This window comes from Pelmatolapia mariae, linkage group LG20, assembly GCF_036321145.2.
Source record: "Pelmatolapia mariae isolate MD_Pm_ZW linkage group LG20, Pm_UMD_F_2, whole genome shotgun sequence".
Classification (NCBI taxonomy): Eukaryota; Metazoa; Chordata; class Actinopteri; order Cichliformes; family Cichlidae; genus Pelmatolapia; species Pelmatolapia mariae.
In genome coordinates this window covers 34,214,435-34,358,613 of record NC_086244.1, presented here as the reverse complement: position 1 = coordinate 34,358,613, position 144,179 = coordinate 34,214,435, and the positions used below count along the sequence as shown (strand labels likewise).

General features: G+C 41.3%; 4 protein-coding genes across 11 annotated transcripts; 3 read left to right on the top strand and 1 right to left on the bottom strand.

Annotated features, from left to right (window-relative positions):
- Positions 1-49,960: 49,960 nt before the first annotated feature.
- On the top strand, positions 49,961-61,608 carry cdk11b (cyclin dependent kinase 11B). Of its 3 annotated transcripts, XM_063463932.1 has the most exons (20): positions 49,961-49,984; positions 50,793-50,923; positions 51,243-51,382; positions 52,020-52,147; positions 52,232-52,376; positions 52,705-52,880; positions 53,110-53,235; positions 53,340-53,438; positions 53,665-53,799; positions 53,874-53,948; positions 55,025-55,260; positions 55,376-55,466; positions 55,562-55,683; positions 55,780-55,885; positions 56,050-56,171; positions 56,771-56,878; positions 57,242-57,358; positions 57,778-57,926; positions 60,238-60,427; positions 60,968-61,608. In XM_063463932.1, the coding sequence occupies exons 2-20, from the start codon at positions 50,813-50,815 to the stop codon at positions 61,058-61,060; spliced, it is 2,469 nt and encodes an 822-aa protein (XP_063320002.1). In that variant the 5' UTR covers positions 49,961-49,984; positions 50,793-50,812; the 3' UTR covers positions 61,061-61,608. The 3 variants fall into 3 exon arrangements, with proteins under 3 accessions (XP_063320002.1, XP_063320001.1, XP_063320000.1); XM_063463931.1 differs by lacking the exon at positions 49,961-49,984 and having other exon boundaries at positions 52,744-52,880; XM_063463930.1 differs by lacking the exon at positions 49,961-49,984 and having other exon boundaries at positions 53,877-53,948.
- A 1,053-nt stretch (positions 61,609-62,661) lies between these two features.
- mmp23ba (matrix metallopeptidase 23ba) lies at positions 62,662-72,122 on the bottom strand. Its single transcript, XM_063463928.1, has 8 exons — positions 71,683-72,122; positions 68,346-68,482; positions 67,521-67,660; positions 66,928-67,095; positions 66,669-66,833; positions 65,671-65,781; positions 63,148-63,274; positions 62,662-63,036 (listed from the first exon to the last, which is right to left on the bottom strand). The coding sequence occupies exons 1-8, from the start codon at positions 71,824-71,826 to the stop codon at positions 62,862-62,864; spliced, it is 1,167 nt and encodes a 388-aa protein (XP_063319998.1). The 5' UTR covers positions 71,827-72,122; the 3' UTR covers positions 62,662-62,861.
- Positions 72,123-76,746: 4,624 nt separating this feature from the next.
- On the top strand, positions 76,747-82,043 carry ubiad1 (UbiA prenyltransferase domain containing 1). Its single transcript, XM_063465185.1, has 3 exons — positions 76,747-76,943; positions 78,402-79,026; positions 81,112-82,043. The coding sequence occupies exons 2-3, from the start codon at positions 78,462-78,464 to the stop codon at positions 81,597-81,599; spliced, it is 1,053 nt and encodes a 350-aa protein (XP_063321255.1). The 5' UTR covers positions 76,747-76,943; positions 78,402-78,461; the 3' UTR covers positions 81,600-82,043.
- Positions 82,044-85,396: 3,353 nt separating this feature from the next.
- On the top strand, positions 85,397-124,864 carry mib2 (MIB E3 ubiquitin protein ligase 2). 6 transcript variants are annotated; one of them, XM_063464010.1, is made up of 19 exons: positions 85,397-85,530; positions 97,953-98,351; positions 99,367-99,538; positions 105,664-105,770; positions 107,149-107,343; positions 107,629-107,771; positions 108,137-108,244; positions 108,336-108,440; positions 109,046-109,208; positions 109,794-109,927; positions 111,389-111,537; positions 112,208-112,364; positions 113,062-113,216; positions 118,757-118,883; positions 118,985-119,245; positions 120,951-121,129; positions 121,379-121,572; positions 121,711-121,776; positions 122,086-124,864. In XM_063464010.1, the coding sequence occupies exons 2-19, from the start codon at positions 98,129-98,131 to the stop codon at positions 122,325-122,327; spliced, it is 2,880 nt and encodes a 959-aa protein (XP_063320080.1). In that variant the 5' UTR covers positions 85,397-85,530; positions 97,953-98,128; the 3' UTR covers positions 122,328-124,864. The 6 variants fall into 6 exon arrangements, with proteins under 6 accessions (XP_063320080.1, XP_063320079.1, XP_063320077.1 ...); XM_063464009.1 differs by lacking the exon at positions 85,397-85,530 and adding an exon at positions 86,488-86,563; XM_063464007.1 differs by lacking the exon at positions 85,397-85,530 and adding an exon at positions 89,462-89,821.
- Positions 124,865-144,179: the final 19,315 nt, after the last annotated feature.

The window sequence follows — 144,179 nt, the reverse complement described above, 5'->3', positions numbered from 1 at the left end:
AGGGTGAAGAGGAAGGGGGAGAGGACAGTCCCCTGTGGTGCCCCTGTGTTGCTGATTACCTTGTCAGACACACACTGTGGGAGACGTACATATTGTGGTCTTCCTGTCAGGTAATCAACAATCCAGGACACCAGAGAAGCATCCACCTGCATCGCTGTTAACTTATCACCCAGGAGGGTCGGCCTGATGGTATTGAAAGCACTGGAAAAGTCAAAAAACATGACCCTCACAGTGCTCGCCGGCTGGTCCAGATGGGTGTAGACACGATCGAGCAGGTAGATGATGGCGTCCTCAGTTCCGAGACGAGGCTGATAAGCGAATTGAAGGGGATCCAGATGTGGTCTTACTATGGGTCGCAGCTGGTCCAGGATGAGCCTTTCCAGGGTCTTCATGACGTGGGAGGTCAGTGCCACGGGCCTGTAATCCTGGGGGCCACTGGGACGTGGCGTCTTTGGAATAGGGACGAGGCATGATGTCTTCCACATCACTGGTACCCTCTGCAGACTCAAACTCAGCATAAGCAGTTTATGAAAGACTCCACACAGCTGGGGGGCACAGGCCTTGAGGACGCGGGGACTCACTCCGTCTGGTCCAGCAGACTTGCCTGAGTGAAGTCTCCTCATTTGCATCTCAACCTGGTATTGAGTGAAGGTGATGGGTGGGGGAGGGGTGTCAGGAATCTCACAGGAGGCAACAGCGCCATGTGAAGAGAGAGGCTGGCACAGTGGTGTGGCTCTGGGTTCCAGGCTGACTACAGGTGAGGTTGTGGGGGTGTGAGCAGACACTGTGGTGTCGAATCTATTGAAAAACAGATTCAACTTGTTAGCTCTATTCTCACCTCCCTCAGCTCCCCTGCTGTTGGTTGGCCTGAATCCAGTGATGGTCTTCATGCCCCTCCACACCTCTCTCATGCTGTTCTGCTGGAGTTTCCACTCCAGCTTCCTCCTGTAATTATTCTTAGCCTCTCTGATCTTGTCCTTTAGTAACACCTGGACCTTCCTCACCTCCTCTTTATTGCCCCCTCTGAAAGCCCTCTTCTTGTCGTTGAGGAGGGCTTTGATGTCCTTAGTCACCCACGGCTTGTTATTTGGGTAACAATGAACAGTCTGAGCTGGAACAATGGAGTCGGTGCAGAAAGTTATGTAGTCTGTGATACACTCAGTAAGCCCATTGATGTCCTCGGCGTGAGGCTCACAGAGTGTTTCCCAGTCGGTCACCTCAAAACAGCCCTGTAGTTCCGCTAAGGCCTCCTCTGACCACCTCCTAACACTCCTCGTGGTCACAGGTTCCCTCCTCACAATTGGCACATAGCGGGGGGTGAGGTGAATCAGGTTATGATCTGACCTACCAAGTGGGGGGAGGGAGGAGGAGCTGTATGCATCCTTGACATTAGCATACAGTAGGTCTAGAATTTTCTCTCCCCTGGTGGGACAGTCCACATATTGTCTGAATGTTGGTAGTGTATTGTCAAGTGATACATGGTTGAAGTCACCCGAGATCACAATAAAGGCACTCGGGTGCTGAGTCTGTAACCGGGCTATGGCAGAGTGAATAGTGTCACATGCAGCTGTGGGGTTACCAGAGGGAGGAACATAAACAGCCACCAAGATGACATGAGAGAATTCTCTGGGTAAATAATAAGGCCTGAGTCCAACAGCACACAGTTCAATGTCCGGGCAACAAATCCTTTCTTTGATTGTTATGTTGGCAGGGTTACACCACCGGTTGTTAACTAAAACAGCAAGCCCACCTCCTTTCCGCTTACCGCTAGCAATGGTGTCCCTGTCCGCCCGAACAGTGTGGAAGCCTTCCACGGAAGCATTCTCATCGGGAATGTCCTGGTGCATCCATGATTCGGTGAAACACATCAGGCTACACTCTCGGTATTCCCTCTGACTCCGTACCAGTGCTGAGAGCTCGTCGATTTTATTTGATAACGATCGCACATTTCCCATTACGATAGACGGCAGACACGGTTTATACCTCCTCCTCGCTTCGAGCCTCCGCTGTCTCACCGTCTCCTTCTTTCTTCTCTTCTGTCCTTGACCTCTGCATCCCCGATGTGTTTTCCTCCAAATTTCAGCTGGTACTTCTGCGGGCCTGGCCAGCGAGCCGGCCGGCATCAGGGCGATCAGCTGATCTCTGGAGTAAACAGTCCGTGAGTTTAGGAGATGTGCCGTGGTCCCGTTCCCTGATAAAAGTAACAGTTCCACGGCCACCAGAAGAACACAAACTCTCTCAATCCACATGATTGAGTAAAATATAATAAACGGATGAAAATACTAGTCAGAAAAAAAAGAATACGTAAGAAAAAAGAGCTAAACTAAGAGAAAAAGCAGGAGCGACTGTAACAGGCTGCACGCTGGTTGGCGCATGCGCACTCAGTCGGTCAGAATTTTTGATAACCATTGCTAAAACAGAAGTAAAGTTAGACTTACCAGTCTCACCTGCTCGTGTTCATACTCATAAAGGAACATGTCATACTGGTATTTCAAATAGTTTTTGGATAAATATATAGTTCTCTCCAAATCTCCTCAGTTTAGCTAGAAAATAAACACAGTACTTGTTAGTAAAATTATTATTATTAATTGGTCTTTTGGAGCATTTAAATGCTGATGATAAAACTGATTTTTGGGGGTCAGGTCAGATCTATCATTGTCTTTGATGGGTAGTCACACGTGCACTGACATGACACACAGCAATCTTCCATAACTGATTTTGCAAAGAGGCCATAAATTAAAATGTGAAAAAGTAACGGGTCTTCATTAATCCTGTGTAACTGAATAATCTCAATATTGTGGCTTTTATGAGAAATAATAAATGACTTTATTATCCCGTGTGTTTGTGTTTTTGCAGCCACCACCAAGCACCTGTTATACTTCAGTCTGGACTACATAGGTGAAGTGCAGGAGCTGACCTTTGACCAGCTGCAGGTCCACAGGCTGTTCTATGGCAGTTTTCACAAGGTGAACATAAAGCTAAGAACATAGGCTACCCTGGGCTGAGAGGCGCCCTATGGTAGCTGGGAGACAGATAACCGTTCACACTCACTTTCCCACTGATGGGCAATTTCAATCACCATTTAACCTAACCCCAGTCCATTTCAACCATTTGAACTGTGAAAGGAAGACACAGGGAGAACACGGGGAGAACACGCAAACTCCACGCAGAAAGACCTTCCTCCTGTGAGGCAACAGTGCTAACCAACCCACTGTGTATTCCTCTCATCTTATTACTGGCTGAGAATTTGGGAGAAGTTTTAAAGTAATGCATATCAAAGTATTCCAGTGTTTGTATATGCATGCATGCACTGCACACATCTTCCAAAAGCTGCTTTGGCAAATGTGTAACAGTGGCAGTTTACCACCACAGCGTCAACAAACACAAAACAACTGTTTGTTAAACCATTAACAATCAAGTTGGAGCCACGACAGACTGACTCCATGGTGATGATGTTGTTCATTTGTCAGCTGCTCAAAATAATACAAGTGCTGCTCTCCCAAAGTGTGGGGTAGGGTTAGTGTTATGGCCAGCTCATATGACACAATCTACTGTAAATAACACAAAAGCTTTATCATTTATGATGTGATACTAATACTTTTAAACTATGTCAAATAATACATGCCTGGAGCTCCTGCATGTCACCTGAAACACACCCAGAGTACTTGTTGGATGATTCTTCACTGTTAAAGACTCAGCTCTTTGTCTCTTTGTCTTCGTTGGAACCATGTTAAGGAGATCATTGTTTCCAGCGGGGTCTATTTTGCAGAGTACAGTGGAAGCTCCAGCCAACCTGTAAGTGACAATCAAATGTTGTTGTCAAATTGCCTGCAGTAGTAGTGTCGCTTCCTGGAGCTGCAGTAATCCTAGCGTATTTGTCAAAATAAAGGCAGATGAGTTGGACCGAAGTGGGGAAATAATTGGATTTCCCTTCAAATACTTTGCACCACACTGCAGAACAAAACTCTCTGTTACCGGTCCTACTTTTAAATAGTTACTGAAAGTGCAAAACATATTTAGAAATTCACTTACAGTCTTAAAAATGTCCCTTTTCACTTTGTTATGTTATTTGATCATTATTGCTATTGCATTAATGTACAAGCAGGATATTGCAGCTGTAGTTCATTTTTATTGTGGAATAATCTGCTGAATATTTGTGAATTGATTAGTGTGTAAAAGACACGTCATCACAGACACCCATTTATTATTATGAAAAAAAATCTGTCTGATGATTTAATTCATCATTTCTTTCTGTTTACTGTACCTGCTTTTTTTCATTTGTTATTTCTTCCTTTCTTTCCAAACGATTAAAATTTCAACAAAACAAACTCAAAAAAATATTATAATATTGACTAAATAAATATCATGCTTTATTGCAGCTTGAAAAACTCCATGCCCTTGGCTACAAACCAGCGCTGCTTCTTGGGAAGAAGAGCAAAAAAGGAGAAATCGGATGTGAAATATTAACTCCTGGCTGCAGACTAACAGCCTATGTCCAGGAACCCTTCAGAGGATGGGCTGATGTTATGAGTACCTTTGTAAAGGTAAGATTCAGATCCTGCATTTTTAAAGTTATGATTTATGTTTAGTGTCTAAAAGTATTTTCTTATGTTTACCTGTTAGAAGGCCATTTTACTGTAAAAACAGAAATGCAATCATCAATCCTTCTCCCATTTTCACATAAGCAGCACATAATTTATAAGTGTTGGTTCCTTCCTCAGCAGTAGTTAACAACATATGGTGGCTTATTTTTCCTTTCCAAATCTTGAGTGACAGCCACTTTTGCTGCTATCACACTTAAAGATAGAAAGGAAGCAAATTTATCAAAAGACTGATCTGCAGATTGCAGCTACTTAGACACCTGACAATCTGTTTGTGCCTGTTTTCTTCCTTCATTGATATATGTGTAACTGTGTAACTGATACACGTGACGTGTAATTGATACACGTGACGTGTAAATGAGAATCTATGTTAATTAAAGTATTAAAGTACTTACACACTGTAAATGGCGTAAAATCAAGTGATGGTGTAGCTTAAAATAGTGATGGGTAAAGATAATGTTGCATCGGAACCTTTGTGGATATTTAAATGTTAGTAATCTGGGCAGAAATGATCACATTTTACTTTAGTTTGTTTAAAGGTTTAAGCAGTGTTTTAAATATTGTATTGGATGTATAGCTACTTTTATTTGCTCCCTTGTGACACGCTCCGTGTGTTTAATTCGGGAGCTTTTTACACTGGATGCTCTTCCTGTGGGCAGTTGTGTCTCTGACTGGGATCGAACCAGTGACCCTTTGGTTAAATGTGGTAACCAGTACGCTGTTGATGAAGGAAAATGGAAATAACTGAGACAGTCCCTGAATAATTAAATGTTGTTGATCTATTGCTGAATGGTGTTTAAATGGCCATTACAAATCAGTTTAAGCTGAAAGTGCTGTAGTGTGTCTCAAGGTCGTTGTTACATACCCACCTTTGTACAAATACATTGAAACATTATTAATTAAAAAAAAGTTACTTATATTAACAAATTCAGTAGCTGTTGTGAGATGAACTGGCATTTATAGTACATCTGTTCCAACACGGTGAAGTCACATGCAATTTAGAGTCATCATAAGACGTTTTACCAAAAGCTTTTGTAATTCTTTTCAGTCTGTCAGTATGGCATCTGTGTATACACTTGGATTTGAAGTTTATAGAGGTTAAAGTGCACATTGTACACGGGCCTTGAAGAAGCTCAATGTTTTGGTGGGGTCAGGGGTCTGTAGCATTTTGCACTTCCAGTAGACTGACGTTTGGTCATCATCATCATCACTGAGTCACAACATCTTCTCCTTCACCCTCACCCTTTAACTCCACTCTGTTCCCTTTCATACATCATATATACTTAGTCTGCTACAAACCAGGAGGTGTAAAGCAGGATGAAGTTAAAAGTTTGACCCATTGTGTAAACTAACTTGATCTATGAATGATCAACAGCTTATTACACTCCACCTCACACCCTGTGACTCACCGGAGGATGCCAACAACCAGTAGGCGACGATTATGGAGGCACGGGAGGTGAGGACCACGCAGGTGGAGGAAGTGAGGAATGTGATGGAGAAGATTGAGCTCAACAAGGGACAGGATGACCCACTGAGCAAGACCAGCAAAGGTAATTTGTATGTTTGTATGTATTGTATGCTTTATATTTGGAGTCCAGGCTGAACTTTAGAGGAGTACCTGGTGGCTGAAACAACAGTAATTTATGCTCCCTGACCAAGGATCAAGGAACATGTATTTTACACCAGTTGATACATGTACTGTCAAATCTGTTGAATGTTGATATTATAACATTTAGTGTAACTATTTAAAATGATTTTGTTTGTGTTTTTCTCCTAAAATCACATACGTCAACACAGGATCCACCAGGGGGAGAGTTTTTGGTGAAAGCCACAAAAAGACAAAGATGGGTATGTTATTGTTTGTGGAAGTATTTAGAGTAGTTTGATACACTGTAGTAGCGTGTGTATGGGAGTGTATGGTAGATTTGATTCAAGGAACATTATCATATGAAGATGAAGTTGTGCAATCTCTGAAAGTGTTATGTTTACTTGCTTTTTGTTTGTTTTTTGTTTATGAAACTGGTGACTTGGCTGTGATCTTCAGTCCCAGAGGCATCAAGATCCAGACCTAAGAAGAAAAGGCCACTAGTAAGTATGCTTTTGCTAATGCTTTTAATCACCTGTAGATATGTGATGATTCCAAGTTTACATTACACTAATGGTAGGAAATTGCATACATGTGTCACCTTATACACATGCCACATACTATAGAATTCAGTCCCCTTTGCTTTTTGCAGTCTTATTGCAATATATAAGTACTTTTAACAGATGATGCAAGTACAGGAAAATGCATTCACTCCAGTAAAAATGCTTCTAACACAATGCTGTTGCAAGCAGCAGATTTTCTTTTTCTGTTCTCGATGTAGATTAGATAGAACTTTATTAATCCCTCGGGTGGTTCCTCCAGGAAATTCAGTTTCCAGTAACAGAACACTGACAGAAGTTGCATATTACAGAGTTAGAATATCAAGTAAAGGGGAATGAGAGAGTACGAGCATAAGCAGAAATATATAGCACATATACACATATATAAATACAGAATATATAATAGGAATATAATAGGAATAATAGTGAAATGTACTTGTTGCGATGAAGACAGCTAAAGTCTGTTGCACAGTGAAAAAACACTACAGCTTAGTTGTTCCTGCCCTCCTTTGTCCTGCTGTTTCCCCTCCCTCTCCCCTCCAGCGAGGAATTAAACAGTTTGATGGCGTGTGGGACAAAGGAGTTTTTAAGTCTGTTGGTCCTAGACCAACCTGTCACTGAGCAGACTCCTCTGGTTGTTTATGAACATATGCAGAGGATGCCCAGCATTGTCCATAATGTCCAGCATTTTCTTTAATGTCCTCTTCTCTGCCACTGACACCAGAGTGTCCAGCTTCATGCCAACCACAGTGCTGCTTCCCCAGCACACCACAGCATAGAATAGTACTCCGGCAACCTCAGGAGCCTGACGAAGTACAGTCTGCTTTGGCCTTTTTTATACAGGTGCTGTGTGTTGCATGACCAGTCCAGTTTGTTGTCGACCCGAAGCCCGAGGTACTTGTACTTGTTGACCACCTCCACCTCCTCTCTCTCTATCTGAACTGTCAGTGGACCTGCTCTGGAGCTCCAGAAGTCCACAAGTTCTTGGTCTTTGAAGTGTTGAGTTGCAGGTGGTTTTGTGACTCCATATAACAAAATTTCTCACCAGACTCCTGTACTCCTCTTCCTCATCATCCTAGATACACCCCATGATGACTGTGTTGTCCACAAACTTCTGAGATTCAGAGTTGTAGCAGACGTCAGAGGTGTACAGGGTGAAGAGAAGAGGGGACAGCACAGTTCCCTGTGGTGCTCCTGTGCTGCTGACCACAGTGTCAGAGGTGATGTCCTTCAGCTTGACGTACTGTGGTCTGTCAGTGAGGTAGTTGGTTTTTAATAGTATGAATTTATTTCTCCTCTGACTTTGGCCTGGGTCTTGTGGTTCCAGTGAAAGGAAATTTTAACACTTCAGGTTACCAAGACGTTTGGGACCAGTCTGTGCTTAAAACACTGTGAGAACAGTTTAGGGAGGGTGTTTTTCCCTTCCAACACGACTGTGACCTAATGCACAAACATGGTCCATAAAGACATGATTGAATGTGTCTGGCATAGAAGCAGAGTGGCTTGCTTTGAGCCCTGATCTTAACTCCTAGATCACCATTGTGATGAACCAGAATGAACCCTTCAGTTTCTTGCACCATCACCAGTGTTGGGCAAGTTACTTTGAAAAAGTAATTAATTATAGTTACTAGTTACTTCTTCAAAAAAGTAACTGAGTTAGTAACTGAGTTACAATATTCTAAAAGTAATTAATTACTTGAAAAGTAACTATTGCGTTACTTAAAAAAAACGTTTAACCCTCTGGGGTCCAGGGTATAATTGGCCATTTTTAACTACTTTTGATTTGAACTCTACATTTCACCTTTAAAAACGATTTACTTTGCCTTGTTTGGTATCATCCCTTTTCAGCACAACCTCATGTGTCTGAATTTACATTTATGTTTTCATTTTGACATACTGTATTAACACAATTGATCTAAAATCAGACAAAAACCAAAAAATCAGAGTAGAAAAAGTTATATTTTTTACTGTAACAACCACAAACATGTTTAATGAATCATATTTCATAACTTTAAATGCAAATATAAATTGTCAGTTTTGCAAACAACAAAGTTATTTGCATCCATTTACCTTTTACCTTGATTTTTTAAATAACCATTTCAAACTATTTACATAACAATCAGCTGTTCTGCATTCAATAAGATGCCACACAAATTATTTGTGCCACTCCAAAAAAATAATTGCTGTCCACTATGAAGGAGACATCACAGCCTGATACCTGCAGGTCTGACAGCAGCAGGTGTGTCACTCCTGTTTCTAACTGGAGGCATCAGTCGCCTCATTGTTCTGACACACAACACAAAACTATCCACAACACTACACACTAACTACACAAGACAACACAATAACTACACACCCCAAACACGCTAAACGTCACAAATCTCTCACGTCTCAAAACTCGCTCTCTCTCTTTTTCTGCTCTCTCTCTCTCTCTCTCTCTCTCTCTCTCTCTCTCTCTCTCTCTCGTCACTCCTAAAACTTCTGTTTTGTTTTTTGGTCATAAGCAGCGAGTGCTTGCTAGCGCTGTCCTTAGACAGTAAACGTGACGAAACTATTGAGGAAAAAACGCCGCGTATATATTGTTTATCATGACTGGTTTTACGTGGCCCATCGACACAATTTAAAAACTGGTATATATCACCTTGTTGCTTTGTCTTTAAGTGGTCATGTGATTGGCTTACCACGACTACTTTATTCTTCCTCAGTCAAACAGCAGCACTCATGTGATTGTTTTGCCCCTTTAGCTCCAGGTGTTGTGCAGTGATCGTGATTACTGTCCGCGTGAGCGCGCAGCTGCTTAAAGCTGTAGTGCCCAGATTACTTACAGCTACTAACTGTGCTTCAACGATTTTATTCTAACTCAGTTTGGTCAAACCTTTTTCTTTTTTTTATCTGTTGGAGCAGATTTCTGTCGAAGTTACAGAGTCTTTTATTGAGAACATCAAGAGCAAGCCCGTCATGTTTGAAGTGTTCAGCCACTACCAGCAGCACCCGCTGCACCTCCATGGCCAGGACGTGAACAGGTTGGTGGGGGTCAAACAGCAGATCCAGTCGTGCAGTGATAATTCATATTTAATGCAGTAGATTTTGTTAGAAATGTGTAAACGATTGTATTCTAATCACATTGGCTAATTTTATATGCATATATAAATAAAAGGTATTTTTATTATGTCAACAGTCCTCCAACAGCATCCAGGAAATACTATCCTATTCCCATGCCTCTGTCCAAACCAGGCGAGTGTTTCCATGTCACTTCAATGTGTTCTTTGCCATCAATAATTTTATGTTGATGTTTTGTTACATAAGCATGCCTCATGTGTCCTTCCACTTTTTTTCCCTTGTCATTTCTCGCCTCCTTTGGATATTTTTTTTGTCTTTTATTCAATCATTCCCTCACAATTTATATAATCCTCTTACCCAACTCTGTCCTCCTTCCTCATTTTTTTCCCTTTAATCTCTCTCACCGTTCATCAATATCGCACATCCAGACCATACCCTTAAGATAGAGTTGATCCGCTACCTCATGAGCGGCTATGTGAACGGCAAAGTGCTGGACACGCTGTCTGAGCACGCCAACTCCCTGGCGTCCTCTGCTCTGGCCAGTCTGGAGGACGAGGCTGACCAGCTCTCTCACTTCGCCTTCCTCCCAGTGGCCAGTGACCCTGTGCTAACTGTCCCCAAGCATCATGGTTGGTACAGTGGACTCTGTTGTAGCTAATGAGCCAGACATTTGATGCTGGTGCTGTAGTGATTACAGTAGTGCTGTGCTCTTCTAGTGCTCTGTGGCTGCAGGCGGTAGCACAGTAAAGCTCTGCTGTGGTTATGAGTGCTGCACCTTGCTGCAGGTGCGGTTAGTTCGGTCACCATGTCCTCCTGTTGCTTAGAAACTGTCCTGAGGAGACACCTTCAGGGTCAATGACATATCATTCACACCAAAGAAGACGTGAATAGAGCAGTTTTCAAGTGTAATAACATTCCTTTCAATCATATTGAGTATAGACGAATGCAACTGTGAGCTTTAGCGATTAGCCCGTTTCAACAGGACCGTGATCCCGATGTGTGAGACAGCAGGGTGCTGCCACTGGTGTTGTAATCTGTGATTTAGTTCCTCCTAATATTTCAGTTTGCTTCCAGTATCTATCCTCTGTGATTACTGGCTCTTTAGACAGATTTAATAGAAGTGTGTGAGCTACTGGCTCAGTATAAAGGGTCAGTAGTGTTTTCACTTCACCTATCCATCCTCCATTTAGTCACCCAAAGCATGTAGTAAATACTCCTCACTTTTATCCAACTTCTCTTAAATTCAGACAAATTCCCACTTCTTAACGTTGAGCTTCTGTGTGTGTGTGTGTGTGTGTGTGTGTGTGTGTGTGTGTGTGTGTGTGTGTGTGTGTGTGTGTGTGTGTGTCAGTTCCAGCCACCAAGTTGAACACCATCACCAAATCCAACCTGGGTCAGTGTGTCAGCAAGTACGACCTGCTGGTCTGGTTTGAGATCAGCGAGCTGGAGCCCACTGGAGAGTGAGTATCCACCTGGAGTGTTATATTCACGCACAAGCTTTAAAGGAAACCATAAAAATTATATTGTCTCCTCGAAGAATATTATAAGTTGGGATGTTGTGTCACCTCCTCCCTCCATGCACAGGTGCATCCCAGCCACCGTGGATCACAGTGGAGGCCTGCCCTGCCATGGTACCTACCTGCTGCACCAGGTACAGGATTGGTGCACATGTTGTTTTCTTATTACTCACACAGTGGTAGCTGCTTCCTTTGTACACAGTTGAATATCTTCTTTTAAAGCGTAATGTTGCTCTAGCTGTGCTCACTGTGATCCTGAGCTCCTGTTATGTTTGCTGCAGGGGATCCAGCGGAGGATCACAGTGACCCTCATCCACGAGAAGGGCAGCGAGCTGCATTGGAAAGATGTTCGTTAGCTGGTTGTAGGTGAGCAGCCTACCTTTAGGGTCTGGTCGTACTATACCTCTGTGTAGAAAACAAACAAACCCAAAGCACAGAAACAATGTTTTACAGTGTTTGTGTGCTTTTGATAGAGGAAGACAGGACAGAACATCATTAAAGGGATTTGACTTTGTGAGATCACCCTGAAAACGCACCACTCGGTTCACTCTGAGATATTTTCAGTCTGGAAAGATGAATCTGTCGGGCTTTAGGCTGCTTCTCACTTTAAGCAGTTCATGCTGTAGCTGTAGCTGATGGACCAAAAAATTACATTTCATATTTTAGACATTCAGCTGCTGACTCTGAAGTCAACAGGGCTCTTGAGTGTGGATGATTGTGTTGGTACTGGATGCTGTGATAAAACAGCTGTTCTGATCTGTCTTCATTCATGCCTGTCGATATTAAGCCTCCTAAGCTCCAAACCAGTAAAAGCAATCTTTGGAGGCAACACCCTTTTTACTACTTTTCTGTATTTGTTTGTGATTGTGTGACACTGAACCACAGTGCTATGTATATCCTCTGTAACACTCAGACGTGTCCAGATCAGTGTTTTCCCCCTCAGCTGTTTCTCACTATAGAGTCTTACCTCAGTAACAATGAGGCCAATGAGGCACCAGCAGAGCATATCTGGCTCTCAGTCTGTGGCTGATAGTGCCCCCTGCTGTTAATAACAGGAACAGTGTAACCTTGTATAGAGCTCATAGTGATGGTCTTAAGATTGCTGCTGCAAGGCAGTCAATTGTATCCATGTGTGCTGTATATATTCTGAGCATATGCAGTTATGTGAGCTCTCAGGTTTTATGTATCAAGACATAATTTAAAAAAAATCAGGTCCTTAGTAGGTCTTAATATGAGGTAAATGCAACCTCAGAAAAACAACACATAACACATTATATTATATTATTTACATTATATATATTATAACAAACACTAAGTACATCCAAGACTATTTCCATAATTAGTTAAGAGGGTCAGTATTAGCCAAGTGCTAATCAAATGCACTAGATCATCAGTAAGTGTAACCACTACTGTCAGTTTGCTGGTGTGGCGTATTCAGGTAAGTGGTAACATACTGAGGAGGAGAGAAGCAGTTGTTGATACCCATGAATCTGGGAAGGCTTTGAAGTCCATCATTTTACAGCAAGAAAGATTATTCGCAAGTTAAAAAATTCAAAGACTATTTCCAATCTTACCAGGAGTGGACGTCGCAGAAAATTCACCCCACACATCTGAGGCTCTACAGGCCACAGTTAGCATGCTAAATGTTGGAGTTCATGGCAGTGCAATTAGAAAAAGACTCAACAAATATGGCCTGTTTGGAAAGGCTTCCAGGAGAAACCATTTTCTTTCTAAATACAACATGGCAACATGGGTTAGGTTTGCAAAGTTGAAAACCTAAGCCCTAATGCACAGCTTCAGCATTGGTGAAAACCAAACACTGCATATCAGACAAACAGGTCATACCAACGGTTTTGCTCGGGTGATGATTATTTGGGCTTTTTTTTGCTGCCAAAGAACCTGCAAAGTGTCTAGGTCACTGAGTGAGCCATGAAGTACTCTAGAGTCAAATGAGATCATCGTGACTCCAGTGACTCCAGAGCGCAGCAGCAAAGCAACAACAGAGTGGTGCTGCAGTGGCTCAAAGTTGAGACTCCAACATGATTGAACGTTAAGAAAGCTGTGAATGAATAAATATCTGCAAACTTCAATGAACCGAAGAAACATTGTAAAGACAAATGGGCCACAAATCCGTCCACACTGCTGTGAAACACTAATAAAAAATGATTACCTCAAGTTTTTGCTGCTAAAGTTGGTAAATCTGGGCTGCTGTACTGGTTGTGTAAAGCGCTTTGGGGTCCTTAGGGACTAGTAAAGCACTAAACAAATACAGGCCATTTACCATTACTGTGGCCCTCTCTGTTTTACAATCAAAGATATCTGCCCTGTTACAAAGTTTCCTTGTTCATAACTTCTGCTTCATTATAGTAACGGAGTGACTGGGATCTACGAGCTGAGCTTGTGTAAGATGTCTGACACTGGAAGCACAGGTGAGCGGACATGAAACATGTTTAAAGAACAGCAGCTGTTTTATGATAATTCTGCGGAGAGCTTCATCCTAATGAGGGCTCATGTCCTGAGCAGGGATGCAGAGGAGGAGGAGGAAGGTCCTGGACACATCAGTGGCTTATGTGCGTGGAGAGGAGAACCTGGCCGGCTGGGGGCCCAGAGGAGATAGCCTCATCCTAGAGCACCAGTGGGAGCTAGAGAAGATGGAGCAGCTGCAGGAGGTGGGCCTTAAAAGATTTATAAAGAAATTAATTTCTGTTTAACATCGTAGAGGGAAAAAATACTTTTTAACTCAAAGACCAAAGTGCTATTCTAAAAAGGTTTTTTTAGAGTACAGACTTCCCTCCCCTCTTCTCCCCACCTCACATTCGCCCCCATCTTTCGTCCAGGTGGAAAAGACCTGTCACCTTCTGGCGCTGAGAGAAAAGCTGGGAGAGGCGGCTCCCGTGGGAACAGCTCCCACCACCAAGTCCCTGAGCGAGTCTCTGTCCCCCAGCATGAGCTCCGGCACTCTGTCCACCTCCATCTCCTCGCAGATCTCCAGCACCACCTTTGAAAGCGCCATCACGCCGAGGGAGAGCAGCGGCTACGATTCCGCCGACATCGAGAGCTGGTGGATCGTGAGAAGGAGCTGGCCACCAAGGTGAGAAAAACGTAGGCTTAGCTGACGTTCTTGTTGCTGCCTTCTTCCTTCTCTGCTCGGAGCTGATCGGTCTTGTTCCCGTTGTGTTGTAGTGCCTGCGCCTTCTGACACACACCTTCAATAGTGAATACAACCAGCTGGTGAACAGCATCAGTGGCTGCAAGGTGAGAAATAATACAAAGAAATAAAAACAATAGCCTTTCTGTGTCACATCAGGGAGTTCATATATTAACGTCTACCTCATCCTGCTGTTGTTTCACTTCAGCTTTCTGACATCTCACCAATCGGACGTGATCCATCCGTGACGAGCTTCAGCAGTGCCACCCTCACCCTTCCTCTACCTGCCCCTCTCTGTCGGACTCCCGCTGAGGCTCCATGGACCAGAAGTAAACATATTTTTAGGAACATTGACCTCGATCTGCAAACGGTTATTGACAGGTTATCTATTTGATTCTAACTTGGTGTGATTTGTGTTAAAGGACCCCTGAGAACAGCTCACGTGCCTCCAGTCCCTCCTGCTCAGACTATGAAAACTTCCCGATGGTTCCCACTCTGGAGACCTCCTACCTTGCGCGGGCTGCAAAGAACGACTTCCTCAGCTTGGTGCCTGATATTGAAGAAATGCGACCAGGGTGAGTAATGCCATATTAACCCAAATACTGTCACTATGACATGTGTCTCACAGACCAAATGTAAGTCGACACTCATGTTCTCTAGTTCAAGCAGAAATGATGTGGATCGATTCAAATTCCTGAGCCTGGATGATTTCAGCTGGAAACAAACCAACTCTGCTTCTTCCTCAGAAAAACAAGCACTCTCTTAAAAAAAAAAAAATGAATCAAATCTCTTCTTTTCAGATCTGTTGTGTCCAAGAAGGGTTTTTTAAGCTTCGTGGAGCCTCGCTCTAACTCATGGGTGAAGCATTTTGTGGTTGTTCGCCGGCCCTACGTCTTCATCTACAACAGCGACCAGGACCCCGTGGAGCGAGGCGTCTCTCCACAGCACAGGTGGAATACAGCGAAGACCAGCAGGCCATGCTTAAGGTACGGTTTGAGGCAGGATAGACGTAAAACTCTCCCCGCAGATCTAAGCTGGCGAGGTGGTGCAGCGGCCTGTTCATATTTTTTTTATTTTAACATTGTTATTTTTTTCTTATGCTTTTAATCGTTCCACAATGAAGGTTTCTATGAAATGTAACAGAGGGCATTTATTTCTTAGTTTAACCTTATTTTGCACATTAACACAAATCTATAGCAAGGACAGAGACACAGCCACATATGTTGAGTCCAGGATTGTATCTGAGCATCAGGAACAAATGATAAGAGCTCATATCAGGAGTACACTGGATAGCTGTTTCTCAAAGGGTTTAATAGAAGGAAAGAAGTTAAAGGGACTACATATTCAAAGGTCTTATTTCTGATACTGCCCCATGAAAATATTTGCTCTGTGTGCCGTGCTGCAGCTGCTACATTCGGCTCCGGATTCACTTTTTGGCGCCTACGCCTCTCGAGATGTGTTAATGCAGACAGGCATTGAAAAACTCTGGTCAACCAACCAGCAGTCTGCCTGCTGTGTCGTATGAAATGCGTGGAAGGAGAGGTACAAACTGTCTGTTACATATAGATGAAAAATAAAGCTCTGACGTGACCTCGGGTCAGCCAGCCTGACGGTCAGAGAAACAGAAACGTGCTGGATTGTGGATCTCTGAGCTGCACATCAAAGATGCACCTATGCACAGATCAAGTCTCAAAAGTGCAATGTACCTCATATACATGTTGATGCGAAGCGCTGCCAGTGCAAACGTTTCCACTTCATTTGCAGAGGTGTTTTTATTTTGGATTGTGTATTTATTGTTTGCAATGTTTAAATATTAGTTTGCAGCTCTTTGCACATATTAATAAAAGGTTGAACTAACTGATCAGATAAAGTCTGTGCGGTTTAGTTGTTCCACTCATATTAAACCAAATGAAAGGAAAAGGAGACCTAACATGTAACCCCTGCACCTCCACTGAGGAGGTGAGTTACATTAGTGCTTCCTCTTTATTAGAAAGTGGTTTGAGTGAATTAGAAGTCTGTTGTTTTTTTGGAGGAGATCTACTCATTAGTCATGCTAGGCATCCATCTGAACTCTATCAAAATAAAGGTGTATTTTAACTCATTTTAATTTTTTAATATCAGAGATATAGGACTATACAAAGTAGCTGGTGACATCTAAAACGACAGCAGACTTATTGTGTCTTTCTTCACCTCATCACTTTTTTCTGTGTTTGTTTTTCTGTTGATGCCTTTCAAACAAAACTAGCCGTGATATTTCCCACCTTCCCCCTCTGAAATTTAATATCAGTTAACCCCAGATGTGTCATGCAGATATCCTAATTCTGTGTATGGTAATCTTGCACCATTGAACTGTTAGTGAATGAGGCAACAATAAAAGTGGGAAACGTGCATTAGCAGATCAAGTGCTGCCTGCTTATTTCCTGCTTTATGTGAGCTTCTGCTGTAGTTTATTATGTGCTTTTAGTCCCAAGAAACCAGCCTTTTACTGTGGCGCACAATAAGATCTTCTGATGTTTGGTGTCATCTTCCTGTGATCTCCTGTGAACAGGTGGATTAATTCACTTCCAGTTTATGTATGTAGAACCAAATCACAGCAGAACACTGTAAAGACTCTAGAATAATTATTGAGGTACAACATTTAAAGCTCCAGTCCTTCTATCCCACATACCTAAAAGTTAGTTATTTGATAAATAGCCCCGTGTTTGTGTACTTGATTTGTAAAATGCAAAGTGGTGACTTTTTCTCTTCAAGTACGTCCTCATATGGAGACATGTTTCTTTTTAATGGCATAAAACAAGTCATTGTTTACAAAAATGTACATTTTATTGGGCAGAATGAGGTAAACAGTGAAGAAAAGTATGAGAAAACAGAGCATAGGATCTCCGGAGACTGTGGCAACTAGAATTATTGTATACATGTGTGTGTATTAAGGACTGACACAGACAAAGAACTAATCATACAATGAAGCAATGTCATTTTAAAATGTTTATTTATAAACAGGATAAAACCATTCAAGTATTGAGTCATGAATAAAACAGCACCCTCTGATCTGCTAATTGGGAAACAGAGGATGTCAGTGTGTTTTTCAGTGCTAGTCCAAATTGAGTGAGAGGACTTTACATTTGAATAGATTGGATTACAAGTTATATTTGGCTTTAATTGAATGCAGTTCAGTTTGATTTAAATCAAGCCAATTCACAACATATAAACTTGAAATATATGGTAAGATAAAGGTTGTGCAATAATACAGAAAAAGCCCCAACAATCAAATGATCCCCTATGAGCAAGCACTTGGCAACAGTGGGAAGGAAAAACTCCATTTTCGGCAGAACCAGGCTCAGGGAGGGCGGCCATCTGCCTCCACCGGTTGGGGGTGGGGTAAGAAAATGAAACTAAACTATAGGAAAACAAAGAGGAAAGATATTAATGATATATATGAAACTTTCTGCTAGCCCTGACTAAAATATTGTTTTTGACAGGAAAGTATTGTTTCATTCATCCATTTAGAGACAATCTGAACCATTTAAGGTGAAGGATTAAGCCTCAACCTAACCCGATTTAGTACTTTGACTTGCAAAGTACTTTTCAACTCTAATAATTGCTAAGAGTATATTTCTTATCATCTATTGGTCATCTGACCTGAGAAACTTCAGTTAACATTATAACACAGAAGTGATTGTCTGATCAGAAACTGTTTATTCCACCAGGTGGACAGCAGGAATAAGACAAACCAGATACTAAGAAATAAATTATACAATAAAATATTCTCAATATGCTAAAATTGCCACCGAGACTAGATAAGATTATTCTAAAACTGGTAAAAATACAATTCTCTTCGTGCACAAAAATCCCACCCAGTCCCACAACCCAGGACGAATATTCCTTGTGTGTTCTTGAGCTGGACAGAAATTCCTCTTGCTGAACGGGGTCCACGCCAGCCTCGTGTCAGGCAGACGAGGTGCCTCCTGTCCCAGTCTCGTCCGTCCACTGGGCCCATCACATCCCAGTCCAGTTCGCATTCTGCATTGGAGTCCGTCGCTCGATACCACCGTGGCTCCCCTCACGTCATCACCTGTAAGTAAAAACAAATAGGAGCCAGAACCATCATCCCGGAAGCTGCCCTGGCTTATAGCCATGGCGACCCTCTCCCAACACGGCTGCACCCAGTGAACAACAGTGAGACACGACTCACAGATGCAGGCAGTGGTATACATCTGCCCTGATGTCACTCACACACGTTGTCTCCTACTGTCGCCGTTCCTGCTGTCGGGACTGGGTCACCACATCATGCTGACCGGTCTCCAGACGAGGCGTCGCACCCCCCACGATCACGCAGCGGCTCCCTCTTTTCCACCTGGCCTTCATGCGTTCCTCTTCCAATCTAGGGCCTCTCTCCTTCCAGTGCTCAGCTTGCTTCCTTTTAATACGACCTTTAAACAGCTGAAAGGACACCTCTGGACACACCCATGCCTCAACATGTGATCACTATCAGCTAATTTGTCCCATGCCCAGCCAATCCACAGTGGATTAAAACAATGTAAAATAACACACTAAAAACATGCGATACAAACAGAGGAAAATCATGCAGATAAAAAATACACTCACAAATAGAGACTAAAATCAGAAGAAAACCAATATAAACGATGAATACAAATTTCTACGGTGTGAATCGGTTTCACTCTTTGAATATTTTTCATTTCTTACAATCAGAATTCTCCAATAGATTTTTAGAAGAAAGTTATTTTCTTTCATGCATCACCAACTGAACCTTTTATGTTAACGTTTCAAGTTGCAGCCTAACCTCATTTAATTTTGCTTAGCAAAGTACTTTTCAACTCTAATAATTAGTAAGAGTATATTTCTTATCATCTATTGGTCATCTGACCTGATATTTTTCCATCACAACTTCTGGATGATGAAAGATTTGATTAAAGCTGTGAAAACATTACTGATAAACTTCATGTGATGTTACATTCAAGCCAATTTTCTATTAAAATCAGGGACTTTTCTAACTGACCTCCAACCTTTGAGCAGTAGTGTGTACTGTATGCTTGTATGTAACTGTATCTGACCTGGATTTTATCACCAGTTTCAAATAAGAATTTTCTTTAAAGTCTGTCTTTAAATACAAATGAAGTTCAACTTTATCAAGGCTGATGGTAAACTGGCCCTAACAAGTCCACTTTATTGCGTGCTCACTGACTTTCTCCTATCAGAGCTGTTTAACAAGTCCACTTTATACATGCTTATTAATCTATCACGCTTATCAGTGGCTCATGGTTGCTTAAAGCCTATGTCTGAACTTGAGCACAGAGCCAGAGCATCATTCAATCTTGGCAGCAGCTCAAGGATGACAAACTCCACTTTCTCTGCATCAAGACAGCTCATAACTTTTTAACAGTCTCTCCTGATAGTCTCATATCATCTGCTCTAATCAATAACCATACACTATAATTACAATGTAGACTACAGCTCAAAAGTCTGAGGTCAATTAGAAATGTCTTGTTTTCAGAATAGACTCAAATTTGGTTTCAGATTGAATCACAGCAATTAATCAAAATAATCATATAAATGCTTAATATTAACACTGATCACAAACCATGAATGATTTTTAATAGAATATCTACAGAGGTGTTCAGAGACCCATTTTCAGCAATAATCCCTCCTGTGTTCAGTGTCTTATCTAATGCGAGTTTAACACATTAAAAGCCTAACTTATCATTCAAAACAGCTTTTTAAGAGATTTTAGCACAAACTGAAACTATTGTGGTGATTAAAGAAACAATAAATGTGTCTGGATCATCCCAGTTTTTGTTTTTAACCTCATGAAACCAAGTTGACATTTTCCTCTAAAGGGGCTGCAACACCCAGCTGCACAAAACCTTCACTTTTCTAACAGTTTCACTCTTTGAATATTTTTCATTTCTTACAATCAGAATTCTCCAATAGATTTTTAGAAGAAATTTATTTTCTTTCATGCATCACCAACTGAACCTTTTATGTTAACGTTTCAAGTTGCAGCCTAACCTCATTTAATTTTGCTTAGCAAAGTACTTTTTAACTCTAATAATTAGTAAGAGTATATTTCTTATCATCTATTCGTCATCTGACCTGATAAACTTCAATGAACATTATAACACAACGCTCTTTTTTTTTTTTATCTGTGTTTATCATCGAAAATTGAGTTGATGGCAAACTCTCCCTAACAAGTTCACTTTATTGCGTGCTCATCAATCTCCTCTACAGCTCACAAGTTTGAAGTCTGTTAGAAACGTCTTTTTATCTTAAAAAAACAAGATTCTTTTTTATATTTTGTAAATTAGTTTGAATGCAAATAAATATAATTGCTTAAAACTTGCATTGATCACCAATTATGAACGATGTTTGATAAAATATTAGCTGGTGTATGGCTGCAACAATAATGGTGGTGTGTGGATTACAACAATAATAGCGAGTGTGTAGATTATATTACCTTCCCTCAGTTTATCACATCTTGAAATGTGTTTTCAAGATGGCGCCGAGTATGGCAGCCTCGTCGCGAGCTCCCCCAAGCAACAGCTGTTTTTTGTGTTTAATTTTACTTTTTCTTTATTTTTTCACGAGTAGCACATGTCTCCTTGTGTACGACCGACAAACCTTACTGGACATAAAAGATGGACTTTCTCATCACTTTCCGGAGTTCAAGTTTTGCAACACGGACCCTCCGTTTGCAGACCCCCCATTCATCTCACCTGAGACGCCTTTGTTCTGGGCCCGTGGAGGCCGCAAACGCCGACGCAGAGGGAGAAGATCTGGCGTTCTGGTTCGACTGAGACGGCGCACTAACAGACCACCGTTACCCAGTTTATTACTGGCTAATGTGCAGTCTCTGGAGAACAAGCTGTGCGAGCTTCGGGCACGGATCTCATTCCAGCGAGAGATGCGGGACTGCTGCGTGATCTGCCTCACAGAAACCTGGCTATCGGACAAGGTACCGGACTCCGCAATACAACTACCGGGGTTCTCTGTGCACCGCGCGGACAGGTCACAGGAGCTTACTGGGAAAAGCAGAGGCGGTGGTGTATGTTTCATGATCAACAACAGCTGGTGTGATTATGCGAACGTGCACCCGGTCAAATCTTTCTGCTCACCGGACCTGGAGTACCTGATGATTAAGTGCCGGCCATTCTGGCTACCGAGGGAATTCACAGCAGTGATTATTACGGCGGTTTACATTCCCCCACAAGCCGACACTGACCGAGCACTCAGGGAACTGTACAGCGCGATCAGCAGTGAGGAAACCGCACACCCAGAGGTGGCGTTTATCACGACCGGGGACTTTAATAAGGGTAACCTGAAGAAAGTCTCACAAAAACTCCACCAACACATCCATTTCAGCACTCGTGGAGACCGGCTTCTTGACCACTGCTACACCTCTTTCCGGGATGCATACAAAGCCCTCCCCCGCGCCCCATTCGGCCAATCAGATCACCGCTCCATCCTGCTCCTGCCCGCCTACAGGCAGAAGCTGAAACAGGAAGCTCCAACCCTGAGGGCGGTGCACCGTTGGTCGGACCAATCGGAGTCTACGCTGCGGGACTGTTTTGATCACGCGGACTGGGAAATGTTTCACGTGGCTGCTAAAGACATTGATGAGTACACAGACTCAGTCTGCGGATTTATCAGAAAATGCGTGGAAGATGTCGTCCCATCCAGAACAGTTAAATCCTTCCCAAATCAAAAACCCTGGATTAACAGAGATGTTCGCACAGCACTGGCGGCACGGAGCACCGCTTTTGCCTCCGCGAACACATCGGACTACAAACACGCACATTACCAACTCCGGAAGACGATCAAAGCAGCCAAACGTGAGTACAGGGACAGGGTGGAGCAACATTTTGACAACCCTCGGAGTATGTGGCAGGGACTAAACACGATCACAGACTTTAGAGGGAAAACCAGCACACCGCAGACCACGGCCTCTCTGTGTGAGGATCTAAACGTATTCTACGCTAGATTCGACACAGCGAACACCACGAGACCGGACAGTGTGCGCACCGCGGATGACGTCAGTGCGCACACTGTGTCTGAGGAGGATGTGCGGAAGTGCTTCAGGAGGGTGAACGCACGCAAAGCTACTGGTCCGGACGGGATTCCCGGCCGCGTCCTCAAGTCATGCGCGGCTCAGCTGGCTGGAGTGTTTACACACATCTTCAACCTTTCCCTCTCTCTGTCTGTAGTCCCAGCCTGCTTCAAAATGGCCACCATCGTCCCTGTACCCAAATCCTCCACCATCTCCTCACTGAACGACTGGCGACCCGTAGCCCTGACCCCCATCGTGAGCAAATGCTTCGAGAAGCTGGTCAGGGACTTCATCTGCTCTGCACTACCCGACTCACTGGACCCTCTACAGTTCGCATACCGCCACAACAGGTCCACTGATGATGCCATAGCCCTGACACTCCATGCTGCCCTGTCACACCTGGAGAAGAGAGACACGTATGTGAGAATGCTGTTTGTAGATTACAGCTCAGCATTCAACACCATCGTTCCCTCGAAGCTGGACAGGAAACTACAGGATCTAGGACTGAGCAGCTCCCTCGGCAGCTGGATCCTTAACTTCCTGTCTGACAGACGCCAAGTGGTCAGACTGGGCAGCACCACCTCATCCCCCATCACACTGAACACTGGTGCTCCACAGGGGTGTGTACTGAGCCCTCTCCTGTACTCACTCTACACCTACGACTGCACGGCCACTAGAAACTCCAACATCATTGTGAAGTTTGCGGACGACACTACAGTGGTGGGTCTTATTACCAACGGTGATGAGACGGCCTACAGGGAGGAGGTCAGCGCCCTGACCCACTGGTGTCAAGACAACCATCTCACCCTCAACGTCGCAAAGACAAAGGAGTTGATAGTGGACTTCCGGAGGTGCAGAGGAGTACACACCCCCATCACCATCAACGGCGCCGCTGTGGAGAGAGTGAGCAGCTTCCGCTTCCTTGGTGTACATCTGGCTGAGGATCTTACGTGGTCAGTACACATAAACAAAACAGTGAAGAAGGCGCAGCAGCGCCTCTTCTTTCTCAGGAGACTGAAAAGATTCGGCATGAGCCCCCGCATCCTCAGGACCTTCTATCACTGTGCCATTGAGAGCATCCTCACTGGATGCATCACCACCTGGTACGGCAACAGCACCGCTCACAACCGCAAAGCTCTCCAGAGAGTAGTGCGGTGTGCTGAACGGATAATTGGAGGTGAGCTTCCCTCCCTCCAAGACATCTACAGGAAGCGGTGCCTGAGGAAAGCAGGGAGGATCATCAAGGACTCCAGTCACCCCAGCCATAAACTGTTCAGACTACTTCCATCAGGAAGGAGGTTCTGCAGCATCCGGTCCCGTACCAGCAGACTGAGAGACAGCTTTTTCCATCAGGCCATCAGACTGCTGAACACTTCATAGACACCTCACCCTCACTACTGGAACTTCAACATTATGCACTCCATACTGTATATAAATACCACTGTTTTGCACATACCAACCTCTGTATATTTTATATATCTTATTTTATTGTTTACTTTATTTCATTTGTAAAACATGTATATACATACTATATACACACTCAAACACACACACGTAGAAAAACATATTTAGTATACACATTCAGTAATGTATATACCTTTACATATTGTACATATATTTATTACTTTTTAGATTAGCCATTTTATATTTTGCTTGTTTTACATTATTGTATTTTGCACAACTCTGTTGCTTGTGAAGCTCGCACACAAGAATTTCACTCACATGTACTGTACCAGTGTACCTGCACATGTGATGTGACAATAAAAGTGATTTGATTTGATTTGATTTGATTTGATCTCAGCTTACTAGTGACCCAGCAGTTTTTCCAAATACAGCTGCAGTAACCAACATCATTTTTTCAAGTAATATAAAAATCATTTTTATATGTTACCTTTTTAAACATCTGATTTTTCTTTCTAATGTCATTAAAACAAGTTTGCACATTTGTATAACAACAGTTGGACCTCCAGATCTTTTAAGCTTTCAGTTTTTTTCTCAGTGTCACACATGGATTAGTTTTAATCTCTTTCAATAAGAAAGTCAAATCTTCAGACCCTAAAGCAATCTTTGTTTCTTTCAATCATTCCAATATTTTTCATCTCCTGTAATATAATTGCAGTTAACCAGAGCTTAGCTACTCTGATCTACAGTGATTTTGGGGGTGTGGATACCTATTTTCTTTCACAGGTGCAGAGCCTTTTTCTACAAAATTACGAATAAACTGCATTTTTTTAAAGTACCATTAACATTAATGTAGACTAACAAGTAACTCAGTGATCAGTAGAGAAGAAAGAAAATAACCCATTTCAACATTTCTAGTTCAGATCAAAATTATTGTTCTGATTAAGGAAACAGTAAATTTGGCCACATTATTGTCCTGATCCTCCAATTTTCCCTTTCCAATGTGACTGAATAAAATTCAACTTTTTTTTAAATAAAAGCAGATGCACACCCAGACATTTCTGACAGTAAAAATCCTCCAACAACCTTTCAAAAGAAACATTTTTTGTCTTTCCTCAATTTTGAGAGCAACTGAAGCCACAAACCTGAAGCTCCAGACCCCAAACTAACCACATTTAATGTTTCCTTAATCAGCACAGTAATTTTTAACTTTTTGTGTATGTTTACTCACAGTTTTGATGCTTGCTTCTTCGACTTGATCCACGATTAGCTCCGCACCATCGCTCTGCTGTTTTCTCTCTCCTCATGCTTCTCCTTCATGCGTCCTGTCCTCAGATATAATCCAACCTGCCTCCTTGTTTCCTCCTTGACTTGTATTAGAAAATTTCCAGTTAAATTAAAAGAAATCCAGAAAAGCTTTCCTGCTTCAAAAGCTCTTCCAGTTGCCTGTCTTCTTGTCCTCCTTCAAATGTGCATTTTTCTACATTTGTATTTATTTGACTTCATATTGCCATGACAACATAACACGGAGCATCATGGTAGTTTAAAGCAGGTGGTTCTGTCCTCTGCAGAGATGCTGGTGTTCCATACTGATGTAAAAGTATGTTAATAATCTTTAAACAGACACTCACTGATCCTGTAAGAGCAGGAATTTAACTACAAACCCTCACAGTCCCCGTCAGTATTCTTCATTCTGCTCTGCAGCAATGGTCACAGTGGCTGGTTTAAGTACGTTTGCCCCATAGAAATCCACTGATGTTCAGTGAGTCCCTTTGATACATGTTTAGACCTTCATAATTTTCAGGGTGCATGAGTGTTATATCTCCATCTCATCATAAACATTTTACCAACATGTAAAAGGCATACGTCCTCGAGACTTTGATTTGTTTAATTTTAATTTGAACTTGTTTTATTCTGAATAAATGTGTCAGATGGCCCTCAGGCCTCTAAATCCACGTCCAGGTTTGGGTGACTACTTGGATTAGGGGAGTATTATTTAGAGCAATGTTTGTCACTTTAGTTAATGGCTCAACTCGGGCCGTTTTGTTCAGTCTTTTTCTAACTGAACTTTCACATTTAACATGCCAACTGAAGCCTGTAGAGTCTGAGATGTAGCTCTTTTATTTTCTGTATTGTACAGTCTGACTTAGAGGTGAATTTGCTGGGATTGGTGACTGTGTTGCATGTTTTGAATAATCTTACTCAGAGTAGACTTTTGGTGTAAGTTGATAGTGAATGAAAAAAACTATAAAAAGCTGCTGTGGTTTTAATTTTCCAAGAGAAGTAATGCACACAATGCAGAGACGAGCGCACGGGTGATATCCAAATGCTAGGAAGGCAGCCTGCTGCTGTACACAGGCGGATTCTTCTCAGTCATAGTTCTTAACAACTTGACTGTTTACTCAAACCACACAAAGAGCGCTGTTTCCATTCTGGGAGGTCTACTCATTGGTGTTTATACCTCTTAAAATTATAAGTAGCTATATATTGTGACTACAAGAAAATAATTATTAGAATATAATGTGTTAAAGTTGCTTAGATGAGAGGGTCCAGCAGTAGATCAGAGCAATAGGGAAGGATTTGTCTGTGTTTCAGTTTGGCTTAGCTGTAGGCCTGAGAGTGTGTGTAATTGTTTAGAGAGAAAGGAATTTATTGACACTGGGGGTCTGCTGTCATAAAAGGAGACAGGAAGCTACAGTTGGGGATTGCTGATGCTGATACTTGTACCTTTAATAAAAGTTCATAATTGCCATAAACTTAGAAGTAGGTTTGCAGGAGACTCTCCACATGATCTGTAAATGTAAGACAATAAGAGGCCAATGGCCCAGTGGATGCAGAGTGGGGGTCTCAGTGTTTGTAATATGTTAACTCTGTTTTCTATGTTGTGTAGAGGAATTTGGTGTAGCTTGGGTGAGGAGATTACTTTTATGACTGGCAGGAAGTCACAGATACAGAGACACACACACAGAGCTGTTACGCACCCACACCTACATGCACACTCACTCACGTGCATTCACACATACACACAGGTACGCACACACAGTCACTCACGTGCACTCACATAGACACACGGATATGCGCACACACAGGCACTCACGTGCTCGTGCATACACACACAGACACAGAGTTTGCAGTACACCATGGGGGTTTTATGATGGGGTCACTTCTATAAAGCTGACTGTAACAAACAAAGGAGTGGAAGATCTGCAGAGGGACACCGGCCTGGCACGTCTCCCCTTCTAGAAGATGCATGCGTAAATGAAGATGAATAAAGGTTTCTGTGAAAATGACTACTGAGTCCGGTGCCCTCTCTGGATGCCCGAGGAATCTAAGAACCGGGGAAACTGCTTTTCATAACAATATAAACAGCTATATTAGCTTTGGCTTAACATAGGTTAAATAGTATACTTTCCTATTTTTAAAATTTATGATGGCCCAAAATTAAAACCTTACAAATTAAAACCCTGAATCATCACTACAACCCTTGTGTGAACTACAAGGGTGCCATCTTTTTTCTTTTCAATCCATTAAGTACCACACTGAGCAAGGAAGGAATTAAGCTCTTCATGTTGACCCCAGAAATTTTAATGTATCACGTTGTATTCTTAGTTACACTGTAGCAGGTGACAGTAATTAAAAGCTACACTTTAGCTGTGGTGTGTCAAACTTATTTTAAAACAATACAGATGTACACTACACTGTTATTGACTGCAACCACTCACTTATCTGCATGGCTGCAGTCAATGACAGTGTTTCAAACATACTTTGTATGGAAGACAGTGAACCAAAGCCCACCTTTCTTTTTCAGCCCTGTTGCAGTGACATGGCAGTACATTTCTGGGGATGCAATAACACCGAACAGTCACATTTTTGTTATACGGGGTGGGCCATTTATATGGATACACCGTAATAACATGGGAATAGTTGGTGATATTAAAGTCCTGTTTGTGGCACATTAGTATATGTGAGGGGGCAAACTCCTCAAGATGGGTGGTGACCATGGTGGCCATTTAGAAGTCGGCCATCTTGGATACAACTTTTGTTTTTTCAATAGGAAGAGGGCCATGTGACACATCAAACTTATTGGTAATGTCACAAGAAAAACAATGGTGTGCTTGATTTCAACGTAACTTTATTTAATAATAAACAAATATTGACGTGGTATAACGTGTTATGTGTTTTTCATCTGAGGTTGCATTTACCTCATATTAAGACCTACTAAGGACCTGATTTATTTTTAATTATGTCCTAAAACATAAAACCTGAGAGCTCACATAACTGCATATGCTCAGAATATATACAGCACACATGGATACAAATGACTGCCTTGCAGCAGCAATCTTAAGACCATCACTATGAGCTCTATACAAGGTTACACTGTTCCTGTTATTAACAGCAGGGGGCACTATCAGCCACAGACTGAGAGCCAGATATGCTCTGCTGGTGCCTCATTGGCCTCATTGTTCCTGAGGTAAGACTCTATAGTGAGAAACAGCTGAGGGGGAAAACATTGATCTGGACACGTCTGAGTGTTACAGAGGATATACATAGCACTGTGGTTCAGTGTCACACAATCACAAACAAATACAGAAAAGGACTAAAAAGGGTGTTGCCTCCAAAGATTGCTTTTACTGGTTTGGAGCTTAGGAGGCTTAATATCGATTTTTATCACAGCATCCAGTACCAACACAATCATCCACACTCAAGAGCCCTGTTGACTTCAGAGTCAGCAGCTGAATGTCTAAAATATGAAATGTAATTTTTTGGTCCATCAGCTACAGCTACAGCATGAACTGCTTAAAGTGAGAAGCAGCCTAAAGCCCGACAGATTCATCTTTCCAGACTGAAAATATCTCAGAGTGAACCGAGTGGTGCGTTTTCAGTGTGATCTCACAAAGTCAAATCCCTTTAATGATGTTCTGTCCTGTCTTCCTCTATCAAAAGCACACAAACACTATAAAACATTGTTTCTGTGCTTTGGGTTTGTTTGTTTTCTACACAGAGGTATAGTACGACTAGACCCTAAAGGTAGGCTGCTCACCTACAACCAGCTCACGAACATCTTTCCAATGCAGCTCGCTGCCCTTCTCATGGATGAGAGTCACTGTGATCCTCCGCTGGATCCCCTGCAGCAAACATAACAGGAGCTCAGGATCACAGTGAGCACAGCTAGAGCAACATTACGCTTTAAAAGAAGATATTCAACTGTGTACAAAGGAAGCAGTTACCACTGTGTGAGTAATAAGAAAACAACATGTGCACCAATCCTGTACCTGGTGCAGCAGGTAGGTACCATGGCAGGGCAGGCCTCCACTGTGATCCACGGTGGCTGGGATGCACCTGTGCATGGAGGGAGGAGGAGACACAACATCCCAACTTATAATATTCTTCGTGGAGATCATTTTTATGGTTTCCTTTAAAGCTTGTGCGTGAATATAACACTCCAGGTGGATACTCACTCTCCAGTGGGCTCCAACTCGCTGATCTCAAACCAGACCAGCAGGTCGTACTTGCTGACACACTGACCTAGGTTGGATTTGGTGATGGTGTTCAACTTGGTGGCTGGAACTGGCACACACACACACACACACACACACACACACACACACACACACACACACACACACACACACACACACACACAGAAGCTCAACGTTAAGAAGTGGGAATTTGTCTGAATTTAAGAGAAGTTGGATAAAAGTGAGGAGTATTTACTACATGCTTTGGGTGACTAAATGGAGGATGGATAGGTGAAGTGAAAACACTACTGACCCTTTACACTGAGCCAATAGCTCGCACACTTCTATTAAATCTGTCTATAGAGCCAGTAATCACAGAGGATAGATACTGGGACCAAACTGAAATGTTAGGAGGAACTAAATCACAGATTACAACACCAGTGGCAGCACCCTGCTGTCTCACACATCGGGATCACGGTCCTGTTGAAACGGGCTAATCGCTAAAGCTCACAGTTGCATTCGTCTATACTCAATATGATCGAAAGGAATGTTATTACACTTGAAAACTGCTCTACTCACGTCTTCATTGGTGTGAATGATATGTCATTGATCCTGAAGCTGTCTCCTCAGGACAGTTTCTAAGCAACAGGAGGACATGGTGACCGAACTAACCGCACCTGCAGCAAGGTGCAGCACTCATAACCACAGCAGAGCTTTACTGTGCTACCGCCTGCAGCCACAGAGCACTAGAAGAGCACAGCACTACTGTAATCACTACAGCACCAGCATCAAATGTCTGGCTCATTAGCTACAACAGAGTCCACTGTACCAACCATGATGCTTGGGGACAGTTAGCACAGGGTCACTGGCCACTGGGAGGAAGGCGAAGTGAGAGAGCTGGTCAGCCTCGTCCTCCAGACTGGCCAGAGCAGAGGACGCCAGGGAGTTGGCGTGCTCAGACAGCGTGTCCAGCACTTTGCCGTTCACATAGCCGCTCATGAGGTAGCGGATCAACTCTATCTTAAGGGTATGGTCTGGATGTGCGATATTGATGAACGGTGAGAGAGATTGAAGGGAAAAAAATGAGGAAGGAGGACAGAGTTGGGTAAGAGGATTATATAAATTGTGAGGGAATGATTGAATAAAAGACAAAAAAAATATCCAAAGGAGGCGAGAAATGACAAGGGAAAAAAAGTGGAAGGACACATGAGGCATGCTTATGTAACAAAACATCAACATAAAATTATTGATGGCAAAGAACACATTGAAGTGACATGGAAACACTCGCCTGGTTTGGACAGAGGCATGGGAATAGGATAGTATTTCCTGGATGGTGTTGGAGGACTGTTGACATAATAAAAATACCTTTTATTTATATATGCATATAAAATTAGCCAATGTGATTAGAATACAATCGTTTACACATTTCTAACAAAATCTGCTGCATTAAATATGAATTATCACTGCACGACTGGATCTGCTGTTTGACCCCCACCAACCTGTTCACGTCCTGGCCATGGAGGTGCAGCGGGTGCTGCTGGTAGTGGCTGAACACTTCAAACATGACGGGCTTGCTCTTGATGTTCTCAATAAAAGACTCTGTAACTTCGACAGAAATCTGCTCCAACAGATAAAAAAAAAAGAAAAAGGTTTGACCAAACTGAGTTAGAATAAAATCGTTGAAGCACAGTTAGTAGCTGTAAGTAATCTGGACGCTACAGCTTTAAGCAGCTGCGCGCTCACGCGGACAGTAATCACGATCACTGCACAACACCTGGAGCTAAAGGGGCAAAACAATCGCATGAGTGCTGCTGTTTGACTGAGGAAGAATAAAGTAGTCGTGGTAAGCCAATCACATGACCACTTAAAGACAAAGCAACAAGGTGATATATACCAGTTTTTAAATTGTGTCGATGGGCCACGTAAAACCAGTCATGATAAACAATATATACGCGGCGTTTTTTCCTCAATAGTTTCGTTACGTTTACTGTCTAAGGACAGCGCTAGCAAGCACTCGCTGCTTATGACCAAAAAACAAAACAGAAGTTTTAGGAGTGACGAGAGAGAGAGAGAGAGAGAGAGAGAGAGAGAGAGAGCAGAAAAAGAGAGAGAGCGAGTTTTGAGACGTGAGAGATTTGTGATGTTTAGCGTGTTTGGGGTGTGTAGTTAATGTGTTGTCTTGTGTAGTTAGTGTGTAGTATTGTGGATAGTTTTGTGTTGTGTGTCAGAACAATGAGGCGACTGATGCCTCCAGGTAGAAACAGCAGTGACACACCTGCTGCTGTCAGACCTGCAGGTATCAGGCTGTGATGTTCTCCTTTATAGTGGACAGCAATTATTTTTTTGGAGTGGCACAAATAATTTGTGTGGCATCTTATTGAATGCAGAACAGCTGATTGTTATGTAAATAGTTTGAAATGGTTATTTAAAAAATCAAGGTAAAAGGTAAATGGATGCAAATAACTTTGTTGTTTGCAAAACTGACAATTTATATTTGCATTTAAAGTTATGAAATATGATTCATTAAACATGTTTGTGGTTGTTACAGTAAAAAATATAACTTTTTCTACTCTGATTTTTTGGTTTTTGTCTGATTTTAGATCAATTGTGTTAATACAGTATGTCAAAATGAAAACATAACTGTAAATTCAGACACGTGAGGTTGTGCTGAAAAGGGATGATACCAAACAAGGCAAAGTAAATCGTTTTTAAAGGTGAAATGTAGAGTTCAAATCAAAAGTAGTTAAAAATGGCCAATTATACCCTGGACCCCAGAGGGTTAAACGTTTTTTTTAAGTAACGCAATAGTTACTTTTCAAGTAATTAATTACTTTTAGAATATTGTAACTCAGTTACTAACTCAGTTACTTTTTTGAAGAAGTAACTAGTAACTATAATTAATTACTTTTTCAAAGTAACTTGCCCAACACTGGTGATGGTGCAAGAAACTGAAGGGTTCATTCTGGTTCATCACAATGGTGATCTAGGAGTTAAGATCAGGGCTCAAAGCAAGCCACTCTGCTTCTATGCCAGACACATTCAATCATGTCTTTATGGACCATGTTTGTGCATTAGGTCAGCGGTTCCCAACCCCCGGGCCTCGGACCGGTACCGGTCCGTGAGTCGTTTGGTACCGGGCCGCGAGAGTTGAGGCTCAGGTGTGAAATGTATGGTTTTCAGGGTTTTTATCGGTTTTTAGCGTTATTTTGTTATCGTTTTTATCGTTAACTCGGTTTTCCTGGGTCTTTTCACGTGTGTTATGAACAGTGTTGGGGAGTAACGGAATACATGTACCGCCGTTACGTATTCAGAATACAAAATATGAGTAACTGTATTCCGTTACAGTTACCGTTTAAAAATGTGGCATTCAGAATACAGTTACTTTGTTGAAATAAATGGAATACACGGCGGTACTTCCCTGTTTCATATTGTCGCGGGTCAGGATTGTTTGGGTTTGTTTGACAGCTGTTCTGTTGTTCCAGGCGGCAGCGTTACGGTTGCCATGGTTACAGGGTGACGCTCTCTCTCTCTGCGTGTTTCCTGGGTGAGAGAGCGCTTTTTTGTTGTTGTTGTTGTTGTTGTGCTAAGCTAATAGACAGAATGCTACAGGCATAGCTCTAAAGCATGTAGCCTGATGGGCAGTGTAGTCCGTGCTGCAGGGAGAATGGAGTACCATACCCGTTATGTGTCTGTGAGCGAGGGAGGGAGAGAAAGGAAAAGTCCGAGCTGTCACGGAGCAAAGACGGGAGCTGGAAGCATGTAAATATAATAATAACCACTGCAGCCAAGAAGAGTGCCTGACGAGCCCATTTGTAAGTAAGCTATTAAGACTCAACTGTACACTGTGTTCCTGTTTTCCTCTGAAACAATAAGTTCCGTTGGAGCAGCCTTTCAACGCCTCTCTCTGTCTCCCACAAGCAAAGTTGACCCAGACAACAAAGTAAAGCTAGCTTTCGGCTACCAGCCCAACACTAACCTGACGTATTAGCCAGATGTCCCTTTACTACGGTTCGGAGCCGCGGACCTTCAGTAACAGTAATAAATCACAACAATAGTGCATTCATGTAGTTGTAAACAGCATGATAATATATTAAGTATTCCAAAGTATTCAGAATACGTTACTCTCATTGAGTAACGTAACGGAATACGTTACAGAATACATTTTGGGGCATGTATTCAGTATTCTGTAATGGAATACATTTTAAAAGTAACCTTCCCAACACTGGTTATGAATAAATCTTCTTTTTTTCGGTACCGGTACTAGTTTTATTTTGTTATATTTGTCCGCGACACCTCAAAGGCCGGTCCGTGAAAATATTGTCGGGCATAAACCGGTCCGTGGCCCAAAAAAGGTTGGGGACCGCTGCATTAGGTCACAGTCGTGTTGGAAGGGAAAAACACCCTCCCTAAACTGTTCTCACAATGTTTTAAGCACAGACTGGTCCCAAATGTCTTGGTAACCTGAAGCGTTAAGATTTCCTTTCACTGGAACCACAAGACCCAGGCCAAAGTCAGAGGAGAAATAAATGAATACTATTATAAACCAACTACCTCACTGACAGACCACAGTACGTCAGGCTGAAGGACGTCACCTCTGACACTGTGGTCAGCAGCACAGGAGCACCACAGGGAACTGTGCTGTCCCCTCTTCTCTTCACCCTGTACACCTCTGACGTCTGCTACAACTCTGAATCTCAGAAGTTTGTGGACAACACAGTCATCATGGGGTGTATCTAGGATGATGAGGAAGAGGAGTACAGGAGTCTGGTGAGAAATTTTGTTATATGGAATCACAAAACCACCTGCAACTCAACACTTCAAAGACCAAGGAACTGGTTGTGGACTTCGGGAGCTCCAGAGCAGGTCCACTGACAGTTCAGATAGAGAGAGAGGAGGTGGAGGTGGTCAACAAGTACAAGTACCTCGGGCTTCGAGTGGACAACAAACTGGACTGGTCATGCAACACACAGCACCTGTATAAAAAAGGCCAAAGCAGACTGTACTTCGTCAGGCTCCTGAGGTTGCCGGAGTACTATTCTATGCTGTGGTGTGCTGGGGAAGCAGCACTGTGGTTGGCATGAAGCTGGACACTCTGGTGTCAGTGGCAGAGAAGAGGACATTAAAGAAAATGTTGGACATTATGGACAATGCTGGGCATCCTCTGCATATGTTCATAAACAACCAGAGGAGTCTGCTCAGTGACAGGTTGGTCTAGGACCAACAGACTTAAAAACTCCTTTGTCCCACATGCCATCAAACTGTTTAATTCCTCGCTGGAGGGGAGAGGGAGGGGAAACAGCAGGACAAAGGAGGGCAGGAACAACTAAGCTGTAGTGTTTTTTCACTGTGCAACAGACTTTAGCTGTCTTCATCGCAACAAGTACATTTCACTATTATTCCTATTATATTCCTATTATATATTCTGTATTTATATATGTGTATATGTGCTATATATTTCTGCTTATGCTCGTACTCTCTCATTCCCCTTTACTTGATATTCTAACTCTGTAATATGCAACTTCTGTCAGTGTTCTGTTACTGGAAACTGAATTTCCTGGAGGAACCACCCGAGGGATTAATAAAGTTCTATCTAATCTACATCGAGAACAGAAAAAGAAAATCTGCTGCTTGCAACAGCATTGTGTTAGAAGCATTTTTACTGGAGTGAATGCATTTTCCTGTACTTGCATCATCTGTTAAAAGTACTTATATATTGCAATAAGACTGCAAAAAGCAAAGGGGACTGAATTCTATAGTATGTGGCATGTGTATAAGGTGACACATGTATGCAATTTCCTACCATTAGTGTAATGTAAACTTGGAATCATCACATATCTACAGGTGATTAAAAGCATTAGCAAAAGCATACTTACTAGTGGCCTTTTCTTCTTAGGTCTGGATCTTGATGCCTCTGGGACTGAAGATCACAGCCAAGTCACCAGTTTCATAAACAAAAAACAAACAAAAAGCAAGTAAACAAAACACTTTCAGAGATTGCACAACTTCATCTTCATATGATAATGTTCCTTGAATCAAATCTACCATACACTCCCATACACACGCTACTACAGTGTATCAAACTACTCTAAATACTTCCACAAACAATGACATACCCATCTTTGTCTTTTTGTGGCTTTCACCAAAAACTCTCCCCCTGGTGGATCCTGTGTTGACGTATGTGATTTTAGGAGAAAAACACAAACAAAATCATTTTAAATAGTTACACTAAATGTTATAATATCAACATTCAACAGATTTGACTGTACATGTATCAACTGGTGTAAAATACATGTTCCTTGATCCTTGGTCAGGGAGCATAAATTACTGTTGTTTCAGCCACCAGGTACTCCTCTAAAGTTCAGCCTGGACTCCAAATATAAAGCATACAATACATACAAACATACAAATTACCTTTGCTGGTCTTGCTCAGTGGGTCATCCTGTCCCTTGTTGAGCTCAATCTTCTCCATCACATTCCTCACTTCCTCCACCTGCGTGGTCCTCACCTCCCGTGCCTCCATAATCGTCGCCTACTGGTTGTTGGCATCCTCCGGTGAGTCACAGGGTGTGAGGTGGAGTGTAATAAGCTGTTGATCATTCATAGATCAAGTTAGTTTACACAATGGGTCAAACTTTTAACTTCATCCTGCTTTACACCTCCTGGTTTGTAGCAGACTAAGTATATATGATGTATGAAAGGGAACAGAGTGGAGTTAAAGGGTGAGGGTGAAGGAGAAGATGTTGTGACTCAGTGATGATGATGATGACCAAACGTCAGTCTACTGGAAGTGCAAAATGCTACAGACCCCTGACCCCACCAAAACATTGAGCTTAAGACTACATACGTTTTCTTCAAGGCCCGTGTACAATGTGCACTTTAACCTCTATAAACTTCAAATCCAAGTGTAGACACAGATGCCATACTGACAGACTGAAAAGAATTACAAAAGCTTTTGGTAAAACGTCTTATGATGACTCTAAATTGCATGTGACTTCACCGTGTTGGAACAGATGTACTATAAATGCCAGTTCATCTCACAACAGCTACTGAATTTGTTAATATAAGTAACTTTTTTTTAATTAATAATGTTTCAATGTATTTGTACAAAGGTGGGTATGTAACAACGACCTTGAGACACACTACAGCACTTTCAGCTTAAACTGATTTGTAATGGCCATTTAAACACCATTCAGCAATAGATCAACAACATTTAATTATTCAGGGACTGTCTCAGTTATTTCCATTTTCCTTCATCAACAGCGTACTGGTTACCACATTTAACCAAAGGGTCACTGGTTCGATCCCAGTCAGAGACACAACTGCCCACAGGAAGAGCATCCAGTGTAAAAAGCTCCCGAATTAAACACACGGAGCGTGTCACAAGGGAGCAAATAAAAGTAGCTATACATCCAATACAATATTTAAAACATTGCTTAAACCTTTAAACAAACTAAAGTAAAATGTGATCATTTCTGCCCAGATTACTAACATTTAAATATCCACAAAGGTTCCGATGCAACATTATCTTTACCCATCACTATTTTAAGCTACACCATCACTTAATTTTACGCCATTTACAGTGTGTAAGTACTTTAATACTTTAATTAACATAGATTCTCATTTACACATCACGTGTATCAATTACACGTCACATGTATCAGTTACACAGTTACACATATATCAATGAAGGAAGAAAACAGGCACAAACAGATTGTCAGGTGTCTAAGTAGCTGCAATCTGCAGATCAGTCTTTTGATAAATTTGCTTCCTTTCTATCTTTAAGTGTGATAGCAGCAAAAGTGGCTGTCACTCAAGATTTGGAAAGGAAAAATAAGCCACCATATGTTGTTAACTACTGCTGAGGAAGGAACCAACACTTATAAATTATGTGCTGCTTATGTGAAAATGGGAGAAGGATTGATGATTGCATTTCTGTTTTTACAGTAAAATGGTCTTCTAACAGGTAAACATAAGAAAATACTTTTAGACACTAAACATAAATCATAACTTTAAAAATGCAGGATCTGAATCTTACCTTTACAAAGGTACTCATAACATCAGCCCATCCTCTGAAGGGTTCCTGGACATAGGCTGTTAGTCTGCAGCCAGGAGTTAATATTTCACATCCGATTTCTCCTTTTTTGCTCGTCTTCCCAAGAAGCAGCGCTGGTTTGTAGCCAAGGGCATGGAGTTTTTCAAGCTGCAATAAAGCATGATATTTATTTAGTCAATATTATAATATTTTTTTGAGTTTGTTTTGTTGAAATTTTAATCGTTTGGAAAGAAAGGAAGAAATAACAAATGAAAAAAAGCAGGTACAGTAAACAGAAAGAAATGATGAATTAAATCATCAGACAGATTTTTTTTCATAATAATAAATGGGTGTCTGTGATGACGTGTCTTTTACACACTAATCAATTCACAAATATTCAGCAGATTATTCCACAATAAAAATGAACTACAGCTGCAATATCCTGCTTGTACATTAATGCAATAGCAATAATGATCAAATAACATAACAAAGTGAAAAGGGACATTTTTAAGACTGTAAGTGAATTTCTAAATATGTTTTGCACTTTCAGTAACTATTTAAAAGTAGGACCGGTAACAGAGAGTTTTGTTCTGCAGTGTGGTGCAAAGTATTTGAAGGGAAATCCAATTATTTCCCCACTTCGGTCCAACTCATCTGCCTTTATTTTGACAAATACGCTAGGATTACTGCAGCTCCAGGAAGCGACACTACTACTGCAGGCAATTTGACAACAACATTTGATTGTCACTTACAGGTTGGCTGGAGCTTCCACTGTACTCTGCAAAATAGACCCCGCTGGAAACAATGATCTCCTTAACATGGTTCCAACGAAGACAAAGAGACAAAGAGCTGAGTCTTTAACAGTGAAGAATCATCCAACAAGTACTCTGGGTGCGTTTCAGGTGACATGCAGGAGCTCCAGGCATGTATTATTTGACATAGTTTAAAAGTATTAGTATCACATCATAAATGATAAAGCTTTTGTGTTATTTACAGTAGATTGTGTCATATGAGCTGGCCATAACACTAACCCTACCCCACACTTTGGGAGAGCAGCACTTGTATTATTTTGAGCAGCTGACAAATGAACAACATCATCACCATGGAGTCAGTCTGTCGTGGCTCCAACTTGATTGTTAATGGTTTAACAAACACAATTGTTTTGTGTTTGTTGACGCTGTGGTGGTAAACTGGCACTGTTACACATTTGCCAAAGCAGCTTTTGGAAGATGTGTGCAGTGCATGCATGCATATACAAACACTGGAATACTTTGATATGCATTACTTTAAAACTTCTCCCAAATTCTCAGCCAGTAATAAGATGAGAGGAATACACAGTGGGTTGGTTAGCACTGTTGCCTCACAGGAGGAAGGTCTTTCTGCGTGGAGTTTGCGTGTTCTCCCCGTGTTCTCCCTGTGTCTTCCTTTCACAGTTCAAATGGTTGAAATGGACTGGGGTTAGGTTAAATGGTGATTGAAATTGCCCATCAGTGGGAAAGTGAGTGTGAACGGTTATCTGTCTCCCAGCTACCATAGGGCGCCTCTCAGCCCAGGGTAGCCTATGTTCTTAGCTTTATGTTCACCTTGTGAAAACTGCCATAGAACAGCCTGTGGACCTGCGGCTGGTCAAAGGTCAGCTCCTGCACTTCACGTATGTAGTCCAGACTGAAGTATAACAGGTGCTTGGTGGTGGCTGCAAAAACACAAACACACGGGATAATAAAGTCATTTATTATTTCTCATAAAAGCCACAATATTGAGATTATTCAGTTACACAGGATTAATGAAGACCCGTTACTTTTTCACATTTTAATTTATGGCCTCTTTGCAAAATCAGTTATGGAAGATTGCTGTGTGTCATGTCAGTGCACGTGTGACTACCCATCAAAGACAATGATAGATCTGACCTGACCCCCAAAAATCAGTTTTATCATCAGCATTTAAATGCTCCAAAAGACCAATTAATAATAATAATTTTACTAACAAGTACTGTGTTTATTTTCTAGCTAAACTGAGGAGATTTGGAGAGAACTATATATTTATCCAAAAACTATTTGAAATACCAGTATGACATGTTCCTTTATGAGTATGAACACGAGCAGGTGAGACTGGTAAGTCTAACTTTACTTCTGTTTTAGCAATGGTTATCAAAAATCCTGACCGACTGTGTAAAAAAAGTCTGGAGCCATTTTTAAAAATAGACTGGAAATCACGGCAGGGAGGCGAGTTTACAGAAACGTGTTCACTTCTGTTCTCTGTTATTTTTAAAGAACAATGTAGTTGCATTAAGGGAATGCAACAAGTGCAAAGACATGCTTGCAGTGCAGGAGGTGGGGAGGTGCAGGCAGTATTACTCACGGTCAATCACCACTCCCATCTTTGGCTGGAGGTCATTCTCCGTGAGCTGCCAGAGAGCAAAAGGCTCCCTGGGTGTATCCTGCAGCATTCGGAAGGCAATGCTGATGGTGTGCTCTGGAAGGATGGCAAGAGAGACCACAAGATAAACAAACAAACAAACAAATATGTTTGTTTTGTTAAAAGAAACATGTTTGTTTTGTTAAAAGCCCTCCTAATTTTAACCACTAAATGGACATCTAAATCCATAAGTTGTTTATACATTAAAGATATAACTGATTTCTTATTGTGTTTAATGGACAACAATTCCTCCCAGGAAGAAGTTCGTTCGTGGAGGGGAAGAGGGCAGAAGCGCAATGCCGTGCCTGAAAATAAGGAAATAGATGGGTAGCTGGAAGATTTGTGTCTGAACAGAGGTCTAAAAGAACTTAAGAAAGTGCATCTTTATAAAGATCTTTAAAAGTGTTAATACCATGATGTTTCCTCTGTACAAAAGTACCATCAATGAGACCAGGAGTAAAAAGATGGTTCTGTGTGATGGGCATGTGTACTGATGCAGAGATGTACTTAAAATGATTCCTGAATTGTGAGCAAATCTTAAGACTAGACTGTACCATGGGCTTTTTGTGAAATGAGCAGGGTTGAGTGGTAGTGGAGAGAACACTAAAGCTTCTAAGGAGGAGGAAGTGCACGACAGGCGCTCCAGTTTACACCACAGCAATTCTTGAGAGTTAAGCCAGTTTGTGAACCAATTTGTGAATATGAGGGGACCAATAGTAAAATAAAAAGTTAGGCAAGGCAAGACCACCATCAAATGTCAGTCTCTGTAATAGTGATTTCCTCACCCTGGGATGTTTCCCTTCCCACAAAAATGATATAACTAGCTGATCTAACTTTAGGCAAAAATACAGGAATACGCTGAAACAAAAAATAACAATTAAGGCAAAATGTTCATCTTTACTGCGTTAATCTGACCAATTAGGGACAAAGGTAACGAATTCCAAATAGCTCCCAAATATTTAAAGCCAGCGGGGCTAAGTCCAAAAGGAATATCAGATTGTTTAAGTATAAGACTTCAGGAATTTACGGGGAAACATTCACTCTTAAGAAGATTTATTTTATAACCTGACAGAGAGCCAAACATGTTTAATAGAGACACAATCAATGGTATACTGGATAAGGGATCTGAAACATACAGAAGCAGGTCATCTGCATATGAAGACAATTTTAAGTCAAGACCTGACCAGGAAATACCATAAAAATGAGGGAGGGACTTCAAAGCTATAGATAGGGGTTCAATTACAATAGCAAAAAGTAGGGGGGGGGGCAGGCCCTGCCTCGTGCCGCGAGACAATGTGAACTAGCCAGAGGAAACACCATTTGTCTAGACACTGGCTTGGGGTGACTTGTACAACAATCGAATTCATGAAATGAATCGGTTCTTGAAACCAAATTTTTGTAAGACCACAAAGAGAAAGCTCCTCTCCATGCGATCGAAAGCTTTCTCAGCTTCAAGTGAAATAACTACTTCTAGATTAGTGGTCGAGTGCTGGGAAAGAATTACATTCAAAAGCGTGCGAACATTAAAGAACAGCTGGCGGCCTTTAATAAAACCATTCTGTTCATCCAAAGTAATAGTAGGAAGAACTTTTTCAAGGCGAATTGCAAAAATGTTTGCCAAGATTTTAACATCCACGTTCAGCAGTGAAATAGGCCTATGCAAGGTCCTTACCCTTCTTTAGGAGAACAGTAATTAGTGCTTGAGACAATGTAGTGGGCAATAGACCGCGTTCAAAATATTCAATATACACTGAAAGAATTAGTGGGGCTAACCTGGCTCTAATGTTTTAAAAAAAATTCAACTGAAAACCCATCTCGTTGCTCTTTAAAAAAAGAAATTAAAGCCAGCTTTCTGTAATACTGTGAAGAGAATAGTACGCACCATTGTGTGAAATCTTTTTCATCTTTTTCATTCTTGTTTTATTTCTTAGTACAAGAGTTATCTTCGCTTTTTTCAAAAAAAATTTTTTAGCCATTTGGACATAAAAATGTTTCTGATATAACCCTAACACTGTCTTTCAGAGGAAGAGAAAAGAACCTGTACAGGGTATACTCCACCAACTATGCCCCTTAAAGAGTTAAAATAAATGAAATAAATCAAATTTTATTTAAAAAATATATAAATGACCAAATGTTTTTGATCACCTTTGTTTGTCAAGAATAATTTTTGGCAGAATAGTTTTCAAAAGACAAAAATCAAATATTCTGATAGAACAGGGCCCTGTTTCAGAAAGCCGGTTTAGAAAACTCAGAGTTAAAAATGATACTCAGGGTTGAGTAACCCCGAACTGTCCAACTCGGAATATTCGGTTTCAGAAAGGCTGATAACAATTAGTTCAATCAACCCGGAGTTGCTTTAACCCCAAGTTAAGCGCGCGCATAAAGCCCTGATTAGTGGAGCACAAATTAAGCGAGTCACCGTGGAGACGGAGGGAAAGAAGGCGCGGTCAATGTATTTTACAGCGCTTGAGGCCGAAATTCTGATGGCAGCATATGCCGATAACATGCAAATTTTCCGGAAAAAAAGTAACACAGCCTCAGCTGCAAAAGAAAGGGAGCATGCATGGCAAAACATAGCTGACAGAGTCAATGCGTGAGTGTTAATTCAAACATTGATCTAGGGATTTCCACCCATTTAACACGTTATTTTATTATATTTCATTTTATTTTTTGTTTTATACATTTTATTTTGTGATGTGATGTGAGCGCAGGTGCAACCCAACAGGCCCCAAACGTTCCTGGCAGCAAGTAAAAATGAAATATAAAAATATAGTCCAAACAGGTAAGGTGTAATTGTATTATGAGCCATAGTGCTTGGTCTGTTTGTCCTATGTAAATCAATTGCAGTTAGAGGCTACATTAATTTTCTTTCTGTAAGCACTTATTGAAATTATCTGAGCACATTACAAGTACATATTTGCTTACTCAGTATGCTCAAATGTGACCCGTTATAGCCAACAGAAAAAAAGCGGAGGCCCGAAAAACAGGTGGGGGTCCTCCACCACCACCACTCACAGAGGCGGAGCAGTTGGCCCCAGCCAAAACAGTGGGCGCCCTGTGGCTGAAGGCATCTCTGCGGGGACATCCTCTGAGTCAATAACCCCGCAAGACACAAGTGCCTACATAAGAGGTTAATTACTATACTCCATTACTTTAATGAAATAATTTGTTAGTTTGAAATGCTACAGGGAACTATGTACCTGTACATTAATGCTGTGGAAAGACTTCCTGTTCACATAGTCTCCTTCATTTACTGAAGGAGCAATGATTGGAATGTGAGTGCCATCTATACAGCCAATCACGCCTGGGAACCCTGAAAATAAATGTAAAATCTAAGTAGTAGTTCAAGTATCACCACATCATGAATTAGGTTTTGTTCATCCTGATACCTGCAATTTTGTGGAATCCCTCTTTGATAAATCTTGTGGGTCTATGACCGGGGAACACCACAAACGAGTACAGGAGACGTTTCAGTGCAACTGTAACATTCCTGACTGCCCGACAGACGGTAGCCTTGGAAACGTGCTCAGCGTCACCAGTATTATACAGAAAGCTCCCGTTTGCAAAAAAACGAAGTGCAATACAAATAATATGTACAGAACTGAGAGAATGTCCGCGATGTGTCACATGAGCAATATAAGGCCTGAGGATGTTATTCAAATAAATTATAGATTGTGCTGACAAACGGTAACGTTCACACAGAAAATCATCAGGAAATGATAAAATGTCCAAACGCGCTCTAATCACTCTCTCCCGGCGGAGAGCTCTGCGGAGAATTTGGGCTTCAACATCTACTGGCTCTTCAAGGAAGGGGCACGCCATGTCTGACACTTCCTACAGTCAGGTTTCCGACAAAGAGGCGGAGACAGTCAGGGTTAGTTGAAGTAAACCTGCTAGGGGGCAGGTTAGCTTCACGGAGTGTGTCGTCATAGTAACTCACTCAGAATTAATCTAAACTCGCTTTGTGAAACCGAAAACCCAGAGTTTTCGTTAACTCAGGGTATACTTACTCAGAGTTTGCACTAAACCGGCTTTCTGAAACAGGGCCCAGAGCTTTACGTACTTGTCAACAATGACATCACTGGTCAAGAAAAGAACAGTATTACATTTTCAGCTGTTACATTAAAAAAACTATTAATTGTCCATTTACACCCCATGTTATGTTTTTTTAAAGGCATGAAACCTAAGCTGTTAAAAATGACCCTGAAAACTACTAGTATATCAGTGCGGTGCTGTGAGGGGGAGCACAGCAGCTGCAGCATAATGTCAACTTTCTGCAGGTACAGACCTTCAGCCATGGTCGCAGGACGCAGCCTCAACACGTACATGATACACAGACAGGACAACAAAGTAATGTAACACCAAGGCAAAAGAAAATAATAATAACCAAAGGCACAGCTGTTCAAAACGTCACTGAATCTTACACGATGATTCGCTCTGGCGACCGCTAAGGGCATCAGTCAAAAGATTAAGAAGAAAGGATGGTTAACCAGGAAAACCATTATAAAAATATTAATTTAAAAAAAAAATCCAACATGTATCAAAGATAAATAAATTACTGTCTAAAAACGCCTGAAAATGAGACGGTAACGTCAAGCTTTTTGAACAAATTCAGCAAACACAGATCATGCTGTTCAAAGCTATCTGACCACAAGCATAACTTTATTTATTTAACATTGTAGTGCTGGGCGATATATACGATAACGATATATATCACGATATACCACCTGACCTGAGGTCATCTGGAAAGTACGCAGTCGGTAAACAGCAAGCGCAGAGGGTCCAGTCTTTGTTAATGAAATGGATGGTTATGCTCATGTAGGGCTGCGTATCTCTGCTTGTCCATAGGGTTAGTCATCAATAGTGATGGGATTTCCGGCTCTTTTTAGAGAACCGGCTCTTTCGGCTCGACTCATTAAAAAGAGCCGGCTCTTTCGGCTCCAAACCGGCTCTTCAGGTTGTTTTGTTGCTTTAATTAATTTATTATTAACAATAATATAAAATTGTGCACAAAAGGAATTACTAATGTAAAAAAAAAGAGTGGTTTTATTTATATATGTTTATATATAAATATATGCGGTGGCCCCTAGAGACAAAGCACGTACAAACTCCAAAGCACGTACAAACTCCAAAACACATTTCTAGTGTTAACTGAACTTCCAAAACAGAGCTACCTAGATCACTTAAATTACACAATCGAAAGCATATGTGTATTGTTTGTGTATTTATACACAAGCACTCATATATATTCAAATAATTTAAAAAAAATATTCATTTACCTGTTTCTACCACACACCAAATCCGGTCGTTGGTACTTCCTGGCTTGTGTAGCCACTAGGTAACAAAAGCTCAACACTGCGCTTAGCATCCTGGAGCACTTCTGTTGTCTTTTGTACGTGTTTTGGAGTTTTTACTTGTTTTGGAGTTTGACGTGCTTCGGGGTTTGTACGTGCTTCGGGGTTTGTACGTGCTATGGAGTTTTTACCTGTTTTGGAGCTTGTATGTGCTTCAGGGTTTGCACATGCTTCGGAGTTTGTACGTGTTTTGGAGTTTGTACGTGCTTTGTCTCTAGGGGCCACCGTAAATATACTTTTATTTATTCACTCCACATAAAATGTAATAAATAAATCATATAATACAAAAACCAACTATTCACATTTCAACTTTTAACTATTTAAATTTTCAGCTTTTTCCTTAAGCAAATTTAAAGTGAAACAACACAAAACACTGCAAACCACAACACAATTAAATATAAATTAAAATATGAAAACAAAAAGAAGATGCATATTCTCTGTCATATGGGCCTGCATGGATAAACTTTCTGAATCCTTTATCATCCGCAACTGAAAATAGTTGTGGATGATTACTATACCTTTCTAATGTGACGTTGTTGTCCCTGGCTCTCTTTCTCTCTCTCTCCCTCCCGCTCTGTTCCTGTGCTACTGCGAGTGCAACTACCGCCCCTCTCCCCAGCACAAAGCACAATGCTCGCATGCGTAGTGAAGCGGGAAAAAAGTGCGAGAGAGAGGGTGAGAGAAAGAAAGAAAAAAAAACCCACTCGCGTCGTTCACTTCAAACACCCAGCTCTAAGAGCCGTTTCGTTCGCGACCGACACATCACTAGCGGGCATAAATATACAGAAAGATAACGAGGGACGTGCGAGGGGAAAGAGGGGAAACAAGGCACAAGAACTCACAGAGACCCCAATTAGACATTATCTTAGTTTTCTGACCTGATGGGCAGATGGGTGACTGGACCTCCCTTGCTTTCGACTTTCTTTGCCAGGCAGCAGAGTCCCACCAGACTAGCACTGAATGCATAAAACAACTGTGAGGGCTCCAAGTCACATGGGTCACACCTAAAGTAACCGCTGTGTATGGAACCTGTGGGTTCAGCAAGAAAATTGTTAGGTGGTTAAAAAATACACAAAAGCCTGAAATGACCTTTCAGCAACTGAAAACATTTTTCAGAACATAAAAACAAAATGAAAAATATGAAAAAGACAACCCAAGGCTGTTGAGCAGCTAGAATCCTGCATCAGACAAGAATGGGAGAATATTCCTCCAGCAGCTGGTCACCTCAGCTACCAGATGTTTACAGATTGTTGTTAAAAGCAAAGGGACGCTACACATTAGAAAACATGGCCCTGCCCAACTTCTGTAAGACATGTTGCTGCCATTGAATTAAAAATGACCCAATATTTTCTAAAAATGGTACATTTTCTCAGTTTAAACATTTGATATCTTTTATATGTTGTATTGTGAATAAAATATGAATTAATTAGATATGCAAATCACTGCACTCTTTTTTATTTACAGTTTAAACAGCATTCCGACTCTTTCAAAACTGGTTTTGCACACTGGGATCTGACCTGTGTTGTGAGGATACATGAAGGCACTGAAAGCTCTCCCAAGAGGAAACAGTTACCTTTTTGAAGAACTGAGGGATCTACAGATGTCAGCACGATGTACAGTCCCTGTGCCATGTTGATACCTTGGACTATCCCTGGAAGACAGTATCAAGTAAATATAACTACATTTTGAAATAAAATTAAACAAATGAAAAGCATTTAACCACAAAAAATGACTCATAATTTTTCTCTTTAATTCTCCCCAAATTCAAATTAGTCTGAGTGAAATTAGAACTGTACAAGAATTGTCAAATGGATTTGGGTCCCTTGATCATAATAATAGATTTGTTTCATTATTCAGTTTATAGAATAAGGTTTTCACTGCATAAACTACAAAATGCTTTCAACTCTTCACAAATATTTTTATTTCCTTCCTTCCTAGACTTTTTGGATCACCACCCCAATTAAATATTATCTTATTTTTCTTACCAGTTACTAAAAAGGAAGAAAGCTTCAATAAACTGAAAAGCCAGTTTACACTGGCTGTAACGATAACTGTAACAATAACTTGAGCTTCTTTTTGTTTAAAGATATACATTTTTAACTTGATAAAAATGTTTAATGTTTCAGTCAATGAGGAAGTCAAGCCAAAGTCAACACAATCACTCAGAAAGGACACGTACCAAATCCCACACACGGCAGATGGGTGCCTTGGAAAGAAAGACTGGATCTCCCTTGCTTTCCACTTTCTCTTCAAGGCAGCAGAGTCCCACCAGACTACGACTGAAGGCATAAAGAATGACCTTATCCTCCTGTTGCTTGAGGTCACCTCCCTTATCCTCTCCTTCCAACTGCCTGCGCCAGAACTCCTGCTGAAGCCACTGGAGGGCCACCGACACATAGATTTATATTACCGAGGATAGCGTTCAGAGCTTCACTTTGCAGAAAGAGTCGAAAGAAAGGGAGGTGAAGAAAGACTGCACCTCCCTTTATTTCGACTTTCTCTCCCAGGCAGCAAAGTCCCACCAGACTGCCATTGAATGCACAAAACATCTGTGAGGGCTCTACGTCGCAGTGGGTCACACCAAAAGCAACCAGTGTGTGTGGAACCTGTGGGTTCAGCAAGAAAATTGTTAGGTGGTTGCTTAATAAGTACACAAATATCTTTAAAAACAACAGTTTGCAAGTTTAAGGAGGTTTAAACCAAAACTGGAGCATAGACAGCCATTTTCCCTTGATTTAGGTCTCATGAGTTGTATTTAAGACATCACTAAAATAATCTTTTCACTGGAGAGAGAACACGGAGGAGCACAAGGGAGAGCACAGACATGACGGGCTGGGGAACATGGAATGATACACAGAGGGAGACACAGGGGGTAAAGACACGAGGGGAAATCTAATAAACCATACTGAACAGAATAACATAGGAACCATAGGATAAAAGAGAACTAAAAAATAACACAGAATGCTCAAAAATGCATAAAAATTCAAAACACTGGCTCAAAATGGCCCAGGACCATGACAGTATTTTTGGCTATGCAGCATGAATTCTAACCAATCAGACTTCTTAGTGCTATATTTTAACTGGAAAACCTGTTAAAATATAGCAGGTTTTCCTGTCTGAGATGCCAGATTCTGAGTCAATGCCTCCAATGGGCTCTTCATCCCATCCATCCTTTATCATTGCAGGGCAAGGTCCAAAGGGATCCCAGCTGGCCTCCTAGCAGCCATGTTACTTTAAATAAAATAAAAATAAAATAAAAACATTAGAAAGGACAATGTTTGAAATGCACAGAAAACTATAAATCATATTTAAAAAAACTAGCTAATATAACATTACCTTACTTTTGAGTTAGCTAGCTTAGGTACAACACGTGTGTGTGTGTTAGCTAACTATACTCTTAGCTAACACAATACTGTGTTACCTACCTAAATGCAAAACTTTTAGCTAACAATAAAGTAGGGCTAATCTGATCACACATTTCAGACATTTGTTCACTAATTTTTGATCACACTTTATAGACGCATATTGACTATTATATTAATGGCATCACTGTATTCAATGTTGCCTTTTCGCCTCTTCATGGCATGTTTTTTTTTAGTAGACGCCCGTTTCAAGTGTTTGGAATTGCACTGTGCCATCCACGTTAAAGCTGGAATCCAGATCCTGTAAACAGACACACATTTAGACGTTTTTTTTTCATTAGTGTATTTGAAATCCCTTACATTGTTTCACTGATGTCACAAAAGGTAGCTTGCACTGACCTTTAATTCAGCCCATGGTGTTTATAATAACGGGAGCCTCACTGTTGTGGGATCGTCTGCACAGTAAGAACTTCCATAAGAGATTCCTGGTATCGATCAGGACTGAACTGCATGATGAGTCACCATAGTAAACCATATTCTCTGGAGTATGCTGACGTGTGAAAGGGAGACCTGCAAAACAGCTCATTATAAGTCTTTTAATCCACTCTTACTAATCACGCAGGAGTCAGAAATGAGGAAACACTATAGAGCCTGGTTCTGCCAGAGGTTTCTTCCTGTTAAAAGTGACTTTTTCCTTCCCACTGTCGCCAAAGTGCTTGCTCATAGTGGGTCATATGATTGTTGGGTCTTTCTCTGTATATATTAAGGCCGATGACCTTACATCAGCAAGGTGCCTTCAAGCCCCCTCCCCGACCCTCTGTGACTGTAGTTTGGTAAGAAGCTAAGATCTTGCGTGCACAAATAGATGTTATATCACACACTGGTTAACCACTTGTTATATAAAATATTATCTGCACTTACAATTAATAATGTAATAATTAATTAATATTACTAATTAACATTACTTCAAATTACTTCAGAAATTACCTGCACTCCCTCCCCTCTGGCCCACTGTACAGCACTGTAAAAAGTGAAGCAGGGCATGCATTTTGGACTTTTAACTGTATTTTCATTAATTTTACAGCTTGTCCTACTGATAAAGACCTCCCCATCGCGATTTATAATACAACAAAGTAATTAAGCTATTTATAGACATTTAAAATGACACCTGTTTTTTCACTATCTATTATTGAAATACAGCTGTGTTTTATAATTGCCGGACAGCCTGGGAAATAAGCCACCAGAATTTTTTAATTCTTACAATTTAAGGCTAAAGATTTGTGATATTATATTATATTATATTATATTATATTATATTATATTATATTATATTATGTTTGATCTTGTTGTTCTACACCGGAAGTATTACATACGTTACCAGTGCGTTGTAACTTCCGGTGTGCCATAATACCGCTGCGCATATTTCAGGTTTGTTTGACCATTTCATTCGCTCGGTGAATAATTTTAAAGTTCACTGCATTTATGCTTTCAAATTTAGATATGCACACGTCTATAGGTGTCTGAGTGATTAACATTATTGGCAATATTAGTAGTTTCTTTCAGCAACATCTTATTAGCTGTTGAAGTTGTTTAGCAGTTATTCCCCATGTTAGCTTTCGCTAGCTAACGTTTAGTAGCTAACTTGTTAGCATCCACCGCTTTAGTCAGCCGATTTAGCAAGAAGTCGCTTTTCGACTGTGTTGCCCTATGTATTGGCATGTGTTCCCACCCCATAAACTTAATATTGGGTTTTTTATTTTTGGTGGCGACCTGTACGTGTCTAACTACACTTGGTTGGCGTCTCTGATATATGAAAGTGGTAAAAATGACTGACGGCTGAGCAACACTTGAACTCTCCGACACACTGCACGATGACATTAAACAGCGTGCACACACTGTATGTTATGTCCACCGGCTAAAATTGGAAATCCGCAAGTCTTTCACTGTCTTTTCTGTTACTTTAGTGGAAATTATTTCAAAACCCTAATCTGTTTTTTTATTAGTAGTTGTGCAAAGACAAGACGGGGGAGGGGGGATTCTAAAGCGTTGATCCTAATTCAATTGAATGGTAAATTAAACCAGTACCTAACAAATGGTAAGCCCCTTTCTCTTATGGAAGTATATGAAGTGTAGTGGTTTGTCTAGTTACTGTTATTCTGCATGATTCAAACAAAGCTAAGCTAAGGAGACAGTACTGAACTCTCTGTGCTCTGTGTGTGTTTGTGTTGCAAAGCAGGCGGTGGAGAGCAGACGCCGATGGGGGACGAAAAAGACACCTGGAAAGTTAAAACTCTTGATGAAATCTTACTAGAGAAGAAACGCAGAAAAGAATTACAAGAGAAAACCGATCCGAAACGCCAGAAAAATGTAAAGTATCTAGCTAATATACAATCTATCTTACACATGCATGCTGACACAGAATGCTACAAACAGATTTGTGAATTAATGTCTTAGGTCTCAGTTATTTTCATGTTAGCATTTTTATCTTAAAACCCACATGTTAATTTAGAACTGGAATATAGAATTTATTAAGAAACATAGCCTAATTAATTTAATCTTTAGTCTAAACATTGTTGAAGTTGCTAAATACAAAAATGTTGTGGGCTTTTTTGTATGTTAGCCCTCTTGTACTCAATGGCTTCTTGTAGGCTTTAACCCCAAATTCTGGATTTCTTGTCTTGGCCAGTTCTCAAAGGGCCTTGCTTCACAGGCGGATGATCGGGAAGCCAAACGAGACACTCCGGAGGAAGGAGAACTTCGGGATCAAAGAATGGAAATAACAATTCGTAACTCGCCGTATGCACGTCAAGACTCAACAGAGGACAGGTACTTGGAATTTGGGGGAAATTATGAGTGGGTAAACTGACCCATGACTTTTTCTTCTTTTTTTTAAAATGTGGAAATTAGTGTACATAACCAGCAGGTTAGCAGCAATAAGTTGTTACAAAGTTATAAGGGCTTGAAGCTGCTATATAATGTTAATTCAGTTCACGTTTTTTTTACTATGCAGCAAAGCAAATTTGCTGTATCAGTTGGGACAGCACAACAGTGCAGAAGAAACACTAAACATGCAATGCAAAATTACATCATAAGGGCAAGAAATTATGAACGTGCAAAATATAGTACAATACCATACAATACAGTACAGATTAATATAAATAGTAGCAGATTATTGACTTTTAAATAGTCTGCTATTGCTTATAAGTGGTCTGTTATTAGAGAAAGGGACGCAATTAATAGGAATTTTGATCCCCCTACATTTACTTTGAGGGCCTGCAACTCAGAAAATATTTACAGTATGAAGGTAAAATGTTGCTGGATATCATTAAATATACTAAAGCTGATTCTGAACTGATTTATTTATTATATTTTTTTCGTGGAATGATCCATAAGACTATCAGACGGATATTGGTTCTGAATTGGTGCAAATCTCCTCACAATGTTTTTTTTATGTTTCTTTCAGAGGGGAAGAAGACGAATCACTAGCAATTAAGCCTCCACAGCAAATAGCAAGGAAGGACAAATCTCACCACAGAAAGGAGGAGAAGCGAAAAGATAAAAGACGTCATCGCAGTCACTCTGCTGAAGGAGGTTTAGAAACTGCTTCACGTGTTTTACAGATACATATTTTTATGTTTAGGGCTGTTTTTTCATGCTTGTTTGTTACTTAAACAGCAGGAAAACATGCACGACTCAAAGATAAAGAAAAAGAGCGCGAAAGCGATCGCAGGAAACGTCACTGGGAAGAGGACAAAGCCCGACGAGACTGGGAGAGGCAGAAAAGAAGGGAACAGGCCAGAGCTCATTCACGTAGAGAGAGGTGAGCACCAACTTTGGCCAGCAGTAAATAATCTCATGTCAGTTCAGATGATTTCTGATAGTTTTGTTCCTTTAATATTGTCAGCGCTTACTTGTTTGAACATCGGTTTTGTTGAACTTTTGTTGATTGCATGTCAGAATATTAAATCCTATCAGTGCTAATGCGTTTGATCCTTAAAAAACAAACACTGTAATTTTAAATGTGATGTTCATTTTTAAAGTAAATAAAGACGTGAAACATAAATAATTCAAGTTAATACTTAACTACTGTCCATTTAAAGAAACCAAAGAAAGCAGTGACAAGAGTGAACTTTGGATTATCCAAACAGACCTCCAGTGGACTCTGCTGGGTTTTTTTTGGATCACAGGGACCGACTGGAGCAGCTCGAGCGCCAGCGGGAGCGTGACCGAAAGCTCTGGGAACAGCAGAAAGAGCAACGAGAGCTAAAGGACCGGGAGAGGAGGGCTGAAGAGCGACGCAAAGAAAGAGGGACTCGACGAGAAGGTCAGTGAGTGTAACTAAACATGGTGTCCTTTCCCAGCTGTGTAATTTCAACACAGAAGAAGAGTCATAATTTTATTCTCATGTAACTGGGGAAGCAAATGTATTTAAGCAAGTAGGCAAATGTCTCAAAATGCTAAACTGTGACTTGATGGATTGAGATTTTTAGACCCTGCAGCCTGTGAGGCAAACCTGCATCAGTGATTACCTAATTAATTTTTCTCATCTAAAGTGCCATCTCACCATCGGATGCTACCTGAGGAATATGATGACAAGCCAAAACAAAGTCACCGCAGCCGTAGTCCAGTACGTGTTCCCAGAGAAAGGTCTGATCACAGTGAAACACGGAAAAGTGCATGTAAGTTTTAAGTTTTTCTTGTTTTTTTTATCGATGGTTATTCTTGACACCAATAAGAGATTATTATGGTTCCAATGTAACTCATACTATTTTTTTTTCTGCAGCATCAAAGGAAGAGAAGCCTGAGAGCAAAGATCTGCTTGCTGATCTGCAGGATATCAGTGATAATGAAAGGAAGACTAGCACTGCAGAATCCTCCCTGGGTGAGTTAAATTGTAACCTACAGATTTAGCAATTAGCAGATGTCAAAGACTCCACTACAGCAGACGATTAATATTGATAGGAATGTTCATTGATTGGTCAAACTTGGTAAGACTTCTAATCATCATCAGATGAAAAGGATGACAACATTATGTTTGGAAGACTCTGTAGATTTGCAGTTAATTTGCAATTTTTAAACTGGTCTTTTAAATTTCTCATTTCATTTAGCATCAGCGTCTGTTTCTGAGGAAGAGGAAGATGAGGAGGAAGATGAAGAAGAGTCCAGCAGCCAGAGTGAGGGTGAAGAGGAGGAAGAAGAGGAGGAATCTGCTTCAGGCTCAGGGCGGTCTGAGCAGAGTGCAGGTACAAATATTTGTGGCTCACGCCATTCTGTCACTGCCATCAGATGTTTATCAAAGTGTCTTTCTTCCTCTCAGAAGATGTGAGTGAGGACGAGCAGTCAGGGGAAGATTTTGAACAGGAGAGGGAAAATGGAAATCACATACCTGCAGGTGAGTAAACCTCAGATATCAGTGGTTTTGTCTGTTCAGTTACTGTGTGTGCTTCTCCAACTCGAGATAATTCAGAAGCACCAAACATAAGTGAAATGTTTACCAGTGGCCAATGGAGAGAGTAGACATCATATTTGGACAAGTAAAGCATTTTTTTTTGTTGTTTTTTTTTCTTAGCCTTTTTTTGAAGGTTAATAATATACCCTTCTGGGACTCCAACTCTGTTTCTTAAAGGCACAGTCTGCAGTCACACCACCAAAAGGTCAAAACACAGAAACAGTATGAAATAGTATTCAGGCAAGAAAGAAAAAAAAAATTCCTTAAATTAAGCTCTTTACTTTAGCTGTACCAAGTTTTATATTTGGTAACTTGATGACATCAAGGCATCTGCATAGCTAGAACAATTTATCAGCCAAATATTACTGTACATACAGTACATTAAAAATGTACTGAATTTTCACATTTAAGAGAATACATTTTCTGATGGTATTTTGAAGATGTGTATACATTTTTTTTTAAATTGTTTTGACCTTATGTCACTAAATTAATTACAACATTAGCATGCAAAAAGAAAATAATATTTTAATAGCATAATTTTTAACTCAAACTATGGCTGTTTTTTTTAAAACTATTGTGCTTTAGTAATGATGCAAAATAAATACTCTCACATTCATAAATGACTAAACTTCTGATTAAAAACTCCCCTTGATCACAATCTACACAACATTATCGCCACAAGCTAAAAATGGAAAATTAATCAGCATCACTAAAGAGGCACGTTTTGGTGGCTGATGGGTCACACCTCAGGTGTGTGTCACTGTGTTGTGGATGTTCCATTCATATCTTGAGAAGTTTGCTCAATGAGGATTTAGATGCAAAACGCACATTGTTTGGAGTTTATTCATCTAAAAAATTCCAATAATTTACATTTCATGGTCAAATTTGGTATTTTATGGGTAATAATTTGTGAATTCAAATAAATGATGAGCTACTATTTCAAAATGGTTTCTAAATTGTAACACGTATTCATTTAAAACGCATACCTTATTTGTAACATGTAACCATTTACCACACAGTACCAGAGTCCCGTTTTGACCATGACTCAGAAGAGAGTGGTGAGGACATGGAGGAAGATGAGGAGGAGGAGGAGGAAGATGAGGAGGAAGAAGAAGCAGGAGAGGGGGAACCCTCCCCTCACTCTCAAACTCATTCCCGTTCAGCCACTCCAGAAGGGAACTACATCCCAGAGTCTCCTCCAGTCTCACCTGTGGAGCTAAAGAAGGAGCTGCCCAAATATCTGCCGGCTTTTCAGGTTAGGGTGACACAAATGTTGCGCATCATCCATATGAGCGCAAATTATGGACGTATGTTATTATCTTTGGCCCATTTTCTGTATGTTATAATCTTGACTTGCATTTTGTGTTCAGGGTTGCCGCAGTGTTGAGGAATTTCAGTGTTTGAATCGCATAGAGGAGGGAACCTACGGCGTGGTGTACAGAGCCAAGGACAAAAAGACCGGTATGAAAAGAAAGATACTCATCTATTTACTTTTGTGCTCTTCAGCAGGGCTTATTATTTTTAGTAAAACACTGACTATAGTATCATGTTCACAGATGAGATTGTTGCCCTGAAAAGGCTGAAGATGGAGAAGGAGAAGGAGGGCTTTCCCATCACATCTTTAAGAGAAATCAATACAATTCTCAAAGCTCAACATCCAAACATTGTCACAGTAAGGGTAAGAGAACATTTTGATATTTACTTGGCTATTAACATTTCACCATTTACAGCTTCTACTAATGTCTTGTACATAAATCTAATCATTTCCTATCAGGAAATAGTTGTTGGAAGCAATATGGACAAGATCTACATTGTGATGAACTATGTAGAACATGACCTGAAGAGTCTGATGGAAACCATGAAGCAGCCCTTCCTGCCAGGTAGAGTGGATACATTGCTTCAATCATTTCTGTGTGTGAGAGAGAGAAAGATGAAAAAATGATTTTCTGACTTCAGTAGAATGTAAGATCTTATAGATGTTTCTTTGCTTCTGGGTTTATCTCTGAAGGTAGCTAACTGCACAGTGTGCCACCTTTTCTTCCAGGAGAAGTAAAGACTCTGATGATTCAGTTGCTCCGAGGAGTCCGACACCTCCATGATAATTGGATTCTTCACCGTGATCTGAAGACGTCCAATCTGCTGCTGAGCCACAAGGGTATTCTCAAGGTATACCAGGAGAGCAATTCTAACTCTGAGAGGCTAATTGTGTGGTAATCTTAGATACCGATAGTTGGGTTATCACTAGTCTTCATTAAGAACAATCACTAGATGACAGGACTTAAAGTCCCGGTTTGACTCTTAAATACTGTCTCACTTTTTATTTATTTTTTTAGTCTTTCAAATTTGTTTTTAAAGCATAGTAATGGAGGAAATCCAAATAGTGATTTCATTAATCCATCTTTCCAACAAGCTAGCAGCATGAACACAGTTGCATAAACAACACATGATTACTAGAATTCAATTAGAGCATGAATTCCTGGCAAAGTGTAGTGAAGACTGGGTCTATGTGTAAATAAACACAATTTTACAGACATTTGTTGGTGTGAATTTTATGCAAATTGGCAGTAGATAATGTGAATTACACTCGATTGTGTAATTTCTTTTCAAATTGAATATGACTCCCTGCTGCCAGGATATGCAGTCATTTGATTTCTTCTTTAATGGTCAGATGATTTTGATATAAACACCTTCTTTAATGCTGAAATACTGTTATTTAGCCCAAACTAGAGCATTTCAAAGGTCTCCCCATCCATCTTGGATTGTAGATTGGTGACTTTGGTTTGGCCCGGGAGTACGGTTCACCCCTGAAGCCTTACACCCCGGTAGTGGTTACCCTGTGGTACAGGTCGCCTGAGCTGCTGCTTGGAGCCAAGGTGAGAATTCAAATTCACACACTGCAGGAGTCTGATGAATCCTGAATACAATAGCTGAAACTACAGACAGTAAAGTGATGGCCTTTCATAGATAATGGTTACACCATCCTGACTGATTGTTTTACACAAAGGCATATCTCTCCAATAGAAGACAACATCTGTTGAGCATTTGGCTTGTAACACACCAGATACCACAAAATGCTATTAGAGTTTTACAGTGCATGATTTATGCCGTCAGACGGCAGAGGCCCAGCAACCCGTCAGTGTGCATCCACTTTCACATAAACTCCAGGAGGAACGTGCCAGGCAGACCGTCTACTTTGTTTCTGTGGACTGCCACTGTGTTTGTTCTTCTCTCCGCAGGAATACTCCACAGCTGTGGACATGTGGTCAGTGGGCTGCATATTTGGCGAGCTTCTCACCCAGAAGCCTCTCTTCCCTGGAAAATCTGAAATTGACCAAATTAACAAGATTTTCAAGGTAAACGCTTTCATTTGTGCTTATAAAAGGTGGGGTATTGTCACTATAAATATTAAAGCTCTTCTTTTTACTGCTTGTAAGGTTTTCTGTCAGAGTGCAGTTCTGGAGTGAACCACAGGGTGGAGCTGCTGGTAGCTGTCACCCCAGATGATGTTGTTATACCTTTCACTAAATGATCTAAATTAGGCATAACAGCAATATGAAGCGATGTTACCTGCGCCTCCCATGTTGTTACCAGTGATCAGTTTTGAAATGCACCAAGGACTGGCTACTTGCCACTTCCGCAGTTAATGAGCACATCAGCCAAACTGGGAATCTCTCGTATCCACTTTTTGTTTTTTTGTTTGTTTGTTTTTTTTGGGGGGGGGGGTGGGGGTGGACTAAAAGTATGTCTGCTGACTTGTCTGTGTTGACTCTAGGATCTAGGGTCGCCCAGCGAGAAGATCTGGCCCGGCTACAGCGAGCTGCCCGCTGTGAAGAAGATGACTTTCACAGAGTACCCCTACAACAACCTGCGAAAGCGCTTTGGAGCACTGCTGTCAGACCAAGGCTTTGACCTCATGAACAAGTAGGATTTTTAGAGACTTTTTTTTACTCTTGCATAAGAAACATAACTCCTTTCACTGCACTGCAGTCAGGTTGTAGTATTCCAGCTATTGTCTGTTTTCATGTGTCTGTAGATTCTGTGTTTTCAAAAGATACTAAAGAGGTTATAAACCATAAAGACACAATTTGAAGAAAAGGTCAAATACATTATAAATTAGCCATTTTTAAGGAGTAGAGAATACGTCCCATAGACTTGTGTAAATATTTGATGGCAGATTTTCAGTGTTGAGAGAACACATATCACTGGTATACAGTGATGAAGAGCATGTATTAGGTAACAATCAGCACGGCTCCTGCAGTGGAAATTGCCTTACTTGGACGAACCCTTTTCTACCCTGTCAAATTCTGTTACTCTTTCCACAGCTTTTTATTTAGTCAGTGCACTTCTGGCAAGCTTTCTTAAAACATGACAGCAGTAGTGGATATATCCCAGCAGGAGTCCAGTTCCATCCCCCTTGTTCCGTTTCACACACACGCACTCACCATGGTGACGCTCCACAGTACAGGAAAATGTTTTAGAAAACACACATTTAATAGGGAAAATCAGTGATGGCTTCATAATTCTTTCTCTCACATTCCAAAGATCAGCTTTGTTCTGCACTGCGCAGATGAGCTTCTCTGCTCTCCTCTCAGGTCTTTAACCAGCCACAGAAACTTTTCTCTACACCTGTAAATGACAAAACCATGCTGGTCAGCTAGCTCCCAGCTGCAGAGGATGGTAACAACATGTTCGCTGTGCTGCTGCGTGAGGAACCACAATTTGGTGGGAATTTGGTTCATTTCCGAAATTGCTGAAACTTCAGCTCTCAGTGTACAACACGTAGGGAAGTGCTGTTAGAAAAGCTTCACAACTGAGCAGTACAGAGAAACTTTGGAGATGTATCTGGCAGGTTGACATTGCAGAGCAATGGGGGTTTTTTTGTTGTTGTTTGCAATATCACACCTCTCCTGTGAAGACCCAGATTCAGTGTCCAACTGAAGGAGGTTTCAATTCAAAACTCTTTAACCTGTTATACGTTAACTACTACATGTTGAAATGGTAAAGAGATCCCAATTTTAATCCTCCTAGAGAGCCAGAATACTGCCTGTTTTCTGTCCTGTTTCTATCCTGTTAGATAATGAGTTTCCATTACCTGGTGTCCCGTGCATAAATAGGACCGTAGTCCTCAAATGAAAAGCAGCTGGGTCCTCAGTCAAGAAAAGGAACAAGCTTACAGGACAGGAAGAGTGCACATTTTTGTAATTCCATAACAAAATAGTGCATTGGACACAAGTAGCAGGTTTTGTCTTATGTCGCTAGTATGGTGCTCTTGTCTTCTAGGCCTGGTGTCTGTCTAATCCCAGCCATTAATCCTCCTGTAGATATCCTCTCACGTTAGAGATCATTTGTTTTGTAAAATCTTTTATGTTTAATGTCTGCACTCACTTACGGAGGGTTCCCCTCAGACACAGTCTGAGTCTGTGTTGCTCCTGTCATGTATAATTACGACTGTTTGCAGAAACTCTCTGGCCTTTGGCATCAGCACCACACCTTGTGTTCAGACTGTGTCACTACAGGGCCTGTTATACACTAAACACTAAGCATTTTTGTTCTTTGACTATGTAAGAGTAACTTTGCAGAATGATCAGGCTGATCCTTGTTAATATTATTTGGGGGCGTTGAAGATTAGGTGGGTAGTCCTTCTGTAGACAACCACATTATGAATATGAATTTTTTGACATCATTTAGAGTAGGAAAAGTAGGGAAAACAACGGTGAAATGGAGCTTTTCAAGCATTTTTATGCTAGTTATATGCCAGTGTTACCCAGTGTGACTGTGACCCAATAAAGTAAAAGTCAGCTGGCACATGTGTAATCTTCAAGTGTTCACATCAGACACAACCATCAGCAGGACTTTGATTACACAGAAACGATTAATTAGCTGTTAGGCGCTTTTAACTTACAGCAACCTGTAAAGCTGCGTCAATCCCATCCATGCATGCGTCATTCTGCTGGCCATTTCTCGTCACTATTTTTTGGCCTTGGCACAGAAAGATCACTCCTTCATGGTTAATCCTACCTACAGAGCCCTGATTGGTTTTCCAACTGTGGGACTGGCCTTCATTGATCTAAAAGGCAGACCCGTTTGAATAGCAGAGAAAAAAAAACCTGAGGTGAGAGCAGGTCTGGCAGTTTTGTCCACACAAGAAGCCTGAGTTCTCAGAGGTAGTTTGGCATCTCTGATGAAACGCTGCTAAAACATAAGTTTAAAATTATTATTGATTGTGTTCCAGGTTCCTCACCTACTGCCCCAGTAAGAGGATTTCATCAGATGAGGCTCTCAAACATGAGTACTTCAGGGAGTCTCCTCTCCCCATTGACTCCTCGATGTTCCCCACCTGGCCGGCTAAGAGCGAGCAGCAGAGGGTGAAGCGAGGCACCAGTCCTCGTCCACCCGAGGGAGGCCTGGGCTACAGTCACCTGGTAAGAGCATTAGGCCTGACTTTTCTCCATTACACACAGCTACCAGGCTTTCTGAACGCTGCCTGTGTTAAATAGATTACAGACCTACAGGCTTCTGCTTTGTGTCCGCGTATTTCCTCCTCGTGTTTTCCATGATGAGCACTTTTTAGTTCCTAATGTTTTCAGCAGTGGTCCGGCTCACCCAGCAGCTTAAGGCCACTACTGAGATTTTTCAGTGGAATTAAGTGTTGGTATTTGCTGCCTTACACGCCAATTAGACCATGACAAGTGTATTTTTGTCTCACTTTTCTTCTCGTCAGGGTGAAAAAAAAATGTGTGCTGGAGCTTGTGATTAAGTATTTGGAGTGTTAATAATAATAGTCTTAATACAAACTGTTAGTTGTAATCAAATCCCTAAGTAAATTCAGGTTAGGGGTTTCTAAAGGTAATGAGAGTAATAAAATAATATTGGTCAGTTTTGTAATAAGCATGTAAGAAGTGCAAGATTTCAAAAGTTTTTGTTAATGCTACAAGTTATGAATGTTTCCATTGTCTCTGTAGGGCGATGATGACCTGAAAGATACTGGCTTCCACCTGACAACCAGCTATCAGGGGGCATCTGCAGTCGGTCCAGGATTCAGCCTCAAGTTCTGAGCCTCAAGCTTCAGGACGCCCAGCTGGAAAACAGAAAAAAGATCCAGCAAAGACTCGTGGGACTTCTTGTTTTGTTGTTTTTTTTGTTTGGAACCGGATGGTATCACTGGTTTACAGCTTTAGAGCAGATCAGTATCTGATCATTTACAACTGTTACCACATAGTCAAGACTGTCTCACAGCAAGACTGATGGCTCAAACCTGTTGAATTTCCACTCTTCCTGTTTGTTTGTTTTTTGTGTTTTTTTTTAATTAAGCCATTTAACTAACTGAAATGTGACCTTTGTAGCTCTTAAAGAGGAGAAACAACCATAAATCTATTCAAAAGTGTTGCTCTCATATTTGACTTTTATTTTCCCTTTTATATTTCATGAGAGAGGACCAGGTTTTATAAATGGTTGGTATTTCCTGGCTGCCTGAGCTACTGTATAATGATGCAGCATTTGCTGTGTGTTCCATCCAGCATAATGTTAAAATTTAAATGGGAATGTCAGCTCTCCTGATGACAGGGAACTGATGTTTTTGCTAGAAATAAAGTTTGAAACTTTGTTTTGTCTGCCTTTTTTCCTATATTTATAAACTCTGTCCAAGCTATGCAAACACAACCGCACACTGCCAAAGGAGGGGGAAAAAAATGAAGGGAAGTCGAGCCTAAAAGAAATCCAGCCTTCAAACCAGCTTGGTAGCTGCCGTCCAAAAGTGATGTCATTCCTTGTGCTGCACACTTTGTCTCAGTACTTTGTTCTTTCAGGGGGAAAAAAAGAGGCCCCGGCTTGCTTTGCTTTTGTTTTTAAATGACTCTGACTTCAGAATGAAACCAATAAATTCTTTGATTTCGAGCCAAAGAAAAATAAACAGTGCAGCTCGGGTCCCTGCACGACTGGAACAGGTACTGAAAAAAAGGCCCCTCCTGTCCTGGGGCTCGCAGAGCCAGCACTAAATGGAAATATTCATTAATCAATTTTATCTATCCCCTGGACCCACCGTAGCCCTTTCTGCAGATTATTACACCTGATGTGTTGACTAAGCTTGGACAGAGAGCTGCGAGTGGAACTGACTGCTCAGTCCCTGGAGGCAGACTCTTGGCCTCAGCGTGCGACTAGTAAAGTAAGCTAGACGTCTGAGGTGTTCCACATGCGGTTTAAGGTCCGAATGGTTCCAAAGGCTGTAGACAACATTGTTTATTCTGGCTTTAGTAGTTCACTTGGGGCAGTGTGTAAATTATTTGAATGGTATGCATCTAAAGCAAGGGCTTCTGTAAGTTTTTCAGGTCCATTAAAAAAAAAGAGACATTTGGGACATTTTGTAGATGGCTATGGTGAGTTCTCCCAACAGTACTAATATCTTCTGGGTTTCTGTGCAACTAATTAGTCCCTATTTTTCAGAGGAATCCCGTGGGTGGCCTTGGACTCCTTCAGCTGCCTTAGCTGAAAGAGCTTTGAAGAAGTCCAGGCTTGATGAATCCAGACTGACGTCATCGTCCCGAACAGCTGATGAGAGCTGCACAGAACTTTCACCACCAAATAAAATGCAAACCACAGCATCTGCCACAAACAGCTTTTTACAGTCAGGTAGTGTTTTCCATAAAAAAATGTAAAAATATCTGTCACAGAGCATTTATTCTTTGCACAGATGTAAACGCATTTACACAAAGACGGTCAACAATTTTACGTGGATACAGGAAGGACGTTTAAAAAACAAAACAAAAAATACTAGTATGTGCCCTAGTGAGTGAGGTCTTCTGGTGACCATCTGTGTGAATATGTCCTGTTCAGTGTGCAGAGGAGCCGGGCTGTTCTTCTTCAGAAGCGCACGCGTACCCTCCACGAGTAGTTAGTGAGAATTTTGTTCTTCTTCTTAACGATGCAGGTGTACGTGCCTTCGTTGATGGCGTTGGCCACTATAGTAATGTGGTCGTCTTTCAGTGAGATGTAGTTCGGGTGAGAGAACTCCAGCAGCTCCCCGTCCTTGTACCAGCTGAAACAGGAGTTGCACGTTAGAGACGGCGCTCAGCAACTGCATACTGTAGCATCACTGTAGCCAGGTAAACTGATAACATATTGGAGAGAGAGAGAGTGAGCCACTCACTGTACTTTGCCTTTCTTTGATGCTATTTTCTTCCCGCAACGAAATGTCAGCTTCTTGCCCTCGACCACCAGCTTGTGTTTGGTCCTTGGGGGAGCCGGGGTGGGAGCTACGGTGGGGAAAGGGAATTCTGAAGAGGATAGAAAAGAAAACACTGGTGAGCTGGTGCACCACAAGAAGAAATGCAAAGGTCGTAACTTCTTAACCATAAAATGATCATCTAAGATACACACGTGCAGTGTGACAACTTGCAAGATGTGGGCTAATTTAAACGATAATACAACGTTTGGGTTGAATATTAGTAATTTAATCACTCTAACCTGTAGCTGTGTTTCCATTCATATAGGCGGTGTGTGGCTCTTGGCTGACTTTATCTAACTTAGTCAGTGTGGCTGTATGAAATAAATGTTTCCCACCCGTGATCAAAGAGGAACTAAAAGATTTGTGATAACCATAAACCTCAGTTTCTTTCACTGTCTCCAGCTGTCACAGCCTTTCCTCACACAGCAGTGCCTGAAAGGAAAATGTGAACTAGGTGCAACAGTTTATTGAAATTATGCAATCATACATGGAAATACAGTATATACGGCAAAAACAAAGTTTGTGTGCAATTCTAGTGAGCTTGAAAGTCATTATTGTTATGACCACCTTTATTCTTCCACACAGCCTGAACTCTCTTGTCATTTCTTTAAATAGTTCTCCAGGGTTCTTGAAGGGCATTCAAAGCTCTTCTTTGGATTTTGGCTGCCTTTTGTTCCGTTTTCTGTCAAGATAATCCCACACTGCTTCAATAATGTCGAGGTCCGAGATATGCCAAGTTTTTGTCTAATAGCTCTTTGGGAATCATCTTGTTGGTGCAAAAATACGATTCCATGCCTGTCAAACTGTGTTATCTTTGGTATTTTTCATAGATTCAACTAAAGAAATGGAAAAGATGATGCATTTTTTTACATACTGGCAGTAATTCTAAAATTGTCTGTTATGTGTAGACACAACACTGATTCAATCCTTGAGTTAAGCACCTTTTTATGATTGAATGATTGATAGGTCAGTCTTATGAGACTTAACAAACAAGAAAATGAGTGAAAAAGCAGCCAATGTCCAAAGATAAGCTGTGAAAAATCTTCAGAAAGCCTGGCGAACCATTCATCAAGAGAACTTTAAAAAAAAGTACAAGAAAGTCTTGTTTATTGGAGCAAAAAAATTAAGAAATGAAGTTATCCTGCTTTCTGCTTTCCACTATATTTTGGATGCACATAGTGTCATTTGTACTCCATATTTTTTAAGGTTTATTTACTTATTAGTTATTTTTTTAATCTGCTGAAACACTGTATTAATGTAGAATTATTGTAGGTAAAACTACCCGAGAGTACATAAGTAAATAATATCCTCTCTAGCAGCAACATTAAAGAGAAACACAGATGAATGAATGCATGTTCCTGCCTGATGAGTCCTTTTCCTTTAGTACTTTAAAGATATTCTGTGTGGGCAACACGCAGACTTTTGATATAATACTCTATCTGGGCGTCGGGCTGCACATGAGAGATTTTTATCAGTGTTTTCTACGCCAGGTTTCTTTACTCTGTTTATTTATTTTTCACCAAATATATAGATTTCTTGATTTCAGCCCCCGTGTGATCCCCATGTTTTGTTTTGTTTTTAAATCCCAGAAACGCCCATGCTTTCACAAATACCTCGCCAAAATGCTGATTACTGTCAAAATCGTTGATAGCAGCCTTATCACGTCAGGCATCCATGCTGCTAACCTGCTGGCGGTGTGCCTGTGTTATCAGTGTAATCTCTCCCATCTGGTGACAAGCGCAACGGGCCGCCTCGTGATCAACTCAGAGTCTGCCTAAAAAACAGTCGCTCTCGTTAATGCTGCAAAAATCCAAATTGACCTTGTGTGTCTCTAACCCTCAAGCCACAGTCTGAAATTCCAGCGGTTTGGAGTCACTCAGGAATTTTCCACAGCCGTACAACGTCTCCCAATCAGCAATGAGGAACAGATTACTGTGAGCCAGGAATCGTATCCTCTTGCCTCTCTCCACACTGTCCCCTGTTGCTGACAAAAAAATCTCAGAAAGCCACAGTCTGTGGGGCTGTGATAGTTAAAACTGAGCCACTTCTTGTTGTGCAAAAAAAAGGAGATCTCTGCACCACAGCATCCCACAATAAACCTACAGAGGCAGTTGTCTGATGAGTAACACTTGTGTAAAGCAGCCCTCACTGAGAGAGCACTCGACAGGTAGCGGCCCTGCTGTGTGAGCGTTCTGAAACGCTGCCACTCTCCAGAAATAAAACACAGACTCTCCCAGTGCCAAGTGTAATCTCCCTACAAATCAGACCCTTGAAAACCTCCAGCGCGGCTCTGCATGGCTGGACCTGTTGGCTCCCGTTGCTCCATTGGCAAACGGTTCACAGCAGCTCCTTGTGCTGCTCAATTGAGAGAAAACTTTCTCTGTCTTCTTTTTTTTTTTTCCTTCCCCCTGGACTCCTGCTGCCGTTGCCACTGCTGCTTCTTACCGTAACAGAAATCACAGCTGGAGGGGCAGTGCTTCTGCATCAGTCTGCGCTTGCTCTCGCAGTAGCCTTTCCGAGCCCAGGCCGGACAGATAAATAGACGATCCAAACATCCTGGAGGAGGGGGGAGAGATGAAGTGAGGAGGAGGGTCAGATGGCAGCTCTTAGTCAGGCAAAAGAATTGGAACACCCCCAACCCTCCAAACACAAACACACAATCTGCTTTTTATGCCAGTGAAAATGACTCACTATGATACACGCTAAAGACCACTCGTGAGTATTTTGTACAGTATTCATTAATGTTTCGCTTTCAGTAATCAAACGCAAACATTGTGCTCTACATTTTGATTGGTTTTGATCAGAAGCGCACAGGAATACTCCTTTACAGGAATACTCCTTTACAGGAATACTCCTTTACAGGAATATCTAGATGCTTCTAATACCAGCATCAGACTACATTCTGAGAAAGCGTCCGATCCGGGCAATGCCTTAAATCATCCCAGTTGGATGTTGGACAGCTTCCTTTACAGGACATATGCAGTTTGAAGGCCAGTTGGAGTCTAGACCCAATTCGTCATCTCATCTGACAGCGGCAGCATCAATCTTGTTTTCCTTCGGCCATGTTTAACAACAACGTTAAGGAATTCTTGAACCTGTCAAACTGCCCGAGGGAATGAATCCTCCTGCAGGTTCTTCTGTCAGGCTGTTGAGAGGCTTCCCAGATGCACCGTCAGTTTTCTGCCCTTGTGAAATACTAGTCGACACTCAATGCTCATTTTCGTTCCTGATGCTGCCATACGTGTCATCAGCCTCATCATGTGTCTTGATCCCAGCTCTTTATGGGCCTCATTCATTCAATCAAGAGGCTTTGGGATGCCTTTCAATGTGTCATCTAGACCACATAAGTCCCCCCAAATCCTCAGATGTGTTATGAAAGTACAAAAAGAAGACCTTTAATGTTTGTGTGAGAGAAGTTCAAAACATAAGGACTGTGAACAAACCGTAGAGCCGGTGCAAACCCCACACCTCATCCTGTGTGATGAGCTTGCGCCCTGTCAGAGTTGCATTCAGGTGCATCAAAGCTTTGGGATCCATGGAGTGCATGAGTCCCAGGACGTGACCGATTTCGTGAGCCGCCACATGGACGAGATCCGTCAGCCAAACCCCTGCAACAGAGACAGCTCAGCTCGGTGTCTGCTGCATTCATTACTTCACGCATGAAATATTAAAAGTTTCAGCAAAAACAATAAAGATGCGTGCCTTTCTTCCAGCTGAAGCGCATGTTTCCCAGAATCCAATATTCGTGGTCGTCAAAGTGGATCTCGCCTGTTGGCGGGAAGAACGCGTGAGCCAGTTCTCCTGTGATGCCATCGAAACAATGGTGCAAGTGGGACTGCCAACAGTCTGTGTGGTTGACTGGATAGAAGCCTGCCAAAACAGAGAAACAGAGAGAAATAGCTCAGAGCCAAGGAGGGAAGCCCTCCCTCTATTATTCCTGCTCCGTGGAGACTGCAGTGGGGAGATGATGGATCACAAACGACAAACTCAGAGGATGACGACCATTCCTCTCACTCACTCTGAGAATTTATGCAGGACTCTCGAGTTTGCACCCAAAGGGGGGCAGATAAAGCGGAATTTAGGGACTTTTGCCATGAGCTGATATGTCTGGAAGTTGTTAGACATTTTTTTTCATTAAGAATTATGAAACGTGTTGAATATAAGCTTGGTAATGTTGTTGTAGTGCTGCGATTTAATGAGGCAAAGAAATTTCGGCGATGACAGCAGGGAGAAACAGAAAAGTCTGGCGCTCAGAACTAACCAAGGAACATCTTTTGAGGGAGAGATGCACCCACCGATCTTGATGTCCGCCTCTTGGTCGGCCGGCACCTCTCTGAAGGTGAACGGCGAGACGTCGCTCCACATGCCAAAAGCCTTGGCGATTCCCCGACGCGTGTCGCTGGCGTTCATCAAGTTTGTAGGGAAGGAGAGCAACCTGCTCGGAAACAACAGCATGGTGTGGTTAATAGTTGTCTCTCAACACATTCCTCTACAGCTGAGGAATCTGCCAAAACACAATAGCTACTGTTCAGACACAAAAGAATTCCCACATTCCTAAGCACAGCTCCGTTTTACTGAGACCTGATAGTTTCTAATATCACAGTTAGACAGGCACTTAATAATTGTTGATACCATCCATTTTACTAGTGCGAAAATGACTTAAATTAGGCTATTTAAAAAAAAAAAAAGAAGTTTGTCTACCACCAACCAACGGTTTTTGGAGTTCCTCTAGCTCAATCTAATCTTCCCGTTAGCGGATCATTTTACAGCTCCAGGATGAATAAAGTTACTGGATCTTCTCCTGACAGTTAACACAGCTCAATCCAACTCTTTGAAAGCCAAGCAACTGTGGCGTGACTTTCAGAGTCCCCTATGTGATCACTATTTTACAGTGTTCACAGTCAGATGATAATTCAGACCACTTTTTGGTGCTTCGACAAACTTTTGGTGGACAAGGTTCAGTGCAAACAGTGACTTAAGATTAGAAAATGTAGCAGCTAACCCACATCAACAGTAGTTATAGTGCACGATTGTTTGAAATCTGGAGCCTCGGTCTCTCATCTCGGTTTCTTTTGCCTAATTTGTATTGCTTTTGTGCATCGCAGGCTGAAAATAAATACTTGTATGTGAGCTTGAACTTGTCCCATTTGAGCTTCTCCGGGGTGAGGGTGTAGCGCTTGTTCCTGGAGAGGTGAAGTACTTGTGACCGGGCCTCTTTGCGGATCCCGATGAGGAGCACAGTGGTGTGAGCTTCTTCCTTGGACAAAGAGAAACTTTGGATGAATGACCTCACACTGTGACGGGAGTAACTGAATCCTAAAGACTCATTTGGCTTTCCTAAGAATTCAATGAGATTCAACTGGTCACATTAATGAATATTATATTTTCAACTTTCCATCTCAGGAAAGAAGTAAGAAAAAAGTTGCATTAAGTTTGATACTTTTCACCAGTATGTTGAGTCTGATATCTCTTCGGGGGGATGACAGCTGGAGTCTGGACTCTGTTATAACTCTGAAAGGCTGCCTATGGGTGCTTTGAGTTTTAATGCTTTCATAAATATTCTGCGGCTGATGTTGAGTTGCAGAGATATTCCATAATAGTGATCACACCTCGCAATAAATCTATAACTTTCTATGGAAATGGGTTTGAGCAATAAATCCGCTTTTCGGCACTAGAAGAGGGGCTGCGATTTCTCAGTTGAGGAGCCCGTTCCCGTGCTTGACAACAGGAATGTTTCTCGCACTGCCTGATGGCTTTAATGGGGTTTTAAGGAGGCAGACATTTAAAAAGAGAAACTGCTGAGGGTACACAACTGGCAGTCATTGGGAGACACGTGCGCAGCACACGCTTTTGAAGGCGCTGGTCGAATATAGGCTTAAACCTGACTTTGTTGAAAAGTACCACTTGGTCTGTTATACCTGGCTCTTTACAAGAGCCTGACTGATGAGCAGGAATACCGTGTGTCAGGTGAAATGCAAGGGGATGAACAAGATTTTATAGCAGAGAGCGGAGCAAAGTGAAAGTTTTCAGTATGCTTCAGACTAAGTGTTTCTTCTGTGGTCTGACAACAAGATTAGAAATGCCCTTTCAGGGTCTAACATGCAGCCAACACAAGGCTATGGATCATGCTCGCCAAGTCTCTTTGGGTGTGAAACTAACCAGTGCCTCCATGTGACTGCAATCATCGTCTGAGTGAAAAACAGAGAGCAAGACACCACGAATTCCTAAGAGTATTGGGATTCTTTTTCACGAGCATTCAGAACATGCATAAATACTGATACATTTAGATTTTTTCAGGCAAGAAATTACACAACCTCTGTTAAATCGTGGATGCGCTGATTAAAAATGGCTAAAGGTTCAAATAAAGAGGTCAGATTATGCACACGTTATCCCCGTGAACCATTCAGTTTCAGACAATTTTTCCTTCTCTTGCATCTCTATGATGTCATTACGCGTGGATTTCTTTCATATGGTCATATCAGGCACTCTGCTCTGATTGTGACCACCGAAGCCCCAAACCATTGGCTGTTTGCATCATCTGCTTGTGAGGGGCAGCCAATCAGAGGAAAACCTTGCTTTTACAGGGGTACGGTCCTACACGAGAGGCCGCACCAACAAAGTCCTTCTAGGAGCAAGTTTTGCATTTTGGTAGTCATCTCAAAATCTCCCCAAGCAGTTATTTGTGGTTATTTTTTAATTTACCTTAAACTTCAGAAGTCACTTGGATACGAAGCTGGATTCTACTGTAAAACCACAACCCCAGGATTCTTTGAGTACCATGCCTCTTTTTTTAAATAATATCTCTGACACTAAAGCCCAGTACAAATATAATTTTCTTTTACAAATATAAGTTTCTTGCTGAGGAAAAACACTGAAGATGGAGAGAAAATATCAAAGTCTCTCCCTTCATTTTGGAATCTACGCCCAGTCCTCCAGTTCCTGTTCCTGCTTCACCCAGTCAAGACAAACAGATGCAGTACTTCCTTCATTTCCTTTCCAAAATAGTACTTTGGGTGGCCAGATTGTCCCACACCGTTATTAAACTTCACAATCTCTCGTGGTTTGGTGTTAAATATAACATTTCACTACCAGATTAAAGGCATCGGTCACTGTTTTATACAAAAGTTGCTTTTCCCGACCTCAGCTGACAGGCTGGAGTCATGCGTTCAGTGACTTATGAGGTGTTAAAGCCAGCGCGTTTCTTAATGTGTCACGTCTTGTTATACTCACCACAAAGCTCATCTCGCATGTTTGCCACAAATAAAGATGAACCGCAAACCCACAAGCCCTCTAGACTAAACCTCAGAGCCGGCGGTGAGAGCTGACAGAGGGCAAAACATCTGAGGACAAATCCCACAGGGATCGTTTGGGGAGTCTGGAAGAGTTTAACCTCATTTCCAGAAATTGCTAAACAAGGGATTATGATTTTCATCTGAAGTCTCAGAAACTTTGAGGGTTCCAGTCAACAAAAGCGATTTTCTGTACACAAATCAAAACACAGACTGTCTGTCGCACTTTTTGTCAACACGCACATATTCATGTTAAAATGAAACAGAGTGAGGCTGAACATTGTCAAAACAAATATTGTTAATCTCATTTACTAATATAGAAATAATAAGTATGTTACAGTGGATAATTGCCCATTCATTTCAGTATAAATCAATGAGAAATGCTCTTTGATTGTTCTGTTACTTCATGAAGTTGTGTAATCCCCACCAGCGGGCTTCTTGACTGACACATAATGAGAGCGTGTGGCAAAGGCAGTGACATAAAGCGATCCCTCAGGCTCTATATCACAGCGGGTGGGTGGCACTGAGTGAAATGTGTGGAGAAACACATTTATCCAATTCGCTGAAGATATTACTGCACAGGGACCCATTCCATAGACATAACCTAATAGCAGCATTCATCTAACTTCACATAATTGAATCTGATGCCTATTACCATCACTCACTGATTTCATGTGAGCATTTCCAGCTAAAAATATCTTTGAAGATCCAGACGAATGGCTTGAAATTGCACGGATTCTTGCATAATGTAACAGTGAAAGAAAATGATGTGCATCGTTCCTAAATGATCTGGTATTTTCCTGATACCTGCTGCTCTGTTTTGCTGATTGTCATGTGGGCACAACCAGCACAACTAATAATAAAGCAGATAATAACCTTTGTGGTAAATATATGGTGCGTTGCTTTTACCTTTTATCTCAATATAAAACAGCGTTCCATTGCTGGGTTCACCACTACTGCCACTTTCACCATGAACTTTCAATAAGCCTTACTTTTTTTACCCCCGTATGTAGTCTCCTGTTACATAAACAGTTTTGCAAATGGAGCATAATTCTGAATGGAGCTTGTCGTTACGTGACTTCAAATGGTAACCAGCATCTTAATAACTTCATAAGCACAACTATGTGCTGGACTCCACAGCTGCAGGGAAAAAGTGGTCACAGCATACCTCTAACCTCCAGGTGGGAAACGCTGTGGTCTGCTGCATCTCTGCAAGCAGAAAGCTGAGCAGCACAGCAGCCAGCAGAGGAGCGAAGCCCCAGTCGCCGTTTCGTAAACTTCTGCCACTCTGACAGCTCACCATGGCTGCCATAGCGCACCTCCAGGGGAGACAAAAACAAGAAGAATCCCTTCTGCAAAAGACTGCTTCACCATCTATTCCAGTGAATGCTACTGCGTGGCCATAGCACGCATCGCTGCTGGTGGGTCACTACTTGGGGAGCCTGTGGTCGCTGTGCGCAGCAGGCAGCGCAGTCCAGCCCCGCGGACCGACCGGGTTGTGAAAGCAGTGCAGACTGCATCAGCTCTGCTCGCCTCTCTTCCGCACAGCGCGCCTGCCAGCGGGCTGGTTTCACGTTACTGTAGACGGGGCAGGGGGTCAGTGTCGAGACGACCTAATGAAAACCAAACGCGCGCCGTCCTTCAAACCACTTGTTGCAACCGCCGGAGATGCAGCTAAAGCAAAGTCATAGGCTGATTTTTTTAAATTTTTTTTTGGACACGATTATTTTTTGCACGTTTATGTAACGCTGCTGAGTTTATTCTTCTCCTCCTTACAGCGTGGCAGATATTTTTTAGGTCAGAATAAAAACAGGGCTTTATTTAGTCGGCTGTGTTTTTTTTAAATTACTCTATATGAGACAGTTTTAAGTGTTTATTTCAAAATGTTTTACAGCTTTCATGTCCAGGAAGAAGAGTATGATATGAACAATGAATGTACCACAGATAATAGATTTTGCTTGTAGTTTTCCAGCTCCAGAGGTGACACTAATATCCAGTCGTGCGTGTACGTTTGAGGTCATCAAATATTGATGATACCAACCTGCTATTTGTACTGGATCGATACTAGTGCGATAGGATCAATATTTTGTTTCTATTTGTCAAGTTCAGTATGGCAGGGCAGTGCCCATCTGAGCCTGATAAACTTTGTCCAGCTGGGATATGGAGAATCTGCAGTGCTTGGATGGAAGAGTTGAGCTTTTGTGAGGGAGCCACAGGAAGTGGGCTAACTAAGCCACCCTCCTCTGTACTATCCAACTCCAGATACTGTCTAAAGCTGGGCACTGGGCCCTTTATGGTTCTGGTTTGTGCTTGTCTAATCCATTAACATGCAATCAGTCCAGCTAGCTGCAGGGACATCAACTGAATACTCTAGACCTTTGGCCTCAGATAAAACTGTGTCCCTGGACTCAGAGAGGAGAGAGCCCTATCATGCAACAGCAGTTTTTCCTGACACTTTCTCCAAAAAGTGTGACCTTTTTTCCAAGATGGAGCGCTGGAGCAGGCAACATGCAGGCAAATGTCCAGGCACACATTGTGCTTGTCTTTGTCATGCAAAGAAACCAAACCTGTGAGGACAAGTACAAACAAAACTACTGCAGTCTTAAAATCTCTGGAAGGCACAGTTTCAAGAGGTGATCTGCAAGTTCTTCACTTATCACGTTTGTGTTTTTTAGAAAAGAAAAAAATGTGCTTGCTAGACTGAATTCATATCAGGCCTCTCTGCGTTGGGGGTTTATTTGTGTCCAGTTTTAAGGAGGCATCTGTTTGTTGGAACCTTTCACACTTTGCTTCAGAATAGTGTTACTCTGTCACTCTCCGGTCGACCTCACTGCTGCTTCGTTTCTCTCTCTGCTCATCAGCAACTTCTGCTGATTCCCCTTTGTTAAGCACCAAAGCAGAAAAAACTAGTACACCCTTGGGTGAAGCCAACAACAAAATGTCCAGGCACATTTCGTGCTTGTCCTTGTCATGCAACGAAACCAGGATGTTCATCACTGAGATTTTTTTTTATATTCAAAAAGTCCAAAACCCACTTTTTTTCCACCCCAAGTTTGGAAGTTGTCCTAGTTTATCAGCTGAACTTGTCTGTTCTTGCTTTTTGAGCCAGACTCAAAACGCATAGTTGATTCCCAAAAATCATCACAAAACACAGACACGTGACATTTTAAATGAACTGTTGTTGTCCAGGCGTTGATAAATGAAAATAAATTCGTTTCTTATTTACTTCAGAGGTTCCCATTTAAAGAGATTAAAGATGCCACTAATAGCTTGGTAAACAGTCAGTTCATTACACCGTCAATCTGAGATGACACAAAATAGCACAGAAGAGTAAATCTGTACAGGTGTTGATTTAGTACTGATGATATTAAACTTGCCCTTTTCATACATAAAGACACTTCCAACCATGATGCATAAAAGATGGAAAATGGTGCAGAAAAATCCACCAAAATGCAGGAAAGGACGTGTCAGAAATTTAAACTTGAGAGAAATCTGCTGCTTCTGGGATGAAAGTCAAACCATAAGCAGTGTGTCGAAAATAAGGTTGAGTCTAATCACAAAAATGTTCCATGAGTTGTTCCCCTACAAGACGGAGTGACACTTAAATGGCAATTTACATTTGCACCCTCTGTGTGACCCTGTTATGACTCTGTATTTAAATAGTAGAGGTATTTCTATCGTGATCATTTTTGTGGCTTTTAGGTCAAATCTTGTTTGAGTGTCTCTGACTCCGGCTGGTAAATAGTTGCTTTTTTTCCCGACACACAGTCTGACTGACAGGAAAATCGGTGGAATTTCTCGAATTAATAAAGACTTCATAATGTCATGCCAGTTTCAGGGTTCTGGTATTATGCATGCTGACTCGCATGCTTGGCCCCGAGGACACATAAATGATATTTAATGATGATTCTGCCCGTGTTTTTCCTTCCTGTGACAAGCCAAGATGCTCTGAAGAAGACAGATCAACCAAAGTAGAAGGTAATCAACATTTTTTCCCTGAACTTAACTTTCAACAAACTAGAAGCATTACTGCAGCATTAAAATGCTTTGTTTCTACCTCTGCTCATCAGCAACTTCTGCTGATTCCCCTTTGTTAAGCACCAAAGCAGAAAAAACTGCAGATATACAACTTATTTTGAATGTTTATCTGTTTGATTTGGTACAGTGACCAAACCCAGAAGTTATTTCATAAAACCAATTCCACTGGACCCTTTTCTAAAGTGATGTAGCTGAATGCACTCCCACATTATTTGTCTTAGATAACCCAGTCGCTGGAGCGACCAATCCATTTTTGTAGTATACATTTGTGTAAAAATGTTACAACTTTTTTTCTTTTTTTTCACATTTTCTTACCGAGTATATCGTGTGCAGCCCAACTGCTCGAGGGGGGAGATTCTCTTTTTCCCCTGGTCTGATGACCTTCCCCTGAGTTTGTTGTTCTAGTACACCCTTGGGTGAAGCTGGGAAAGGTCCTCAGCCAGCTGACTGTCATCTCTGGCCAGACCTGGCTAATCTCTTTTCCCTTAAATGGCTGGAAGCTAGACCGCTTGAACTCATGCGTCACTCATCCAACCACAAACCACTCTACTTACACACTGATTTTTTCTTTTTTAAGTAGCTTAACTGTGATTAACTGAGGTGAGTAAATCACTCTTTGTTATATGGCCAAGCCACATGTGATAGTTAGATTTCTTTCACTGTGTTTGTCAGTTTGTTTGTTTCTTTCAATCATCTGTTTTGGATTGTTTTCATGGCTATGAGCACAAACAGCTTCTTGTGACCTCAGTATGCATATGATAACTATGACTATGACCACTTTTTCCTTTAAATTGTATATGTCATTGGAGGGTTGACATTTTGCCTGATTACATCATTGTGTGTTTGATGATGACATAATAAATATATATATACAATACTGTGCAAAAGTCTTGAGCCACCCTCATTTCTTTACATTTTGCTTCCAATCAGTCAGGCCTTCTTGGCATTTTTAAAATGGTCTTGAACAATAGTTCTCCAGGCTTTCTGAAGGACTTTATGAGTTGTTGGTTATTTTTGTTGTTGCTGTTGTTTTTTTATATTGGCTGCTTTTTCACTTATTTTCAGTCTAGTCCTTGTACCTGACCATTATCAGAGGAATGTTGTTAAGCCACTTAACACTGACCTATACATCATTCAAGCACACAAAAATGCATCTAGTTCAAGGGGTGAACCAGTGCTGTGTTCACACATAACACAGTTTAGCAAAGAACCATTTTTAAATTGTATCTTTAGGCATTTTATTACCATCTGCTTCTCACCCCCCCCCCCCCCCCCCCCCAACACAAAACACAAAAATCTTTTTTCTTTCTTTAGTTGAATCTACAAACAATGAAATAACACAGTCTAAAAAACATAAAATAGTGTTTTCTCCCTAACATGGTGACTCCCAAAGGGCTATTAGCTAAAGAAGTTTCATATCTTGGTGTGATGTCCAGTGTCTCCTTAAATATTTGAGGAAACTGGACAAGTTGGAGGTCTGGAGAGAGGTACAGTGAGTGTCTGCAGCCACCCGTAAAACACGGTGGAGGATCTGTCGCAGTGGGGCTGCATTTCAGCCAGTGGTGTTGGAGATCTTCTTAAAACAGATGGAATTATTAAAAAAGCAGAAAAGTGCTGTCAGATTTTGATCCTCCACCACCATTGATCCGCTATCTGGATTCGGATTAGCTATATATTTTTTTAAGCATAGCAGTGATCACAAACACACTGTCAGTGGAGTAATTGGCAATGTGTTTGGGAACACCATCAGTCATGTACTGGCCTCCACGGAGCCCGGACCTCAACACTACTGAAGTACTATGAGATCGTCAGCCAACGTGCAAAGAAGAGCTGTGAATGTTCAAGAAGCCTGAACTATTCCTAAAGATGACTTAAAGAAATAAATGGAAGTTTATCTAAGACAGTTCAGGCTGCGTTGAAGAACAAAGGTGTTCACATCAAATATTGTCATTCAAGCTGGATAGAATTTTACAAGCACGTTTTTTTTTTGTATTTGTGCCCTAAATTCTGTGTCTTTGCTTATGTTCCAATAAACTGGCCTATTTCCCATTTTCCTAACAAAATATAAAGACTTTTCCAGTGCTGTATCCATCCATCCGTCCATTTATTTTCTGCCTCTTATCCGGGTTTATATCTAAGAATAAAAAAGGAGGGCGGAACCTTTTTTACGACGCTTGTTTTCTTCGACCTTTGTACGCGGTTACACTCGTGGCGGAGGAAATGGCGCCCGTCTGGTCTCGCAGGCTTTACAGTGGCCAGCCAGTCGGGTACTGTCGAAGCTGACACGTAAGCTTTCTAACTGCCTCCTGCAACACCGAGCTCAGCTTGAAGAGAAATATGGTTTTAAGTGGAGAGAGTGCAGGTGTGTGTGGGATATTGAAAACATAGCAGGTAAGAACTGCTGTCAGACATTTCCTCCCCTCCGTCCCCGTACACACAGCCATTAGCTCGGATGGCTAGCACTTAGCTTTAATCCCATAATCTCAGTCGTTAGCCTCATGTTGTTTACCCCCTTTTGAGTGCCGTGTCCTTGTCTGGGTAGCACCTGAGCCGTTTTTCTCCCGAGGGTAGTTTCACCCGAATTTCAAATGAAGTTTGCATTGGCAGTAAGCCGGAGTTTGACTTTTAAACGACCCACTTAAAAATAAATTCCCTGGCATTACTTTCGCGGAACTCAGTGAGACTATTTGTCACACAATTCGTATTTATTAATTCATGGCAGTTTAACAAACAAACTCAACATGGTGTGTACATGTCTACAAACAGCCTTAAACTGTGTGAACATTTGCCAGAAGATGGAGGATGTGACGTGTTGTGCACGTCAGTAACAAAGTCTGTGTAAAACTTTCAGAAAAAAAATACGTAAAAGTTTTTAGTTCTTCGCCAAAACCAAAACAGGATAGCATGTCACTCCTGTTTTAGTTTATCTTAACTTTTGGATTGTTTTTATGATGACTTTTAAGGCCCTCTCTGGACTTCCGTCAAAGTATAATTGAAATCATATGATACCATAAACTTGTGGTTTCAAGTCAAGACTCTGCTAGCCATGCCTGTCTTTTTAAATCTCTCTTATAGACATTTTTTAATAATTGGGCTTTCTCAGTGTTGAGTTACTTTTATGTTGTGTTGTATAATGTGATCTCTTTTGGGTGATTATTTTTCAATATGTTATATTTGCTTCTGCTTTTAATCTCCATGTGCCTGTAGACTTCCTCTGCCAGTGCTGTCCAACCTTGAAACTTTGTTCAAATGTTTTACCAGTCTTTTGTTTTACTACAGCTCTCAACCAGTAACTTTGTTTTAAAGGTGCCATATAAGTAAAGATTGTTTTTTATTGTTACTTACTGTTGTAAGTTAACATCGTCACATTAAGTTACCAATACCCTTAGTGGTGTGACAAGTGTTACCACAGTTTCTTATTAAGTCCAAGCACTTTTTAAATAAATTTTTGTTATGTATTAACATTTTATAAAAGTATATCATAGCACATTGAACAAGGTGTACAGTGATACTTATGTATCTGGGATAGCCAAATACATGTGTCAGACTCAAACAGCAGCAAGAATGAGTAAATATGAAACACACTGATACTTATTACACCCCCCCCCCCCCCCCCCACGAAGCTGGCATTCATTTCTTTCTTAAAACTGGGGATCTTTTGTGTGTAAGGCAAATGGTATAAACCATTACACCAAAATTCTTGACATATTTCCTCAAAGTACTAAAGTTTACTACCTGGCTTTGTTTAGTGTATTGGAAATGATATGCTCATGTGATGGCTGTGGTCTTGTAAACACTGTCAGCTGTCTATTTTGTAAATATATATTCTGTGTTTTTTGTTTCTCGCAGAATTCCCAGACTCGGAACATTTGGGAACATTGCTCGTGTTGCAGACCACCTTGAAGGACAATGGCCAAAGAGCAGAAACAAAGCAGGGCGGAAACGTTTTTACTTGCAGGGTCGAATGGTCATAATGGCCAGCAATGGGCGACTGGTATGAGTAACTCTGTGCAAAATCATCCTGCACCTGCTAACAAAATGTCAAGGATGGCCCGCGTTGCCTCGGATGTGAGGCACAAGTGTGCGGCCTACGTGCTAGCATTGAGGCCGTGGAGCTTCAGTGCCTCACTTACGCCCGTGGCCCTCGGCAGCGCCTTGGCGTACAAACTGGATGGCTCCGTGGACTTGGTCGTTCTGATGGTGTGTGCTGTGGCTGTCCTTGTGGTTCACGGGGCGGGTAACCTTGTAAACACCTACTATGACTTCTCCAAAGGGATTGACCACAAGAAGAGTGATGATAGGACTCTTGTGGATGAAATCCTGGCGCCACAGGATGTTGTTATGTTTGGCGCTTTGTTATATTCTCTGGGGTGCTTGTGTGCCACTCTGCTTTTCTTCCTGTCTACGCTGAGGCTGGAGCACCTAGCCCTAATTTACTTTGGGGGTCTCTCCAGCTCCTTCTTATACACCGGTGGTGAGTGAAACATTAAATTGAGTATTAATCACTGCTTAGCTGTTTGTCAACACACATCTTAAATTTAAGCTGTCCTACGCGACATGTTGGAGGGTCACTTTTGGTTCATAGCTTTGCAGATAATTTGTACTCTGCATCTACCCTAAAATCATTGAGGTGCGATTCAACGCTGAAAAAATATATTTCACAATCTGGTGGCAGATGTTTGAGAGACAGATGACTGAAAACTGGCAAAAAACCCATCCCCACAGTTACCTGTTTGTTGAATTTGGGTGAACTGGCCCTTTAAGAAAGCATTTCTTTAAAAACATGACAGAGATGTGTCACATTTTTTCATGAGGTGACGTTTATGCTTTCCAACAGAATGTAGTTCATCAGGACTTTTTTTTTTTAAGTGTGATATTATTTTGTTTTAGGAAAAAAAGTTCAGGTGATCAGGATTCATATTTAACAAAACATTTCTGTCAACCTATCAGAGCTGATTTTCAGGAAAAATGTTTATCTACCAGCACAAGATGTTGAATAACTTCTGTTACCAGATATCTGCAAATGCAGAGGACACGAGTTTTGGTATGAGAAGCTTTCTGGTTTCTGTTTGTAGTCTTGTGTAATGGTATGAAGGTAAACACTTCATATAAGGACTGGATTTGCTTTAATGTAGTCTGGAAACCAGATCACCTCATGACAGTGTAACTATTTATTGGCTTTTGAAAATATTTCTGCCTTGCTAAATAATGAGCGGTAGATGGAACACAAAGTATTGGCCTGAATTTACTATGATTATACCAGAGTGCTTATAAGATTGGTGAGCTTAAGCAGAATTTATGGGCCTGCAAATGTGTTGGATCTGTGTACATGTTTCCATTCGGACAGTGATGCCTACACCATAACCTTCCATGTAACATGATGTGCATCTCCTGTCGTCACGTTGCTGAAAATGGCGGATGTAAGCATCAAGTAGGCCGGAGTAGGAAGGGAGTGACAGCAAAGTTCAGTTGGAATGGGAAAAGTGCCCAAGAAACAGCAATAAAAACACAGACAGTAGCTGCAGTGGACTTTTGTAACTGTTTTTACCACTGTGTTAGTAGACAGTGCACATATTGCCTCTGTTGGACTGCAGGCAGAATTTATGGTCCAGGAGAGGTGGCACGTTCGCTGACTGCTGGCACTTCAGGGATGGCCTGTGTGCCTGCAGAGAGCATCTGTTGTCAGATGGAGGCGATGTACAAAGTATGTGGTACAACTGGTCTAAGGGTTACTCCAGCTTGTGGTGTTGGTCAGTAAGCCACAGCGAAAAGCGAAGTTTTCTCTGTGAAGCAGCCACTGTTTGTGCTTTTCTTTCTGTATTTATTTGCAGTTCTGCTGTTCCACGTGTATTCCACTGTCACTCTCTTCACTATTCCCTTCCACTTTTCAGCCAGTCGCCATATGTCCAGATGATAAATTACGCTTCAGTATGCACACTAGCTGGTGAGTTCCTAGATTGGCTGTTTGATAACATAGTCAGGCTAAGGGATCACTTTATCTATCACTTAAATTTCTAACATTGTGTTTAAGTAAAGTCAGTTGCAGTGAGGTGGTGGAGGGGTCGGGTATTCATAGATCCACTCAAGCTGAAGTAGGCAGAGGTGTAGGGTTACATTTATTCCTGAAAGACTTCACCATTACAAATAATAAAGTAAAATGCATCATTTGAATGAACGGTGATGTGTTTTTAGGAATTTGATCACTGCTAAGGGAAAAAAAGTTGGTGTTGGGGAACATCACTGATATAAAAACAGCAGTTTACTGGCTGTGGTAGGTACTGGTGAGTGTGTGATAATAGCTGGTCAGTTTTTCAAATTGGCTTGAAAGACTTTACATGGCAGTGAGGCACTAATGAAAGGCTTAAAAAAATCATGTCATGGGAGGTGGGGATCAAATGATTCTGACCAAACCTATCTAAGACTAACCCAAACTTTTTAACAATGCAGTACGCAGACTGCTGGAATACTCTTTTAAATGTACTGCCAAACTTTTGCCGGTCAGACTCGGTGGAACTCAATTTGCTGTTTTTGACTGATCCTGTTTTCTCTTCTTCTCCAGGCATCGGCCTCAAGTATGTGGCCCTGGGAGATGTAGTCATCCTCATTACCTTCGGCCCACTGGCAGTCATGTTTGCCCACGCGGTGCAGGTCGGGTACCTCTCCATGCTCCCGTTGGTGTATGCCGTCCCGCTGGCCCTCAACACAGAAGCTATCCTCCACAGCAACAACACGAGAGACATGGACTCTGACAAGCAAGCGGGGATCGTCACCCTGGCCATCCTCATTGGACCCATGCTGTCTTACATCCTCTACAACCTCCTGCTCTTTGTCCCTTACGTGCTCTTTTGCATCCTCGCCACCCGTTACACCATCAGCATGGCACTGCCTCTGCTCACGCTGCCCATGGCCTTCTCCTTGGAGAAGCAGTTCAGGAGCCGATGCTACGCCAAGATCCCCCAGAAAACAGCCAAGCTCAACCTCCTGATGGGACTTTTCTATGTATTCGGGATCATTCTGGCTCCTTCTGGCAGCCTGCCATTACTGTGATTTAGTAGAAAATTCAAATTTTGTCGATTTAATACTGACTAGTTTACGTACTGATTTGTATTTGTATTCATACAAAACTGTCTAAAGGCTCTCGCTGGCTTTAATTTATTGTTTAATTTATGAGCTGAACAGACTTAGCTCCTCCTTCGGGATGCTGAAAACATAATCAAGATGCTTTTATCGAGTATTAAGCCTGCTGTAATGTGTTGGTGAAAGTACGAAGTGTTGGTGTTGATTTGTAGGGGCGGGCAACATTTTCATCATATAAAGACTAAAAGTAAACCTACTGTTGCCATATTTCTAGACATGACATATAACATGATCCTACAAACATCAGTAAACCATTGCTGTCCTCTCTTTATGGTACATACTCTTAATTTGTTCATTGTGGTTTTCATTTTGGAGAGCCTAATAGTATTTTGTCAGCTTGTAATAAAAGTTACTCATACTGATGCCATGTCTTCACTTTGAATCAAAGGTAAGATTGCTTACTCATCTTTAATCTAGATCGGTTGGGACAAGTAAACATCGCTAAACACTTAGAAATCCTTAGTTTTACATTGGGTGGGAAAAAAAACCAACCCCCAAATATGAAAAAGAAAATACGTCACACATAATAACAGAGCAACTAATGCTTCATAATATGGACACTTCTCTCATGTTCTTAGAGCGATACAAAGCTGGCATGACTAGTAGCACAGTCTTATTCATACCATGGGGAAAGATCATTTATATGTCTAAGGGAACTTAGAAAAGTGACTGAACTTCTTTAGGGTTTATTTTTTTTGGATGATGATGTTTCACCTCTTTTCCGAGGGGCTTCTTCAGTTCTAAAACCAAAAGGTGGAGACACAAAGGTATTTAAATTCTAGTGTTTTTTTTTTATGCTTAGGAGGTGGTCATTGACCCACTATCATCACATGAGCCAAGGTGTGAGTCATTACCACCACCCACAGGTTTCATGTGATCTATTGAGATCACATGACACAATGTGCTTGGGAAGGGGGGCAGCCACTCCCTCTGTTCAATGATGGACATAGATGACCTCTTATTTCTCTTTCAAACCATCTGTGGTCTTGCTCCAAAACTTGAGCATTGGCATCCTCGACAGAGTGACATTTAACCTCCTAAGACCTGAACTCTTTCATGGTATGCATTTTTAATTTCTCTTTGATATTTGGGCTAATTGGGACCTGATGAATGTAAAAACAAAGAATTACCTGATTTTTGTTTCTAAGAAAAGTGAGAGCCACATATGAGGATATTCATTTAAAATTTCGATAGGACAGTAGCAGTATAATGTCCTCGTAAGTGGATATCAGGCCCTTGTAGAGCAAGATTTAGTATTTTGGTCTAAATAACCCAAAATGTGATGTCCACATATATGGACGCCAGGTCCTAGGAGGTTAAGAGCAGATGTCTTATCATGTCAAAGTGGCTCTTCTTTCAGCTCTGTGCCTTGGCTAACATGACAAGGCACAGAGGTCAAACATCTCCTAAAGAACAAAAACACCATAAAGAAGACAAGTCGTCTTCTTACTATGACCCGAATGACTGAAAACCCTCACAGACATGCACATCTAGTCGTTCCTCCACGCCACTATAACTCCACTAAATTACATTTCTAACAGCAGGCATTAAATATGATTCTAATACAATAATGTTGAAGTTTCATTAACAAGTGCATATTGTCCCCCCAAAAACCATGGTCATAGCTGGCCAGCAGGGGGCAGTATTGAACAGGTGTTAGGACAACCGGCACAGAAAGCTGTCACAGGCTTTGCGTTATTAAACGTTTCACGCGCTCTCTGACGTTTTGGTGTAACGACTCCGTGTTAGACTAATTGTTTACATATTCAATGTCTTATATTATCAAAATCTATAAGTATCACTAATTTGAATATTAGCAGAAGACCGATGATAAAACACAGCCTCTGTGGAAAGTTATTTTAATAAAAGATCGCAGAAGGAGCTTTATTTTTATTCTTTTAATTGAATACTTTTTATTTACTGGACGTGTTTGCAGTATTCCTTTTTCTTTGTCCTTAAACATAGCTGATATTTTTACACTTTAACCTTAGTTACTGTGCAGTTAAGAGTCGAGTGCTTTAATTGAATTTCATTAGGAAGGCTGTCCCGAGCTTTACTCTAATAATTACATGGCTCCATACTGCATTCTGCAGTATCCACCCATAGCCCAGAGACATGAGGGGCAAATGAACTGGATGTTGACAACTGCCACTCCCATCTGGTAAATGCTGTAAACAGTGGAGCACCATAACATTATGCATTGAAAATGCTATTGAAATGTTGGCATCCTATAAATACTGGTGAACTGTAAGGTACATTTATCTTATGTGACTCGTTGTACTTTGAGTTCATTTAAGGTGACGAGAAGGAGGACACGTGAAATATAAGTCAGCTCAGTAAACGACTGTTAAGTAACCTTGTTTCAAATAGTTCTGCTTTCCCTTTAACCCATTTATTATGTTTCTAAAGCAAGTTTTTTTTGTGTGTGTGTTTTTTTAAATATCACTTCTAATGTTCTTGTTTCTTTGCACTGAAGCTACACAGGTGACATACCGGATAAATGTGATTGGTTATTATTTGAAGTCAAACGTTATAAAACACACTTACTGGCCACTTCATTAGTTACACCTTCCTATTGCCTTCAGAACTACCTTAATTCTTTGTGGCATAAATTCAGCAAGTTGCTGACAACATACCTCAGAGATTTAGGTTCATGTTTACATGGCAGTATCCCACACTTGCTGCAGAGTTATCGCCTGAACACCTATAATTCAAATCTCCCGTCCCACCACATCCCAGAGGTACTAGATTGAGGTGGTGACTGAAGGTCATTTGAATACAGAAAAGTATTTGCCACGTACAAGAAACCAGCCATTTTTTTGATGTGGTGTGTTATCCCGCTAGAAGCAGCCATCAGAAGATGGGTACGCTGTGGTCAAAAAGAGACAGACATGGTCAGCAACAATACTGAGGTAGGCTGTGGTGTTTAAACAATGCGCAGTTGGTACTAATGGGTCAAAAGTGTGCCAAGAAAATATCCCACACACAATTACACCACCAACAGCCTGAACTATTTATACAATGTAGGATGTGTCAGAGCTTTTATGTTGTTTACACCAAACCGTCTGAATGTTGTAGCAGAAATCAAAGCTCATCAGAGCAGGTATTTTTTCCCCCAGTCAACTATTGTCCAATTTGGCCCGTGTGAACTGTGGCCTCAGTCTCTTCTTTGTAGCTGTCAGGAAGGGAATCCAGTGTGGTCTTCTGCTGCTGTAGCCCATCTGCTTTAAGGTTTGTGCTGTTTTGCATTCAGAGATGCTCTTCTGTATATATTGGTTGTAACGAGTGGTTACTCGAGTTACAATCACGGTGCTCGGACCTCTGTCATCAACAAGACATTTTTAATCAGACAACATGTTGTGCAGAAAAGTCCAAGAAGATCAACAGTGTGAAGTACTCAGATCCTGGCACCACTAGACATGGCACGTTCAAAGTCACTTAAATCACAACTCGTCCCTATTCTGATCCTTGGTTTGAACTTCGTCTTGACCATGTCTATATGCCCAAACGCCTCGAGCTGCTGCCATAGCTGATACTATAAGATGGGTTGGCTGTCCAGATATCTTAATTAACGACCAGTTGAACCGGTATACCTAATGAAGTGGCCGGTGATCGTATACACAGTTTGTATTTGAATGAAGATTTGTTTCCTTTTTCACGAGGAGCACGTGAAGGTAGCACCAGTGACGCAACGCATGGGCGTGTTGTCATGGCTGTGTGCAGCAAAAGCTTTCAGTATTGTAAATACTTATTTGTCTTGAAGCAAGCCATGTCAGCGTTGATAGTAGGCAGCAATATGGAATTTTATTTCACTGCAAAATAAATTCGTGGAAAAGACCCGGTGAGTAGCTACACCTATAAAATAAGCTGCCTCTTTTTTTAATATACCAGTACAGGTTGGGCAAACATGAATTAGCTAGCTAGCATTAACGTTAGAGAAGCTAGTAATACGCAGAATCCAGCCATCCCTAAAAAAGCGACGCTGATTTCTGGTCACTGTTTTACCGAGGAAAAAAGGTCTGTGTGTGTGTCACGGCACAGTTTTGACTAAATAAGAACACAGATGTGAGTCTGTCCAGCTGCCTTTAAGATGAAAGGCTTCCGTTAATTTTCCTGTTATAATCACAGCATCGTTATACTGTGGTGAAGCTGCTTGAACTTCAGTTGTCACTTCAAAAAAGCCACACTTAAGCTAAAGCGAATAGTTTTGGACTGCCTTTAAAATGTAACAATCTGCATAACATTTGCTGTAATTAAGCCGGCAAATTGTGAGAGGTGTTTAGTGTCACGCCTTCATCACATGAGAGGTCAGGGAGTCGATAACAAGGAGGCTTACTTTCAGTTTGTGGGGTGTCATGGTTGTTTTACTGTATCCATCAGCATTGGTCAAACTTTATATTCACTGTCACCTGACTGAAAATGCTGAAAAAGACAGAAATGTGGGAGCATAAGAATAAAAAACTATTAGAATGAACGATGGGCACTGTTAGAGAAATTATTTTGTCATTGATGTTGCAGTGTCTGGCTATCCTGACAGGTGCTAAGACTGTGGCACTGTTTTTTTTTTGTTTTTTTTTAAACACCTGTCATCTTTCTGGTCATTTGTTAGTGATGAATCAGAGCTCAGTTGCAGCTGCCTCACACTGGAGCAGCAACTGGTCATATAACTGGTCAGCCACACCTACTCGGCAGCATAGTTTCAGCCCTCTGTTGTGTCTTTGTCTCTTATTGGTTCCACAAATCTACATTACAGTAATAACCTGAAACCCCTGCTCGCTTTCCTACATCACGGTTGTGGCTAGTGTTTTAGAGAAGCAGTTCACTTGACTGCGTTTGAGAACAAATGGGGAAAATATTATGTGGAAATACCCAAGGTAAGGTATTATGCTATTTGATTTAACTTTTGGAAGAAGCTTGAAACTTTCTTCAACACATGGCCTGTTTAAAATAGCAATTATTTAGAATTAATGATTTCAGTGGCCCTGTTATGGTTTGTGTTTCCATCATTATTGGCTGGAACGATACATTCTGTAAATGATGGAAAATATGGTGACCTTTGGAGTGTTTCCACATCTCTTGTCATTTCTTGTCTTTTTAAGTAGATTTTCTAACTAAGCTAAAAAAAAGGGGATTTTTGGCTGACAAGCATGCATAATATTGCATAGTGGAGCTTGATGTTAGCCGTCACGAGTGCAGTAATGGGTTTAACAAAGTGTAGCAATCCACAGGTCAAAAACAGTCTAATTTTGCTGATGTTTTAGAGTGCAGCATTTGTGCCAGAAAATTGAATTTTTCTTGGGATGGAACAGCGCCTCAGGTGAAGAAAAAAAATCGTCATACTGCAGCTCAAAACTTCTCTAACCATTACCCAGTGGATGTGCTGTTTGGAGCACAATAAACATTGTGGTTGAAATTGGACATTACCCGTTGTGTGCTGCATGTGAGAATGGACGAATTTGGACAATGACCTGACCTAGTTCTCCCAGCAATATCTGGAAGGATGTTACCCTCCCAGGTCTGGTTGTGGCTTCCTGAATCCTCACAAGGTAGCACGTGGTAATACCTCCCTCACTCGGTCTTCTAAATCCTCTTTTGGCTCCCCCTTTGGGAACAGCTTTCCGTCATTTCCAAAACCACAGCTGCCAGGATCAGCTGGTCCAAGTAAAGGCATTCCAGTGTTTCTGAATCTTTTTCACAGCTAGTGATGGTGAAATGGAGCGTGAGGTTGAGGTTGAAGGTTTGAACTGTCACTATTTCTGTTATCCTGAGCTAAAAGTGTATTTGTATTTGCTAATGCAAATTGCCAAAATGACTGTTTTTTTTTTTTGTGGAGTGGCTGGGCTGAGCCAAGATAAAGAGCTCCAACTTGTGGAAAGAGTTGCTTCTCCATTGTGTCCTGTGTTACCATTTTAAGTGATTTCTGTGTCTGATCAGGATTGCCCCTAGTGCCTTGCATTTGAGTTTTTTTGGGCACATCAAATTTGGGGAAACCCTGGGTTGGACAAAGAACACACTGCTGCTATTAGATCTCATCTGGTCTTGGACCACCTCTGGGTGTTTGTGGTCTGTGTTTTGTGGTAGCTTTCCTGCTGCCATTGTGATCTGTCAAGAAATTGATTGATGGGTGACACTAAAAACTGAAGTGTGGCTATATTTGCATTTAAGGGTGTAAGGGGAAACTTGATCAGATTTGATTGTGGTGTCCAGAAACACAGACAGCATTGCTGAGAAAGGCTTTTCTTTTTACCCACTCGTGTAATTACACATGATTCTTCTGCTGCCAGATTCATTGCATGTCTGCAAGCTCTATTTAGCCTTTGCACATCATAACATGTTGCATAGTTAAGTCATCTGACCAAAATATTATTATTTCAAACCTGGCATTTGTTTGTTTTTACGCTTGTAAAGGGGTTGCAACTGGAGAAACGGGTTAAAATCAGATACAGCCTCCTCTGTATTTATGCCACTTGTTGGGCTCATTGCAGTTGCTACAGTTTTCTAAAGACTAATTTGTAGCTTTGTGAATTACTCCTGGGGGGTAGGGGTCACTGGATATAACCTAGTATCAGACTTGGCTGATGTGCTGGAGCTTTAAATGATTACAGTGAATGAATGTTTTCACTCTGTGGAAAAACAAACATTCATCATTTTTCATCATCACACTAAGTTTCCATACCGTTTCATCTGTAGTATGTTTGCATTCATGGCACGCATTTGGACTGAGCAGTGAGGACGCCTTGGTCTCATACTCCAGGCCTGAGTACCCAGGACATAAATAGAAGTGAGCGTTTGATTCTTTGCAGTGCTAAATGTGTTTGCTGTTCCCTGTTGTCTTTTGTAATAAAATCAAGGTTCTAAATAAAGCCAGTGTACCTGCTGGGACAGTTGGTTGATCAGACATGTCTTGCAGCTATATTAAAACATCTTTTTTCACAGCCTCTAACGAGGCTTTTATTTCAGCAGTCCTCCCAGTCTGGTGACATCTGATGACATGTTTGTGTGTGTTTGCGTCTGCTGGAAGAGGAACTGGGTGACTGAATGCTTCCTTATATATATATATATATATATATATATATATAAATCTATTACACAGACAGCAGGAGCTTTGTTTACAAGAGTGGTGTAATAAACTTCATTATATGGCTGGGTCTCAAGTACTTCCTAAGCTTGCACTTGTCTTTTCGCATCTTGGCATTACCGTCTGTACATTCATGTGTGTGCTAGCATGGACAGAGTGTCATTGGCTCACTTTTGGATCCATATTGGTGATGTCTCCTACAGCTGTAGCCACATTGGAAGATAATTGTTCAAAGCTAGGAAAGCATTGGGAATCTCTTTCTCTTACTCTCTCTCTCCCACACACACACACACACACACACACACACACACACACACCCACACACACACAAATGCCCGTCTCTTCTCAGTGTGAGCTTGGAGGAATCTCTGGGCTGGTGTTGCTATCTGACTAGCAGTGGTTGCACAAACCTGTTTGCGACCGAAAAAACCCCCCAAAAAAACGAGGATTGTGGCAGATGCCCATTCATCAGAAACCATTACCAGCCCCACCCCTTTCCATTTCCCTGAGCAATCTCCCAACACAAAACACAATATCCAGACCCTCCCCCTGAAGCATATGCCCCTCCCCCCTGCTCTGTGTCCTTTGCTTGTCTGCTTATTGGCAGTAGAGCGAATGTTGTCCCCACGGGCTATGAAAGAGAGGCTGTGCATCCTTATGCAGAGCTTGATGCGCATGTGTTTTTGCATTTTTTTTGTTTCTGTAAACACAGCGTGTCAGCTTCACATGCGTGCTGCCGATGCTCATGTCCCTCAGTGATGGAGTATAGCATCAGAGGAAGCCTTTACAGAGCAAAGCCCATTGGCCTGTTTTTTATGTGAGACCACGGGAACGTCAAGCTGAATGCAGCGCTCATCAGGCAGCCGCTTTTCCTGGCCTTCCTCCTCCCTCTCACCTCCTCCTCCTCCTCCTCCACGGCGGTAATCCTTGCTGACACAACGCACAAAGGACTAAATGCTGGCTGCATCCTCCAGCAGCAAGGCACTCTCCTCTTCCTTCAGCTCTGATCCTCTACAGCCTGTTTGTCTGTACACTACAGAAGGATGCTGGTTCTGTAAGTCTGCTTGCAAGTGCATATGATATCTCTTGAAAGACATCCTGGCTGTCCTACTCCTCCGCCCCCCAGTATACCCTCCTCCTCCTTGGCCGGTTCATTCAGGGAGTGCATCAGAATGAGGCTTCAGTGCTGAAGAGGCGTTTTATATTTTCCTTCCTGGAAGCTGGTGGGACCACTGGTAGCTTATTTTTCATTCTCTGATGTGTTTATGTAGCAGGATGTAGGAGCTGCTTCCTCTCCTTCCTGTTTTTGTCGGTCTCTGTGTTCACCCTGCTGCACATCACTATACCAACAGGTAAACCAGCTAAATGGGGTATGCTTTATTTAGCAAGTGATGCAGCTTCAGTGATGTCCATTTAAGCAATGCTACCTGCCTTTTGTGTAAAATATTGAAATCCATTCTGTCATTCTGTTCATATTTCAAGCCCCAGCAATATATGGTAGACATGATTTCACAGTTTAGCTCCCAGACAGAGAAACTGATCATGTGCAACATACATGCAGCCAGCATGTGTCCACAGCCATGCTACTACAATTGTGCCACATGTCTTTGCAATCTGTAGTAAAGCTAGCAGTCGTGCTAAGGAGGCAGACATCTGGCCGCTTGGCTGCTGCTATCCCTGTTTGATTATCACCAATCTGTCACACAAATGGCCAAACATGTTTGTCCTGGCCTGCAGGCACTGCATCACGCTAATGTACGTGTTGTCAAAGCAATGCAAGTGCTTTTGGATTTTAGTGTGTCGATTCACAAATGCCGGTTGTTTAATCACTGGTCTCCCCATCTCACAGGCATTTGCGTTTATTAGAAGTAGCTGTCACAACACTGTGTGCTTGGTGAAGCAAACTAAACTCGATCAAATAAATGGACACTGGCCTAGATAAGACTTAAAAATTCATATGTTTCAGGTGAGGTTAGTACAGCCTAGATGTTTTAATATACAAATAGCAACATGTGACTCAGCATTGATTCTGTACTTTAGGTCTGTCGTCAATTGCGCTGATTATGTGTAGGTTCTTTCTTTACCTCACTCAGCAAGTATGTTTTTCTTTCTTTGTGTAACAGCTGGGTGACAATCACAATGCGAAAAATGTTTGTCCTGACCTGCAGATGCAATGATCTTGCAATAGTCTCAGTATGAGTTGTCAACGTTGCGTAAGTAATTTTAATTTTAGTTACAGGGAAGCCAATCACAGTTCTTCAACAGTATTACTATAGGCAATGACTACAGAGCTGTAGGGACTGCTGTCAAAAATGTCGAATAAGTAGACTCTTTTAGAGAGGATGATTGTGATGTGGAGAATACTGCATAGATTTTTAGCTTTTAAGACGAGAATGGAGCGAGCCAGGTATAGCCAGTGGGTAAGACTTAATGTCTCTCCCCCCCCCCATTTCTTTGTCTCCTGTTTTTGTAGGTGTCATTAATACAAAATCAAATTATCATATGCAAGTAGTCACATGTGACTCACTATTGACTTTTAAAATGATGCATTTAAGGTCTACGCCAGCCCTGATTGGACTTGCACTCATTGTATGAAAGATCACCCTTGGCAAACACATGAACTGATCAAAGCTTTCGCGTACCTCTGATGTGACAGTGCTCATTATAGCACAAAGTAATGTGTTTACCTAAAAAAACAGTCCTCTTGTGGGATTTGCACTGTTTGTTTTTTAAGTTATTTCTTTACTGAATCAGTATGTTTTTCACCCCAGATAAGGCGTCAGACATATGTAGTCCTTGAGCAACATCTGTCATCTGTCCAAAAAAAAAAGAGGGAGAGAGAGAGAAACTGCATGTTCCAAAACAAAGATCAAAGTTCACAGCAAACCAAATACTGAGACTGTGCTAGAAAAGGTTCATTCCCCAGGTAGTGGGGTGACTGGAGCTTTCACATGGTCTTGCTAGTAGATCCTGGATAAAAGTAGTTGAAGCTTGAGGTGTCACAGCAAACTGGAATCCTACAGCTGCTGACATGTTCAAAAGTGGACTAAAGATCATGGGAAGTGAGTATGACTATCATTATCGTGTGGTATAATATGATTAGTACAGTGCTGTCATAGAGTTTTTTGATGTCTTTTTTAAAAGTTTCTAGGGTTGAAGTTTTCTTATCTGAAAACGTCTGTAAGAGTCAAGCTATAGCCATTAAGTATGCTTTTGAACAAAGAGTTTAGTGTGAATTTGTTTTAAGAGGTGCATGGTCATCATATATTGGAATTGTGGAACTGAAGATCTTCACAGATGAGCCACAATATTAAAATCGCCTGCCTAATAATATAATATAGTGGGCTCCTCTTGTGCAGGGCGATAGCTCTGACATATGAGGGGATGGATACAGGACCTTAGGTAATGTCCTGTGTGTCTGCCACAAGGAGAATAGTGATGGGTAAAGACCGGTAACTAAAAACATTTAGTTGCCTAAAATGAAAATAAAAACTACACCTTTGAAAAAAATTACAGCTGATATGATTAAATATATAAAAATATAGAGGAAATACTTACTTTTACTATCTGTTTGTTGAGGCATATGCCCTCTGTAAAACTAAACATTTTCAAACAATAATGGATCCTGTTCATTTTGGGCTGGGGTCTTTTGTGGGTTGGGCTTGTTCTTGTGGATGCTCAGTCAGCTTCCAGTGAGGGAGTCTGGATCAACACCTTGTGGTCTTTGTAGTGTTTCGCACTCTGCTGCAGATCTGTTTTTGCTGTGTGGCAAGGATCGTTGTCCTTCTGAGGGAGCCCGCAGTGGTCAGGAAATGCTGTTAGAAGAAAATGAGCAATATTATATCACATATCTGTAGCGAGGCTGTGAGATTAGTGTCTCTGTTAAGTCTATATGACCTGCTCTCATTTGATTATGTCAAGTAAGCTAGGGCAAGCAGAAACCTGAAACGGTGAACTGAGAGTTCTCTTTTAATCTCGACACCTAAGCTGGAGAAATCTTTTTGTACAGGTATTATTTACTCACGGTCCTTATTGATTTTCCCACAACTCCTCTGGCCTCCAGATGTTTCTGACGTAAACTAGTTCCAGCAGGCTTTTACTCGCTTCTGATATTAAAGCTGATATTAAACTCTTGTGTATAGATTACACTTTGGTAAGCATTTTGGTCCGGTGACAGTGATGAAAGGAATATCAGCACAGGCAAACGGGCTCTTGTTATTAGAAATGAAATCGAGGATATAAGCCAATTTGAACATGTGTCTCTGGGCGCACAGCCAAACTGGGCCTTTGCAGCTTTACACAGTAGCACGTATCTGATGGTGCTGGCTCTGCCAATAATAATACTCCTGACTCATTTTCCATTTTGAAGCTGCTCAGTGAGTAGAGGGCAGGACTGGGTCTTTCTGATGGTTGGATAAAGAAGTGTAAATATGTAGTATCTGCTTCATCGATGTCTTCAGATAGCTTATTAGACTATGGGCCTACATCTCTGAAGATTATGTAATAGTCTTTGTTTAAGTTAAAGTGGGGACATGTGTTCACCATTATTACTGATTCTGAAATGCTTCTCTAATCATGGACTATTTTTCAGTGCGATTTATGATCATCGCTGCCTGCTCCCAGCTGCACTTCATTTAATGATACATTTAGGTAAATGTTAATATTCACAAAGAGGTGTGCAAAAAATCTCAGAGTATCTATCAGTATCATTTCTCCTATTTAATTTTTTTATGCTGTATTGCATTTAACTTTGTTTCAGTGAAAAATAAGTTAATAAAAATGGTACAAATACAGAAGAACTGACTAGCATTTCCTATTTTTAGCAGAAGTATCACCAGTGAGTAATATATACATCTGTCTTCTTTGCAACTTGTGTATTTATTGTATGAGACAAAGAAATCAATTAAGGGTGCTATTAGCATTGAGTTATTTTTACAAACAACATATATGCACAAATAAATTAGACATAGTGTTGCTGTTTGCTTTGTGATCAGCTGCTACACATAATTCAATGAGGATTTTTTTCTTTGTTTTTTTTTGTTACATTTTTTTAAATGTGTGTGTTTGTTTTTGCTGTGTGGAATTTTGGCATGTCTGCCTGTTGTTTGTGTGACGGACCTTACTCTCCCAGATTGGCCCTCAGCAGCGTGTATGACGGAAGCTAGGCCATCTGTTGTTGCAGGCAGAGAGCTGTAATCCAGGCCGTCTTAGCCCTCTGTCGCAGATTGGCAGTGACATTTCAGCAACACAGGTAGCCTTGTCATGACTGCCTTCACCCCCGCCTCTCATAGAGAGACGTACAAGGAATGCGCGCTGGAGAGCCGACCTCTGGAATAAAAGAGCTCATGCTGCGCCTGCACCTGTTCGCTCTAATTAGATATTCGCTTGCAGTTGTCGAAATATGGTGATACTCCAGAGTTTGACATCTGGAAACTATGATTCAGAATATCTCATATTGTTATTGGTTGTAATGCTTTGTAAAACTCGTAGACTGTGGCTACAATCTTTTGGGGGTTCTCAAACCTAGACCACCATTGAGAAGCGTATTGTTCTGTCCTACATTCTGCATAAAGTCATGCCATGACCTCACTCCTTTTTTTTGCTGTTATCATAATCTACACTGCAGGCGCTGATTAGGTTTGAAAGAACTGTCTGTCTGGTATTTATTTAAATGTATTTATGGGTGCTCTTTAAAAAATATGTCTATAAATGTAAACACAGTATTGGTACTGTGTGCAACTACTAATTGCTGTTGTCTGTATGTCCCTGAGCAGAATTTTGGCTGTTGGAGCACTAATGAAGTAGTAAAGACTGACAGTAAATTTCATCATTAAGTCTGTTGGCACAGTCTTGTATTTGCCTTGCAACATTACATATGAGATGTAGTAATAAATGAAAACATAGAGTAAATTCTAAAGTTGAAGTTGCATGAAGCTGTTAATAGCAGAGCACGCTGAATTGTTTTTACATCCGTACCGCTTTGCTGTCAAGCATAAAGTGGTAGTCACTGTTTTCTGAAATGTTTCCATGAGGTAAAAGTGTGCTCTTGACTTGAGGGCTGGTGATTCGTTTTCAACAGGATGCCACTCTCATTTTCAGAAAGGATTCTTAAACAGCAGCTTTGTTGCCTAAGATGTTGGGATTCTGTGATCTTCTTTTTTTCACAGTTGGTGTGTTGAGAAGAAGGCTGGCAGCTACCGTCTGCCAACATAAAAGAAAAAAAATACTTTGGGATTAAAGAATATGGCGATATTTTATTAATTATGTTTGCCAAGTACAGCTTTTAGCTGTGTGTTCACCGTTTGTGCACACTGTGCATATCTTCATGAAGCTTTTCCACAGGCAAAAACACCACCTTCATCAGCACTAAATTGTGAAACTGGAAAGGACCTAGTTGCGTAGGTAAAGCGATCCAGTGAATCTACTATGTTTTAGTCTACTTCTCAGTACTGCACTATTTAATAATGATAAGATATCAGTAGTCACGCTGGGTTCTCTGGAACACTGAGGGGGCTGTGGAGTGGGTGGTATTGGAGGGGGAGGGTATGTGTGGATAGCAGAACAGTTTTAAATGTAGGTGATAGGTTAGTATTTTTTTATTATTATTATTTATTTTTTTATTTTTTTTACTGTATCTGACGAAGAGCTTCTGACACTGAATGCTAAGACATCTGGCTGCTTTTTCTTTACTCAGCTTCACTGCAGATTTAACTGTGGTATAAATGTACTGACCTCTAGGGTTTCAGTTTGACTCTGTTGCTCTGAATAAGTTAGGATTGTGTTGTCGTCCAGCACTTTTCTTACTTGCATCCATGTGCAGAATGCTGGGAAGCTTCATGAAGGCTGTCCACTGCCCCTCACATCTCCTCTCTGTGCACGCTGAAATATTAGATAACTGGGATGTTATTTCAGTGCACAAAAGAGGCTAAGCTGTCACTTTGGACAGAAAATGGAGAATAAGCAGCCTGCTTTTCCTCCTTTTATCCCCTACATCCCATATGTTTTATGTTTAAGCAGTCACCATTAATACCTAAATGACATTGTAATCTCAATAAGCGTGCAAGTGTAATCTCAGCTTCTTACAAACATCTGTCCGCCCTCTTATATAAAGGTTTTTGTTTATCTTTTAATAAACACTATGGCTGTATTATTAGGCTCAATATTAAAAGACATGTTGGGTGTAAACATGAACAGATAATGGAGGGTATTTGGAAAGTTTAAGGATATTTTTCACACAAATATGCACAGACTTGTGGATTTAAAGATCATTTATTTATTTATTTTTTCTCTGTTTGAGCTGTTCATAGAAAAAGCTTAAATCTCATCATCTGCTTAATTTAAAATAATAGTTTCTTTGAACAGGGAAGTTATGGACTACCCACATCATCTTCAAGAGATTGTCTTCAGATATAATTCCTGATATGGACAGATATGGCTCTTAATTTCACAGATAAGCTGTTATTGCGTTGTTTATTGTTCTGACTTCCAGTTTAACCAGTCACTACTAGTGACTGCTGTTACTAGTGTCTCTGTTTGTGTCAGTAACTGTAGGGGTATAAAACAATGACTGATTTAGGGTCTACCACCATTATTGGTAAGTCCAGGGCTGTTGCCTCACTGGTATTCCTGGAAATCCAAAGCAATCAAGTTACAATGCCTGCATTGTCTAAGTAAATTTTCTTCCTCTCCATTACAGCAAGACAAGAGGCCTCTTTGGTAGTGCTGTATGTGGAGGCAGGCCTTGTATGGGTATGTGTGTGTGTGTGTGTGTGTGTGTGTGTGTGTGTGTGTGTGTGTGTGTGTGTGTGTGTGTGTGTGAGAGAGAGAGAGAGAGAGTAAGCCTGGCTTTACAGTGAATAATGGCAACCAAAAGAATGTGTACTTCCAAAGAACTGAAGATATGACATCTTCAAATTCTTCTTTATTGAAATGCATGTTGTAGGAAAGGACCTGGTAATTATTTGAGACACACTATATTTAAATAGCATTGCTTTAATAAACAAGGAATACTTTAAATTGTGATGGAGATGTAATGATGTGGTGTATAAAAGAGTAGGTCTGATGTGCCACATGTGATTAATGGATGTAATTAGATGTGTGCTGATGATCATGGTCTCCAGCAGAAGTTTCTTTCTGTGCTGCTGACTCAAACTTTCCCTTACTGTAAATGCCACTTCCTTTTACTTGTAGTTGTAGTCTCCAACACCCAGCAGCATCAGTTTAAACCACTGGTGCACTCAGTCAGTTGTGTGAAATGTTTTCTCCTTCAGACAAAATTTAATATTTTTGGTTTCTTTTGAAAAAACAACCTAAATTAATTTATTCGCTTACGCCAAAAAGATTTTGTTTCTTTTTAATTAAGGAGATTTAGGCAGATTACTCCCTACTTACTGAGGAATACTGTGAAATTTTTTTTTTGCATTTGATTGTTTTGCTGTTATAGCTTGGTGTTCACTTGTTCATGAAGAATATGACAACAAGCCCAGGCTAGGGGAGTGTGGGTAAGATTTTTCTTGTGATTAATTCTGTGTTTAAGAAACCCCCATATAAGGAAGTTCAACTTGATGGCTTAATGGCTGATCGTATCTGGACCAGTAGCGCCAGTCTTTGTGAGACAAAATACTTATCTCATTAGCAATTACATAAACTCAGAGTTTTGTTCATTGTTAAATCGTAACTTTGTTTATGTCACATAAAAGAGGCCTGTTTTGTTTGTTTCAGAGATCTCACCTTATGTGTTTTCAGCTTTTGCCCCATGATTACTAGCTCAGTCTTATGAGTTGACGTTCAGGACAAGAATGAGGCCAATATGTTGTCCTGCTAAAGAATTAAGTGTGTGTGTGTGTGTGTGTGTGTGTATGTGTATGTGTGTGTACATGTGCACATATCCGGTCAGGGCTTGATTAGCGCAGGAGAGCATAGCATTGATGTCCAGCTGCTTTCTCCACAAGTGTGCCATCATGCACAGCAAGACCTCCAGTGAATGATCCACCACTAAGAGTAAAACACTGCTAAGAAATTAATAGGACGTATGGTATGCTGCTATTCAAGTCCCCAAGCAAACACTGATAGACATGTAGTAAAACACACTGGTGCAGCAGTGGAATGTATCAACTTCTTTTTGTACTTGAAGCATTTTACTGTAACTGCTCTTTCAATGCTTTTTATCCTTTTTTTTCCTTCAGTCACCCCTGATCTGTTCCCGGAAACAACCCTTGTGCCGTCCTTACCAGCAGTACCATCGGCACGAGCCGGCTCTGCACCTCAGAAGCCCCGGAGGCGCAGCAGCAGCAGACGTGACAGCGTTGCCAGGCCTCAGACGTTGCCCTCAGCCTGTCGGCCAGGCCCCAAAAGAGGCAGCATGGAGGTAGGCATGCGTGTTGTGCGCGGCCTGGACTGGAAATGGGGAAACCAAGATGATGGCGAGGGCCATGTGGGTACTGTGGTGGAGATCGGGCGTCAGGGCAGCACTACAACTCCAGACAAGACGGTGGTGGTGCAGTGGGACAGCGGCACGAGAACCAACTACCGTACTGGCTACCAGGGTGCCTATGACCTGCTGCTTTATGATAACGCTCAGATTGGTAAGTGATTTGCTTTAGAGTCATGTGAAACTTTTCAGTCCCGGCACCAGTGTGATTGTAGTTTTGTTATTATACCAAACGATACTATGCTATTGTATTGTTTTCAGTCCTTTCAGTAATTCATAGTTAAAATGGTTATTTCTGCTTTTTCCAGCTTAGGAAAATGCTAGAAGCTTTGATGTTCAAGAGCACCTTCAAAATAAAATGTTGCCTTTGGTTAGATTACTTTCCAAGCTTTTAATAGGTTCAAATTTGTGTAGGTAGTTATTGTTTGCTACGAATTATAGTGTTATTATAATCCTAATACTTCTTTTAAATAAAAAAAAAACATTTGATCAGGATTTGTTTTATAATTATGTAAATGCTTGAACTCTGTCTTATCCTGATAATTTGGCATTTTTAAAACCAAGCACTAGCTTGAAAGGCTCTGATAAAAAGTGAAAAATGTATCCATGTAGTTGACTCTGTATTTTTTTTTTAATTTTTTTTACACATTCTCTTTACACACTTTGTATTTTTGTGAACGTAGCCTTTACTTGGCCCATTTAAAGAAAGCGGGGTACAGTAAGTCATCTCTTATCTTCAGCCATCAGCCATCCAGCTCAGTTTTGAACTTGAATGACACACACATTAATGCAGGACTCATTAGCATTTTTGCTCCATTTCAAGCAACATTTTTCTGCCTCACAAAACTTGCCCTTCAATTAATGGAGCGAAAGAAGAGGAGGAGAAGAGATGAGGAGCCAGGGGGGTGGGGGTCCTGAGGCGCATGCTGTTTGTGCCTCAGTTTTTGCACATCTCACGATGTTAGCCTCTGCGATAAGTAACATCATTAAGGATGTGACGTATGCCTTAAATGTTTCACTGACTTAGACACGGGGGAATGAATGGTAGTGTCCTCTTTGCTGTGAAGGTTATGACATGTTTTGTCAAAACATATGTTTCTTTGTAACAAAAATACAAAAAGAAACATCAAGCCTGTTGTCCCCACTCAACATCTCACTTTCCACTCCAGGGGTGCGTCATTCCAATATCATCTGTGACAGCTGCAAGAAGCATGGAATCATGGGAATGCGATGGAAGTGCAAGGTGTGCTTCGATTACGACCTGTGCACCCAGTGTTACATGAACAACAAGCATGACCTGAGCCACGCTTTCGAGCGTTACGAGACGGCACACTCCCAGCCGTGAGTACGACGCCACTCACTCTCCAGCACAGCTGATCCTTATTTAATTCTAATGATGGTGTCTTTGCTACTTTGCTGTTTTCAAATTGTGTTGGCCTCATAATGGCTTCCTCAAATCTTAATCTTAATCTGGAATTCATACATTCCTGTAGGTCTGGTCGGAGTCTTCTGAACAACATCATGCGGCCACTATTGCTTGTGATTGTGATGTTGTACCTCAGCGTTATTGTTATTGTTATTGTTTGGACTTTGGCTGCGGCTGTAGTTAGTCTACAGTGCTATGTGTTAAGATATTAGTATTTGAGGGTGACACAACCATTAAAAAATGGATGTGTCACAGCCACAATTGTAACGACCTCAGCAGAGGATGGCTGGTCCCACACGAACTCTAACGAATGTCATCACAAGACACCTGTGGTATAAAAGTGGGCATTGTGCAAACTGCACGCCTCCTTGCTGGGGATAAATGTTTAGTGAGCTGATTCCAAGTGTCCTATGTATCCAGATTTACTGGAGTGAGTTCTCCCTTCAGAATTCACTCTTCTGCATCAGTTCACAGTAGAGCTCCAAACTGCTCCAGGCACTGTCTGAATGTCAACTGGATGGCCTGTTCTCATTTTAACGAGGTGATATGTATGACCCAGATTTCTTCTATAGTTTAGTCCCATCCAGGTCCAACACAGTTCCATTTATTTCCTCTGAGTCTGTTGCCCGAAAAATGCTCAGAATAGGTGCATGAATCATGGCTTCTTACAAATGGCTTCCTCTCAAAAGTTGGTTGTTTTTTTTTTGGCCCAAGAATTTGGTAATCTTGATTTCTATTAAAACCCCTTTGTTTTAAAAATTAAGTCTCACAATCAGCACATTATTTTAAAATGGGATGAGCAGATGCATTCTTACACCCCTGCTTATGAATGTGCCGCTTGATTTTTCATGCATTGATCTGTGAAATCCTGTTTTAATTAATTAAATATGAGACGTATTGTTAATAAAGTGGAATTTTAGATTTTGGTCAGGTCTGTACTCGTCTGCTATGGATGGGTGGTATGGTACTGGAGCAGCACATCAATTGCACATCTGAGTGAAATCTGGCCTTTGCAGTAATCATTTAGCATTCTGACACCAGCTGGAATCTCATTTCTTTTCCTTCCTCAGTTTCTCCCCAAAACTATTGATTTTCATTAAGGTCAAAATTTTGTTTGGCTCAGCTGTGAACAGCATTGAGCCTTTCTGTGAACCTCCATGTGGGTTAAAACATCAGCGCCTTCCTTTTGTCAGTACTGGGCAAGTAAATGCTAATACTCACTGACAGTTCATTTTTTATTTCATTGAGTTGGGGATTTCTTTAGACACATTAACAAAGATAATGATTTTAGGAAATATATAGTAGTGATATATTTCAAGTAGCAACCTGCCTTTGTTATTGAAATCTACCAAACAGGCGTTGCTGCAATCTCATACAGGGTGCATAACATCAAAGTGAGACAAGGCTAAACTTAGAAAGCCGAAAATAAGACTGTACTTTATTGAGACGAGAAACACCTTTAAATTGTTTGAGCTAGTAAATGTAAGTAGCATTTGCATTTGTCAACCTAAATGTTACAGTTTTGCATTGTTGTTAGTTACTATTTATACTGTAGAAACCTTTTTTGTGTGGGTTCTTTGAGATCATGGCACATTACGTAGATGCTAATTTAAAGCGGTGTAGAAGAATAGGAATACAGACTCTTAAAATACAGAGATTTCAAAGACTAAAATAGGATGTTGTGGGATTAATATCTCCATTTGAAAGATGTTTGAAATGGCCTTTCATAAATACTAGGTTCTATAATATGAATGAGATTTAGAAATTGTAGCTCTTTTCTGCAACCTTTTTGAATGGAGTGATAACACAATGAGCCTCTCTCAATTCTGGCTCTCAGGGAGATGACTTTTAATAAATCAAAAATACAAATGGTATATTGATGCCTATCAGTCAGCCAACCTTATTCTGTCACGATGTGGATGAAATCTCCAACAGGTCAAAGCTCTTTGTCTTTTGAGTGGTTCGGTGTTTATCATTGACGGCTCTCACAGCGAGTGAGTGCACAATGTTCCACGTGTTGTTCTCGATGGCGGTGAACTTCAGTGTGACTCGACATATTTTCAGTTGTTTGACTACAAGCTATATTTATGTTGCTCCAATAAATATTCCAGTCATTCCTTTAACTTCTGAAAACTATGTACTGGCTTATAATTATGCCCCTCCCCCTTAAAGTGAAATTTTAGCTTTTAGAAAACAAATTTTGAGATGTTATTGTTTGTTATTGAGTTGCGTTTTTCACAGTGGTGATAAATTGGGTTGGATTTTCACCTGCAGCATTAATCTTTGTTTAGAGGATGGTTTAGAACAGGGGTGCGGGAACTCCAGGCCTTAAGGGCTGGTGTCCTGCAGGTTTTAGATGTGTCCTTGGTCCAACACAGCTGATTTCAATGGCTAAATTACCTCCTCAACATGTCTTGAAGTTCTCGAGATGCCTGTTAATGAACTTATCATTTGATCCAGGTGTGTTTACCCAGGGTGATGTATAAAACCTGCAGGACACCAGCCCTTGAGGCCCGGAGTTGCCCACCCCTGGTTTAAAAGAATGAAGAGTGTGTAAAGCAGGGGTGTCGAACTCCAGGCCTCGAGGGCCGGTGTCCTGCAGGTTTTTGATATCACTCTGGGTCAACACACCTGAATCAAATGATTAGTTCATTCCCAGGCCTCTGGAGAACTTCAAGACATGTTGAGGAGGTAATTTAGTCATTTAAATCAGCTGTGATGGATCAAGGACACATCTAAAACCTGCAGGACACCGGCCCTCGAGGCCTGGAGTTCGACACCTGTGGTGTAAAGGTTCTTTATGTAATTTTTATGCTGTTGGCAAGATCTCAAATACAAGTATTTGAAGTTAGAAATAACTTTTGTTTATGTATGTCAGAAGCATTTTTCTAGAGGAGTCTTTCTGGTCAGTGCAACCTTACTCATAATGTCAGCACACAGCCAGTGTAGTGAATGCAAATTATACAAGACAACCAAGATCATTTAATCATTTGTTTGATATAATTAACAGTTTTTTTCTCATATCATTATAATGCTATGTATTTATATCTTGGAGTCTTATCAAAGGGAGATTTGTATAATCGGAGGAAAAATGAAATTGCAATTGTTGTCTCTCAGTGATACAGATTTGGAAGATCATCACATGAAAGTCACTTCTTTTCTCATCCAATGAATGAAGTAGAAGAGCAGTCGACAATATGTGATGCCAGACACACAGCACTTCTTTATTTCCGGACCACACTGACCCATATTTCACTGACAGCATTTCAAAAGATGAATTTATAATCTGGCAGTCATGGGACACACTGATATTTGCCTGGAAGGACAAATTTAGCTTGCCTTCATAATGTTTGTGACTTCATGCAGTGCCAGCTGTGATTTATGTTAGGAAACTCAAGTTGGGGCTCGGGCTAGTTAAGAGGGACTCCTTTCATGTGGGTCAAACATGTGCAAGGCTTTAAATGCAACTTAAGCAAGCTTGATCTATTTGTAGTTTACTGTCATACCGTTGGCAGAAACTTTATCGGCGGCCTGAGGGGACAATCGGAAGTGGTCAGCGTAATAAACGGCTGCAGAATGCTGACAATAAAATAGCGCCGTCACAAACGTGGTGTGAGAGCTGAGCCGGATGTACTGTACATGAGTGTTCCATTGTAATTACAGCAGATTTAGCTGGATTAGCATGGTTACCATTCTCAGCTGTGAGGATTAGCATGATAACATTTTCAACTTCTTTGAAGACATGTTTTAACAGGTCTCAGATGTGGAGCGAGTCAGGGCGCAGTTTTATGCTCACAAACCATGAAGCCTGGTCGGTATTAGCCTCTGGCTGTTGTTTTGGAATCCTTAGGATAATTTTGCAATGTACCGAATGCGCTGAAAAGCCTGCAGAGTCCTGCATTTAGTTAAGATTCATATGTTACATGGTACAAAGAGGCATGTGTTTACATGCTCACAGCAGCATATGTGCGTGCCATATGTTTACGAGGAGATGGTCGGTATGCAGCTGGTTAATCGGCTCTCCCAACACAAGCACCATACACGCACTTCCAAGTGAACCTATTGGGTCAAATCAGTGCCTAATCCTTCACCGCCCCACCTGACTTCTCAGTTTTCTGCTGTGTGTTCATGTTTAAGCTACAACCAAACTATCCTCATTATTGTCCTGCAGGGATTTCTGCTGCTTTCCCTCTTCTAGACAGAACTGAATAGAGTTGTAGCTCTGGTGGGAAAATAGCTCTCTCTCGTTCTAGTTTTTTTGTTAGGGATCTAAGTACAATGTGTAATGATTTTTTTTTTCTTTCCAATCTTATCACAATAGCGTTTAAAACACTCCTCAAATGTGTTAAGATTAGTACGTTACTAGGTGAAGTATAGATTAAAACAAGTATCGTACTAGATAATGACAAAACATGTTTTTTCTAAAGATATCACCAATAAGTCTGGAACCTAATGCTGTTTTTACAGTTGTAAAGGGGCAACTCACATATTAAAGGCTCTAAATGCAAACAAGACAGACATTTTAAACTTGCTTTGAGGTACAAGCTCTGAATGCATTTGCATGACCCACTCCTGGTATTTTTACATACACGTAGTTTAGCTTTGTCTTTCTGACAGATGTGACTTCTCTTTGCTTGGTAGGTCCTTGTGTGTATTACACTGCTTTAATACCAAAGGCTAATGCTTGGATGACTGTTGATCCAGCTTTTGTGTCAGTAGGTTTAGGTCTCTTGGCCTGATCCTCATCTTGTCTGTGAGCAGCGCTGACATTTGGTCAAGCTGGATTAGAAATCTTGATCCCTTGAAAGAGAAGCTGTACTGAAAAAACAAACATGTGAAACACTGAGGTCGTGTGTTTCACTGTCATGAAACGGGGACATCTGTCAGTTTATATCTTCTCTGCTCTCAAAAAAACCATGGGTCATGTTTTCATAATAGGTTTGTTAAGTAGAGGTGCTCATGATACTTCAGTCAGTCCAGTCTTTCTAAACTAAATCTGAATGGTGCCATCAGGAAATGGGCATTTATTATTAGCAGCTTCATGGTTTGAAGTTGTATATGCATGTGCATAACTATCTGGATGCACATAGTACTGGATGCTAGCACGTGCACTGTCTATGATTTGCCCTGTGGTGCCCTGCTTTCTGATAGCTCTGCTGTCTAGGATTAGGCTGAAAGCTCTGTGCTCAGATACACATCATTCTCGGCACAGACCTGTCTAAGCTCAGACCACACTCACTGTTGGTTAGCTTTAAGAGGAAAATGCACTGCTATTTTCTGCTGTGGCACATATGGGATCCTGAAAATCTGGCTAGTGATGGGGGTGAAGTTAGTCAAGCCTAACTTTGAGCGAAACCCCAGCGCGAGAGTCTCTATGAGACTCCCTGAGGATGACGGCTCTCACAAGGCTCTTTTTTCTTTTCAACACACTGGATTTAATATGATTTGGAGTTTATCCCATTAGCTGTTTGCTTGGAAAGGAAGCTGGGCTTTGATCTCGTCGAGAAGTATGGGAATAGGCAGCTCTTTTGCACCAAGATCTGATCAAATTTTTACCATAAAGTATGTTTGATTTTGAAGATACGGCTAGCTCACCTATGTCAGACTGTGTTCAAGGTTAATAGTGTTGAGAATAATGTGGCGCTGTGTGTCTGTGTGTATGTTATTATTAAGCATAGCTATTCACAGTCCTTGAATTCCTTTTACAAAATGGCCTTTGCTAAGTAAGATATCATTTCTCAGAACAGACAGCCTTGAGTAGCATTTGTTTAATATGTCACTCAGATGTGTTCTTTACTGTTCTGTCATATCTTGTGTAACTTCAAATGTTTTCTTGTCACGAGTAAATGTATTGGCTACAAGTGTTACATTTTTTTCTTACTTGCCTTGCCACTAATTCCAAACTGATATGTAAGAGAGTTAATTTTTAATTTTTAGAACTTCTAATGTGCATATTTGGAGAAGGTTTTGGGGTTGCTTAGCACCCTTCAGCATTTTCTATGATTGTTTGTTCAGCTGCGTCTTCATGCTCTTGTCACAGGGTGAGCCTGGCACCGAGGCAGAACCTCCCACGAATCATCCTCAAAGGAATCTTCCAGGGGGTTAAAGTGGTTCGTGGACCAGACTGGGACTGGGGCAACCAAGATGGTGAGTGATGTGTGGGCTTATGATACCAATAACCTGGCAACTCAGCAAACTCTGTGCATGCTTGAGTGTGGAAATGTTCCTCTTCAAAGTGTTTCACCATCAACAGCCCATAATAACATTGTAACCTCACAACTCATTAACCTGTAAGATGTTGTGTTAGCATGTGTCTGTGTGTACTTATATTACGGGTGACTCATATGAGTCTGTCTCACAGATGTGCCTGACTGTTTGCGTCTCTGAGAGTCCCAGTTGAGTCCTCGTTGTTTGAATGTTTGTCTTTTCTTTTCCATCATTGTGTAGTGGCATAAACTGAGAAAGACCCTGCACCTAAAGTCTGTGGTCATAGTTTAGATAAAAAAGATTAGTTTAGATAAAGTAGAGAGTTAAGAATATATGAGACATTGAATTGTGTTTTATTGCCTCCATGAATGGCTGAAGTTTAACTCTGTCATATACTGTATACTGACTTCACTGTTGCATGTTCTTTTTTTTCAGATCCAAACAGCCTGCACTGGCTGATGTTTAGTTAAAATCTTAATTCAAAGTAATCTTCCATATCGATGGGCTAAATTCAAGTCTGTAAATGTTCCCTTTAAAGAAATAGAGAATGGCAACGTGTCCTTAGACTTCTTTTTTTTTTTGGTCCAGGGTTGTGAGAATAGCAACGCTCCCTTTTCTTTCTAAAGAGAATGAGTCAAAATGTCCTTTTGGTGCCTTTGAAATCAGTGCCCTGGGGTTCGGTTAAGTCACTCATCAGGCCTAAATGGTGTATGCTCTAAGTGCATAAAAGACACACTGAGCATGCTCAGTGTCTTCCCAGCCTACCGTGTTGTCTTACGGGTCACTGGTTTAGTTGGTGTGTTTAGGCGCTGGAGCAGCTTGATGACTTAGATGGCTTAGCAAGGATTTATTTACATCATACAGCTAGATGTATGGATCTGAAATTATCCTGTGACACAACACGTGCATTAATAATGTGGTTTGTGTTTTTTGTTTGATTATTTGGTCCTTTGGTTTCACTCAAATCAAAAAGAGGAAATTGTCAGGTGTTTGACGGTGATTGTAGAAAATCATAATGAATGTGTGTGATACTTGGCAGCCCCTTCAATGAAATGTTTGTCTCTCACCTTGTTTGCACTAATTTTTATTTATTTATTTTTTGATCATGGCATCACACCACGGTCGTCTAACTAACCACCTTTCCTTCTTTTATTGAGCTTGTTTTCTTTTCACTGCATTTGTCTCCCATTTTTCCCATAAACTGATGCACTGGTGTTTCTTGCATTATATCTGTGTTTGTTTCTGCACTTTTTTGTGTGTGTGTGTGTGTGTGTGTGTGTGTGTGTGTGTGTGTGTGTGTGCGTGTGTGTGTGTGTAGGTGGGGAGGGTAAGGTTGGGAAGGTAGTGGACATTCGTGGCTGGGACAACGAGTCTGGTCGCAGCGTGGCCAGTGTCACCTGGTCTAATGGCACCACTAATGTTTACCGAATGGGCCACAAGGGCAAGGTAGACCTGAAATATGTGACAGATGGCCAGGGAGGCTTCTATTACAAAGATCACCTACCAAAACTTGGTAAGACAGACTTTCTTTATTCAAGTATGCATTCCTTACAAAGTTTAAAGTTATTTAGTGGCTCAGAGACTTGATTTAACTTGATGAAAAGCAGTAGATGTAAACTACTTATGTCTTGTATGTCGTATATCAGTGCTTATCAGTACTTCTGCATGGCATTGTAATACTGTAACACTGAGAAACTGATTACATACTGGCTTTAAACCCAAGCTGTTTTTATCATTAGCTTAGAAAAAAAATTTCGAGTCAGTTTCTGTTTGTTGACGCTGACACCTGTTCATCCAGGAGAGCACGCAGAGCTGCAGCGTCAGGAGAGTGCAGACGGCCATTCTTTCCAGCAGGGTGACAAGGTCAAATGTCTGTTGGAGGTGGACATCCTACGACAGATGCAGGAGGGCCACGGAGGGTGGAACCCCAAAATGGCAGAGGTACAAATGCCTTCCGCTAGAAAAAGGAAAAACATAATACTGGTTGACAATAGGCAGCTTTAAATAACTCCCTATTGAGTTCTAATACAATACAGACGTACACAGTGCTCTTCCTTGGGTTTTTCCAGCAGGTTTCCATTGTAACCATATGGACTGCTTCATGTTTTACACAAACATGTCCTCAAATGCACGTGGCTCTAGAACACAGCATATAGAAGATTTATATAAGTGGCTCAGATGGAGGTTGCAACAGAGGAGAAAGAAATGGAGCATCCAACTCTCATATCACAGCTGCTAAAAGGGACATTAAGGTCACAGCCATGTAGAGGAAGACCCAGGGTTAAATAGCATATTTGTGTTTGCAGTACATTTGCCGGATTGGGACGGTTCACAGAATCACTGACCGAGGAGATGTCAGAGTCCAGTACAGCAACAATATCCGCTGGACTTTCCATCCTGGAGCACTCACCAAGGTACTGCGTTACTTATTTTGTTATTTTAATATCACAGTTTATTACAGCTAAATTACTTTGTTTAGACTTCGTCTGCTTTTTTTCCCCTTAGGTGAACACGTTTGGAGTTGGGGAATTAGTGAGAGTATTGGAGGACATGGAGAGCGTGAAGAGACTGCAGGCTGGCCACGGAGAATGGACAGACAGCATGACTCCTGTATGCTCATTTTACCTGATAATATTCGGTAGCCTGCTAATGCTAACTTACTGTGGTTTTTCAGAATTGGATTGAAAATCCTCACCTTGTGTGCAGAAATGAAGAGTCACATAAATTGGTGAAGTAATGATCGCTTTGAAGAATGACTTTGACTTGAACCCAGTGTTTCATAACTTGGTCCAGCAACCCAGCTAATCTGTTGACTTACCCTCCGGGGGCAACAGCCAGTTTTCCATGGCTTCCGCTGTAGCCAGCGAATATCCAAGTCAGGATTTATGTGTCAGTTTGCTGTATATTGTTTACTAATACAGATACGTTGGAACATGGCATCATTTTAGATGTTAGTTAATGCTTTTCCGAATCATTTTGGCAAATGCCAGTGCTCTTTTACTCCATTCTCTATACTCCGGGTTTCAGGTTTCTCCCTGTTTATGTGCACAATGTTTACTGTGCTACTTGCAAAAGTAAAGGATCCAGTTGTTTAACGTCATCACATTACGACTGACCTACTTCATGAAAATTAGGTTGTACATGGGTGTTTAGCAAGGATCATTTATTTGTCCTTGTCAATTCTTTCTCACCTATTCATTGTGTTATTCTCATAGGTGCTGGGCCAGGTCGGCAAGGTGTTGAAAGTATATGCAGATGGTGACCTACGGGTGGCATTTGGAGGCCAGACATGGACATTTAACCCAGCGTGCCTCTCAGCCCAACCCGTGGAGGTGGATGCCAACCTCATGACGGCCGAGAACCCCAACGAATCTGGAAGTAAGGCCTCTGCCGGGAAGAGGGGGCTCATCTCTAACACGCCAGCTCCAGCTTTATCTCCTGCAGGCTTTCAGTTATCCCCCTACTCTCCCTCATTTCAGCTTTGCTACGCATCCTTTCTCATCCATGCTGCATCAGTGGCATCAAGTTTGTTTTTGTTTTTTTTCAGCAGTGTGTAAAGTGTGCTTCTTTCTGAAATTTTCTCTGTAGCATCTCCTGATCCTGCACTTTGACAGCAGGCGGACACGTTTGTCATCATGTCACAAGTTCTCAGCAGTCTCTTAATCATGACAAAATCTTCTCTGTTTATGTGTTCAGTTCAGATTATGGGAGGCTAACAACAGACTGATGTGTGTTTGCGAATGTGTGTGGTCAGATTCCAGTGCATGCTGGGACATTTTGACTCATTCTAGCATTTGTTAACCATTTCGAATGGCTCTTTTTCCTTTTTTTTTTGCAAGGCTTGTGCGACATTAGAATTGAAGTGGAAAAAGCTAATGTAATTCTTTCGTCCTCTGTTCCCTTTTCACATCCTACCCCTACACCTCCTCTTCTCCCTCTCTTTCTGACTGTGTCTCTGTTCAGGTACTGTCATCTCAGTGCTGGAGAAGCTGCTCTCTCAGTCCACAGAGCAAGACAATCCCAGTCGGCTAGTCATTGAGGCAGCGCATGGCAGTGCCAGCAAGGTGCGGGAGCTGGTGCAGAAGTATCCTGACAAGGTTAGTGCAGCACTCTTTCTCTTTGCTGCAGTCCACTGTCTGTTCCAAGAGCTCTTTACACCAGGGCTCCAGGCCTTGGGTTGAAGTCTGATTGACTTATTGAGCCAGAAACAGCAATATTATAGGCTGACATTTTCCAGTCTGTCAGTGCTATTATGTAAAAATGCAACTCAAACTCAACTACAGGACTCACTTGTTAACAGATTTACAAGGTTTCCCCTCCACCCTCACCCACTGACACAGGCAGTGGAAACACTGTTCAATAATTGATTGATGTAACCCCAAAGCATGACATATGTATCTTCAGGTCACACACAAGAGGGCTGAGACCTTACATTGTTATAGAGAAAACTAACAATTCTCCCATGGTTTGGAAGAAAAACCTCCAACACAACCAGATGGGCTACCTTAGCCAAAGAATCAAATGATTTCAGGCATTATTTGCATGTTTGAATGACAGAGCGTAAAACTGGTTATGAAAGTCAGACGTAGAAAAGTAAAGGACAGATCAGTGATTGATCCAGGCATGTAGCATGTAAGGATTGATTCCTTACATGCTGTATATAGAATATATTTTCTTTATGAAGTTATTTGTAACAGTGCTTAAGTCACTCCTAACTGATTACAGGTAAAGAATAAGGCATAATCTAAAAGCTGTTAAACACTATGGGTAAAAAAAAAAAGCAATAAGTGATCAGTTGTTTAAAAGTAGAATAAAATGTTGGCATCATTTTTCACCCTTTGATCAATGCCTGTGTTCTAGTGAGGTTCTAGACTTGCTGTGCATCACTGTGTGCAGTTTGTCTTCATCATGAACTAGATTTTCTTGCCATCTGTCAAACCTGAGATTCATTGTTTACACTGTCTTTTGCAATTTTCAAGTTTTCCTGTTCACATGTGCTTTTTTTAGATAAAACCCAACTGGTCATTTTGGGAAACCCAGCTGCTATAGATAGACCTCAGATAGGCTGTGGTTTTTACAACCTCATTATCGTATTGAGTTTTTTCTCTAAATGGCATCCCTCAAACACCTCTGAGTCACATGTGGCTCCTTTTGTGCATCAGTGACACAGCGAAGTGTCGAAATACTTTTGAAACCTTGCAGTTTGGCCACTGTGTGTTAGTGTAGCTGTGCCACACTCACTTTTCATTCAGTGTTGATGTATACTACTTAAATTAAAGTGAGATGTTTGTAATTTCCTAAGATGTTTTTCTTTTGTTCAATCTTCTGAAAGGCAAAAAGGAAAAAAAAGTCACGCGGTGAAGTCGGAGTAAATATTTATCTCTGCATTCAGCTCTGCTGTGACGACACTACTTATTTGGATTATGTGTTCAAGTGTATGACGAGCGTGGTTGTTATTCATGTGCAGATTATTTCCAACCACTCTGTGTTGAGCTCAGTTATTGTCCAGACTAGCATCAGCTCTGATGAATCTGCAACGATGTGTGTGCCCATGGCAGGTGGATATCAAGAACCAAGGCAAGACTGCGCTGCAGGTTGCTGCTCACCAAGGCCACATGGAGGTGGTGAAGGCCCTGCTGCAGGCAAACAGCTCAGTTGAGGTCAAAGATGAAGATGGAGACACGGCATTGCACTACACTGCTTTTGGGTAAGGACACACACACACACACACACACACACACACACACACACACACACACACACACACATATATATCTATATATGTATGTATATGTATATATGTATATATGTATGTATGTATGTATATATATATATGTGTATATATATATATATGTATGTATGTATATATATATATATATATATATATATATATATATATATATATATATGTGTGTTATATATATATATATATATATATATATATATATATATATATATATATATATATATATATATTTGCCAAATACAAATAGGAAAAGGAAAAGACTAGCATATTGCAAGTCCAAAACAGGAGCTTGTGACTGACAGATAAATGACTTGAGCTCAAGCTCATCCCTTTCCTTGTAATGTGATCACCTGTTCACAGAAGTGACTGCCTTGAACTGTTGCATAATAACCATAATAAGCCACCCAGTTAACGTCCTGCGTTAATGTGATCAGGAAAGGTTTCATATAATCCAAATTTAAAAAAAGTCAGACGGGATATTTGTGTCGTGGTAAGCAACTCTTGGGCTTTTTGAAGATGCAGGTAGTTTTTTCTTTTTCTTTTCATTTGTTGTCTCCTAGTTTTGAGTTAATATAGTTTACAGAAATTTGAACAATCAAGTGCGGGTTAATTTGTGTCTGTTTTGGTCCAGTAATCAGGCGGAGATCGCGCGGCTGCTGTTGAGTAAGGGGGCAAATGTCAACCTCCTGAACAACTCCATGTGCACGGCGCTCCACATCGCCGTCAACAAGGGCTTCACTGACGTGGTGCGGGTGCTAACTGAACATTCTGCTGATGTCAATCTCCAGGTGAGAGGTGGCTGTGTGCTCAGTCCTGACCCCAGCCATAAATAAAAATGATCCAACAAGTTAGTTTTTTATGCTTGATCATTTTTCCAGTGTTGCTTTTTACTCCTTATCTTTTATTTGAACTAAATTAACTCAACTATTTGACTCACTCTGGTGCAGTTACTGGTTAGGAGTGATTGAGCTTATTATTAATTATCAAACTAGTCAGTTTAGGGGGGGTGGAGAGAGACCCTTGAGTAAGTGTTTAGATAGCCAGTAAGTAATCTTCTCTGGCTTTCAGTCATACTGCCCATAGGGGATTTTTCACATGGTCTAACACGCCTGCAACCAGGCCAACGATTTCCTAACTTATTTTTTTCTGCTTCAATGGTGTGGCTACTCAGCTAAAAACATGCCAGCCCAGAGTTTTTTCAGCTTTTCCGTGTGGTAAATGTGCGCGTGATCTGAACGTACATCTGCTTTTTTTGACCATTTCATAAAGGCGGGGAAGCATATAGGCAATCAGGAACTTTTGCCTCCCTGGATCAACAAATTGTAGTGAACAGAAATCATGTTCAATGGACAGATCACCAGAATATTTTGTATAGAAGATGTTTAATAGACCATGTCAGTGTTATTTTCTAAAGTCTCAAGAAAATATTTAAAAACCTGAATTTGAAAAGCTAATTTGACCCTGTTTGCTTCCTATCTTTAACAGGATTCATACGGGGACACGCCGCTCCACGACGCCATTGCTAAAGATTTCCGCAATATCATTGAGATCCTGTCCGTGGTGCCCAACATTGATTTCACCCAGCAGAACCACAGAGGCTTCAACCTGCTGCACCATGCTGCCCTCAAAGGAAACAAACTGTGAGTGGGGATGATGTAATCATATCTACATGCGCAGTCACATGTCATACACAGAAGTGAAATTAGGAAATATCCCCAAAACTTGTTGGAAAAGATTTTTTGACTTTAAATGTTTTTTTAGGCACTTGAGGCATTTTCTTGAGCTCTAACATGCAGTTGGGGTTTCTAGGGGTTACCATTTAGTGTCATTAGAGTATTTTAGGACTTTTGAAAAGATTTTGCCTTGTAGTCTTGCAGTTGTCACTTTGAGATTAAGAAGTATTGGGCATGTGCCTTAAAATATCACAAAATTGAATGTGCCAAAGCAATAAAAGACATTTATTCTGCCAGTGCGGCGTCTGTGCTCGGGTGGAACCAGCTTTTCATTGGTGGCCTTTAAGAACTTGTCCATAGTCTTGACTGGTTTGACTATTGTTACTGGCAGGAGTTGGGGTAGTTTCTTTAGGAAGAAAATCATAGTGGGTTTCATGTGCCAATCGTTGCTGAATTTCTTGCAGTAGTCACTGGCATCAGTGGTTCTGCTTTGGGCTGAGCAAATTAATGATACTATACTATGTTTCAGAATTTGGGAAACTGGTTCTGGATTAAACCTGACACCACGTTGATGAAAAATCAATCAAAAGCTTTGGTTTCCCCAAATCTAGCTTTATGTACACCAAACAAATTCAGCTGCAAAGTAAAAAACCTTCAGCGTCATTCAGCTTTCAGTCCTTGCTCAGTTTTTCACCGTGTATTGTTAGTTTAAACGCATGTATCTGTGAGCGTTGGAAATGTGCGTGTATAGGCTTGTGTGCTTATGTGTGGGAATCTCTTCTGTGGGTTCAAATAAGGATTCAAAGGTCAGCTCTCTCAGCGCTATCTGTTACAGATAGATCTCATCTCCCACACAGCTTCTGCTGCTGTCAGCAGGCTGACTGTCAATATGAGGCAAAAATGCAACAACATTTACTTTTGCGTCACTTCTTTCTGTACACACTCAGTTTTTTTTATTTCTCTTTTCCCCGGACTGTATGCAGTCTAGTCATTTCTCAGCAATGCAGTTTTGAGATTCATGAGTGTGTAAAAATTCCCAAAATCCAAGCAAAAGCTAAACAATGAGCCAGACATGTTTTCCCAGGAAAGACTTTATTAACACAGCAAAGCTGTCACGATTCGGCTGTAGACTTTGTCACTGCTGTGTAACACTGTTTTAGAGGCACAGAGGGAAAATACTGTACACTGTGTTACATAAACTTCACTTTGCAACGCTGTCGAAATTCAAGCCCATTCTGAAAGCGGCTCTGCACCAACATAGCACACTGTCCGGATGGGAAAGAGGTACAAGTGACACCGTTCGGAAGCTGGAAAAGGATCAGCTCAGCCATTTTACTCAACACTGAAGTGTTTAAGGCCAGCCTTCAAAGTTGCCTCAGTGGTACGTGCCACAAAGGCTCTATTATTTTCTGTCTGTTGGTTTGAGGCTGATCAACACTGGAGGTTCTTAATCTTAAGCTGAGCCTTGACACAGAAATGCAGTTGATAACTGAGTTTTCTCACAATGATAGGGTTTCATGGATTTTTCTTGGTGTGCCAGTATCTCCCTCTGTTCTCCACACCTCCAGGAACATGTAAAGGTAGAGGGAAAAGTCAACAATCATCGTTCTTCTCAGTAATGCGTTGCCTGTTGCTTAATGCGGTCTGTAGTGTGATGTTTCTTCATTAATTTCCGGAGTATTAACAATATATTGCTTGAAATGATTGACTGCAGTTCTATATGTATAAATCTCTATTTTCTTTAGGTGGAAATTGGATTATTTTGATAAGCTAAAGAAATATTGCATTAAAGATTCAAATATCTAAGTGACTTTTAAAAGGTTGCTGTTTCCCTAAATGCAGCAAATCTGAACATTTGCTTTGAGGCCTTAACAACCTTTTGGGAATTTTCCATTACAAATAGCACAAATTTGTCATGGAAGATTTTCCCTGGCTTTTTAAGGGGTGGGTCAGTAAGGCAAGGAAGTAATTAAAAATACCAGAATCACTGTAAATTCCCCCCCGAAGCAATTCATTCATTCAAGGCTTTAGTTCAAGACTTTGAAAGTGTATCTTATATCTAAAGTCCATAAATCTGTATGGTCAGTAAAGAATTACTATAGCTTACTATAGTCCGCTGGCTGTTTTTCCTGAAGACTCTCCTCTATTTATTTATTGCTATAAATTTACTTAAAAAATGCTGCAAGTTAATGAGGCTTTCTCCTCAAAAAAGGCTTTAAAGCCTCAAATTCTGACTTCCTCCCAGTGACCCACATATCCTCAGCACTCCCACAGCCAGGCTCCTCCTACGTGTCTTATAATCTACTGACCTTGAAAAATAGGATCTCAGGACATCCCTGCACATGAGCGGTGTGTGGACAAATGTGGACTGAGCGGGGAAAAGACTTTTGGCAAGCAACACCTGCAAGTGCAGGCCGCAGTAGACAGTCATTTAATAAATGTCCGATCTGTTCTGGCAAGTGTCATATGTGCACCTCTGGGAATTTAGGCTGCTCTCCCCAGCATTCATTTAGCCTGACATCAGCTGCTGCACCAAAAACAGAGACACAGGATTTACAGTGTTCAGGATCAACTCGGTTCACCAGGTCCTTCATTTATCATCAGCAGGCCTACACTATACTAATGCAGGACAGTGACTGTCTACTTTTTGTGTTTCTATATTGTCCAATACACATAGCAGACTAAAACTGCTTCTTTTGTTTCCCTCATTGTCTGTTTTCTTTTCTATAGTTTTCAGTCCATTTGTCCATTAGGATGTTTCCACTGCTTAATTGATGGCTGCTTTACTATCCTGAGGAGTGAGTTCTCGAGAGCAGCTGTGACCTTCTTTTTTGTGACCAAAAGACAAGAATGTTTTGTTTATTAGAGTATTTATTTATTATAAGGAAATGGAAAAATAGGGGCTTGAGGCCAAGTTCACAAACAGTCCTGGGAAAGAAAAGAAACAAGGCTTGTTGCCAGATTTCCTTTTAGAGGTTTCAGCTCGATAGGAGAGACGATGCTAACTGTATTTACTTGAAAATGAAAACTGCTTGGCTGGATTTCACCTCAACATAGCTTCATTGTTTTCTCCTCGCTTTCACCACGTCTGCAGCAAGTTTTTTTTTCCCTTTTTCTTCAAACCCTTGTCTTCATTTTTAGTGTTCATCTTGACAGTACTGTGTAAACTCTCTGACACAGCTAGATTTCACAGCTTAGTCACTCTTATAGCTAATAATACCGCCACGTTTTATGTTTTGTTTTGTCGTCTCGTGTACATCAAGCAGTCCTCCTGCTTTTATCAAGCTTTGATTGAAAAGCAAGCTACAAACAAGCATGATGCAAACTCCCAAAAATAACCTAATGATGACTTCAGTCCCCAGGAAAGTCATTACCAGCGTGCCTAAGATGCCCTCCAGCTCTTGCGCGTGAGTGCATGTTTGTACAAAACTGCCTCAAAACGCCAGCTCAAGTCTGAATATTCATGAACACACACAGGAGTAAGGCTTATGGAAGAAATGCAGAGAAGAAAGGCACAGCAGATATAGAGGTGACACAGCTGAGGCGGCTGCTACCCGTCCTGAGTGAAGCTAATAAAAGGTGGTCTGGAGCTAACTTTTATAGCTCAACCGCACACACGCTGACACACACGTATAGAGCTGCATTGCAGATACCAATGACCTCTAACACAGTGTCTCCCTAACAGCCTTCATCCATCAATCGTGCTTATACATGCCGCTTACTTATAGCAGTCCAGGACCTCATGTATTAGCACTCAGCTGCTAAGAATCCTGTAATCACTGTAATATTTTAGTTAGGTCAGTGAAAGCTGCATTAAAGTTGTCCATGTTACTCTGATGTCATACAGTTGCATCCAGTATTTAAAAACAGTGTGTCAGGTTAAAAGAAAAAGCACAACTTTGAAAACCATTATTTGAATTGGAAGAGTATTATTTCCAGTATATGAATTACATTTATTTATTATTATCAGACAGACTACAGTCTCAATTATAATGCGTCATCTCAAGGCAATGCAGACAGTGATTGGATACAGGGCCGTGTTGGTTAAAGTGTCCACTCCCCTAACAAAACAAAGGGATGAGTTAAAAAAATAGCGATGGGTGTTCCTTGTATGCCGTCTGTTAATCTGCTTCAGCTTCACTATGATTGCTCAGACACCAGCTATCGATGTGTGCACCACTGGTTTTTTTCAGTGAGACCCAGCAGAGTTGACATTAAAATTAAGTTAAGATCACCTCACACGGAGGCCTTCATGGACACGCTAGCTTCCCGGGCGTTCGTGAAGGCTGTCGGCTTCAATTTCACACGTCATAAAGCAAACTCGGCTACAGACCAGAGGGCAACTCAACAGTGCAGTCCATCCTTAAACTGCAGAATTAGTCCTGTGTGGTAAAGATAAAAAAAATTGTTCCAATATTGTCACTTTGCCGAATGCAGCCGAATTTCAACTTCACTTTTGTTAACCTCTCACAGTTAAGACGACTTGCTCTAATCTCTAATCTGACCAAACTTGCTCTTAAATTTTTCATGTTAGAAAACTTGAGCTTGGCTGTCCTCAGCTGAGTTGAGCACTGTGTAAGTGAGGTGGAGGTTGTGGTATGTGTCCTTGATGTAGTGCACTGTTTGTTTGAATACTGATGATGATGGTGAGCGTTCTTGTCAGATTGGCTTGTTAGCGGCTTTACAGCAGCTGCGTCTCAGTCCAAGCTCATTTCAGAGACCAGGAAACTTGATCATATTTCCATTTCTGAGAGGTTTATGCTTTGTGCCTTTTCTTCAGCTCGAGGTGGTGTTGTAGACACTTGTCGCTGTCTGGTCAGATTCAGGCACATAATGATAAGCCTACATCAATATATGGTTAAGGAAGTACTCAATGTTGTACATTTAGGCTGTTGTTGTTTTATTTATACTGTAAGTGCGTCATTTCATTAAAATTCTGTGGAAAAACAAATTTCCCCAGCTAACATCGTAGATACATTGCACTTTTTGGGCCCTTTTTCCCCCTTTTTTTTTTTTACTTCTCTATTTAATATTCATTATGCTGATGTGCATGATGGATGTTCACTTTATACTCGGTATTTAGTAGAGATTTAGAACAGCTTATTTGTAATCCTGCTTGATTGTTTTATCATTTTAAGGTCACATAGTTATTGCTGATATGGTATTTTATTTTATTTTACCTTAGAAAGGGAGAACAGGCCTTATTACATATATTTGAGTAAAATAAAAGGACAGTTGAATAACTATTTCTTTGTTTCCTGTAAAAGCCTGACTTGTCCCTTTGTTCCAGTGTCCCTACATTTAAGTATTTGTAGATAAATAAAACAACACCAAATAAAATACATTGATATCCCATTCAATTCAAGTGTTACCATTATATCAATATTCAGCCGTTTCTGTGAGTATTTGATGGGGCAACAAGCTCGAGGACAGCTAATACAGCACTTAATTTAAGGAGTCAGGAACGATGTGGCTAATTGAGTGTTGTGTTTCTGTCCTGCTGGCAGGGCCACAGAAAAGATCCTGGCCCGAGCACGGCAGCTGGTCGATGTTAAAAAAGAGGACGGCTTCTCTGCGCTGCATCTGGCGGCTCTCAACAACCACAAAGATGTCGCAGAAATCCTTATCAAGGAGGCGAGTTGACGATACGTTTGCATATTTACCTGTTTAAACCGATGCTTTTGTTGTAAAACTAAAAAAAAAAAGTATTTCTTTTTGCTCTTTTTCTTCTACAGGGGCGCTGTGACATCAACATCCGAAACAACCGGAACCAGACGCCGCTTCAGCTGGCGGTGACGCAGGGCCACACAGAGTTGGTGCAGCTGCTGGTGGACGAGGGCGCCGACGTCAACATGGAGGACGAGGACGGTGACACGGCCATGCACGTGGCCCTCCTCCGCCCGCAGCTGGCCAACGTTATGCTCAGCCCATCCGTAGGTACCAGCAGCAGCGAGGAGAGCAGCGACGGATGTTCCTCCACGTCTCTGTACTGCAGGGTGAGAACTGATGGGGAGGGGGTGGTGGCATGTTGTTAAATTTGTTCTTTTCATTTTTAAAAGATTTCTTCGAGGGGAGCGCCCGGTTTGATGAAACTGTTTTACTGCTACACCAAAGTTCACCACTTTTTAACTTTTGCGATTCCCGTTATGATGGGATAGATTTAAAACATGAGATTGGCTTTTAACAAATCCTCTACTGTTGAATTCTTGGTGTTGCTGGAAGTGGATCAAATGAAAAGAGAGCAAGAGAAAAGATGCTGATTGACAGGATGAAATGGTGGCTAAATAAAACCTGGCAACAGGGTAAATAAAGGACAAAGACAAGGTTACTAAGACTACTAAGAGATGTAAATATAGACTGGATAAGAGAGTAAATGACGATCAGAACATTACTTTAGAGCTGGAGAAAGATTATTGTGGGCTTTAGAGCGTAAGTGCAAGCTCATAGTAGGGTAAATAAAGGCTAATAAGGGTCGAGGATAAAATGATGAACATAAATGAATAAGTGTTACACTATTTACCTTTAGTTCTGGGGGTTAATTTAGTGTAAGAGAGTTAGTTGACTTTACCAGGTAAACAGCAGGATGAGTGTGAGAAGGAGTTGGAAGGAGTCAGGTGGCACGACCTTAAAGACGGCGTTAAATAAGGAGAAAGGACTTTGGCAGGTTGTATAAACATGGCAGAAGAGTGGGGTTAACTGTGGACAAAGTAATTAGGAGTGCAGTGAAATGATACTATATATAGTTTAAAGCAGGGGCTGCATGCCCAGTGAAGCTATAGACATTTGAACAATAAGCCCTCAACATTTAGGATTTCGTAAGATGACTGTATCTTTGACTCTAATCTCGTTCTGTGGCTTTAAAAGAAAATACTGGCAGAGACATTGTAATAAATGGGAGAAGTGCACCCAGTGTTACAGTATGCATTTGGCAAAGATAGACCCGAGTATTACTGCAAAGAACGGCTAATTCTACTACTTGTAGTTATTTGAAATTGTACATTGTTAACTCAAACATGCTTTGCTGAGCCGTTAGGACCGCTCTGACATCATCAAAATGGGAAATAGATGGATTTAGGTCACATGATTTCCACGTATTCCTACACTGGGAAAAGAGAGGTTCTGGTAATTAGATAGATGCTAACTTTGTTTATCTGTTGTTTGATACTTGGCTGAATCTGGCTTTTCTGAAAGCTGTTAACTGACGAGAAGTAGCCTAATATTCATTTTACACAGACCTTGACTCTTTGCTTTGAGCAGCACTTTAATTGCTGTTCCATCAGTTCGTGTTGGTATCATTGCACCAGTGAAGAAGAACGTCCTTTCTAGTCTACATGACCGCAAACACTGCAGCTCCTCTCAGCATCCTGGACACCTGCCAAGCGCACACTAATACACACACATACACACACATACACAGCCATGAAGGTGGCTAGACTTAAGTGCTCAGGGCTGTTTTGGCCACTGTCAGCAGATGAGTTATTAGGAGTTCTTCCGTGCTGATTAGGAGTGCAATTATATATCAGCCTTAGCTGGGTTGCACTGTTTTTACTTCAGTTACCTGGTGTTGCTTAAATTCAGCTCCTGGAGGTTTTTAAGTTGTTCTCAGCTCTCACTGTTCGGATCAGCTGTTAGGTTTTTAAAGAGTACATCTCTAAAAGGGTCTAAAATTTCTCTCCCCTCCCTTATCTTCTCTGTCCACAGCTGAACGCTACAGGTCTTCTGGGGAGTACGGAGCTGAGCGTAGGCACAGCTGTCGCCTGTTTTCTAGCGATGGAAGGTGCTGACATCAGCTACGCCAACCACAAGGGCAAGAGTCCTCTGGACTTGGTGGCAGACAGCACCATGCTGCAGCTCATCAAGAGCTTTTCTGAGAAGCACAGGTAGCCGTTTGCAACATTAGGGTTGAAGTACACGAAGCGGTGGCTGATATGTTTATGATGCATAGTTCATAAAACATTCTGACGGTCATATTTACACTCTTATGTGCTATTTTTCATTGAAATGAACCAGGACTAAAGATGAACAGAAAACAGTTGCTAAGGAATAAGCGCTGGTGTGTGGGAGTCAGCTGAGGTTAAAAAAGGAAGCCTTGGTTTAGTGGGGCGTTATAGCTGTGTGTTGTGTGTCAGGTTGCAGCGCCTGCAGGCCATCACATGCGGACAGGGCCTGAGCAGCGCCAGCCTGCGGCGGGTCCACACAACACCCAACACCATGACCAACCTGGTTCTACCAACGCCGCCTGGGCCCAGTGAATGCCTCATCTGCTCTGAGCTGGCTCTTCTGGTTCTCTTCTGCCCCTGCCAGCACAGTGTGGCCTGTGAAGGTGGGCTGTGCCTTTTTTCTCTCTCTGTTGTTTGCTCTACTTTCATTATTGAATGTCAAACAGTATTGTTATTGTTACAGATAAAAATAGACTTTTAGTCTAATTGATCCTTGGCTAACGCGGTGCTTGTCTAAACAGAATGTGCCCATCGCATGAAGAAGTGCATCAAATGCCAGGTCACAATCACCAAGAAAATTAGGCAAGGTAAGTTCTAGCTGCTTTACTGTCCGAAATCTTAAGCCTTAAATGTTTCTTGTTATCTTAATGTTTATTCATGAGATTATTTAATCATTCATGATGTCCTAAAGACGACGTCTCCGTATTCATGGTGCTCTCTGGTCACTCAGACGCAGCCTTGAATGGTAAATGAAAGCAGCTGTGTGTTCTGGACACTGCTGTCTCCGTGTTAACCTTATTATGAGCCATTAGCGCAGCAGGACAGTCTCATCTTGCACAGCACTGCACAGTCTGCATAAAATGAACTCATTTAATAACGATGACCTCCCTCCACAGACCAAACGGAGGTGGACTGCAGCCCCGGCACCGAGAACTCAGAGCAGCACAACCTGCTCGAACAACTGCAGTCCCGCTACCGTCAGATGGAGGAGAGAATGACCTGTCCCATCTGCATCGACAACCACATCAAGCTGGTCTTCCAGTGCGGGCACGCCTCCTGCATCGACTGCAGCGCCGCGCTTAAGACCTGCCCGATCTGCCGGCAGACCATCCGCGAGCGGATCCAGCTGTTTGTCTGAGCTTCTCTCTCCGCTCAGTCCAGAGAATAGTGGAGGGGGGCGTCGGAGAGAAGCGAGGCTGGGGATGGGCAGTGGGCAGCTGTTATTTTGGACACCCCCAGTAACCCCAACCATCCCCTTGGATCAGCCCACAGGCTGCTTGACTATCAGATGCTGTATTAAATCACTGAGAGGCCACCTTGTGTTCGGAGTAGCTTTCATTGAGCAGCGCAGGCAGGAACGTGTCTATTAATTTAATTCGATTTTCAGCGCCAGGACAGATGTTTAGCTGAGTCCGACAGTCAAAGTCACGAGACGCCGCTGCTGCTTTGATTGGCAAGCTGGGAGGGTAAAAAAACGCCCCTCCCCTCACTCACTACTTCTTTTCCTCACTCCCACCCAGCCTCTGCCTCGTGTAATCTGTCCTCTCTTTGCTGCTTTAAGTGGATGTCTGTCCCATCATCCTCTCTGGCTCTCTGGCCACATCTGTTTACAAGGCTGCGCAGAAATCACTTCTCATCTTGCTCCTCAGCCTGTCCTGTGAATTATGTTTGCTCTCATTTGTATCAGTCTCTTAATAATCAGTGTTAGTCTCTGCAGAGGGAGTTGGTATAACTAAAGACTCTCTATATAATCCCCAACCAATTGTCTGTATGCAAGGGGAAATACACACTGTATATGCATGAACATATGCATATTGCAAAGCTGAAAATGACCGTGTCGTCATGGGTGATTTGTTGTCGTCGTCGTTTTCTTTCTCTCTGCTTACATTTGTGGTTTTTAACGTACCTATGAGTACAGGTGTGTATTTATGTGTGAAAGGTGGTATTACTTAGTAATGTCCTTTTTCGGCCAAAAGGTTTTTGGTTTCTACTGAAGTTCACCCCCAAGCCTATGTCCTCTACTCAGGGTATCAAATCATTGAAAGCACTTGGAATATCCATACAGAATTAAAGAGCCACCCCCAGACGCACGCGCGCGCACACACACACACACACACACACACACAGACTCTCAGACACACACACCACACACACAGATACAGATACACAGCATTATAGAGCAACAGGTTACTGAAAGGAAAGGTTGGAGAGTTGGGCATACTGACTAAGAACTGAAGTAGAAACACTTTGTCTAAAGTCACAGTTTCATTCTCATTAGTTAAACGAATGTTTGCAACAAAGCTGATGTTTTCCTCTGAAAATACAAGGGAAAAAAAAGTCCACCAAGCCTCCCAGAAGAACCAGTCGGCTTCATTTCTGTGTTTCACTCTGTGTGTGGCAACCACTCGGTCTGTCTGTCACACGGCTGGTGCGGAGAACCCAGCGAGCACACACTTTAACGGCTATTTTGTTACCAAACCCACCAGATGTATTGTAAGATCTAGAATCAGAAGGGCAAAAACATTGCGTAGTCGTGTCACTCGTGTATTTCCTTCCACGTCTACCTTTGTAGTCCAGTCTTTTCAGAAGAAAGCCTCCCTTTCTCCTCTGGAGTTCTGGATTGTATATCATCCTGATATCCGTTCTTGGTGTGTTAACTTGAAGGGCTTATGCAGATATATATATATATATGTATAAATCTTAATTTAATTTTTATTTTCGGACATAAACTTCCAGAGACACTTTTTTTTCTTCATCAGATCCCAAATTTTGGGAGAGGCAATGTTAAAAAGATGTACATTTGAATGTTTTTTTTGGGAGGGGGTATATCCGGTCTCACTCTGCCTTTCTTATGTATAAAGAAAAAAAAAAGGTGACAGAGAAGTAGCTGGAGAAACCAAGGGGTACCACAAGATTTGCTTTGAGGAAAGAACTTTTTTTTTTTTTTTTATCAGTGCCAAATCGCATGAGGATGTGCATGGGCATGCACGCCCGAAATTACCTAGACGCACTATGCTAAACCCCTCTGAGCTCAAGCGAGGGTTCAGTTATTCCAGCAGTGTGAAGTGAACTAAAAAAAAGAAGAAGCTAATTTTCATGGTTTTTTTTAGGTTAGAATCAGAAATATTATCACAGCACACTCGGTTACTGATGTTAGCAGCTGAGCTAATGGTGTTAGCCTTTTAACTTTAGCTTACTGTTTTGAACCTCCTCGTGTTCTCAAAGAAACGTGATGTTACACACTTCTGAAATATTATCAGTCCCATATCGTTTGGAGCTTTTTACAAGTATATATATATATATATATTTATATTTTGTGAGACATTGTCAATCAAGGGACACGTTTCTTACAGAAATTTCAGCATTTTAAGGATTGTTGGTGTTTTAAGGTGATGGGTTTACAGGCAAAGGCAATAATGTTCTAGAAAAAAAGGGGAAGACGTTTGTGGTTTTTTTGTTTGTTTTTGTTTTTTTAAGGAGGTCGCTGTGAGGGCGGGAAACAATTTATGTATAAAAATTATATTAAAGCAGCAGTTGTTACTATTGGTGTTTGTACATTTCAGCTCTTGGAGTTCTGATGTTGGCCTTACTGTCCATTCCTCCTCTGTTGATGTTTTTTCAGTTGTATTCTGTACAAAAATATTTTGCAATAAATATGGAACTGTTTTCTAAGGACTTGGGCTTCTCCTCTGCTTCATTTCTTAATTTAAACAATGAGATTTCCTTACCTCAGTTGAGTGTGCTGCATTTTCCCCTTGACTTGAAGCATGCTTGCAGAAATCAAGTGTCAGCAGCAACAGAATCAGATGCTAACCTCTGTGAATGAATGGTTAACTTATTAATTATATTTTAGATTTAAAAGGTAGCTCATTCTTTCAAATTTCACAGATTAAGCTGCATGTTTGTCGAAATTTTATTTGTAGAATAATGTGTCCAGTCATATCGACACGTCTTGTTTAAAGTGATGTGACAAGATGCTGTTTTCAACAAAGGAAACCTCTCAGCTGACCAGATGTCCGTAGGTTCTTCTCATGGATGGAGGCTTGAATCTATCCCAGCTGTGCATACCTGAGTTTATAATCGCCACTATTTTTTACAAACATATATGGATGTCTTACAATGTTTCTATAGTGTTTTTAAGCTATTTTAATTATTTTTATTATATTCCTCTGTTCAGCACTTTGGCCGACACTTGATGCCTTTCAAATGTGCTATATAAATAAAGATGACTTGACCAGGTAACCTAACCCCATGCATGTCTTTGAAATGTGGGAGAAAGTCTGAGTACTTTGAGACAACCCACGCAGACACAAGGAGAACATGTGAAGTCCACACAGGAAGGCCCCAGCCAGGATTTGAACCAGGACCTTCTTGCTGTGAGGTGATGATGCTAATCGCTGCACCGCTGTGCTAGCCGTAGTGCAAACTCACATTGCTGAACAAGAAGTACTCTGAAAAAAGCTTTTGATCATATGTTTGTGATTAAAAAAAAACTAATGACTTCTTCAGGAACATTGTACATGTATTCAAATTATTATATAGCATCATCACACCTTCAGATCGATCGATGGTGCAGTTCTTAGCGCTATCACCTCACAGCAAAGCGGTTTTGGGTTTGAACCGTGTGTATGGGTAGAACTTTTTTGTCTGGGTTTCCTCTCACAGTACAAAGATGTGAAATTGCACCCTGAGGACAGTCCCATGATTTACACCTGTCATATCTCCAAACATGTAGCTCAATTTCAGCTGCCTATATAAAAAACAAATGATGATGCTGATTATTATTATGTGCCCTTTGACACTGGTGAACAGCCTTCACAGTATTGACAGGAATGCTTTAGATTTGTTTTCAAATAGTTTTTTTTTCTCCCTAATCTGAAGGAGTTCTCCAGGGCTCCACATTAGGAATACTGATCTTCTCTGTATATAGTCATTTATGAAATGCTTGGTCCATTTTTATCCAGATAATTCAGTGATCTCACCCTAGAGTAACACAAATCCTGTAAAACCTTACCTACAGTACATCGCACTTCCTTTTTATAATAGTGAAAATTTGATTAATAACGTGTTAATAATCTTTCTTTGTGGTAAAATCTCTTTCCTGTTACTGAAAATCCTGTTATAGTAACAGACTGGATACCTTGAACGAATGATACATTGATAACACCCATGGTGTTATCTGTTTTATTTTTTTTCATGTTTTATTTTTTTAATATAGATGAAATCAAGAAATAGCGGGGGTATCTTTGTAGTTACATGCAGGAAATAAATTGGCGTATCTAAAAATAGGTCAACAATACAATTTGAGTTCAATTTAAAGGTCTTATTTTCAGGATAATGAATGTTTATGAGCAACACATTTCCAGGGTAAAGTGTCATCAACAGAGATGATAATATCCTGTAACAAGGTCTCAGTCTGGCCTGTGTCATGAATTTGATCAGACTGACCCACAGTATCCTTAGCCGAACCATTATGGACTCTTCATCAAAGCAAAGGATTAAATCATGGAAAGTTTTGCACTCAGTTATTGTTAAGAATGATCCTGTTAGTCTTCTCGATTTTCGAAGCTCTTTTTGTTGCTGCCTCGTCTCCCTGCTAATCCTTACCTTCATCAGTGCACACCTGCTTATTTTCAGACACTATTTTCATTCCTGTTTTCACCCACACAGCAAAGAAATAGATTTTTTGCAGCCTATGAGAAATGAAAAGTCTCCAAATGACAATTTTTATACCAGGAAAACTATTTCAATCACACTTTCCTCCCTGACTGCATTTGGGGGGAGGGGGGGGGGGATTAAATGGAAGAACACTCACTGCAGCATCAAAGATGATTTGAAAGGTTCAAAGACTGAAATATTTAAAGTGTGTGTAATAATGGATCCCTCGACCTATTTCCTGGTTGCATCCTCCAATGAGGTTCTGCTTAGTTCCCCTAACAGCAGGTGAGCAGGTTGTGTTCGTTGTAACCCTTTTAGTGTGGCTGGTTTCTGAGCAGCGTCTCTGGTTAAACACTGCCTTGTGCTTCCTCTTAGTCCTAATTGTCTTATGGCTCAGAAGGCTTTGGCATATGACTCAGTGCTTTGGTGACGTCTGAGGACAGGATGACAGAACAGTGGGACCAAAAATCAAGCCGTGATGTTCGAATTTCTTGTTTTTGTTTGAACATCACAAAGCTGAGGTGATATTTATTTTTTTTAAAAAGGTTACTGGGTTTGTCTAACCCTCTACGATAAACGCCAGCTCGGCCAGTTTAGTTAGGTGGACTACAACATAAAATCATTCAGTACTCAATATGTATTTGTTTGACTTTTTGTTCACATGTTAACATCACATCTTTTATACTTGCTATATCCCAATATTCCCGCTCTTGCCATTTCATTAAATACAACTGTTCAACCTTGGAGCTAGCTTGGTGCATTTATGCATGTAGACATGGTGAAGACAACCTGCTGAAGTTCAAACCGAGCATCAGAATGAGGAAGAAAGGGGACTTTAGTGACCTTGAATGTGTCATGGTTGTTGGTATTTCAGAAACGGCTGACCTATTGCTGACCTAGTGTTTACAGAGAATGGTCCACAAACAGCACATATCCAGTGAGCGGCAGTTTTCTGGGTGAAAATGCCTTGTTTATGCCAGAGGTTGGAGGGGAATGGCCAGACTGCCTTTCTCCTCCGAACTCTGCCAACAGTAACTCAAATAGCTATTTGTTACAACAAACAGAAGAGCACAAAGGTACCACTCCTCTCAGCTAAGAACAGAGGCTACAGTTTGCACAGGCTCAGTAAGATTAGTGAATAACCTAACCCCATGACTTGGTCTGGTCTGGCTACCATTAAGATGGTAGGGTCAACTTGAAAGCATGGATGCATCCTACCTTGTATCATTGGTTCAGCCTCCTGGTGTGTGGGATATTTTTCTTGTTCACTTTTTACCTCTCAGTACCAACTGAGCATCATTTAAATATCACAGCCTACCTGAGTAAATAACCAAAAGAGGTTGGCTGCACAACGCGGCATGTTCAGTGTACCTACGGTGATGGCTGCTTTCAGCAGGGTGACAGACCAAAACTCAAATCCTTTTAAACTGGTTTATTCAACATTAACCAGTGAGTTCACTGCACTCAGATGGCCTCCACAGTCACCAAATTTCAATCCAATGGAGAACAGGAGATCCAGATCCTGGGTGTCCAGATGACAAAGATGTAGCATGATGCTATCATGTAAATGGACCAATTCTTATATAATGCTTTTATACTCTCCTGGAGCACTCAAGCGCTTTATACAAATGCCTCCTTCACTCATATTCGTACTCTAATGAGCGACTTAGGGTTAGTATCTTGTCTAAAGATATTTGGCCTGCAGACTGGAGCAGCCAGGGATCGAACCACCAACCTTCTGACCTTCTCTACCTGAGCTACAACCCATATCATGGCAATATGGAACAAAAGGTACCTTGGTGAATGTATGAAATTAAGGCACTTCTGCAGGCATAAGGGCCCCAGCTAACATATGGCGATGTAGCCATGAAAATAAAGGCAAAACGAAGGGGATGGCCTTTCTGTTATGTGAACTCAAACTCAAACTTACATTTTGATCATGGGGAAGTTTGGTGAAAGAAAAATACAAAAACATGTTTAGCACAGGATAAACAGGAAACACATGTTAGGAGACATAAATACTTCAAATATTTGTGAATATGGAACTGGCATCCATCCATCTTTTCCACACTTTCAATTATGATGATCACTATACTGGCATTTTCAGGTGTATTGTGCATTCTTCGTCTCGTATCCTTCTGATGTTAGCTTCTGTTCCAGCTCCTCCTCGTTATTTTCCTGTGTTAGAATAAATACCACTCTGACAGTCTGACTGTCTTATTGATTTTCGTTCGTTTCACCCACCACTAACAACACGTAGACGTCATCCATGCAAACATTTGCAGCCAGCGTGATACTATTAGTGTGTTTCACCTCCTGCAGCAAAGCCAGAGAGATGAGGTGAGATCGCCATCTAGTGGCAGCTGGGAAATCAGAGTAATGAATGTCCTGACGTTTAAAACACACACACACACACACACACACACACACACACACACACACACACACACACACACACACACACACACACACACACACACACACACGATGTTATGGTTTATATCCATGTCATTATGTCAGACAGACTATATGTGGAACGGGAAGGCAACAAGCACAGGGCGATGTCTCAGGGCTCCTACAGAGGGCGCACTTCCTCACCAAACTGTTTTCCGTGCCCTGTGTGAACTGAAGCTCTCTCTCCTTTCCATCCATCCAGTGAGGTGAAGAGTTCTTGCTAGAGTATTTAGGTTATACTTAAAGGTCTATCCAACAAGGTCTATCCAACCATCTGTAGTCTATTGATACTAGATAGTGGAAAAGGGGTGGGATTAAATAAGCTTATGCTTCTTCCTGCTCCTTTTTGAACATGAAAGTTATTTGGAGTTGTGGTTGCTTGTTTTCCTTATGTTTTGTTTTGTTCATTTGTCTCTTTTAATTCTATTTTGTTGTACTTTTTCAACATGTTCAAAATAAAGATTCAATCAATCAATCTATCCAACATTAGTGCTCACAATGTTACAGAAAGGAGACTGATAGTTGGGTTTAAAGCTTTTGTGAGTGTTAAATAGCTGCTCGTGTTCTGTCTGAGAAAAACTCCAACATAAAGACACGAATTATTAAAGACACTGATTAATTTAGGGGTTTGAAATTTGTCCGCTGCGTCCTGAACCTTTCAGGAGCTTTTCATACAGTTTCCCAGTTTGACCACTTATGTCTCCACAGCGACCGTGCAGGTGTAGCACTCTGCCGGTGTCATGGGGCACATTAACTCAACTGCAGATACTCATGTTTCTCCTCTGCTCCAGTCAGCCAAAGAGTACCTCAAGGATTTGTGCTGGAACCTCTCCTTTTGATAATTTACATGCTTCCACTAGGTCAGATCATCCACCACCATAAACTGAGCTATACTAATAATGTATCTAAGCACCAGCCTCTCCAGTCACCTCTCTTCTCCACTTCCTCTAAGACATCGAAAACTGGATTTCATCAGCTTTCTCAAACTGAACTCTTGGCTGCGGCTCCTGAGTGGTTGCTCCACACTGGCTGATATTTGTCTTGATGTGGAAGGATCTTTCCAGCTCCAGTAAGAACTATCCACAACCTGGATGTCATCTTGTACGCTACCCTCCTGTTGTTATCATATACCAAATCCATTCGGACTCTGGCCATTACGCTGAAACCCTCATTCACACCTGTTTGATCTGCCTAACAGAGGCCTGGACAGGCTGCAGTATGTTCAGGACTCACCTGCCAGAGTGCACACCTGGCAACACATCATCCCCACCTGAATCTCCAATAAAATCCTCCTCACCTACAAATCTCTACATGCCGTTGCTCCTGGTACTTTTCAGACCTTCTCAGCTAAACGTCTACTCTCCTTTTGAGTCCTCGGCGCTGTTGCCCGCACGCTCTGGAAACACACTCCCCTTTCCGCTCTAAAATGCCTCGACTGCATTTTTGAAAAGCAGTTGATAAAAACTGTCATGTACTCACTGAGGCCTTTGACTCGGGTTCTTTGAAATGTGCTATTTAATCTAATGTGCTCTCATTATTACTGAAGAACATAAAGCTAATGATCAATATAACCGGGGGTTTTTCTAACTCATAAACCTGTGTATGAACTGTATCAGCATGACGCACGCTGCTTCAGATTCCAGTTTTTAAGTTGTCTTACAGGTTGGCTCAGACACTCACTGTGTTTACTGTATTGCCTGGTAACTGTGGGGGGGAAAAGAAAAGAACAGGTGAAAGCACAATAGGTTTGTGCGTACACTTTCACGTATCTGATATAACGAGCCCAGGGAAGGAAGTGTCATATGATTCAAAGCTCTCAGCCTCACATCATTTGGTTCTAGACTAACTTTTATTTGATGCTCCATCAGATTTTGGACAGATCAAGAATAAATGCAGATTATGCCTCTTTTAGCATTTAGCATGATTCAGTCTTCTGTCAGTTTTTCTGCTTTAAAACACAGTTTATCTGTGGCGTTATCACAGTGTGACTCTTCCTACAGAGGTGTGTTTTCAGCTCTGTTTACCTGTTTGCCACATCCACAATCCCCTGAGAGTCAGCTGTTTGTTACAAGGTGTGGCACCCTGAGTCAGGAAGTCCACATATTCCTCTGTGTCCTGTTTCATTGATGAAGTGTAAAACAAACACCAAAAAACCAGAATGTGTTTGTAGTCACAGAGAAATCCGGCCCAAAACTTCCTCTCAACTCTTCAGTCTTTGTGGCAGCTTTGCCCTCCGAACTCTGCGCGGTCCAGTTTTGATGCTTTGATGGAAGTTAACCAAAAAGATGCCGGGAGTTTTTCATGCTAAGGTTTAGTGACGCAACTCGCCCACTGGGGAAAGAAACCAGTATTCAACCTGGCTTTGTTTACACTGTCACTAAACACCTGTTGTCCCATCAACAAGTTGCACTGCATCGGTTGCTTCTCATTCCACATGCAAAACAAAATACCACCAGCAGCCAACGGGGTTTGTGTCACTGTGCTGCCTCTTGTTGCAGGAACACAGAAACGGAGTGTTCACCACGGGATCCGCAAGCCTCATCTTCTACAGTATCTTGAGGGAGTGGAGGGAAAAGTAGATGCTTATCATAAGAGATGGAAGTTTGCTTTGTTTTGGGACATAACTTTAAAACGTCCACACCTGCAAGTTTTGCTCACTCGCTGAAATAAAGCGGGAGATAAAGGGAAAGAAAAGGAGGGCTCCCTTTACCTTCTCCAAATGTCACGCAAACACAGTGAACAACTTTAAGTTCATCTTTGGAGCCTTTGAAAGACCTACGAACCGTCCCAAATTTGGAGTGACGTTTGGCACAAATAATTCTGATGGCTATTCAACTCCTGAGATGCAGCTTTGTTTGCATCATTTCAAATACACTGTAAAAACATTTTGCATGTGTTCACCAGTAATATTTCTTCTTTAACCCCCCCCCAAAACAAAACAGTTAACAGACTTTACAGGTCCAAAATGCTACAGAAAGACCTCAAAAACGATTCAATAAAAATGAATAACACTGTCATTTATTAACAAGAGTATTTAAGTGAACATGGGGATTTTCCTCATAATGTCCTGCAGCTCTGACCTACAAAACCTTGTGTGAGCCTGAATGCAGCCTGAGATCCTCTGCTAGAAGTTCAGGCTACAAAACAGAGCAGATGAGGTTTTTATTGTCAGACGTCCCCCAGTCAGTCATTCCTGTTTCTTCACTGAAGAAACTTTAGGATTGTATTAGCACAAATATACAGTGCTGTGCAAAATTCTTATTTATATATAGCATATAAGGTAAAAACAGTGCTCGTGCAGCTCTAACGAGCTTGAAAGTCAGTATTTTTGTTATGAGCATGTTTATTCTGTAACACAGCCTTAGTCAGCTTTCTAGTCATTCCTTTAAGTAGTTTTCAGGAATATTTCTCCAATACATTCAAAGCTCTTCTTTAGATCTTTCTGCCTTTTGTTCTGTTCTCTGTTGAGATGATCCCACACTGCTTCAATAATGTCGAGGTCCGGACTCTGGGGAGGCAAATCCATGACTGATAGTGTTCTGTTTTGTGAGCTTTTCTATCCAGGTAGATGATGTTTCAACAAGGAGCGATGATATAAGAAGGATTGAGCATGCTTTGTTGTGATAGAGAAATTAATTACTGAGGAACATTCCTCCGAAAATGGTCAGGTACAAGGAAGGGAATGAAAAAAGCACAAGTTTAGCTTTTATGTGTAAAGAAATGAATTTCATAAATGATAAAGGATAATTAAAGAATAATTATTACACATAGACTTGTTTTCCTGATAATTTGAGGCATTTTGCCCAGTAATTGCAAAGAAAGCTTCAGAGCATTCCTGAAACAATTTATTAAGTTCATTTATAAGTTCATAGCTTCACAGTGTTGAAGGGGGTCTCAAGCTTTTCACGGCTGCACTCCCACTAAGTTTCAAGAGCTCAGAGATAGTAGTAGTAGCAGCAAAGGCCAAAATATCCAGGCTTCTAGGGTTGTTTTAGTCTTAGTCTTATCTAGTCTAGTCTTATCAAACCTGATGAAGCTTCTCCAGAGCTGCACAGGTTTACTGACTGTCACGGTATAGTTAGTCCTCCTGGGAAAAAGGAAAGATCCTGCGTTTAGTTTTAATGGCACAGATCGTGATAACTGTGACCCACGGGATTAAAGCTTCTCTTTAACAACAATGACTTAAAGTTTCCTGGAAGTCTCAGTGCCTCCTCTCGGTCACAAATAATTAATAAATAATAAACACATGATAAATAAGTAGCACAGGCTAATAAACATATAGTGCAAGACAGTACCTTTGTTTCTAAGACAGCATACCTTGCTTTAAACAAAGGAGCAGAAATCCTGTTATTTTACTGCTAATGTCTTACAAGATGATTATCCGAGGGTACAGAAATGATGCTTTTACAATCTCAGTAACAGCAAGGGGTCGGTTGTGCATTGGTGGTAAATGATAACCGATGCTCCAATTCGTGATGATTTGGGTGTATTCTTATCAAAGTGCTGATAAAATCCAAGAAACGTATATGTGGAATATGTTTTATAGGCTTTCTGATACACGATGGAAATGATGCACCTGCTCCAGCCAGGAGGCGAGCACCTTGTTTTCCCCTTTGTGCTCCTGTTCTCGCCTTCCTCCCAGGCTGACTGTGGGCATCTGGTTGCTATGATGAGATTCCCACTGATGCAACACCAGCCGAGCTTGGCTCAACTCTCTGGGCACACGAGAGCCTTGTGTAATTTCGGTGTTTGTGCTCACAATACCCCACACAGGAGCTCATTTCTTTGTGTGTGCGTGTGCGTGTGTTTCCCAGGTACAGCTGATCATTGATGCGACTCCACAGTTGCCTCAAAGCCATTTGAACAGCATTTTAGTGCATAGCCATCTCCCCACACTAGCTGCCACACCTTAACTGCTTAACACTTCAATAGCGTGCCCATGCCGCAACTTGTGCACCCACCACCCCCTTCTGCATCCCCACCCTAACTCCTCCCATCCCATCTTGCCCTCATTGTAGTCAGCCAGCTGTTTCCTTGCTGCCCAGAGTGTCCCCCTTTGCTGCAGATTTGTAAAAAAGGTGGTCATTACACTTCTTATAGGATAATACAGTCCATATGTAGTGGGACCCCCACCACAGCAGATGGGTAAACAAAGAATGATGCAGGTTAATTAGGCCTGATGACACCCACAGGATACGTCTTGTGTGAGTTGTAGTGCGTTCACATTGTTCGGAAACCATAAATAAAACCAGATCATAGGGATTTTACTTCTAAGGCAGGTTAAAATAAAAAATCGAACCCATCACATTTCTTTCATTCATTTCCCACATCACTAAAAGAGCGGTTGTGGCTGTTTTCAGTTCCCCCGTTTTCACTTCGTCTCTGCGCGAAACCGTCGCAGACAAAGGGCGCTGCCTGTTAGTTAAGTTTGCTGCAGAAGCCAGTTTTGCATCTTGGTTTGATTTGAACAAAAGAGGTCAGGAAGAGAGGTCTGAACATGACAGAGCAGCCTTGTCTCCTGCAGGCAGTCCATGGATGCAAAGTTATTTGCATAGGAAAATAGAAGTGAAGCCTTTGGAAGAGCAGGGGTTATAGCGTGACCATGGCTGGTCCATTCAGTTGGAAGAAAAGTCGATAGATATAATGTAGATAATATGGAATATATTATTACTTTATCTGGGATGGTGGCTGTTTTCCCCACATTTTCTATTAGTTAAAGAAAATACAGGCAGTGAAACAGAACCAAATGAAATGTGGTGGCTCAGAAGCTGCTACAGCTCTGCCCGTGGACCCAGGCTCTCCCACAGTCTGCCTGATTTGCCTCTGATGCAAATATCAACTGAAGACGCGCTACGGTGATGACGCAGCTCAGACAGCAGAAAAAGCTGCTTCAGGCAAAGGAGAGAGTGATTTGACTTTCAGTGTCAGACTGGGATTTTCTGTGCACCTGGTGAAACTGTGTGCCTCACTTTCAACGTCTCACTATTCCACGTTTTATCTCCTCAACAACTGAAAAACCCCCACAGTTCATCCAAAAAATCCACGCATCAGTCAGGGGAGTTTTGATCCTAGATCAGCGCTAAAAACAGCTGTAGTGTAGACATACAGGATCATCGTGTGCTTCAGTGGTGTCGTGTAAGCTGCGTATATTTCTTAAAGCAACTATCAGTGTGCTTTCCTTCTCTTAATATGAGTTATGGTGCTGGTGGGTGCCTAAAAACGCAAGGAGCAAACTTGTCTGACTAAATTAAAGCCATATTTGATCAGGGCCTTAGTGTGCAGCACACTGATATGGATCTGTGGCTTTGTAAATAAAGATACAGAAGTATTTGTATAAGGACATGGTATAAATATACACCAGATCTGTGGTAGGGTTTTAAAAGGTAGGTATACGGCAGTTAGGTAATGCAGGGTGGTGTTTCACTGCACTGTTTCAGAAAAGCAAAGAGTGATTAAACGCATCCCCAGGTGACCTGATTAGGAGGCAGATCCATGAATTTATTCAAATGCCAGTGATATTCACCTGCAGGCCTCAGCAGCTGCACTGCAGGCCTCGTTCCACACTTGTCATATGAACAAAGCAACAACCGCCGAAGTTGAAAAAGGAAGCTGAAATCTCAAAAGTGCATTTTCATAAACGTTGCCAGTACTTCTCTACAGGCTCCAGCGTAAAAATGCCCAACTTTGTTGCTGAAATAAATATGGATACAGGTTATTTTAAAAATAAGAAAATTAAAAAAAAATAAATGTCTAAAAATGGTATCAAGACTAAAAGTGGGGCAACTTGGGGAATTTATGGGTTCTCCTTGTGCCTTTGGAGCACCTAGAGCACATGTGGAAGTCCTCTTGGTGCTCAGATTTCCTCCTACACTGGTTAGCTGCTACAGTGCGGTGAAAATGTATTTGCCCCTTTTTTGGGGACTTGTATTTGTGGATAAACACTCTCACTGTGGTTCACTGGAGTCACAAAGCCTTAGAAATAGCTTTTCATCTGTTGTTCAGTTTCTTTAGATCGTAGCATGATGTGTTGCTTTGAGAGATCTTTTAGCCTATTTCACTTTGTCACACAGGTTCTATTTTAGTGATTTCTCAAATCAATGGTCTGGCAATAATCAGGCTTGGGTGTGGCTAGTGAAACTGAAGGCTTTCCAAAAAAATGTGGTTAATCACAATTAACTCATGATTTAAGAAAACTATTTACTTCTACGGCAGGTTAAAATCAAAATGACCTTGTCACGTTTTGTCTAATATTCGAATGTGTTTGATGATACATTTTCGCAGCACTGCGTGTGTGTATGTGAGGCAGTGTGGCGGTCTGTGTGTCTCTCTGTAGCGCTCTGATGGAGACAGTGGCTAAAAGTGTTAGCAGTCACAGGGCTGGGCTTTTCTGCCATGTGTGGTGTTGTTGACTTTTTTAGTATTTAATTGTAACTGTCCAACAAACAGTCTGGCCTGTAGTAATTTTTGGGTTCACTAGCAGCACTTTCCACAAGCCTATGTTTCAGTTTTTTTGGTTGATGAATTAGCAGGTATATGTCGGTGTGCCTGTGTGATGCAATCCGTAGATTCAACTTTCAACCTGCTAGCGGGGCTGGATAAATGAGGACTCAACTCAACTTCCATAATCCCAAATGTCAGATTTTAGAAACTGGTGGTCGACTTTCACAGAAAAATAATAAACTCTTCTGTCTGGCAACATTTTATGAGCAACACCAACAGTTCTGAACCACTGCAGACTGTGTAGCATTAAAAAGCTAAACTGAATTTTCTAGGTGTGTGCAGATTTTAAACCTCACACCTGTCTGTGCTGAACACAATGTGTTACACAGGTCAGGGAGACAGACAGCCACTGTGTTGGATAGATCTTTCAGGTTCAGGGCCTTTTTAGTCCCAGAAGTAAGTTACAACATAGCAGCGCTCCTGAGGGAACACCGTCAGGCCCTGTGGGTCTCTGACATGAAAGAAACATGGAAAATGTGGAAAATTATGTGAACAGATATGACAGATTCTTTTTCTGCTGAGTCCGATTTCAGATGCTAAAAAAAGACCCAATCTTTCACCTTAACTTCATGTTTTTTCACCTTCATGTCCTCTGTTTAATAAACACAGAAGCCTGTTATTCAGTTGGCTGTTGGCCTGTTTGCTTGTCTTTTATGTGCTGTGTATTGGGACAGTACAGCCCAATTTCATGCAGGGGCCTATTCCCCAAAGCTGGTAGTGTGGCGCACTAAGGCAAATTGTGTCCACAGGTAGTTTTGGCCTCTAGTGTCACTGTCGCTGTTCGCTGTCAGCGGTGCTCCAGGTGCCACGCCCTTCTTTCCCTTAGCAAACCCACTGAAAAAGACAACTCAACCTTTTCTTTCTCTAGTTTTTCACCTTCAGTATGAGGTTATTGTATCTGGTACCCTGGCAGCTTGATTTGGTTTGATTTGTTGCATTTTAAAAGTGTCATCAAATGGTTGTTTACTTGTTCAAAAATCATTCATTTACCTTAGTTTTACTTATCCGTGCTCCACCTGCAGCGGCTCTGTGCACTGCAGTCTAAGAAGCACTAAGATACGCAGTTATGTTTGAATGAAGTCATGTTAAATGATAATAACATGTGAATCTGTCCTGAAAACACTGAGTTGACGTACATTTGCACACAACTTCTTTTGAAGTGTGTGTGTGTGTGTTGGCGTGGTCTGTCTGCGGTCACCCCCCCACCCCCTCCACATGAATAGAGCTGAGCCTTGTGCAGTCGACAGCTGTCTCCTTTGAACAGTCCAAAGACAAAAAGCCTTAAATCCAGTAACCTCCCTCTTTCATGTGTTCATTTGATACCACTCTTCCTCACCTTACTGTCGCTCCATTCAGCTCTGCAGCCTGGGGCTGCAGCTTGCTACCACGCTGCATTCATCGCCTAGAGTTCCTCACTTGGTCCCTCTGAATGAAATGGAGGAGGAAAAAAAAAGCTTTTGGAAAGACAGTGTGCAGCTGAGTTTGACTTTTGTATGGCGCCAGAATGTGAGATCCTTTAAAACTTGTTTTCACAGTTGAGGGTTGATAACATTTGCAAAGAAACCCCCCCACAATTGTTCCGTGTTTTCAAGCGCACACCTTTAATGTCATGAGTTACAGCTGGTATTGTCACAGTATTCCCCGTTCATTTAGCATCCGAGTTCAAGCAAGACTGGAGTGAGACATTATGAAAGATATGACACCCAAAGAATCTATGGGAGAAATTAGTAACAGCAAAGATGGTGGTGCAAGTATGATTCTCAGGAGAACCTGGCTTTTTAAAATCTTATTAAGCAGCGTTTATCAGATTTGACTGGTGAGTAGCAGTTTTAATGTCCTGGTGACCAACGAGATTAAAGTTTATTTAAGATAATGGTTTTAAATACCTGCCTGAAGGTGTGTTTAAGATGGCTGTTTGTTGTAGAGCAGGGGTGTAAATTTTGGACTTTAAACTGTATTTTCATACATTTTAAAGCTTGTTCTACCAATATAGGCCATGGGGGAGCCGTGGCCATTCATACCTCACCAAAGTAATTAAGTAATATATAAACAATAAAATGAGAGAAAAGTTCTTGTCTTTTCTTCTTCTTTACTACAGCAGACTTTCTTTGACATGTGTACATTCTGAGACATACTGTCGAAATTTCACTTCTTTGTCTTACATTACGATATCTCAGGATTAAACTTGTGTAGTTAAACTTCTTTACATGGACAGAAAGCGAGGTATCACTGGTCTGGCCCACTAAAGTTCAAAGTGGACTGACTGTACATAGCCTGTGATCTAAACGGAGAGTGACATCGCCACTCTAAAGAAACTTTAAACTGGATAAGCAGCTTGATAAAGCAGCCAGTTTCTGTAGTACCTGAGCTCTGTATGTGAATGAGTTTTGGGGAAAAATAGCAAAGTGCAAATCAGGATCTTTTTCTGCACTGAAATATGTTGACAGATAAATCAACGTATATTCTATTCTTCTGCCTCTGATTAACAAACAGGCTTTAAGTTGAAAGGCAGCCTTAAACAGGAATATTTTAAACTTTGCATTGAAAATGTTCTGTAACGAGTTCCCTCTGTGAGGGAACTGAAAGCACATTTATATAAAGGTTTTCATTATAGCTCGGCCTACAGCATTGCCCAGAACAAGTCTTCTCCTCAGGAGACCGCCCATATACTTCATGGCTTCTTAGGGGAAAAAAAGCCATAAATGAAAGCTAAAAATACTACTGTATATTTGGAAGAAAAAAGGGGAGTCTTGGGTGAGTGTGTGTGATAACCCAGGCGGTTGGCCCTCTGTGTGTCCGACTGCCTCCCATTCACTGAGGCTAATTAGAAAATCCTCAGGGCAGGAACTGCTCGGCTGTGTGTGTATGTGCCAGAGCGCCACTGAGTGTGTTTAGCTTATGCACAAGCAGGCTGAGGCCCAATACTGTACCAGGCAAAGGTTTCCACCGGATCGCTCTTGCATAACTCAGTGAGTGATAACACCGGTGCATTCCTCTCAACACACATCACCAGCTGCCAGCATCTTTTCCTCAGTTTTTCCCAGTTCACGTTTTAAATGCAATCGGTCTCAGAGCACCGGGTGAACAGGAGAGTGTGAGGTTCAAGAGGAGATGGGAGTTACGGGGACACGTTTGCAGATTCACCTCTCGGCCTGCTTTGAAGGAAAGGAGAGGCTGGGCGGTCATCCAGGCCAGAGGTTATGCTCATCAACAGGTAGGTCAGGTGGGGTCAAAGCTGCAGGACTTCCCACATCTATTGAGTGTCTTTACCCTCCAACCTTGTGAGAAACACATTGTGGAAAAGGAGAAGGGAGGGTTTTTCTTATTAGATATGCACAGACATGAGCTTTGATGGCAGTGTTTAGTCGTATTTAATCCAAAAATGTCAAGGTGGAGTTAGCTCGTGGGGTGCGTTTGCTAAATTTCAGCTGTTTTATGGTGCCTACTCTTGGCTAAATTTCAGTATGTTGATTCAGAGGCTCCTTAATGCCAGTGTCTTCCTGAATGATCGCAGATTAGATAGCATAAACACACTGCCATGAACAGAGCGCCGGCCATAAAGCAGCAGCATCATACGGGATGAGTGTATACACTCTGCTCGCCAAAATACAGCCCTTACCTTCACTTCCTCAGCCGATGAGCAGCTGGTCTCCATGGCACCTGCTCTTCCACAGGTTCTCATGCATTGTATTGCACCTAGCTGCCTCTTTTCTGATTGGCTGTAAGGATTATATGAACCCAGTTGCCTACCGTCTGGAAACTGTAGTGTTTACAGAGCGGCGCCCGAATCCACAGGGTGTGTTTGGCGTTGTAAAAGTCGTGGCTGAGAAAGCCTTTGTGCTGAATATGTTAATGTGTAGCCTCTTACTATGACAGGCTGGTGCAGCAGAGAGGCTGAGGTAATGTTTAGGCCTGTGGACTTTGACACGCATGTTTTCATGTGCTGATGATTTACTTGCATAGCCAGTGCTATGAATTAAATCTGAGGACAGACTTGGGAGTCAACTGAGGTCGAAGCTGAAGTGGTTTTCCAGAATCCTACCTCCTTTTTATCAAATCCTGTGCTTCACATATATACTCTATATGATTAGCTATATGATTATCTAATTAAAGTGCAGCTTTTAGCAGCAGAAAACATTCATCATTCAGTGTAACACTTAAACTGATTCATGCTTTATGTAGAAAGGAAGGTGTAGCTTACTATTTGATGGTCAATTTTGTTTTATAATCACAACAGTCGCCTTTTTATTGTAAAGACCCAACAATAATAGAGAAATAAAAACTCAACCATCACATGACCCCCTGCGAGCGAACACTTGGCAACAGTGGAAAGCAAAAACTCCCTTTTAACAGCAGAAACCTCCAACAGGGGAGGGGCAGCTGCCTGCAGCGATTGGCTGGGTGTGAGGGAGGGAGACAGGACAAAAGATGTGCACTGGAAGAGAGCCAGAGATTAATATTCATCCATCTGGACAGGTCACCAGCCGGACACAGGGCAGTTTAATAACAACTAATGATTAAATACAGAGTGGTGTTTAAACACATAGTAAGTGAAAAAGGTGAGTGAAGTCAGTGCATCATGGGAAATCCCCAGCATCGTAGGACTACTATGTAACTATGGGAGGGTTCAGGGTCACATGATCCAGTCCTAACTGTAAGGTTTATTAAAAAAGTAACGTTTTAAGACTAATCTTAAAAGTAGAGATAGTGTCTGTCTCCTGAATCCAAACTGGAAGCTGGGTCTACAGAAGAGGGGCCTGAAAGCTCAAGGCTCTGCTTCCCATTCTAATTTTAAATATCCGAGAACCACAAGTAAGCCAGGAGTCTGAGACTGAAGTTCTCTGCTGAGGTTATGTGGCACTATGAGGATTTTAAATTTGCTTCTCGATTTAATGGCGATGAGCCACTATGTAGGATATATGCTCTATATGTCCAGTCCCTGTCAGTTCTCTCGCTGCAGCATTTGGCTCAGCAATGAGTGTTGGCATGTTTTTAATAAGCGACACTGTAAATGCACAAAGGGATCTATTCAGTTCAGGGGGAAATCTGTTTCCTTTCACGTAAACATTCAACAGCTCTTACACCACTTACAGTTGCGGAACCTGAACTCTGTTTGCATGAGGAACAAAAGCTTTTTCCTGCATTGATCCGATATGCAGTGTGCTCACAGCGAGCCACAGCACGAGTTTCTTAATGAAGTGTGAGTTTGTGTTTAGAATAGCTGCAGATTAGCTGAAGATGGCTCACTATTGAGCTTATTTTAAAAATCTCTTAGCCCTCCGCCCCTTGTTTTAAAGTTTGAGTGGAAAGGTTGAATTTCTCGGTATCTCCCTATTCCCCTCCCTTACCGCTTAGGTCAGATGTATATTTTGGCAGTGACGTTCAGGATTTCAAAGAGCAGCAAAGAGATTTAAGCTATAAATTTCACTTAATTGCATCCATTTTATATGGCTCGGCAGTAATTTACTGGCAACAGACAGTGATGAGAGACAAAGCCTTTATGATGAGTTCCTAGTCAAGTCAAACAGATTCGTAGTATGTGTAATAGCAAAACACTGTAAAAGTAGTTCAGAGGTAAATTACAGCACAGTGTGTACAGTTAGTTTTCTCTTTTATTACCAGAGTTTAATGTTTAGACGACTCTTCATGTGATTCTGAAAGAAATAAATCACACTGAGAAGCATTTGGGTCTGATTATGGCTTTATTTGGTATCTACGACCCTCTAAAAGGCTGTACCTGCCAGATGTGGTCCAAATGCCACAAAACCCCTAGCATCTGGATCCTTTCGATGTGTTGAAGCAGCCAGACCTACCCTGTTAGTGTCAAGACCAAGTATGGCCCATACAAACTGCAAATATGGGCCACATGAGGGCTGACCGTTATTTCCTATCTGGGATGGAGGTAGTGTCACCTGTTTGCAACTGAGAAAGTGAAAGTGATGACCTAAAAAGGCAGACTAGTTTTAGAAGTAGTAAACAGGTGATGCGGGAAGCCGGGGTTGTTTCTGAGAAGTGTGACTGTGCTGCCTTGGCACTGAGCTGTTTCAGGCTTGATGTGGACTTTAAAGCTTTTTTTATACTTTTAAGCAGGTTTCATTTCAGTTGCTTCCGGCTGCTTTTAGTCACTTCGTGATATCTGCTGCAGTGTGTGTGGTTTTTGTTTTCGCCTTCGGCTCTGACACATGGAGGAAGTGGAGGGTGCATATGGGGTTGAGGGCTGTGTTTCTTGGTAACTGGTCCCAGTGGGACGCTTCCTGATGGCGTCTTCACCTGAACCCTGCTTCCCCGGAGAGCTTCCAAATCACAAACACATCTTGCATCATTTGCACAACCTGCGATTACTCCCACCCCCCCACAAAAGCAGACAGTATGGGAGAGATCAGTCATTACCCAACATGCAAAAAACAAAAGAATAAACAAAAAATGCACTGTACATGTCAAGGATTTTTAGCAACATTGAGACACAAGTTTGCAAAAGTTATAGCGTTAACATAAAATGAAAAACTACTGGACTCAATCCTTTAACCCAGCGGTCACCAACAGCGGGGCCACGGACCAGTACCGGCCCATAAGTCGTTTGGTACTGGGCTGCAAGAGTTGAGGCTCGGGTGTGAAATTTATGGTTTTCAGGGTTTTTATCAGTTTTTATCCTTATTTTATTTATTTTATTTAGCATTTTTATCGTTAACTCGGTTTCCCTGGGTCTTTTCCCGTGTGTTATGAATAAATCTTCTTCTTCTTTTTTTTGTACCAATACTGGTTTTATTTTGTTGTATTTATCCACGACACCTTAAAGGCCGGTCCGTGAAAATATTGTCGGACATAAACCGGTCTGTGGCGCAATAAAGGTTGGGGACCGCTGCTTTAACCCAGTTTACCGAAAAACGTTGTAGACACTGTGTTTTCTTTCAGTGTGATGTGTGGCCATCCTCAGGCTGAAATGAACCTTTAGAAATGAATTTCCCATATTTTTTGGCCTGTTGTGACAGTTCATACCATGTTACAGTGACTAGGCTCAGCTTTTAGAGCATCAGTGATTCTCTGAGCTTTTTATTTAATTTGATGATAAGAGTTAAGAATGGTACACTTGAATTAGAAAGGCTTAAAACAAAAAAAATGGCACACTAACACATGATACATTTATTGTCTGTAGGAGTGGAGTGTGTTTATCTTATTTTTTATTTTTATCTTTTTGTTATGGAGGCAGGCTCTTTGGGTATTATATCAAACCTTTAATTGTTTTAAATTCAACATTTTTTAAATTGTATCAAAATTACACACAGATCTTTTCCTTCATTGTGAATACAGACTTTGTTTCTGCTGAACTTTGTTACTGAAGGTTTGAAGATCCATACATAATTCACAGCCGACACTGTAA

Bases quoted from the DNA above. Each gene is read 5' to 3' on its own strand.
- cdk11b (XM_063463932.1), top strand. From the start codon at position 50,813: ATGGGGGACGAAAAAGACACCTGGAAAGTTAAAACTCTTGATGAAATC. The intron at 52,148-52,231 runs GTTTAGAAACTG...TTACTTAAACAG, and splicing joins CAGTCACTCTGCTGAAGGAG to CAGGAAAACATGCACGACTC. The intron at 52,881-53,109 runs GTCAGTGAGTGT...TCTCATCTAAAG, and splicing joins AAGAGGGACTCGACGAGAAG to TGCCATCTCACCATCGGATG.
- mmp23ba (XM_063463928.1), bottom strand. From the start codon at position 71,826: ATGGCAGCCATGGTGAGCTGTCAGAGTGGCAGAAGTTTACGAAACGGC. The intron at 67,096-67,520 runs GTGGGTGCATCT...CTGTTTTGGCAG, and splicing joins AGAGGCGGACATCAAGATCG to GCTTCTATCCAGTCAACCAC. The intron at 63,275-65,670 runs GTAAGAAGCAGC...TATCCTCTTCAG, and splicing joins CAGCTGTGATTTCTGTTACG to AATTCCCTTTCCCCACCGTA.
- ubiad1 (XM_063465185.1), top strand. From the start codon at position 78,462: ATGGCCAAAGAGCAGAAACAAAGCAGGGCGGAAACGTTTTTACTTGCA. The intron at 79,027-81,111 runs GTGAGTGAAACA...CTTCTTCTCCAG, and splicing joins CTCCTTCTTATACACCGGTG to GCATCGGCCTCAAGTATGTG.
- mib2 (XM_063464007.1), top strand. From the start codon at position 89,722: ATGCTGGCTGCATCCTCCAGCAGCAAGGCACTCTCCTCTTCCTTCAGC. The intron at 109,209-109,793 runs GTAAGGCCTCTG...GTCTCTGTTCAG, and splicing joins GAACCCCAACGAATCTGGAA to GTACTGTCATCTCAGTGCTG. The intron at 112,365-113,061 runs GTGAGAGGTGGC...TATCTTTAACAG, and splicing joins CTGCTGATGTCAATCTCCAG to GATTCATACGGGGACACGCC.